The sequence below is a fragment of the Strongylocentrotus purpuratus genome, unplaced genomic scaffold, assembly GCF_000002235.5.
Source record: "Strongylocentrotus purpuratus isolate Spur 01 unplaced genomic scaffold, Spur_5.0 spur5_scaffold_20, whole genome shotgun sequence".
NCBI lineage: Eukaryota > Metazoa > Echinodermata > Echinoidea > Camarodonta > Strongylocentrotidae > Strongylocentrotus > Strongylocentrotus purpuratus.
Window position 1 is genome coordinate 27,238,630 of NW_022145606.1, and position 125,843 is coordinate 27,364,472.

Below are 125,843 nucleotides of genomic sequence, written 5' to 3' on the forward strand. Positions count from 1 at the left end.
TGAAAGTTGTATTTTGTCTGCTATTATCATGAAATAAGTTTTCAAAACCCCTAACTTGGTGTAAAATTATTCATTGATATGTTATCTGATGTTTCCTGCAAAAATATTTCAGTCAACTCATGTAGACATGGTTTTTTCCCATTATTTTGTATGTAAACATATCAGTTTTCCGTGTATTGTACATTTTCTTAGGGTTTGTAAATTATGTGCTTACACTTTACCCTGTTTCTCAGCAGATATAAGTCTAACCTCCATCAAATTAATAAACAATCTTTGTAAATCATACAACAACAGGTAGACAAAATTATTTCAATTCATTTTATTGTCTTCAATTATTAATGACGTCATAAATTTGCATATATAATATGCAAATTTCTGTCTCAAAACCTGTCAAAATCACCTAAAAGTTGTAATTTGTCTGCTATTATCATGAAATAAGTTTTCTAGCCCCCTAATTTGGTGTAATATTATTCATTGATATGTTATCTGATATTATCTGAAAAAATTCAGTATCAGTCGACTCGTATGCGCACCCCCCCCCCCCCCCTGCTTATTACAACTAGTACATTCTGTATATATATAATTCAGGTTGGAAAGCAACTCGATCCTCTGGTACAGTCCACGAATCACCAAGTCCTGCCAGAGGTTTGACAAATTTCTTGCGTTGCCGCAACAGTTTGATTGACTTGACTTTGCCGGTTCCTTTAAATGCGCTTGTGGAGTCAAGGCCTGAGAAAGCATGTAGTCCAAGGAATGCTGGGCAAAATTAGTGACATCTTTGAGCCGTTGCTTGTTGCCTCTCCCTGTATGGAAGAGTAATGTAATGTCTGGAGTGGGATGAGCGTAATGAAGCAATATAAAAAATATATCGCTGTTGATCACAACCTTGCTCCTTTACCGTATTGGCAGTAAAGGATCACGCGTGAATCTGTTTCTTCTTGGGTTGAGTTGAGAGATGGAATCTCAGGACACAGTGTCTCTCTCCGATTCTGAGAAGTGAGCAGTTGGGCTTCTCCTTCTTTGATGAATAATCTTTTCCCATACAGCCTCTTAATAGCCCGGCTCTTAGCCATGTCGCGATTACTCCAGACATCCAGAAGAACTTGAATAAGTTGTTTCTTATTCTCATCATTCGTTAGGAACTGCTTCCAGTCAGATGGTCTTTTAGTCTTTCCTCCTTTATTCATCATCTTCTCTGCACACCCACGCCGTGTCCGTTCGTTGACTTCACAGAGTCTGGCTTGTACATGTCTGTGCTGAAGATCACATCCCATTTGGACAACAGTCCATTGTGAATGTTGATGCAAATATCGTGGAAGTATGCAGGCATCTCTTTTAGGTAGTAGAAAACAGCTTTACCATCTTATCATAAATGTATCTGTCTTAGCAAAGAAGTTGTTCCAACGTTCCAGTTGAGTAGAGAACAGGGATCAAAGAATTCCCGTAGATCAAATTGGCTGCCTGAACTTTGTGCCTTTACCATCAACTGGATAGCAATGTCCCCTTGTTGCTTATACTATATTACTTTTCGTTGGGATGTTTTAAGCTTGAATTTCTTTTTTGTCTCTGCCATGGTTTGAGCTTCAGTTTCTTGATGGGGTCAGAGAACGATATCTTTTTCTCTAATCGTTCTTTGATGAAAATCTCTTTCTGGTCTTTCCCTGAGGTAAGTGCATGCATGACATCTTTCTCAACCTCAGCTGGAACGCGGGCACCGGAAGAGAAAACATACAATCAATTCTTGTCATCAACATAAACATGATTGAGGAAGCTTTTTACATCATCTATGGCCTCTTTTTTAATACACATCCCTCACTTTTCCTTATCTGAGTTGGTTGTTGATCTCTGTGTTTATTTCCATGGTGAGCATCAAACGTCATATCTGCATATATTTGAGCCCAGTAGCCCACCTCTGATATACACTGTAACTCTCAATTATGCCAGAGAGACCGACACCACTACCACCCCCACCGCGAGATTTGCCATGCTTCAGGATTATCTCCTCAATTGTCTTGTCGACAGCACATCGGTTCCCTGAAATGAGCGACTTGGCAACGCTTATCGCACCTCTTTCGAGCAATGTCATGGCACCAAGATGTAAATCTTCAATATTTACCAAGAATACATCAAGGTAGGTCAGATATCGGGAGTAATTGTGACCAGGTCAGGCATAAGGAACAGGCAGTGCAAGTACAATGGACAGTTATTTTCTTTCACAGACCTGATCAATGAAAGATCAATCCAAACGCAATCAACATACGACATTAAAAATTGTGCTGTCTTCCCAAGAGATCCTCTTCGAACATCAGCTTTGAAGCTCTCATATGACTCTATCAACGTCTTCAGATCTACATTAGCCACAACCTCAGCAAGCCTCTCCTTTGTTGGTGATCGAATTAGCTCTTGGAAGAAATTCTTTGATTCCTCAGCTATACCAACAAGTGCATCATCTTTTCCAATCATTGACAGGAACTCATAAAAAAGGAGCCTTTCTAAGCACTGCACCATTGTATTGTGACAATGCAGACTCCTGTCGCAGTTCTTTCCTGTTATGACGTCTTTCATAGACCCAGAAGACATGAGACCAGCTTCGGACCAGCAAGTCCGGATCCTTCCATTTTCTTTCCAAGCATCTTGGAGTATGCACAAATCAAATGGAAAGTGCCAATCAACACAATGTGTTTCTAGTAAGTTTATGGATGACTCCAAATGAGAGGATATGCCTTCATGCACACGCCCAAGTCAAATATTGTTATGACAATTGTCTTGGCCAACCTCGCGGCTTGCTTCTTCTGCAGCTCTCAGGCACTCTTGGATTGTATCGAATTCTGTTATGGGATATTTTAGTACAGGATAGTAATCTATGGTCGTCACATTTGAAGGTACCTCCCATGTTACTGAGACAAAGCATCCATGCAATATCATTTCTGGCACATTGTTTGAATGCTTTTTATCGGTTGACATAGCAAGGTGGAAGAGGACCTTCATTTTCATTAGCCAAGGAACGTTCTTTGGTTCATGTTCATGCTTCTGAGGGTGCTTTTTGAAGATTCAACCGTCTCATTGTTCGAAATCTCCTGCAGCATAGTCCCATAGGCTGTGTGAACAGAGCCAGAACCACTTAAGCTTGAAATGTATTGGTTGAAATCGTCAACGTCTGAATGGAAGACGGATGGCTTCACGGGATGGCGGACTACCTGTCTAGATAGAATACCGAGAGTCTATTGTAGCGCTTGTGCTATGACAGATCTCAGGACCAAAATCCAATTGAAACCAGTTGAAATCTCCAACTGGTTTCAATTTGTTTCAACTAGTTTCAATTGGAACCAGTTGTTCCAATTTCCTTATTGAAACCAGTTGGCAACTGGTTTCAATTGGTTTTGCTCCAATTGGTTTCAACTGGATTTTGGTCCTGGGATTCAAGCTCAAGTGAAAATGAATAGTTTTCTGAATGAACAAGGCGATTCATGAATGTGATCAATAATATTGAGCACTGCGTTAGAGATGTCTCAGAGTCATCCATACCAGAATATGCTTGGACATGTTCCACTTTCCATTTGTGGCTGCCCTACATACATCTTGCCCAAGAGATATGACAAGTCTAGTCACTCTTTATGATGGTCGAGATGGATTTCCACTCAACAAATGGTTCAGAAACTTCTCTAGCTCAGTGGGAATATGGTCATTTATACAGGCAATTGCTTCTGCGGTTGAGGGCCAGGTATTTCATCATCTACAATTTAATCTACATATGCTGGCAATGCTTTCTTGTGGGCTGCTTCCATTGTTCTCTTTTTAGCTACTTCATCGTACTTGCCACTTCCCCATTAATCTGGATTTTAGTTCGCCACATATTTCTTCCGACAGTTCTTGTGATATCTTGCTTCTGCAGCAAACAGATCAACTTCCAGGATTCTCACAAGTAGGTCTTCATCACCAACTCTCTTCGCAACATCTACAACATTTTGCCACCCACCAATCTCTAACATTGGTGTACTTTCTGTTGTCCAAGAGCTTTTCACTTTGATTGGGCCTTTCTTTTTACAAGAGATACAACCAGGTTTGAGGATGACTTCATCAATTGACGATCTGGGTGGACGGGATGTTGAAGGTTTTGTGGCATCAGATAAGATCTCTGACAGTCGATTGAGATTCTTGGTAAAATGTTGGTAGCACTCCCGATGATAACCGTGCACATCTGAATTGTCTGCAAGAATGAGGATGCATGTTTCTTCCATTGCTCATTGTGTCAAGTTAGTTGAAATTCGTGAAATTGTACCCCGTTCACGTTTGATCGTTCATTTGTATAAACAACAAAACTTTATTATAGCATATAACGGGATTAATGACCAACTGCTGAATAAGTTGGCTTTGTCTGATCTCCCCTCTTCAGGCTGATACTATAAAAGGAAACAATGATGTATGTAGTAATATACTGTATCTGATTTAGTTTGATGCTAACAGGCTAGCCCCAATAATAATTGAAATACTGCTTGTTGAGCGTTTTTTTTTTAAACAGGAACTTTAATTGAATTTACATTATATATACAGAATGTACTAGTTGTAATAAGCGGGGGGGGGGGGAGTTGCACATACGAGTCGACTGATACTGAATCTTTTGCGGGAAACATCAGATAACATATCAATGAATAATATTACACCAAATTAGGGGCTAGAAAACTTATTTCATTATAATAGCAGACAAAATACAACTTTTAGGTGATTTTGACAGGTTTTGAGACAGAAATTTGCATATTAAATATATGCAAATTTATGACGTCATAAATAATTGAAGACAATAAAATGAATTAAAATAATTTTGTCTACCTGTTGTTATATGATTTAAAAAGATTGTTTATTAATTTGATGGAGGTTAGACTTATATCTGCTGAGAAACAGGGTAAAGTGTAAGCACATAATTCACAAACCCTAAGAAAATGTACAATACACGGAAAACTGATGTGTTTACATACAAAATAATGGGAAAAAAAACAATGTCTACATGAGTTGACTGAAATATTTTTGCAGGAAACATCAGATAACATATCAATGAATAATTTTACACCAAGTTAAAGGTTTTGAAAACTTATTTCATGATAATAGCAGACAAAATACAACTTTCAGGTGATTTTGACTAGTTTTGAGACAGAAATTTGCATATCAAAATATATGCAAATTTATGACGTCATTAATAACTGAAGACAATAAAATAAAATAAAATAATTTTGTCTACCTATTGTTGTATAGTTTACAAAGATTGTTTATAAATTTGGTGGAGATTAGAGTTATATCTGCTGAGAAACAGGGTAAAATGTAAGCACATAATTCACAAACCCTAAGAAAGTGTGCAAAACACGAAAAACTTACATTTTTACATATCTTCAAATAAGGAGCAAAAAACAGTGTCCAAATGAGTTTTTTTCTTGGGAACATCTTTTTTCTGATATTATGGATCCCAATGAACAAAATGACACCCAAAAAGTAGGATCATAGGGGGGGGTGCACGGTAGCCCCCTCTGGCCCACGGACTAAGTGGATTAAACGAATTATCATGAGCCCCGGAAGAGTAAATCGCTACTCTGTGTCATGGTAATTTTAATTACAAGTTCGAGCACGCGAACCTAATCTACCAGGTGCAAGCTAAACATATATTTACAACAATAAATAATATTTCGGTATAGTTGTATATAGCGTCAAATGGCAATTCCTCGGCCAAGAACTTCATAAGTACTAGGCTCTCTCTCTCTCTCTCTCTCGCAATACGATTTTTGTTAGGGGGTGCATGTGCCCTCTTTCTCCCTCTCACCCCCCGGAACTGCGTCACTACTAAATTAAGAACGTTACCTATTTCATTTGAAACATTCTATTCTTTCTCTCTCTCTCTCTCTCTTCTAAATCCAAAACACAAGTTAATAGGGCGATTCTCCCCCTTCATGTTAAAAAGGCTGCAGATAATGGCGTTAATGATGGGTTTAAAATAATGTCAAATAAATAATTAAAAAATATCAAAAAAAAGGACACATGCATTCTCTCTCCCCCCCCCCCCCCCCCCCTCAAGAAAAAAATCGTATTGCGAGAAACAAAGAGAGATAAAGAGCATTTTCGGGGGTTAAAATTCATTTTTGTTTAATGATAAAACCTGGCATTTATGAATTTATCTGCAAAGTGATTGCCATGTACATATATAGTAAGAAAATGTTCTAGTATTGTGGAGATATCTCTGGCTTGCACCTAATAGATTGAGATCGCATGCTCAACTTTGTAATTAAAAACTAGTCAGAAATATCGTCTATTGTCTTCTTCTTCTTCTTCTTCTTCTTCTTCTTCTTCTTCTTCTTCGGGAGTACTCCTCAACGTTCCGTAGGGAACCAAGCGAGGAGGATGAGGGGGTGCGCACTGTGCTTGTTTAGTTCTTATTGCTTGAGTCTTGGTTGCGGAAAAAGTTGGTTGCTTGGAGTTTGAAGGTGTCAATGTTCGTGGTCCTTTGGATGTCGGAGGGTAGTGAGTTCCAGTCCTTGATGGTACGTGGAATGTAGGAGTGTTTAAAACAATTGGTGCGGGTGGAGTATTGGATAAAGGAGTTTCCTGAGGTACGTCTGGTTTCGCGTTGTCAGGACATTTGATAAATTAGAACATGCTAATCCCGGAGTGTGGTGAAAATAGGACAAGGCCACCAAGGAGAGAATAGTTTCACAATACATCTAGGTTTTTCACGAAAACAAGCGTTCTGTGACGCTTCATACAAAAGCGCCATTAATTCGTATTGTCATCAAAATATTCCGATAGCGTTGTAGAGATAATGAACAATTGAGAAGAATGATACATCGTCGTCAGTCTTTGTAATGTTTATTTTTATATTTCCCTGTTTATTCCTACGAACAGTTGGATCAACCAAGAGGAATAATTTGTAAAACGAATTATCATTAGCCCCGAAAGAGTAAATAGCTACTCTGTGTCATAGTAATTTTAATTACAAGTTCGAGCACGCGAACCTAATCTACCAGGTGCAAGCTAAAAATATATTTACAACAATAAATAACATTTCGGTATAGTTGTATATAGCGTCAAATGGCAATTCCTCGGCCAAGAACTTCATAAGTACTAGGCTTTATAATTTTGTAAGAAAACTGAATTAGAACCCAGGACGAATGCTCTCTCTCTCTCTCTCTCTCTCTCTCTCTCGCAATACGATTTTTTGTTAGGGGGTGCATGTGCCCTCTCTCTCCCTCTAACTCCCCGGAACTGCGTCACTACTAAATTAAGAACGTTATCTATTTCATTTGAGACATTCTATTCTTTCTCTCTCTCTCTCTCTCTCTCTTCTAAATCCAAAACACAAGTTAATAGGGCGATTCTCCCCCTTCATGTTAAAAGGGCTGCAGATAATGGCGTTAATGATGGGTTTAAAATAAAGTCAAATAAATAATTAAAAAATATCAAAAAAAGGACACATGCATTTCTCCCCCCCCCCCCCCCCCCCCCCTCAAGACAAAAATCGTATTGCGAGAAACAAAGCGAGATAAAGAGCATTTTCGGGGGTTAAAATTCATTTTTGTTTAATGATAAAACCTGGCATTTATGAATTTATCTGCAAAGTGATTGCCATGTATATATAGTAAGAAAATGTTCTAGTATTGTGGAGATATCTCTGGCTTGCACCTAATAGATTGAGATCGTATGCTCAACTTTGTAATTAAAAACTAGTCAGAAATATCGTCTATTGTCAGGACATTTGATAAATTAGAACATGCTAATCCCGGGGTGTGGTGAAAATATGACAAGGCCACCAAGGAGAGAATAGTTTCACAATACGTCTCGGGTTTTTTCACGAAAACACACGTTCTGTGACGCTTCATACAAAAGCGCCATTAATTCGTATTGTCATCAAAATATTCCGATAGCGTTGTAGAGATAATGAACAAATGAGAAGAATGATACATCGTCGTCAGTCTTTGTAATGTTCATTTTTATCTTTTCCTGTTTATTCCTGCAAACAGTTGGATCAAACAAGTGGAATAATTTATAAAAACGAATTATCATTAGCCCCGAAAGAGTAAATAGCTACTCTGTGTCATTATAATTTTAATTACAAGTTCGAGCACGCGAACCTAATCTACCTGGTGCAAGCTAAACATATATTTACAACAATAAATAACATTTCGGTATAGTTGTATATAGCGTCAAATGGCAATTCCTCGGCCAAGAACTTCATAAGTACTAGGCTTTATAATTTTGTAAGAAAACTGAATTAGAACCCAGGACGAATGCTCTCTCTCTCTCTCTCTCTCTCTCTCGCAATACGATTTTTTGTTAGGGGGTGCATGTGCCCTCTCTCTCCCTCTAACCCCCCGGAACTGCGTCACTACTAAATTAAGAACGTTATCTATTTCATTTGAGACATTCTATTCTTTCTCTCTCTCTCTCTCTCTTCTAAATCCAAAACACAAGTTAATAGGGCGATTCTCCCCCTTCATGTTAAAAGGGCTGCAGATAATGGCGTTAATGATGGGTTTAAAATAAAGTCAAATAGATAATTAAAAAATATCAAAAAAGGACACATGCATTTCTCTCCCCCCCCCCCCCCCCCCCCCCCCCCCCTCAAGACAAAAATCGTATTGCGAGAAACAAAGAGAGATAAAGAGCATTTTCGGGGGTTAAAATTCAATTTTGTTTAATGATAAAACCTGGCATTTATGAATTTATCTGCAAAGTGATTGCCATGTATATATAATAAGAAAATGTTCTAGTATTGTGGAGATATCTCTGGCTTGCACCTAATAGATTGAGATCGCATGCTCAACTTTGTAATTAAAAACTAGTCAGAAATATCGTCTATTGTCAGGACATTTGATAAATTAGAACATGCTAATCCCGGGGGTGTGGTGAAAATAGGACAAGGCCACCAAGGAGAGAATAGTTTCACAATACATCTAGGGTTTTTCACGAAAACAAGCGTTCTGTGACGCTTCATACAAAAGCGCCATTAATTCGTATTTTCATCAAAATATTCCGATAGCGTTGTAGAGATAATGAACAAATGAGAAGAATGATACATCGTCGTTAGTCTTTGTAATGTTTATATTTATCTTTCCCTGTTTATTCCTACGAACAGTTGGATCAACCAAGAGGAATAATTTGTAAAACGAATTATCATTAGCCCAGAAAGAGTAAATCGCTACTCTGTGTCATGGTAATTTTAATTACAAGTTCGAGCACGCGATCCTAATCTACCAGGTGCAAGCTAAAAATATGTTTACAACAATAAATAACATTTTGGTATAGTTGTATATAGCGTCAAATGGCAATTCCTCGGCTAAGAACTTCATAAGTACTAGGCTTTATAATTGTGTAAGAAAACTAAATTAGAACCCAGGACGAATGCTCTCTCTCTCTCTCTCTCTCTCTCTCTCAATACGATTTTTGTTAGGGGGGTGCATGTGCCCTCTTTCTCCCTCCCATCCCCCGGAACTAAGTCACTATTAAATTAATAACGTTATCTATTTCATTTGAGACATTCTATTCTTTCTCTCTCTCTCTCTCTCTTCTAAATCCAAAACACAAGTTAATAGGGCGATTCTCCCCCTTCATGTTAAAAGGGCTGCAGATAATGGCGTTAATGATGGGTTTAAAATAATGTCAAATAAATAATTAAAAAATATATAAAAAAGGACACATGCATTTCTTCCCCCCCCCCCCCCCCTCAAGAAAAAAAATCGTATTGCGAGAAACAAAGAGAGATAAAGATCATTTTCGGGGGGTAAAATTCATTTTTGTTTAATGATAAAACCTGGCATTTATGAATTTATCTGCAAAGTGATTGCCATGTATATATATATAGTAAGAAAATGTTCTAGTATTGTAGAGATATCTCTTACTTGCACCTACTAGATTGAGATCGCGTGCCTAACCTGATAACAAGTCAGAAATATCGTCTATTGTCAGTACATTTCATAAAATATAAAGAGCGCTAATCCCGGGGGTGTGGTGTCAATAGGACAAAGCCACCAAGGAGAGAATAATTTCACGGTACATTTAGTTTTTCAATTAAACACGCGTTCTGTGACGCTTAATACAAAAGCGTTGTAGAGACGACGAACAAATGAGAAGAATGATACATCATCAATAATCGTGAGATGATTCCATGCTTTCTCTCTCTCTCTCTCTCTCTCTCTTTCTCTCTCTCTCTCTCTCTCTCTATCTCTCCCTCTCTCTCTCTCAATCGCTCTCTCTCTCTCTCTTTTCTTTGTTAAATCCTAAAACAAGTTAGGACAATTTCCCCCTCTTCATTATGAAAATAATGTTGATAATGTTAGGTTTAAAATATTGTCAAATAAATATCAACTTCTGAATACCCAAAATAACCTTACAGCTAACAAACTACTGGTGTGAGGGATCCTGACTTTCATATTAAAGGTTCGGTTTTTACTTAGTGCTACAGCAATAATAATGTGTCATAACAACTACTCTATCGGACACGAATTTTAACTGAGAAACAATGTCCTGGATCTGGATTCGAATCAAATAAACAGTTTAAATTCTTAGACACGGACAATTCTATTACTTTTTAAATATTTCTCATAATTTCTTTTTTTTTAATATTAGACTTCATGATTCACGTTTGTTCTTCTTCAAATTCATTTTTTCTTTAAAATGATAAATCCTGATACCTATGAAGTTATCCGCAGAGATTACCATGTTACGCTACATACAATAATACCAATATGATGTTTATTGCTAAGACTGTTGGTGGGAGATAAAGCCAGAAAAAACTATAATCGATACATAATCTCTCCCTCTCTCTCTCTCTTTATCTGCTTAATCCTAAAACAAGTTAAGACACCCCCCTCCCCTCCTTCATTATGAAGGTTGAAGATAATGTTAATAATGTTAGGTTTAAAATAATGTCAAATAAATATCAGCTTCTGAATACCCAAATAACCTTGTACAATGGACAATTTGGTTTTCGCTCTGGACATTCCACATCTATGGCCTTACTTGAATTTATCGATCATCTTAATACAGCTTTTGAAGATTAAGAATATTGGACTAAAACGGTTTTGGATCTATCGAAGGCGTTCGACTTAATCACTCATGACATTTTGTTTACAAAGTTGAAATTTTAAGGTATTAGAGGAATTTCTTAAGAATTGATACATAGCTTTTTATTTAACCTAAACGATTTGTTTAAATAGATGTTATTAACTCCACATTATTGACACTCAACGGAGGTGTTCCGCATGGGTCAACTTTAGGCCCATTACCTTTTATATGATATGTTAATGACATTCAATACTTATGCCCAAACCTTTGCCCAATCATATTTGCAGATGACACAAACCTCTTTGTGTCAGGTAAAAACATTAATAAAATATCAACCATAATCACTTCAGAACTACCAAAAATTGAGTTGTGGTTTTTTGCTAGTAAATTACTTATACAATTAAAAAAAAACTATTTATATGATATTTAAGTAGAAAAATAACAAACTTTCACAGCAAATCTGTGACATTATAGTTAATAACGATAATATATTAAAAGTTTCTAATACTGTATTTCTTGGAGTGACACTTAATGGAAATCTTACTTGGGCTCCACATATCAGTAATACCCGGCGGAAGATTTCATGTGCAATAGGTGTAGTATATAGAAGACGACACTTTATTTCTCTGAATATATTGATTAATATCTACAATGCTATCATTCTTCCTCATCTGTCCTAGTGTACTTTGATATGGGGACATTGTGCAAAAACTTCACTGAATCAAGTTTATGTTTTACAGAAAAGAGCACTACTTGCAATTACAAATTCTAACCCCAAAAACTCTCTCTGAACCGCTTTTTAGGAAATTAAATGTACTTACAATATTTCAAATACATGAATTGCAAGTTGGATTAGTTATGTACATGTACAATAATAAAATGTTACCTTCTTTTTTCGATGTTCGAAATAACAAAGGATGTTCATCCACATTACACAAACACTACTGAATCGGCAGAGAGTAGATTGTAAACGAACGTGAAGCTCAGATCACTTAAACGTAGACACTTAAATTTGTTCCTAACATTTTTTGGTCAATTACAACTATGTGTTATTCATGAAAAAATAAAATCGGTAATGGCCATGGTTGACACATCCACCACCAACTTTATTAAAAATCTAGCAAATTGTGACAGCGGAGAATAGTACATAACAGACATATACGATACTGTTAGTTTTTCTGCTGGTTTTTATGTCTTTGTATTGATAAATTACGTTTTTGTGTAAGGGGTGGGCATTCAGAGATATAGTTTTTTTAAGCTTCGTTTCTATTGCACCGGATTTTTGAAAAAAATCAAAATGACTCGAATTTTTATCATAATCAAGTGGACAACCTACATTCTGAGATTTAACTGAAAAGTAAACTTAATTTTCAGAGTTGTCTATTAAACAGGGTGTGACCTTTTCGATGTGTGGCCCGTTGACCAATATTGCTCATACCTGTAAAATTGTCATGTACGGTATACGAACACTTTTAAACTACATGTACAGTCCGTTTTCAACTTTAAATGCGCATCATGTGAAACGCCACCAATTCATGTTGGTGACTGAATCATCACATTATCTGAAATGTTCGTTTCTCTTTGTTGCATGACAACATACATTTTATGTTTAATCAATAAAAAGTATTTCGATGGACAGATCTATAAGCAGCGTGAAAAAAGAACGAAATTTAGGTAGTGTTTATAAGCCCATATTTACAGGTAATCCAACTTTCACAGAAATCACACAGAATCGCTTAATAGAATTTCAGGTTTACTAGATATTGATGCGTAATTGTTACTTTAATGTGTCCAATTTTCCCAAACTGAGCCAGATAGATATAGGTTAACATATGTAAATTGAAAGAAAAAATCAAATCAATAAATGTCATGTTTATTCCATTTCTTGAGCAATTATCTCTCTCTCTCTCACTGTTAATTCTTATGCAGCTCAAATGCTCTCTCTTTCTCTCTTGCCTCTCAATATAATGTGGACGCTGTGACATAAAGAGTAACAATTAATGGTAAAGCCCCCACCCCCACAAACCCCCGTAAAAAGTCGTGTCTCCTTTTGATGCATAACATGTAATGAAAGCAATATCCCATGTACATATACATAGACATAGACATAATGGCAAATGGGAAACTTGTAAAAAGGTTATTACATTGTAGTTCTCTCAATATCAACTTCTTTACAAAATAGAAGAGAAATTAAAAACATTATTCTTTAAAATTAGCTGACTGCGTCGTCAATATAAAACGTAAATCTATATATAAAACATGTGCAATAAAGAATATTCGAATTCAAATTTCAAGTTTTAGTTTACGATTTACGGTAATTTTTTAAATATCTATTTAATAACAAACTTCAGAAATCCTTATCAAATCGTATCAAGGGCTTACCAACAATGGCCACAAACATCAGTTGGGTCTTTCCGTCCTTAAGTTTGAAACACCTCTGCGATTGATGATACTTTGGAATTAAATACATATCTAGCATACGCAAGGCATTATTTGTCAGCGTGGTGTTCATTGTGTGTGTGTGTGTGTATGTGTGTGTGGGTGTGGGTGTGTGTGTTTGTGTATCGCTAACGGGGCGTTGCTAAGTAAACTTGTTCAGGAGACCGCCCTCCAAACTTGAAACGTATCTGATGATGTGGCCATTATAGAAATTATGGACGCCCCACTACGCAATATAAAATGCAATAGAAATCAAATTTTAAAGGGTTTAGAATTCGGACATTTTCAAAAGCTTTGGGGGCACACGTTTTGGTGACCTTGCTAAATTCCTCGACTGTATTTATTCATAGTTTTCGTTATTTTTTCTCTTCATCTCACTGCTTAATAGGGAGGTGTGAGAATCTTAATAAGTATACCGCCCGATAGCTGCGCTCCCTTAAGAATGCCCTAGCCGCTTTGTTCCCTCGCTTGTATAGTTACGTAGACAAGTTCAGCGGGAAGTGGGGTATGCGGTTTCAATGATTGTTTCGGGTACCACAATCCATACATGAAATTCACAAAAAGATGCGGTTGGACAAGGCAGTATTTTTTGTAAACGTTTAGTAGGTAAACCTCATTTTGATGGTAAAATTGATATTTCGTTATGAGAAATACACAGAATATAATGTATTCCTCACCTATTACTACAAGTACCTAGTTGCCTTTATACGAGGTGATGGTGCCTGGATACCGATACGTGCAAAGTATTGAGGGGAGCTCCACCCCCCCCCCCCTCCCCCAACACACGCACATCCATCGCATCTCACCCCTCGGGGTGCGGGAAGGCGGATTGAACTTCTGATTTCAAGATGAGATTGGTTTGGTAAAGGAGTAGCAGACTCCTAAGTTTAGATAAATATTGACTGTTTGGACGAGGCCCAGACTACTACTACTTCTACTACTACTACTACTACTTTTACTACTACTACTACTACTACTACTACTACTACTACCACTACTACTACTACAAATATTGCTACTACTACTACTATTACTATTACCACTACTACTACTACTATTATTACTACTACTACTACTACTACTACTACTACTACTACTACTACTACCACTATGGTTACTTCAATTACTACCATTACTTTACTATAAATACTAATATTTCTACTACTCATACTACTACTGAAACTACCACTACTACTAGTTTTCCTACCTCTAGTAATCTTACTACTTCTACTACTAATACTACTAATACTACTACTACTTCTACAACTACTACTACTACTTCTACTACTACTACTACTACTACTATTACTACTATCACTATTAGCACTATTATACCACGTCTACTACTACAACATTTACTACTACAAACACTACCCTTCGATAACTACTAATATGAACGGTGGTGTAACCCAGGCGCGGATCCAGGATTTCTCAGGGGAGGGGCCCGCCACTGGTGTACCCCTCCTTCTTACCAGTGTAAGAAGGAGATGGGGGACGTTTACGTATACATTTATATCACGAAAATGTTTTGCCGCCCCCCCCCCCTCCCACGATGACTCCTTTTTTGTTCTTTATCTCTAACGATTAATGAAAAATCATTTGTTACTTTTTATACAAGTGGCTCAACTTTCGTTTTTAAAGCTTCGCATGATATTTTGTAAATACCCACCCAATTAATCTTACCATATTTTTCTTGTTAATCAGTTTAAATTTGTATTCACTGAGAATAACTTTTGAAACGTGGTATTAAGTCTAATCTGTTGGGTAACCTTGTAAAGCGCATGATCTGACGAATCGTTGCATCATCTTTTACGCGTGCCTCACAATATGCATTAATATTCAACCTCGACAAAGTACTACTGCGGCAGTATCGGGGAAACCGTCGAGCAGTCTGTACGCGACAGGGATTCACTCGCTGTTGTCTGAGTTTGGACGAGAGACGTTGAACTGTCAATTCAGTACATTGGAGAGGGGGAAAGGTAAGATAGTTCGACATTCAAACAGTTAAGTTATCAATCAAAAGTATTACTACTTAAAAATGGTGTTTAATGCGAAGGATTTAAGAACTGAAAGGAAATCGAAAACGATTAACATTAGAGGAACAATAGTAATTAAAAATTTTAGGGTTGTATATGAAGTGGTAATTTAATTGTGATTTTGGTTAAGTACAAGAAAAAAATAGAATATATGAGGAAGAAGAAAAATAAGATTGAAGAATAACAACAACAAGCAAAAAGGGAAGAAGAATAAGAAAAGGAGAAAAATAGTAGTTGATGCAATAGCATCAACTGAAGCAGCGGTAGCAGTGGTAGTAGCATCACTAGTCGTAGTAGTCACAGTAGTGGCAGTTGTAGCATTGCTAGTAGTAGGGAAAGTAGTTGTAGTAGAGTAGTAGTAGTAGTGGTAGTAGTAGTAGTAGTATTAGTAGTAGTACTAGAAGTAGTAGTAGTAGAAGTAGTAGTAGTAGTAGTAGCAGTAGTAGTAGCAGTAGTAGTAGTAGAACTACTATTAGTTGTAGAAGTAATTGTATTAGTTGTAGTAGTAGTAGTAGTAGTAGTAGAAGTAGTAGTAGTAGTAGTAGTAGTAGTAGTAGTAGTAGTAGTAGTAATTGTATTTTTTTTGTGCCTCTAATGAGGTGTTTGTTTACATTCTAACATCAAAATAAAGTTGTGAGAACAAATACAATTGACGCACAATGTTATCAATAAAATCACATATTTTTTTTCTCAACTATACAATATTTTCATCTAAAGTGCTTGTAACAGTTTCTTTGGCAATCTCTGGTCTGGCTTTTTAAGCTCCTGACTTACAACAATTCTTTTTTTGATTTCCCTTTTAAATACGTATCTTAGTTTGAAACGGTTTTCATTAAATCCATACTTATTCCGGTTGACTAACATTGTGTATATACACCAGAATGCGATCGTTGTTACAACGCCTATCTCGCTATCAATATTAATCTTAAGTAAACAGGAGATATTCATGACAAAATCAATATTAAAAGTGTACTTTACAACATGTTTGATATAATCAAAGAAATTTTTATTCTGTTCACATTCGATAAACACATGCACTATGTCCTCTATGACATGGCACTTGGGACAGTATCTGTCGTCTGCTAATCTCTATTTGTAAAGATTTTTTTTAACAGGTAGTATGTTGTACAGCAATTTAAGGTTGAACTCTCTTAAGCGATGTTCGCTTGTAGTATTTGTATTAGTTGTAGTAGTAGTAGTAGTAGTAGTTCTTGTAGTAGTAGTAGTAGTAGTAGTAATAGTAGTACTAGAAGTAGTAGTAGTAGTAGTATTAGTATCAGTAGTAGTAGTAGAAGTAGTAGTAGTAGTAGTAGTAGTAGTAGTAGTAGTAGAAGTAGTAGTAGTAGTAGTAGTAGTAGTAGTAGAAGTAGTAGTAGTAGTAGTAGTAGTAGTAGTAGTAGTAGTAGTAGTAGTGGAAGTAGTAGTAGTCGTCGTCCAAAACAAAGTAGAAGTAGCAGTGGTGATAGAACTAGTAGCAGTATAAGTTGCTTGGTTACATATTAAAGCGTATGCTCTTACGAATCGTTGCATTATCTTTTACGCGTGCCTCACATTATGCATTAATATTTAACCTCGACATATTACTACTGCCGCAGTATCGGGTAAACCGTCGAGCAGTACGCGTCAGGGATTCAATCGCTGTTGTCTGAGAAAAGTTGAATTGTCGATTTAGTAGATTGCAGAGGGGGAAAGGTAAGATAGTTTGACATATATCTATCTATCAGGCTAAAGTTCATCCAGATGTTGGACAAAGCCCTCCTCATAACATTTCCATTCTCTTCTGTCTCTAGCTATCCTAGTCCAAGCAGCCGTTCCCATTTATGATGCTAGGTCATCTCTCCATCTTCGACATGCAAACACTTGAATAATTCACAGAACATTAATACTAACTCTGTGCATTTTTGAGAAATAGTACTTAAACACTTGACTTCTTTAAAGAAGAAAAAGTCTGTGAACGCACATGTACCTATAAAATTCTTAATAAATCTTCATTCTAAGGGATAGCGCCTTGTATCATCTTAAAAAGTCGCTATAAAGGTCCGATTACTATCGTTATTTTCTTCTTTTTTCATTAGAAAAATAATGGCAGAGAAGAAAAAGCTTCGTGAGTCTGAGGACGCTGAGCCTGAACAAATAGTGGATCCATGGAAAGTAGTCACCACATCGGATAAAGGGGTGGACTATGAGAAGCTCATCAGTAAGTAATAGGGACGTTTAGCTTTACACGACGAGAACGTGGACCGCCACGTGTGACATCCTTTTAAGGTAGTGTGGCGTCCTTTTAAGGCACTGCCGGGCACGGCCCAGTGCCTTAACACAATGTCACACGCGGTAGTCTACGCTCTCGTCGTGTAAATCTAAAAATCCCTAATGGCGATCTGAGACGACTTATGAAAACAAAGTTTGTTTGTTTGTTTGTTTGTTTTACCTGACTTCTAATTAAGAAAGGAATTAGGGGACAGCTTTAAGTCCTCTGCGAGTGACTTGGAGATTAAACCTTTACCAAAAAGGCATTAGTGCATCTATTTAGTTTGGGTTTTGAACCCGGAACCTCCAGAGTACGAGACCACTGCTCTACCACTGAATAACCAGCCTCCTGCGAGTACAGAAGAAGCGAAAAACGTTCTGTGAATTTAGCTCCCTCAACGTTCCATAAGGGGGAGTATTAACATAAGACATGGGGATTTTTGTGTATGGGGGGGGGGGGGAGTCCACCTGGTGTCGATGTAGATATTTGGGTGTGCAATGATGTTGTCGTTCATTTGTCGTCAACGTCTATGTAGAATTAGTCATGTTAAGAGCTTTCCTAATATAACACATAATAAGTTAATTAGGCCTATATCCACAGCATTTTGTTCAAACAACAACATAATATATCAATTCTAAAGTTGACTGGCTGCCTAATGATTTTGCTTGATCGGTACACAACATCGACATTGAGTTTGCATTTCTCATTTTCCACGCCAGTTTGGTAGTGAACGCATTGATCGACGCGATGTTACCAATATGTCAGATTACACGTCAATATTTAGCATTCAGCCTACATCATTCTTTGTTTGACGTGTTCAAAACATTGTCTTTTTTTTTTTTTTGCATTTCTCTTTTTTTCAGGGCAGTTCGGTAGTGAGCGCATCGATGAGGCGATGTTACAGAGATTTGAGGCTGTGACGGGGCATAAGCCGCATCGCTTTCTCAGGCGAGGAATATTCTTCTCCCATAGGTCAGTTTAAATCACGTGCCTCAGGCTCTTCCAAGATGAGCGATTTGCAATATAATTATGTACAAATAAAAGATTCACGGTTGACTTATTTACTGATTTTTTGTTGTTTTTGTTGTTTACTTGGGGGGTGTTACTTTTCGTAACTCAAGAATGTAAAGTTGACGTGTCGAGTATTAGGGCCTTTGTTGGATAAGTTAAAATGTACGCACTTGCCTAAAACATGGCCATCACGGAACCCAGGTTGGACATTGGTTGTTCCACCTGGGTTCCGCGCGCGCGGTTTTATGTAATTCTCTCTTTTCTTTATACTCCTCGTCCGTTAGCCCATAAACAGCAAGGCGAAGTTTTTTTTAAAGATGATTGAATACATTTTAGCTGTAGAAAAAATAATATTTTCGTTATACTCATTTTTATTTAGCATTTAAATGGTTCGTAACATTCATAACGAGTTTTCAATTCTATGCTTTTGTTCAAGGGAGCTGAATCTCATTCTGGATTTGTACGAAGCGAAGAAACCTTTCTTCCTTTACACCGGTAGAGGGCCCTCTTCATCGTCGATGCATGTCGGCCATCTCATTCCTTTCATCTTCACCAAGTGAGTATGCGACCGTATGGGTTACACTGTGCCGCATAATCTTGATTCATGTACTTGATACAGTCATCCTCTGGAGGGAGAGAGAGATGGAGGGAGAGAATGAGAGAGAGAGAGAAGGAAGGAGAGGAGATAGAGAGAGAGAGATAGGGAGAGGGAGAGAGAGAGAGAGAGAGAGATGGAGGGAGAGAAAGAGAGAGAGAAGGAAGGAGATAGAGAGAGAGAGAGAGAGAGATAGGGAGAGGGAGAGAGAGAGAGAGAGGGGGGCATATCTAGTATTTCCTTTTATTTGATAGTCCGTTGCTAATATAACATTTTCTTGTCTTTGTCTTTTCATGTTATTATGTAATTTTGTTTTGATTTGTTTTATTTTGTGTTTTAGGGGTGGGGAGGAATTGGTTGTTTTGTCTTCTTTGTTATATTCTTTTCTGTTAAAACTCTTTGGTATTAAGACACTAAATGATATGTCGCCCTATGAATAATATAACCTCCAAAATTGCCATTACATAAATGCAGGTGGCTGCAAGATGTTTTCGACGTCCCCCTCGTTGTCCAGATGACTGACGATGAGAAGTTTCTGTGGAGAGAGTTAGAAACACCCGACGTCGCCCAGGAGCTCGCCTACCAGAACGCCAAGGATATCATTTCCTGTGGGTTTCATAAGGATAAGACCTTCATCTTCTCGAACATTGACTACATCACGTAAGTACAAGTGTCATGGAGAGGTTCAAGTTTCTTCCTCTTTCTCTTTCTGCTACTTCTTCCCCGTCCTCGTTTTGTTTTTAATAGTATATTATTATATATTTCTTGTAAAAATGTGTGGTATTTTATATCTTCGCATTCAACTTTGTTTTTAGCCCCTATCTTTTTTTTTCTTCTCTCTCTTTTTCTTATCTCCTTCAATTTTTGTTCTTCATCTTCTTTTCTCTTTCTTCTAATTTTGTTTCCTCTTCATAGTTTTATCCTAATCGTCATCATCATTATTTACATTAATATCATTAGTATCGTTATTATTGTTAATGTTGTTGTTTGTGATGTTATTACTTAAAAGGGAGTGTGTCATGACGAGACTATGTGTCTTTCCCGTGGGCCTACTCGGGGCCAATCGGGTATAATAGGGACTTTTAGATTTGCGTGGACTGATACGTGAGACGTCCATTCAAGGCAGTGCATTACAAGTACGTCGATCGTAGCAATCCACGTTGTCGTTCGACAATTCTAAAAGTCCCTAATACGACTATACGGACGACGCGACCGCAGCATTCACGTCCGTGCAATATACGCGAAACCGAAGCGCGAGGAGAACTTCGGTCTGTTTCGCGAACGCTAGCGCGCTGACCCAGTTAATCAGGTTTATTCGTTTACGTGCAGTTGTCCAAAAGAAAACGTAGATGGCGTTAACCAGTATTTCCCATGACACACTCCTTAAAATTGTTTAGTACTATTTATTGATTTGAAGGGTGCGCTTAAAACCGCTGCCCGGACAATAAACCTTTTCTTTGACCTTTGACGTTTGACATGTTGTCTTTGCCCTAGGTCCTCTCCTGCTTTCTATAAGAACATGTTAAAGGTCGAGAAGTTGGTGACCTTCAATCAGGTCCGAGGGATCTTCGGATTCAACGAAAGTGATGCCATTGGTAAATATTAACAGAGATTGTGTTTTCCTTCATCAAATTAATCTATCTAGGCCTCTTCAAAGCCCGTCTGTACTAGTTTGGCCATGGGGATTAGACTTCCCTGCAAGGTCACTGACAGGTGGTTATCTCATCAAATCAGCTCTCAATTAATATAAGAAAAAGAGGATCATGGGGGACCAACAGGCACCGATTAGGAATTGTTTGCTATATAGAGGGCGCAAGTAGCTATACGTAGTGCAGTGGGGCTTTAAAGGGCCTATTGTACTGCTTATAGCTACTTGCTCCCTCTATATAGAAAACGTCCCACATCTATGTCTGTTGGCCCCCATGATCCCCTATTTCTTATGTTATTTGAGAGCTGAGTTGATGAGATAGCCACCTGTCAGTGACCCCGCTGTGTGGTCTAAACCCTCCTGGACAAAGTAGAGCAGATAAGCTTTACGATATAATGGGCTCTCGTGCGGGATCAGACACCATTCGGGTATTCATGAATAACTAGTATTGCAAATCACCAGGATTGACTTTTCAGTCTTGTGCTGGATAATAATAATAATTCCAGGTCCTCAAAAAAAAAAACATTATTGGTACTTATGCGGCTTGCTTGGGTATCATTGTTGTTATTATTATCATTATAATCATTATTACGTTATTATTAGTATCATAGCATTAATCTAATAAATATTATCATCATCATCATAATTATTACTATTTTATTTAATGTATATACATATATTTGTTTATGCTGAGGAAAGCACAGAACTCTTCCTTTTTCTCAATTGTTTACGATATGTTTAGTAATATGCGTCACTTAAAGATAATCCTCGGGAAATCATATGCTTTTGTAAATATGTTAATTCAGATACCCTAATTTATATATAAAAACCTATGAACCGGGACCTAATACAAGCTTTGCTTTTTAGTAGATCCCCCACTTTATTGATTGATTTATATAATTGTATTCTCTGTTATAACTATTATCATGTACATTATGTTTTCTATATTGTATGTTTAGTTATAATAATTACCATTGTTCATTATGTTCAATTATGTTATCTTTGATAAAGTGAAATAAATAAATTTGAACTTGAACTTGAAATCATATCATTGCATTTCGTTTTTCTTAGGCAAGATCAGCTTCCCAGCGATTCAGGCGACACCATCCTTCAGCAACTCGTTCCCTGAGATATTCGGGGACGCTTCAGACGTCCCCTGTTTGATCCCATGTGCCATTGATCAGGTGAGATACTAAATTATACTTATACAGTAGGCTTGCGGGTGCACCATGTGAGAGAGAGAAGAAGGTTTGATCCCATGTGCCATTGATCAGGTGAGATATATATACAGTAGGCTTGCGGGTGCACCATGTGAGAGAGACAAGGAGGATTGAGGAGTCCTGAAAAGGACTCTCGGAAGTTGATTATCCGTCGTCAGGATATTCGGCGGATAGTCAACCTGTTCGAAACGTCGAGCCACTCCCGCCACTCATCATCTCCAAGCGCTTTAGTTCTCCTTAGAACTGTAAGCTGATAACCAACAGTCTTTTCAAGACTATACCAACAGTCATTTTCAGGACTACACACCCTCAAGAAAGATTTCTGAGAGTCCTTTTCAGTACTCCTCAAACCTCCTTCTCTCTCTCACATGGTGCACCTGCAAGCCTACTGTATATCTACATCACCATGCAAGCCGATACTTACAAGCAGTAAATTATACTTGATCACCAATTAAAATCCCAAATAACCTCCACGATAGTCCAAACCCCTCTCATTGCATGGTAAAGAAGGGATAATTCGACTGACACTCCTGCAGGTCAGAGGCATCTAAAGACAGAGTCTGGCCAACCCGGTTCGAGATGGACACAAAATGGCGACTGCTGCTTTGTTGGGCAAGTACAAAACAAAAGAATATACGTCATGTTGTAACCCAGTGAAACCAGGTTGGCCAAACTATGTTTATGGTTGGCTCTGATTCAGGTATACGCATACTGCCATCTGCTTCCCACACTGCCCCAATGGGCCGGCGGCCATGTCCCACATTGCATCACTAAAGGCATGGCGCGCGTGTAAGTGGGTATTTCACTGAGCAGCGAACCCTTGCGAACGTAGCGAATTTGGGGTTTCGCCAGGAATCCCAGGATTCGTAAAAAGGTCCCAAACATTCACAAATATTGGCAAAGGATTGGCAAATAGTTGCTAATCTTCGCAAAAACTGTCGCAAACATTTGCTTACAGTTACTAATAGTCGCCAACTGCCAAAATTCGCAACGTTCGTAAGCATTCTCCGCTCAGTGAGATACCCCTGTAAGGATGCTTGGGTACAGGAACCGGAAGTTGCTCTCACACGTTACGACGTCGATAAAATACCCTACATTTAAACTCAAAACTCAATCAAGTAAACATGCACACGAATATTTAAACTTCCTTCATTTTGATACACTTAGATATCATTAGCCCTTATATCGACAATAGAAGATCTTCATCACTTTTGAAGGACCGTTTGAGGCCTAGCACACTATAAATAAACCTCCCTTTTCGTCGTTTTGTTCTCTTGAGTAGTCCAGTTGCAGTGCAGCTTTAACAATTTAAAGTAGTGGGCTCTCACGAGGAATTCTACACCATTCGGGTGTTAACCCAATAACAGGTGTTGCCAATTATCACTAAGATTGTCCTCACCCAAAGACTCTCCAAAAGACCAGAGGGTATTTCTTGACGGGGCTACGGGTTTGCTGCATGTGTGCAGACTTCTACACCCAATAATAGTATTTTCACCATGTCTGATGACAGCGAGTTATGACCTTCCTCACATGGAGACCGACGGCTCTCTCGCTTTAAATACGGATGGAGGTTTTTTCTGTTTCTGCTTCTGGTTATTACTGCATTCAAATTCCAATGCTGGACATAGTGGTTGCATGTGCAAATTTGGCTAGCAGGAATTTAACGGTTTGCCTCCATACAACAGATATCAACATAATAGTTTTAGGGTTCATACAAATACTTTCAACGGTCCTTCTTTTACCAATATAATTTTTTCTCTTCCCTAATATGCCAATCTGTCATGGTGACCGGTTGGCACTTTACCAAACAAAATAACTTTTGTACAATCAATCAGGAGGAGGCGCGATAGCTCAGTCGGTAGAGCAGTGGTCTCGTAATCCGGTGACGCGGGTTCGAAACCAAGTTGATGCGCTAGTGCCCTTTGGTAAGGCATTAATCCTCATTACCAGGTCCCTCGGAGAGGACCCAAAGCCGTCGGCCGTCTGGTTGCTTACTTACAAGCAGTTATGCTTTCTTAACAGTCAGGTAAAATAACCACCATCATCATCATCATCATAATTAATGCTATCGCTTTTTGTTCAGGACCCATACTTTAGGATGACCCGTGACGTAGCACCGAAGCTGGGTTACTTGAAGCCCGCCCTCATTCACTCAACGTTCTTCCCAGCGCTTCAGGGAGCTCGGACCAAGATGAGCGCCAGTGATAAAACATCATCCATCTTTCTCACCGATTCACAAGAAGACATCAAGAACAAGGTAACAATACTAAAAGCAATTCAACTTATCATGCCAATCTCAACCCAGGGAGGGGGGTGTTTCATGAAGTTGTTTGTAAAGTTACGCATGACATTTTTTTTTTTTTTTTTTTTTTTTTTTTTTTTTTGGGGGGGGGGGGGGGGGGGGGGGGGGGATGTCCCGAAATTTGACAATTTGACCGATCGACATTTCTTTCGCTTGGGGGGGGGGGGTAAGGTCACCTTTTTAGGTCACCCATTAGCATACATTTTATTTATTTATATTTTGTTTTAATTTTTACAAAAATGAGGGGGGTTCCTCCAATACCCACACACAAACAAATTTGAGTGGGTTGACCCCACCCCCCCCCCCCTGCGTACGCGCCTGCATTACATTATCATATTTATATTATCATTGTCACTGTTAATATCATTATCTTCCATATCATTATTACTACTAGGCCTTTTTAATAGCATTATTACTATTGTGATTTTTATTATAGGTTGTTCTTGTTATCGTTAATTTTCGTTTGCTCGTTTATTTCCTGTTTACTATTATTTTCCAGATCAATAAATACGCGTTCTCGGGAGGTGGAGCCACGGAGAAGGAGCACCGGGAAAATGGAGGCGACTGTGAAACCGACATCTCATATCAATATCTCAGCTTCTTCCTCGAGGACGACGAGCGATTGGCCTACATCAAAAAAGTACGTTTACATTTGACGTCACCCCCCCCCCCCCCCCCCATGGTAATGATGATGATGCTGATGCTGATGGCAATGATGGTGATGGTGATCATTATTTGTTTGCTTGTTTTTTTCTCGAAAATCATCATATAAAACAATAACACAATATAACAAAATCAAAGACTTATATAACAATATTAGAATGATTGGATAGTCCATTTCAGAGCCATTAACCTAATGGCTCTGTTCTGTTCTTCCATGGAGTCCTCAAAATACTGATGCTGATGATGACGATAATTATGATGATGATGAAGGTGATGATGGTGATGATGATAATGACAATGATGGTGATGATGATGATGAAGATGAAGGTGATGATGATGATGTTTATGATGATGATGATGAAGATGAAGATGAAGGTGATGATGATGATGACTATGATGACTATGATGATGATGAAGGGGATGGTGGCGATAATAATGATGATGGTGATGATGGTGATACTGATGATGATGATGATGAAGATGATGGTGATGATGGTGATGATGATGAGGATTAGGATGCTGATGATGATGAAGATGATGAAGGTGATAATAATGATGGTAATGAGGATTAGGATGATGATGATGATGATGAAGATGATGAAGGTAATGATAATGATGGTAAAGGGGATTAGGATGCTGATGATGATGATGATGGTTATGATGGTTATGATGGTAATGGAGATGATGATTATGATGATGATAATTATGATGATGATGAAGATGATGATGGTGATGATAATGATGGTAATGAGGATTAGGATGTTGATAATGATGATGATGATGAAGATGATGGTGATGATGATGATGGTGATGATGATGATGATAATGATGATGATGATGGTGATGATGATGGTGATAATGAGGATTAGGATGCTGATGATGACGATGATGATGATGATGGTGATGATGATGATGATGGTGATGATGATGGTGATGATGATAATGATGAAGATGATGATGGTGATGATAATAATGGTAATGAGGATGGTGATGATGATGATGATGATGATGATAATGATGGTGATGATGATCATGATGATCATGATCATGATGAAGATGAAGGTGATGATGGTGCTGATAATGATGGTATAAATGAGGATTAGGATGCTGATGATGACGGTAATACTCATTCTTTCTCTTTCAGGAATACAGCAGTGGTAGGATGATGACCGGTGAACTCAAGAAAGAACTTATCGTCATCTTACAGTCGATCATCGGTGATATCCAGAAAAAGCGGAAGGCTGTAACCGATGACCTACGACGTCACTACATGACCGCAAGAAAACTGAACCATAAGGCTTAAAACAATGATTGAATACGTTTGATTTCGATTGACATGATAATATATTTATATTGCAGTTTGCACAGATAATACTGAAGGTTGAGTTCTGAAAAAGGGGGAAATGTTAGCACGGGGGAGTATCATATAAACAGAAAAGATCACTTGTAAATGACTGCTCTTTAAATGCCTTTCATATTAAAGGGATCCGGTAACTTTGTCTCAGATTCTGAACCAAAATTCTGGAATTAGCTCATGCTGCAATGATAATTATAAACATGTATGTCAGTCGGGAACCCCATGACTTTTACAAGCCGATCGCCTGTTTGATTATCAAGATATTTATAATTGGAATTACAAATTTTGAAAACTGTTTGCCAAACGGTTTTCATAACACTACAGTCTATTGGGCAAAATGAGTATTGTAAAACCGGTCACTCAAAGATTTTAACTTTTTTGAGGCACTTCTTGATCATTTTAAAGCGCATTTGTTTAGGGCTTCAATATTACACCATATCACAGACACTGATAGCACGTAGGGCCGAGCATCTCAGATTTAACATTGTTAAACGATGCCTGTAATACTTTGACCTCTAACAGCTAGAGGTTGTGAAAACACCCTCAAGTCACAGTGTAGTGCCATGTGTACATTTCTGTGTAAGGGGTATGCTGTTTTTAGCAAGACTGGGCAAATTTGTTATCATCTTATCATTTTGAGGACCCCAAAACCTCATGTCATACCCAATACATATGTGTTACATGATCAACCTTTTCCAATCGCTTCTAAACAGTTTCTTTCACAATTCAAACGCATGGCTAGAACTCAACTTTATCTTTAGATTTGAGTATTGATAAACTATAAGGATGTGTGGTTACGGACCCATTATGCATTTTGTAAATCACAATTGATAAGCAAGTAATTGAAAAATATATTTACAACGCAGTTTTTTTGTGAAGGTAGATATAAGATAGCCTTAAAGGGACATTTTCCCCGTATTACAGAGGGCGTTCAAAATACGTACGCGCTGGCGGACGGTGCTATAGCTGCCTATTGACACCAACAGAATACGGCTCTTACTACACTACACTGGCGGGAACGTGCCCCTTTAATTTGAAAACATCATTGCTAAGCTCTGAGGTAGTGTGATTATAAATCGTACCATTTGTATAATAATTAATAAACAGCCAATCAAGTAATATCAAATTATATTCAGGCCTACCTTGCATTTTGAAAAGGTATTATAAGACTGATATTTTAACATAAATATCATTGAATGGCTATGATGTTTTGCGCTTATGAACACATTAAAAGAATTCATGTTATATTGTTTAATGGTACTAAAATTGTCACAAAAAAGCACGACAAGCTAGTAGAACGCATTACATTTCATGCAATATAACACTGCCAAAGCAATTAGTATTACACATTTCTAAAGTACATTTTGCGAAGGTAACATTTTGTATTATACCATGGATGACGTCACGGTTACATCATAGCAATGTTATGTTTGGTCACATGATGCTTTGTTAACCAATCACTGCACAGGATTTCATTGATCAAAAATATAATAATAACTAATATCACTAATAAGCTACGAAAATCGTGATTATGGGCTCATTGTATGTAATCCAATAATAGCCTACATTGTATAGCAAGTAGTAGACAAGTTTATTTACAATGAAGTTTGTAAAAGGAATTATAAGACTTAGATTTTAACAAAGTCATCATGGATAAGATTTAGGTTTTGTAATGTTATGTACACATTACAATCCAAATAATATTACGTCGCCAAAGCAGATAGTTGAACAGTTTCATAGAGCGCAGTTTGCAAAGGTTATCTTTCTGTTATTGAAACATTTCAGTAAAAAGCATTATAAGCTACGAGATCGCATTAAAGTGTAAATAACATGACAATGCTAGAGCAAGTAGAATAACAGTTGCATACAGTGCATCCTGCTGAGGTGACATTTTATATCATGTAAACATGTCGCCTATAGGCCAAACGAATTTGTGATTATGAACGCACGATAATTAATGCAATACTAAAATAGTCTGTATTTAATTATATTTACGTTGCAGTTTGAAAAGGTAAATGAAAAGATTTAGATTGTTGACCTAATTATCATTGAGATGCAAGGTGTTGTGATTACAAGCACATTATCATTCATATCACATTGACTACTGGAACCGGGTGGCCCATGTGTTAAAGCCTATGGGAATGAGGGAATCCAGTAGTCATCGGGTTAAAATACAGTGTATGACGTTGGTCAAGCAAGTAGAACACGAAAACTATTACTTTCGAAGAGTCGCCTTAAGGCAATCTCAAAATGTATGGCACATCAATTTTTGTTTCCTTCATCGGTAGCCTTCATAACTCTCTTAGGACATTTTTATGTGATATATCGAATAGCCCTAAATTGTGTATTAACAATAAATATGCCATCGATGTTTCGTACAGAAACAGAACAACTTATCAAGGAGAAAAGAACTGTCATTGAATGCGTTTTTAGTTTTCTTTAAAAATGATCTACATTTGGGTGATTTTCCAATGATTCTGGGAGTCTGTTCCGCAACCGGGGAGTTTTTGACATAAGTGCTGTATCTTCCCATGATCATTTCGTTTTGGGGACGATTTGAGTAGATTAATTGAATGAGCGGAGACCAGGGCTTCGTTTCACGAAACCGTCATAAGAACAAGTTCACCGACATCCCATTGAAACACGAGTTATAAATGTTAATATATCCATTTCAACGAGTTGTCGGCGAACTTGAAATTATTACTGTCTCGTAAAATGCTGCCCTGGGCGACATGATTTTTTTTTTGATTTTTTTATATTTTTTATTCGACAAGCTTCCAACATACAACAATATACAATAATAACAGATCAAAAATTAGTCGGCTTGAACAGGATAACCCACGAAATCTCGAGAGCTTGTGAAGGTTGATAAGAAAAAAGATCTAGTGTACTGTACAATATATTATATTACTATACTGATATATAGGAAGTATTATATCCTGCATCAAAAATTGTTGGCTTTTGATTGGTTGAGAGCTCGTCACATGACCAGAAATATTTGAGCTATTTTTAGAAAGTACTATATGAGAGTATTATTTTGGTTTACTATTTGGGAGTTGAAAAAAAAATTGAATTGAATCAATTTTTTTTTCTTTCAAATCTCAATAATATGAAAACAAAATATTTTAAATCTTTTTAGATAAAGATTTACATTTTTTTGTTCTAAATGTTTTTTTCCCCCAAAAGTGTCTTTTTTTTTCTAGATAATTTTTTTCATGCAGGATATAAAACAAATATACCATGCCTTCTATTCGAGGTACTGGTTAAACTATGGGCCTCGGTGACTCCAAAAGTACCATTTGCTTCGGGGCTGCGCCCCTCAACAAATAGTACTATTGGAGTCACCGCATAGTTTTAACCAGAACCTCTCAAGGCAGTGTATATTTGTATACTATACACCTCTCCATATTAGGGATGCAATGTTAAGAATGACTTCATCGATTTTAGGATCACCTTTTGTAATGGCACTCGTTAAAAGCGTAACGAGAAGTAAAGACAGACACTAGTAGACACAACAGATGGTTAAGTTCACATGTTGAAATTCGGCAATAAAAGAAAGCATTTGTTTGCATCGAGTGCAGGGACTCATACATTATTATGAAAATGGTGGTGGGAGTGTGTGTGGGGGAGGGGGCTCCCCCTCCCCCTTCCTTATTAGGGTTAAACTACTGGGCTAGTCCAGATTCTGTCTGTTTTTATGTATTCTTCAATCATGTACGTCCTCCTCCCTTACACCCGACGATGAGAATTAAAGGCAAGTATTTTCCCCGATTTAGCATTGAGGGCGTGTTATTTTCTCAGCTGATCGGGCGCGCGACGCGGCAACAGTCAAGGCAGTGAACCAGTACTGGCCACAATCGATTATTGATCTCCATGTTCTTTAAGAACGTGCGTCATCACAGAGTGTGGTTAAAAATCGATTTTGAAACCGGGAGAATTTGACCTTTCATTGAGGGCATTCTTCCTCATTGTTTAGATTAAATAAGCAAAAGCGAGGAATAGTAAATATAATATAGTAAATACAGGTTTGAACAAAAATATAAGATGTGATATTACGAATTCACGAAATCATAACACGAATCAACCTAGTAATTTTCAGTACAGGGAAATGGGGATAAGTGTAACACGATGAAAGAGAAAAGAAGGAAGAAGAGAAAGAAGAAGAAGATAATGAAGAAGAAGAAGAAGAAAAAAAATAAAGAAGAAGAAGAAAGGAAACATAACAAGAGAAGAAGAAGAAGAAGAAGAAGAAGAAGAAGAAGAAGAAGAAAAATAAAGAAGAAGAAAGGAAACATAACAAGGAGAAGAAGAAGAAGAAGAAGAAGAAGAAGAAGAAAAATAAAGAAGAAGAAGAAAGGAAACATAACAAGGAGAAGAAGAAGAAGAAGAAGAAGAAGAAGAAGAAGAAGAAGAAGAAAAATAAAGAAGAAGAAAGGAAACATAACAAGGAGAAGAAGAGGAAGATGAAGGAAAAAAAAGAAAAGAGGAAGAAAAAAGGGGAAATGGGAAAAAAAGATGGAAGAGCAGAAGAAGTATAAAAGAAAAACAAAGTAGAAATAAAACATAGAAAAAGAGAAAGTAGAAGAAGAAGAAAAAGGTAGGAGTAAAGAAAAAGTAGAAGAAAAGTGGAAGAAGAGGAAGAATCCAGGAGAACGAAACACGAATCCATGTAATGCAAGGCTGTAGGGAGGAAATATTTCATCCCTTTTATTTTCTGAAAAGAATAAATACATGTACATTCGTTTTACATGTAACAAGACAGGAAACGGACTTTGATTTATCAAGGTTTCCGCGTCGCCTCAACGAAACCCACCAAATGCCAACCACTACCAAAACAAGCTTCTCTTCTCCTTTGTGAGGATCCCTAGGAATTGAAAATGAGGGTATTATACCACTGTCGGATTCGCCTAACATCTTCAAAGTGGGCAGTTTGCATTTGTCAACGCTCTCTATCCCAGATTGTTGATTTTGTTGATTTTGTTGATTTTTTTGTTGGATTTTTTTTTAAATAAATTTATTTATTTATGCATGTTTACAATTTCACAATTCATTGAAGTTAACATCACATGAAAAATGAATATAATATAACAAATCATTTTCAATTTTACAATCCATTTGAATTGGCTTCACTTGAAAAAGAATATAACAATGTTTTATCAAAGTCAAGTTGCAACTAATATACAGTTTGAAGAATGAACACACAAAGGTGATGAAACATAAGCAAATATAGCATGAATCGTTACAATAACTTTCAAATATATAGTATATGACAAATAAAATTCCTTAAGTGTTGTAGTAAACTATTTACACTATTTACAAAGTATTTACACAATATATATATATATATATATATATATATATATATATATATATATATTGTTAAGCCTAGTAACCAAATTGTTACAGCTTAACTGCGGAGAGATCTTCCAGGGACTTTTTCTTAATCTGTCCTTCTAGTACTTATTCCTTTTCTTCAAAGGGGTATGCAAGCTATCATTAAAATATAAAATAACGGTTGCAAGCGGTTTGAGGAAAACAAATGAGGCTTAGTTGGGTAAAGGTATTAGGATAGAGTATAGAGTTCCGAACTGCTAACGTCATATTCGCTCGTGGTCCCGGTTACTGGTTCTAAACAAAAGAGCCTGCGCATGAGGTTCACCACAAAACCATTCAAGCAACGGGCTGGAGCAGGGCGAATTCAATTATTTTTGGATGGTGCGATCACCACTCCATTGTTTAACACAAACAATTATTTGGAACCAGCAACCTTGGCGACTTGGCCCGTATGACGTCACACTTCAATAATCTATACTCTTAAGGTTTCATATGCCTTTACCCAGGTAAGCCTCATTTTGTCTTCCTCAAACCGCGTGCAATCGTTAATTATTTTTGTAATGATTTTTGTTGGTTTGTTTATTTGTTTGATTTCTTCTTCCTTGTTGGGTATATACAAAGTAATTCCGAAAAACCTCGTAGATCAATGAACAAGTAAATAGGCCTACTTTGATAGCAGTGGCCTTTCCAATGAGAGCTGACCGGCTGGTCTAGTGCAGTAGACCCAAACTCCTTTGAAACTTTCTTTACAGATATCGACTTTTATCGATTACCTACAACCGAAGAATCTCTATACATGTCTACGTGCTACATGCCTTCCGTATAGAGGTCCGTTAGATTCCCCACACTTATAATGTGCTCTCTGGCATGGGTACACACGCACGTATGTTTAGGCTCCATGTTCTGCGAAGCTCTTTCAGTATGTGGCGCAGAAGAAGACCAGAATTGATGATATTTTGTAGTCTGGAATAATCCCTACGGGAAAAACCTCTTGCGGTTGTCTCTATGAGTATTCACAGACGCCAAGGAATCTTCATGTTTGCTGCTTCAAGCGAAATTTACTTTTAAACTTCAACACCGTTTTCGAGACATCAAGTGCTCTTTGTAGAGATCGAGGCCCCCGATAAGACAGATTCACCTAACTTCAACACCGTTTTCGAGACATCAAGTGCTCTTTGTAGAGATCGAGGCCCCCTATAAGACAGATTCATCTAAATTCAACACCGTTTTCGAGACATCAAGTGCTCTTTGTAGAGATCGAGGCCCCCAATAAGACAGATTCACCTAATTTCTTCACAGTTTTCGAGACCGCGAGTGGGCTACGACGAGTACAATGAACAGGCGATCGGTCTTGTCGTTGATATGTCCGGGGAGGCTCCTGACAGTAAGGATGTTCGTCACGGTGCTCATCATCCAGATGGTCGTCACACTCCTGATCGTCCTGTCTACCCGGTACTCCGATGCGACCAGGAAAGGTGTCGAGCTCGGTAATACTCTTTTTTTTTCGTGACTGTAAAGGTATCGCTTAACAGTGTTAAATGGGATCTTGTGTGATATTGAAGCCCTAACAAAATTTTACTTCAAAATGATCATGAAGTGAGTCATAAGCACAGCTTTAGCTGACTTCCTCATCATTAGCGAATTGTCCATAAAATGAATATACATATGAAGAGCTTAATTCCAAAAGGATCTAAATCCATTTTTGATGAAGATTGAGTTACTGATATGGGAACATAATTGTTTAAATAAGTACCCGTCTTTCAACAAACTTATTTACCTAAATTTTGGGAGCAATAATAAAACATGCTCCTTATAATATCCTTTTTTCTTAGACCCCTGTACACAATCTGGTAAACAATTTCTTGTTTTCTGAAGTAACAAAAATGAATGTAGCTCCTTCTGGAATTATACTCTTCATATGTCAAAAATGCATAGTAGAAAGCGGAAGGCCAACACAACGAAAGAGAAGAGAGAGAGAGAGAGAGAGAGAGAGAGAGGGAGAGAAAGAGAGAGGGAGAAGGGAAAGGTGAGAGTTGCATTCAGATAAAAACAAATTAGATTCAACTGCCTTTTTTGGCACTGTCTTGCATAATTATATCAAAAAGCACTTAAAGATAAACTTGAGTTCTGGTTAAAAAAAAGAAAATGAATTCTCACAGAATCTAACGAAACTTACACTGAATGTTCAAGATTACAAATAAATGTCATGTGCCAAACAATTTTGGAAGAAAATGTATACTGGCTGAGTAATGAGCATAGAAAGATAAGGAAATCAGGTTAGTACTAGCCCCGACACCATGTGTGTTGTCCCATATACATCTTTCTGTGTAAGTGATTGTTACTTTACCAAGGCTCTGCCAAATTTATGATGATTTTGATGACTCCAGAACTTTGCATTACACACCATTACTTACATGCTATATGATCAACTTTTCTGATCCATTCCACACCTTTTCTTTCACAATGCAATCGCATTACCAGAACTCAAGTTTATCTTTAAGCCCAAAAATACAAACTTCAAAGGCATAAAATGGATAGATACATAGATAGTTTGATTACGCGAAAGGAAATGGGGAATATAATAGTTCTGTAATATTAACAACAAAGAAATTCCCATTATGTATGCCATAGCTGTTGTAAACCTAAACGTATTAGTACATGTGTCGCTCATTGATACGTGAATGACAGACATTCAACAAAGACAGTATACCTGACATAATCGGATTATCGTAATGCTTGAGCTTACTGTTAAGCATAGAAACCGTGTCGAATAACTTATGGTCCTTAGTTTAAAGCGATTTATCTGGATAAGCTAGGTAGAAATGGTGTTTTTACTACGCCTAAACCCGTTATAAACTGTGCGCCACTTGCAAAATAGTGATATGGTAAGAATATTTTAATTTAAATAGGTAAAGTAGAATTTGAAAACATGTATGGAAGTGCTGATTGCTTTGATATGGGCCAACTTCCGGGTGTCTCGATGTGATTTCAAGGGCTTTCGATAAACCGGATTTAGCATTGCTGACATTATGGCGCTTTAGCTTTTTAACCCATTTATCTGACCTGGGTTGATTATGTCCAATGTAGATTTGTTTTTCTTTTCCGATGGACATTAGTGCCGAGGTGAGACTCGACTTATCCACTATAGACCACGACACCTCTACACGAACATATTGGTATCATCATCAGCAGCAGCATACTCACCACCATCATTATAATAATCATGATCATCATAATCATCATCATACTCACCATCGAAGTTATTGTTGTTATTGTTGTCTTAGGGAAGACTGGAATTTCAAGCTGATAATTATTACTGTTAAACCTTCAATAAATTAGCCTTATATGGTGAGTCCCTTTTAAGTAGCCCGATTTAAGTAAATCAAAAACAAATTGAGGAGAAAAAGTGATGATCCCTAGACCCCCCCCCCCCCCAATAAGCTTTAGAGTCAGCATGAAACGATAATGAATACATGACTGGACAGTGGGTACCAGTCTTATAAAATCCTCTTAGATTAAAGGAAGATATATAGAGAGAATAGCTAACTATTAGCTGCAATGAAAGGTAGATAATGTCTGATCCGATTTGCAAAGTGGTGGCATTGATATGAAAACCGAATACATGCGAATGATTGATTTACTGGCAATGTTACTCTTGCATTTGAATATGGTTCAGTCTCCCCCACATCCTCCACCTTCTCTCTCTCTCTCTCTCTCTCTCTCTCTCTCTCCATTTCTCTTTTCGTTCTTAATACGAATAATATTGATGTTAAGAATAATGATGATTATGGTAATAATAATAACAATGCTAATGGTATGTCTCGTTCACCCATGGCAGCCTCATCAGTATTAATGTTGTTCTTCCTGAGGGCCTAAAGGCTACCATAATACGAAATAGTGATTAACTTAATATAGTCAGGGTAAAAAACATCTCCCTGATATAGTGGAACGTTGTTAGAATTGTACATTAGATGTCTTATATAATATCACCTCGTCGTCAAGATTACTGGTTCTAAGCAAAAAGAACCTGTACATGAGGTTCACTGCGATACCATTCAAGCCACGGCTGGAGCAGGGCAAATCCAGTTTTTTTTTTTTTTTTTTTTTGGGGGGGGGGGGGGGGGGGGCTGGTGTGATCACAATACCATTTAAGCACAAAGTTGTTTGGAACCAGCATCCTTGCACTCTATTGCTTGATTTTTTTAAACAATTTTCCCTCGGCTGGAAGGGAGAAAAATTCCCTATTTCACATGATGACAGTGAACGGATAACAAACAAAATATAATGAAAATTCTCATCAATTTTGATTTTGTTTTCCCCACTTGCTTTTAGGCATCGTTATACGTGGCAATGGTCGACATAAACACCGCCCTCACCACCACCCGGAAGTAGAAGTACCCGAGAGACCGAAGTTCAAGCGGCCATCAATCGACCTAAATGCAATAAACAAGTTCAGAAAACTCGGCTTTAACGTCTCGTCTGTACACAGAGAGCCCATGATACCTGTACCAAGCAAAATGGCCGAACTCAAGGAGGCCCTCTCGGAGAATGTACTTCCGGGTCTTTTCCAGGTAAGGTCAATACGAAGCGTGAACAGTCGGACACAACTTCGGAAAACCGAGGACAGGGGGGCGTTTCACAGAACGTTTGTGTTATAAGCTACTGAAATCCTTGCTTCTGATTGGTTATCAGCAGATTTGTCACTGATTTTTGTCATTTGTCATTGAAAAAAGGCTTTGTGAAACGGGTCCCTGGCAAATACTTGAAAAACAGCCAATAGCCCCATTGCGTGGATGTGCGTGCAAATGTAGAGGGTGAATCAATCTGCTTACCAAAATAATTCTGTGGATATATCTTTTTGTTCAAATGTTTGCAATTTTGAGGTATACTTAACTATCCTTCGTTGATTTTGAAGATATTTAACACACAGCATATCATATATATATATATATACATTTTGTATAAATTTATCGACAAGAGATTGCATTTGCATGATTTTGCCCATGCCTTTTGTACACTCTATCTCGGCTTGATATTTAAGGGGTCTATATTCTCAATGTTGTGCATTGTCCGCTGTTTACCAAGTATTTGTTTCACCCATAACATAATTATATCATAGTTATATTGTTGTTTATTAATAATGTTATTACAGTTTACTTTAATTTAGTGACAGATTAAATTATTCAAACAAATATTCATATGGACAATAAGCATTCCATACTTAGTCGATGGATTAAACCATGGATTAAAGTTAGTCCGCTTTCGAGAATACCACCCTTTATCATCTTCATTCTCTTTCATGGCAACAGATTTTCCGGACAGACAGCCAACAGTTCACCTACGACACGCCCCCACCGTTCGTCATCCTCACAGCTACAGATAAAAACTTCATAGACCTGGCGGAGAATTGGCGCGAGAGCATACGACGACTCGGGCTATCCTATGACGTACTACTAATGGCAGAGGATGAGGAATCGCACAAGTGAGTAGAATCAATGAATTCCAGAGAATACTATTAACCGGTCATTAGTAAAAATCATGTTATAAACCATCATTTTATACAAACGAATAATAATATGATATATATACTTATGAAATAAGGTAGGCCTACATCCCAACATTTACGTGTTCTCTTACCTCTTTATCAAATTCATAAGGTATATAATGCATTATAATTAGCTTTGTTATGCAATGACCAGAACTATTACATGGTATGCCATTTCGTGGCGAACCTAGGGATATATAGAATTCAATATTTCATAAAAATGATGAGAGAGATAGCTGCTTTGGAACCGGTAGCGATCATACGTAAAATACAGTATACACTGCCTTAAAAATCACCAAGAGAACAAAGATTTGTCTTTATTTTCATAGATATTTCTTCGAGCGAACCACTGAGAGGTTTCGAACCGTTCTATCCACCCAGTTCGCATTGCCCGGAAAACTCGCCAAAAACATCTCCACGTACCAGCAACTGATTCGCCGACGAACCGTCTACATCCTTTCAATCCTTCAGTCCGGATATGACGTACTACTCGTTGACATCGACGCGGTTTGGTTTAAAGACCCCGTCAAGCTAGTACTCGACGAATATGATAAGTACGACATATGGCTCGCACAGGGAAAGCAGGCGCGTTTCCCTTGCCCGTGTTTCTTCTACATGAAATCTACCTCAGTTGTGATTAAGATGGTTTACGACTGGATCGAAAGACTAGCCTATTATGGGGGCAAAGTGGAAACGGACCAAGTAGCGTTGTCTTTTATTCTGGCGGCGAATAAACGAAATTTGGGTATCAAATATTTCGATTATTACGAATTTCCGATTGGGAAACAGTTTTTCAATTGGACATGGCATGATCAGTTTGCTGATCGTGTGTATATAGCGCATGGGAACCATTTAGGGAGATCGGTCGGAAAGGTTTCGAAATTCAAGGAATTCAAGGTATGGCTTATTGATGACTAGGCTTTACCTTCAACTAAGACGAATGAACTGAGTTTGCAGATGCGGTCAGAACTCTAACTCTAAAAGGAAGCACGTCAGTTGTCACGCATAAAGGCTTGGTAATTACATGGCGTTGTAGGCCATCGCAAACAAAGTTGGTGGCCAGATGCCATTATTGATTACTAACTATATAGATTATCAGTTGATTACTGGTCTCTACTGGATAATCAACTAGTATATCAACTTGTAAATCTAGTGGTTTTTAAATGGTAAATCAACTAGAAATATAAACTGGTCTCAGATGTCAACGGGTTTTTCAACTGGGTTTTCAACTGGTCCCATTTAGCGGCGTTTCAATGTCTATATTAAAAAACAGTTTAAAATATTGGTTTCAACTAGTGTCAGTTGCAAACTGGTTTTAACTGGTTTCGACTTGGCACTTGCCAAGTTGATGTGCGTATGCGCGTAATACACTTTACGTCATCATACATTAATGCAAACGCCGCTGTTTCGTCGTGTCGCCTGTAAATGCAGCTAAGCGAAATGTAATGGCACAAAGAGACGCTCCCGGAAAGCAAATTGCATAATTGTTGTTTTAACATCATAATAACTCTATTAGGAGATTGAGTTGGTAAGTGCATATACCAGGTTTGACGAAGCTTTCCGTTAGCTGAACTATCATACAGATAATATCAAACAAGAATTGTTAATTAAGAAACTAAAACGTAACACAAGTTCCAAATTGCGAGACTGTAGGCCTGCAACATGTTAAGGACGTATTAGAAGTCATAACCTTTACTTGCATACATTCGTAGTACAGTAGTATATGCCACGGGCTAGTTTATAGATCTTATTTCCATGTGTTGATCGAACAGTGTCGCAGAAGAGAGGATGAAATGTTCATGTCTTTCAATCATCTCGTTCTTTAATTAAAGAATGATATTGTAATAAATGCTTTTAACAATTGACCTAGTCTTTTTCAAGTTGATTCTTTATTTCAAGTATGCAGATATGCGGTTTGTGTCAAAAGATTAATGCGCTTATGTGCAACAATAGTTTTAATATTATTGATTTACCAAATGCTTGAGTCGATAGTGGCCGGGGAGCGTTATTTTTTTCTGCGGCACAGATTGGGGTTAGGTGCGTGTTGAGTCTATGGGAAAGTTTAGGGTTAGGGTTAGGGTTAAATCAAGACCTCTTCTTTAAAAAAAGCCCCAATCTGTGCCGCAGAAAAAATGACGCAGCCGGGGATGGGAGAGGTCGGCACATGCAGATGTTATACGAGTAGGGAAATCAAATAGAGTGTTTCGTATAAAGAATTTGTTTCCGAAAGTATCTAAATAAAAAGTTGGAAGAAGGAAAATAAAACAAAACAAATATTGCAAGTGTGTCCAGGTGGGGTAATTGTTCTTTTTTGTTTCGTTCATGAACTGGTCATCTTAAATTAATTCATATTATAAACCACAATTGCATAAAATTGTTGAAACCCATATCATGTCAATGAATATTTGGATATTAGATATCTTTTCATCAAGGTTTTTAATGAATAACTTATCATGGGCGTTCCCAACTCAAGCTATGCTTTTCGGGTTTTCGCCTCCTTCTGTTTCCTGAATTATTTACTGTATACTCTATGTTGAAATCCTTGTTACATATATAATTTATATATACATCGTGTTTCATATTGTACTGTTGAGAAGGAAATAAATGTTAACAAATAAAGAAATTGAGTGACTGAGATAAGTTTTGTCAGGTAAAGCATCCTTAATTATCAGAACCTTAGTGGCTTATCGATAGGACATCATCAGTAACAATAGTATATGAGAAGAGAGAAAATCATCGCAAATACTGCCAAGAAACCAGCTGTAATTTCACTCCAACAATTTCCTTCATTATTCATTATTATATTCGTGTATTTCAGTAGGTGACGCACAGGGGTATTGGAATTGCCTTCGTTTTTTGTATTTTTCCTTCAAATGTTCTTTTATTGATTTCATTCAATGCATAAATCATGCCGCTCAAATAAATTATCGTAAATACAATGTCCGAGAAACAGTTAGAAAAGAAATAAAATATTTGCATGTTTATCTCAGAATTATTATTTTAAGTTTATTTGTATGGAAGCAGAAAAATAAGAGAAACAGAGTGGCGAAAATTTGAAATAAAACGGATCAATGATACGAAGAATATTACTCTTTCAAATATAGTATACTATAGTCTATGCGAATCTCAAATATCTCAGAATATAATTAACTTCTGTTTTTCTCTGATTTAACTGAACTGAACACCATTGATCTCCCCGCGTCATCCGCCTCTGTCTCTCTGTTTCTCTTTCTTTCTCTCTCTCTCTCTCTCTCCCGTATCCTCTATACAGGCTTGCTCCAATCTCTCTCTCTCTCTCTCTCTTTGATATACCTGCTTCCTGTCTATCTCTTCACCCTGGTTCTCCCCCTCTCTCTTTCTCTCTGTTTCTCTTTCTTTCTCTCTCTCTCTCTCTCTCTCTCTCTCTCCCGTATCCTCTATACAGGCTTGCTCCAATCTCTCTCTCTCTTTGATATACCTGCTTCCTGTCTATCTCTTCACCCTGGTTCTCCCTCTCTCTTTCTCTCTGTTTCTCTTTCTCTCTCTCTCTCTCTCTCTCTCTCTCCCGTATCCTCTATACAGGCTTGCTCCAATCTCTCTCTCTCTCTTTGATATACCTGCTTCCTGTCTATCTCTTCACCCTGGTTCTCCCTCTCTCTCTTTCTCTCTCTCTCACTTTTTTTTCGTAATTACCCCTCTCACAACATAAACAGAAAATAACACGAGGAGGCATTATTACGTCATTCCATTTAATGAGACCGTTTTGTAAACTATGTGTCAGAGAATAAAGCATAAAATAAAACTTAGTCAGCATCATAGCTATATATTATTATACAGGCGCGGAGCTAGGATCTTATTTTAGGGAGGGGCGGTAGTGAGCAAGAGAATCACTTAAAAGCGCGCTCATTAGGGGGGTGTGGGTGATGGGCCTCCCGCGCGAAGCGCGGTAGCTTAGACGTTTAATTAAATTATTATTAAAAAAAGACGATTTGCTGTACCGTTTTCGACTCTTAATAAGCCCTATTCATCTTAATTCAGTTTCTCCCCCTCCCGCGCGAAGCGCTTAAGCTTTGACGTTTCATTAAATTATGAGGAAAAGCAGACGATTCGGTGTACTGTTCTCGACTCTTAATCCTTATCTGAATGAAGCTTCCCCCTCCTGCGCGAAGCGCGGAAATTTTGACGTTACATGAAATTATTAGAGAAAGAAGATTATTCGTCGTACCGTTTTCGACTCTTAATAAGCCCTATTCATCTGAATTCAGTTTCCCCCTCTCGCGCGTAGCACGAAAACTTTGACGCTTCCTCATATTATTAGAGAAAGAACACGATCCGTTGTACCGTTTTCGACTCTAAATAAGCCCTATTAATTTTGTCTGAATTCAGATTTCCCCTCTCTCGCGAAGCGCGGAAGCTTTGACGTTTCCTTAAATTATTAGATAAAGAAGACGATTCGTTGTACCGTTCTCGACACGTCTAAATGAAGTTTTGCCCTTACGCGCGAAGCGCGGAATTTTTGGCTTTTCATCACAATATAGAGAAAGGAAGACGATTCATCGTACCCTTTTCGACTCTAATTAAGCCCTATTCATCTGAATTCAGTTTTCCCCTCTCGCGCGAAAGCTTTGACGTTTCCTCAAATTAATAGAGAAAGAACACGATTCGTTGTACCGTTTTTCGACTCTAAATTAGCCTTATTAATTTTGTCTGTATTCAGTTCCCCCCTCTCTCGCGAAGCGCAGAATCTTTGACGTTTCCTTAAGTTATTAGAGAAAGAAGACGATTCGTTGTACTGTTTTCGAATCTTATTAAGCCCTTTTCATCTGAATTCGGTTTCTCCTCCCGCGCGAAGCGCGAAAGCTTTGACGTTTCCTTAAATTATTAGAGAAAGAACACGATTCGTTGTACCGTTTATCGACTCTAAATAAGCCTTATTAATTTTGTCTGTATTCAGTTTCCCCCTCTCTCGCGAAGCGCGGAAGCTTTGACGTTTCCTTAAGTTATTAGAGAAAGAAGACGATTCGTTGTACTGTTTTCGAATCTTATTAAGCCCTATTCATCTTAATTCGGTTTCTCCTCCCGCGCGAAAGCTTTGACGTTTCCTCAAATTATTAGAGAAAGAACACGATTCGTTGTACCGTTTTTGACTTTTAATAAGCCCTATTTGTCTGAATTCGATTTCCAATTCTCGCGCGATGCGCGGAAGCTTTGAAGTTTCATTAAATTATGAGAAAAAGCAGACGATTCAATGTACTGTTCTCGACTCTTAATCCTTATCTGAATGAAGCTTCCCCCTCCGCGCGAAGCGCGGAAGTTTTGACGTTTCATTAAATTATTAGAGAAAGAAGTCGATTCGTCGTACCGTTTTCGACTCTTAATGAGCCCTATTCATCTGAATTTAGTTTTCCCCCCTTCGCGCTTAGCGCGAGAGCTTTGACGTTTCCTCATATTATTAGAGAAAGAAAGCTATTCGTTGTACTGTTTTTCGACTCTAAATAAGCCCTATTAATTTTGTCTGTATTCATTTTTCCCTCTCGCGCGAAGCGCGGAAGCTTTGACGTTTCCTTTAATTATTAGAGAAGGAAGTCGATTCGTTGTACGGTTCTCGACTCGTCTAAATGAAGTTTCCCCTTCCGCGCGAAGCGCGGAATTTTTGGCGTTTCATCACAATATAGAGAAAGGAAGAGGATTCGTCGTACCGTTGACTCTTAAACCTTGTTTGAATTTAGTTTCCCCGAAAATGTTTAACCTCTGATTTCTTTAGCTGAAATTATAGGAAAGTGAAACAACGAGAAATACAAGTATTGTAGTTGTAGTCACTCTCGAAGTCGTCACAGCGGATAAGAAGTCACAGTTCGTAGGGAAAAAAACTTGTGGGCCGACCGACAATATACATCTCACCGACTTCAAACTTCTGCATTGATATAGTACACGAGGATCGAGCAAGAATACCGACAAAGCTGACCCGACACAGCAACATATTTACCCGTGTCTTTCTTGCTCCCTCGACGAGACGACTCCACCCAACTACCCCCTTCTCTCTTTTACTCCCACTTCTCCTCTCTCTCAGACTCTTACCTCCCCACTCTCTCCTCCCTTTCATCCCCCGTTTCTTTTGTTTCCCTTTCACTCTTTTTCTTTTTTTTTCTTCTTTTCTTTCTTTTCTTTCTTTTCCTTTCTTTCCTCTCGTCCCTCTTTTTCTTTTTTCTCTTTCTTTATTCTCTTTTCTTTCCTTTCTTTTCCTTTCTTTCCTTTTTTTCCCCTTTCTTTCTTTTCTTTTCCTTTTCTTTTTTTCTTTTCTTTCCCTTTCCCTCTCTTTTTTCCCTCTCCTTCCCCCCCTCTTTTTTCCCTCTCTTTTTTCCGCTCCCCCTTTTCTCTTTTTCCCGACGGCAGCGCAATTTTACCGACAATATCCTGACAGGTGGGGGGGGGGTGTCGCACCCCCCCCCCCTTTGGCGACGCCCCTGCACCAAGGCTGTCATCCGTCTCCGATCTAATCATTCTGCTGTATCTCAATATTGCGCAACCAATTAAGGCCAGCGAAAATGAAAATCTCTGTCCTTGGAACTTCGTGGTATTGATATTATTTTCTTTCGCACTGATATATTGAATTCGGTATTTGAGTAGAATTCTGTCAGATGTTGGTGTTGGCTCAGTCAGTAGAGCGTCCGCCTCACAACCGGGAGGTCGTGCGTTCGAAACCCGGCCGCGTCACCAAAAGACATAAGACGGGAGATGCTACCTTGTTTGGCGCTCAACAGTAAGGTATAGAGCAACGTCGATCTGGCGCTGCTCAGTGTCTGCCGTGCTCACGAACAATTGGGCAAAAGGAATTTCATTTTCGGTTTAACTTAATAATATTTGGAGAGGACTTTAAAAGATTAAATCAAAAGATTATCAAGCCACCTCTGTTTAAATCTCCCACATCTGAATTAGACAACTTGTTTTGCCAATATGATTCTGTTCTAAATGACCTTAAAAAAATCATGCACCTTAAATACCTAGCACAACATGTAGCTGTTGGCCTGACTCACCGGGGATTAATGATTATATAACAATCATTTTCTCTCGGCTTCATACGCCTTGTACAAGATAGGTCGTATTAGAAATGTTCTTAAAGTTGATATTCATAGGAGATCTCTAAAAAAAATCCACCGAAACGCTTATACACGCATTTATCACGATAACAATCAATCTATTCGGTAGCCTTCGTAAAGCGTTGGTCACATCCCACCGTGCGTGTTTTTAGTCCGTACGGTTTTTGGGGAGGCCACGGCCGCCACGTTTTTCTGAAAACGTAGGGAGGGAGTGGCAAAGGCAGGAAGGGAGTACCGGCAACGCGCGTCACACGCACTGTGTAAGTACGTGGCCCGCACGCCACGCCTGGCCGTGAACGGTTGCGTGCATCGTAAGTTGCGCACGTGGTAAGTGCGTTGTACGTGCTTACAACGTGCTTACAACGTACAGTCTCCGTGCGGTTGCCACGTTATCGTACGGAGGCCGTACTTACAAGTGCTGCTCACGTACGGTGTCCTTACTCACTCGCATGTTGTAAGTGCGTGCACGTGCGATGAACTCGTGTTTATATATAGGACGACATTCCGATGTTCTCCAGAAGTCCCAGCTGTTGCTGCCTCAAGATGCCGCCCATTCCACCGAAGAGACTATCTACTGCATCAGTGCGAACAATGTACGTTGTAAGTGCTTACTCGGTACGGTCCACGTGAGTTCTGCGTGCTCATTGGATAGCTAAACTGGGGAAGTGGCGAGTAAGCACGGACCACGCACTTATAACGTGCGCCTTTAAAAGACGCACGGAGTCAGTGCGTTGTGCGCTCGTTGGCAGTACCGGGCACGCACGTCACACGCACTGGGGTGAATCGGTAGCCCGAACGCAGCCCGAACGCAGCGAAAGTTCCTCATGCACTAAAAGTGCTACGGTGTGTCTGCGTGCTCCCAAATCCGTACCGAGGCGGTACTCAACACGTACGGATACCCAAATTTTGCCCACGTTTTTGCACGTAGACAGCACGCACTTGCAAGTACGGCGGGATGTGACCACCGCATTATGGCCTTCCGGACTCACGCAGAGAATCCAAAACTCTGCCAGGCTTGTAACACGCACACGTTCTTATGAACACATCACTCCACTACTTCGCAATTTGCATTTATGGTTACCGGTGATGTACCGCATCATGAGCACAACCTTGGTTTTAAAGGGATAGTTGAGTTCTGTTTTTAGACCGCAAATGCCTTCAAAGTGCATGATTATTCTTATCTATGACATTTATAGTGCCTTTTTAAAACCTAAAATTGCTATGAAGGTAATTTTAGACCCCAAAATGTGTGAAATTTAGCCAATACGATCATTCCAATTCAGCTCCACTTTAAAAAAAAAACAAAACGGTGACCGTTAATTGATTATTTAAATAAAAATAACAATTCATGAGCCGGCTAATTGTGGGTAATATAAGCAACACGAAAATGCCAACAAAAAAGCCTACATCGGCATTGGCTGAAATACGACGTAAAAGGCGTTATTTCGGTTTTTTCAAACTTTTCAAATTATCTAATATTTGTGGTCGTACACAAGTATTAGAAATTGTTATATTTCAGCCGTCTCTGAACCGATTTTGATCAAACAAAGATGATGTTGTCATTCAAATTTGACACTCAGTTTTTCATTATCTCACACAGGAAATATTTTGTGTAGCGCCCTCTGCAACAGAACTCAACTATACCTTTAATTTTATGTATTCATGAAGTGGCATCAATTTGTCTGCGAGAACTAATCCACGAATACAAACTCTCACGCACTTTACCATCATCTTCACAATTCATAATTGATAAGAGCAATAATGCTGAAGAAGGCAAAAAATGAAAATACTAAAAGCAGTACAGACCATAATACACACACTTACAAAACTGTAAACATCAAACAGATACACTTTAAAATGAAGAACATGTACATGTAAGCAATTTCGTTTGGATGTTGTTTATTTTGTCTACTGTATCATGCTTGTTACCTGAAAGAATTGTCGTTTTTATGGACAAGAAAGAATTGTCGTTTTTATGGACAAGAAAACATGGAAATTAACAGCTAAAAAAGGAAGTCTTAAATTCTGGCCACAAAATGAATAAGTTAAAACAGATTATTACACCGAACACTGAACAGTACGGTCATATTATTATTTTTTTTCTTAAGAAGGGGGGAATAAAGTGTAAACAATTCTCAAACTTGCACCATCTTGCCAAGTTATAACTGATCGATCTTTGCAAATAGAAATTTACATTTATTTGCCTTCTTACTTTTTGACAGTTAGTGTCATGAGGCCCGTCTTCACTATCTCGAGATTGCCAAATATCCAGCTATTTGAACAATCCTGATCGCGAACTATCTAGCTAGTTTGCGTCTTCATCAGACCGAAGTAGCAATTAGAAGGATATTTGGTCAGGATTGTCATCCCAAGATATCTTGGGATAGTTTGCAAAATATCCCACTATTTGGCAAAATATCCAGCTATTTGTCCCGTGCGTCTTCACTAGACCGAAGATTCGCAATACGCGCTAAGGCTGAGAAAAATATCTCAAGCTAATTTCTCAAGGTCGAGTTTTAAGTTTGAGGTCGAATCTCGAGATAGTGAAGAGCCGATTTGTTACTTCAGGATTATTTCCCAAATCAGAAATAGCGGGCTATTTGGCAATCTCGAGATGATGAAGACGCGCTTATTGTAAACCTTAACATAAAGAAATTGTTTCATTACTGAGAGAGAAAAAAAATGTTGCAATGAAAGAACAATACAAGTGGTGCCAATTTGGAGAAAAAAGAGCTGCATAATAATCATAATTATCATCATAATGATAAAACGCTTCCCATATTGGTTAAAAGAGACATAACAAGAGAGCACTATTTCTCGGTAATACACCACAAATGACCCCCTAACAATCGGTGCTAATTTCCATAAGTATGTTACAGTATATCATGATATAGTAAAGACGTTGCAAATAGTATAGCTTGCTTCTAAAAACACAAAAAATAACAAGTTAAGAATGTTTTCCACGGTTGTTTTGTACAGAATATTGGCAATACACAGAGACAGTATGAACATGACGGAGAAAGAAAGCGGACAAAATATACAGTTTCTCATTGTACCCTCAACAATTGCTGTGGTAGACAAAGGAACATCCCTCCGCTGCTATTAGTAAAATGTGTAGAGCAGGTGAATATGCATGTGACTCCTGTTCTACAGATTTTTACATAACAGCAGTGAAGGGATGGATGTTCCTTTGTATACCACAGCAATTGTTGACAGTTTGTTGAGGGTACAATGAGGAACTGTGTATTTTGTCCTCTTTCTTTGTCCGTCATATTCATAGTGAGATCTTTCCCCTAGCTTTCCTAAATATGTATACTCACTGTATGAAAGTCAAAAGAACAATATAAACTTGAGATTTGCACAGACATTGAAACTAAAACAACATGACAATATATAGACAGTATATCAATCAAACTATAATAAACAGTCATATACTTAGTACAGTTTATACATATGTCCATGAGTTAATACAATGATCCCCTTTGCTTAAAAAGGGCGTATTTGATGTTTAAAAACTTTTTTTCTTCACTTCAAGCTTATCTTGAGCTCTGGTATTGGCATTGTATGTCGAGAGAACATGGCTTTAATTCATTCTGGATTGTTTATCCTGCAGTAAATTGATTGTTTGAAACAGTAAAATAACAAAAACCTAGCTGGAAATCATCTTCAACTCTCATTTGCACACAGTGACCTGTGTTAAGCACATGATGGCAGGCCTACATATACTTACCTTGATTTCCTTATATCTTTCTATGCTCGTTACTCAACCCCTTTGAATTTTCTACCAAAATCGTTTGGCACATGTCATTTATTTGTAATCTTGTACATTCAGTGCAAGTTTTGTTGGATTCTGTGAGAATTTATCTTCTATCATTACCACAACTCAAGCTTATCATTCAGCATCGATCAGATATGAGAAGGTAACAGAATTTTTGAGATCTAAGTTGTTCTAGAATTCAGCTGTCTGCTTTTATCTACAATCTGGGGCCTGTTTCATAATTTTTTTTATCTATAACAATTTCTTAATTTCTATGATAAATTTGCTCTCAGCCAATCTGATGTCTTGATTTCAGTAGCTTATGACAGTAGCTTGTAACTTGTTATTGATAACAATTTTTATGAAACGGGGTCCTGACTAAAAAGGACCTCCGTTCAAAACTGCATTTTGTATGGTGACATTAAAGAGAACGTTTTCTGGAAAAGGTGAAAAATAATTTTGGAGGTTTTTGTCTTTAGACATTTTACTCATTCTTATTATGTTATTGTTGAAGAATCTTGTAAGGGAAAAACAAGGTCCCCAGAATAGGATGGCTCTTCAAATAATGTCCAATTCGAAATATGACATGGAATAGCTAAAGTGTTGTGGACAACAATTCCATTACACATAGTCACTCAATCCCATATACACATTTATGCGTACAGTACATGTGGCTTTCGGCAAGACTGTGCCAATTTCTTATCGTTTTGAAAATTCCATGACTTATAGAATTCACCAATACTTAGTTATGTGCTACATGGTCAACCTTTACCAAACACTTCTAGATAGTTTGTTGCATAATGAAATTGCATGACCAGGGGGGTGTTTCACAAAGATCCTAAGTTGAACTTATCTCCATGGTGGACTTAAAAAGTATGGACAGCCATTGGAGCCTTAAAATGAAATATATTCAAAAGCAGAAAGTATTTTAGACTTTTTATAAATTCCACATCCAGAACATGAAATCTCCTTGATGAAAGAAAATATGAATGATTTGAATCAACATTTTATGCCTTTCAAAATAACTTTTACAAAATATTTTCAAAGATGATAATGGCTTTCCATAACTTTAAGTCCAAATTAGAGATAAGTTCAACTTTGGATCTTTGTGAAACACCCCCCCCCCCCCCCCCCCCCCCCAAGGCCCTGTTCCATCGAATGTCTTACCAGTAACAAGCTACAATAACTGTTATAAGCTACTGAAATCGTAGCATTTGATTGGCTGGGAGCAAACTTGTCATAGAATTTTATAATTTGTTATAGAAAAAAAGTTTTATGAAACAGGCCCCTGAAATCAACTTTGTCTTTGAAGGTCGCACCCCAAATGAGAATAATTTTATCTCATGGACTGATTAAACCTGTCATAGAATTTTATAATTTGTTATAGAAAAAAATAATTATGAAACAGTCCTCTAAACTCAACTTTGTCTTTGAAGGTCGTTCCCCAAATGAGAATAATTGTATCTCATGGACTGATACCCGACTGTGAAAACCCAATTACAGACCATCCGACCCTACAGCAAATACATGTATGACATTTGACAGTAGATGGCGACCTTCGGGGACGATAAGACAAGGTTTCTTCCGGCTCCATATTGAATGTACAGCAGTGACAACTAATTCCTTATTTTACTAAACTATTGTTCAGGTTTCAGGTTTGTACATGTAGTCTCTGGTGTAAATGGAGCCATTGCAAGCCCTATGATGCATCCACACTTGTAAAAGTACACAAATCCACGCAGGACTAGATCGTCTTGCAGTGACGATATCCTTAGTTACACTCGGTCCGTCTTTTGCTGGGAATCCTGGGGTGTGTTTACATTTGACAGGACGATTAGATGAGATCTTTGTATGCACCATCATGAATTTAGACACTTAGACAATGCTGATTTAAATCTGTTTCCATGATTTAGAACCAAAAACTAGATCCAAGGCTCCCTCTATGTTTGAAAATAGTAATTAACTGTTATCTACTGCGTGGACAATTACAGACACAGTTCCATTTTTTGAGACTGTTGAAAAGCTATGAAGCTTGTATTAAAAACAAAGAAATGCATGAAATATATATTTATAATGTTCTTTAAGCATTTAAACAACACCGATGACAACAACAAATATTAATGTAGAGATTACATTTTTTGGCCAAAAAAACAAAATAAAAGATACGCGACCACGGAAGAGCCTGACGCAGAGATTTCCCTTTCTTAGTGTCACTTGCACGATCCAATCCAAAGATGACGGGACACAGGGTATGTTTGCATTCAAAATGCAATAGCTTCCGATGTTATTGCAAAATCACAAGTCCTGTCAGGTTTCTTGTACATGTAGTCTCTGGTGTAAATGAAGCCATTGCAAGCCCTATGATGCATCCACACTTGTAAAAGTACACAAATCTGCGCAGGATTGAATCGTCTCGCAGTGACGATATCCCCAGTTACACTCGATCCGTCTTTTGCTGGGAATCCTGGGGTGTGTTCACGTTTGACAGGATATATTCACTACTGTGATAAACAGAGCATGGCCGCGTTCACCTCCAATTCAGTCTGAACACAGCTCTGCGCCGTAGGTAGGAGTTGTATAAACACGAGGGGATTTGCAGTGGAATGCATTCACACGACACCTTGAGAAGAAGTCTCACCGATTGACAAGAACTGACAACCCTCTTTAATACAGTCTAAAGTTGTTCACATTGATTAAAAACACTTGACGTTTGCAGTTTGATTATAGTTACTAGCGTGAACACAGCCGGCGTTCTTGATGGAATATACACATAAATTACCATTATAGTTTTGAAGTGTTTACACGGTACTGTTTGCATAATTTCCGGGTCGTCCTCGAACGCAATCACAGAGACACCATGTGACGGTAGGGACCTTGGTATCGCAGGTACTACAACAAAAACATAAACAAATAAAAAAAATTATAACAGACCAAGATTATCAAATTATTTTTTTAAACAATGTATTTTCTCAGAGAGTTACAGATCATATGCTTTGAAGACAAATGTATGAACAAAAGAATAGGAAATATGTTTAACTATACATAACTATTTCTTGGCGGTCAAAAAGAGAAATGAAAGAAATAAAGACAACATTCAGTTGCAAAGTTATGCACAATGGTGGATTCCTGATTGAACAGATAATTCAGAAACAGCTGTGCAAATCAAGAGAGTTGCATAGCCAGGATTGATGCTCCAACTTCTAATGGGTTATAAGAAACGGGTTACTGCATCAAGGGAATAGCAGGGGAGGGGGCAGGATGGTGGTAGGAAGGGGTGAAGAAGGAAGTAGCATAGGGGTTAATGCTTACATGAAAGTAACAAGGGAGGGTCGCCTGCTACCACCGCTTGCGGTATCTGAGAGAGGGAGTGATTCTCTTCTGGAGAGAGGAGCAGAGGGTGGGAGGGAGAGGGAGGGGGGGGGGAGGGGTAGGAGGGGAGAGTGAGGTAAGACGTTGATATGAAGGGGCAGGGCAGGTTTAATGCTTACCTGTATAACAGGGGAAGACCGACTTGCTACTATCTCTTGCGGTAGCTGAGAGAGGGGGCAATTCTCTATACTTATAATCACGCTAATGAGGAGGGGGAGGAGGGGGAACAGGGTGGGGATAAAAGAATGCTTACCTGTATAACGAGGGAGGGCCCGCCCGCTACCACCTCTTGCGGTATCTGAGAGAGGGGGCAATTCTCTATACTCATGATCTGGAGAGAGGAGCATAGGGCCAGCTCAAACGGGAGATGATTCAGGTTGAGATTGTCATTGATGTACAGCTGTTGTAGCTGTTCCAGTGAGCCTGTATGAGAATACAATCTTTTACAATCAGACTATCACTAACAGCATTATTTCTGGCAAATTTGTTGTGATATATTTTTAGACGTGTCATAGACGAGCGGTTTAAGCACTCTACTTGAAATGGAAATGTTGTCGGTATAATCCCGACATGGCATTAATGTCCCTTGGCACAGCATTAATCTACATTTGCTACTCGATACTAAGGAGAAAAATGGGGACCTGATAGGATGATGAATAGAAAGCTTTGAGTGACCAGTTAATATCATACTCAATTTCCCCAATAGACTAGTGTTATAAATTGAAATTTCGATTTCCAATCATAAATATCTTGATAATCAGATAGGTGATCGGCTTGTAAAAGTCATGGGATTCCAGACTGACCCAAAGGCTTATACTTATGATTGCAGCATGAGCTAAATCCAGGATTTGTCTTCAGAATCTGAGGCAATGTTACCGAGTCACTTTAATATTCAACAAATATTTACACTGTGGAGGTAGTAAAAACACTGTTTGGGTGATGAGAGCACTCACCTATTTCTTCTGGTAATGAGGCCAAGTTGTTCTCCCCTGCTTTCAGGTACACCAGATTAGACAGTCGACTATGGGGGCAGAAAAGAACAGAAGAGCATTAGATAAACATGAACAAGTACAGTTGCAGGGGACCAATCATCAAATGTTATCGCACGCTCTCTGTAAGGTGAAGTCACGCTCACTTGCTCCTGCCAGGCTCTTTTAGCGCTAATTTCCTGCACTGACCATATTCCTAATCCCATGGCCCTTAACCTACTCTAAAGCAAAATTGCAACCCTAACCCTATCCTTTTATCTTCCACGAAATAAAGCCAATAGCAATTATTGCAAGAGCAAGTATGCAATTACCACTGCATACATGCCAACATTTGAAAATCAGAAATCTGTACAAATTATGCTGTTTAAAAAAAAAAGAGGAACAATCCTAACTCTCCTATTCAATACTACAGACAAATTTGTACAGGAAGAGGAACACCTGCATTAAAATGATAATTATCTTCTCCCAAAAAGAGGAATGTTCCTCTTTAATCTGAACAGTTGGCATGTATGCCACTGCTACAATATAATCAAAATATGATCTTCTTCTACTTCACCTATAAACAAATTAACAGATAAAGATATTGTCAAAGAATGGAACCAGGCTCGACTAGCACTTGTGCTAACTTCTAGTTCCCATTAAGAACTTCACCTATAAACATCTATACTGTATATAGAGAAATCATAAGTTTGAATACACTCTCAATAAGCGTAACAGCACCATGCATATACTTACCCAATAGACCTGGGGAGTTGTGTGAGTTGATTTGTCTGTACAGATAACTTCTGAAGCTCTTTCAGGTAAGCTAAAAAATTAACAAAATTAATAAATAGTATACACAATAATCAAGTGTCAATCTTTCTCTTCCCAAGTGGGATTAATGAGTTGAAAATTAGATATCATGATAGTCATATGCTAATCAGAGCCAAATGAAATGCAGAGTCATAACATAAAACATACCATGGAAATGTTTTTGGGATGCTTACAAGTTGGCAGTACTGTGTGGATTTTTTAGGGTTGGGACCAGGATGGGACGGTCGATGATGAAATTTCAATAGCAAAGTTAGGACACAGCATGCTTTGTTTTTTAAAAACTTGAGGCTGAAACATGGGCCAAGATGACCAAAGGTGTTTCCATTTTCTGGAAGAAAATAGAAACCTTCATAGCCAAGGATTGCCTGACATAGGAACAAGTATATATGCAGACAGGATTCCAACTAATTTAGTTTATTCATTAATAACAGGTTAAGGGAATAACTCATCACTAGGTCCCTAGGAAAGAAACATCCATACATTTGAATAATGATGTAAATCGGTCAATGCTGACTATTCCTAGCGACTTATTCCATTAACCCGTCGTTAATACAAAAATTTTGTCACTAGGTGGTTCCCAGGAAAGAAACATCCATATATTTGAATATTGAAGTAAGCTGGTCAATTCTGACTCACCTAATTCTGATGGCAATGCCTCCAGCCTGTTCTCCTCTAGATCAAGCTCTCTCAGCCTACTCAGGTTCCCAATCCTGGTCGGAAGTCTCTGAAAAAGACAAAATCCCCACAAGAACTCATCAATTAAGACCTCACTATCCAGTCTTAAATCATAAATATGTTTCCCTGAAAAAATGAATACCAGAGATTCATTATCATTCAAAGGACACTTAATTTGATTTGACATACATTTGAAAGGTGTTGTAACCATTCAATCTCTATGCTTATCTTTCATCACCTTTTTTTTGTTCATTCTTTAAACTGTATAATATTTTGTAACTTGTCTTTGATAAAACATTGCTTTATTCTTTTTCATGTTAAGCTTGGATATGATAACCCTGGCTTTAGCTCTGGCAGCTGTAATCATTAAGGTATTTACAAGACATGTCGTAGTCGAGTGGTTTAAGCACTTGACTTGAAATTCAAATGTCGTTGTTCGATCCCCGACACGGCACTAATGTCCTTAGGCAAGGCATTAATCTCCATTTGCCACACTCGACCCAGGTGAGGTGAATGGGTACCTGGCAGGAATCAATTCCTTGAAATGCTGGAGCGCTGTAATGGCAGCTAGGCTAAAGCCGAGGTAATAATTGAATAGTGCACCTCGGAATAGAATTATCGTGATAGAGGGCGCTATACAAATGCCTACTATCATTATTACATAACTAGCTTACCCTGAGGAGATTGTTACTGAGGATGAGAACCTCCAGTGATGTCAGGTGCTCGATGTCCTCAGGCAGCTTACTGATCTGATTGGTGCCCAGGTTCAGCTCAACCATGCTCGTCCAGCTGTTCACATCTAAGATTCAACAAACAACAAACAAATAAATAAATGAATAAATGAAAAATAAAATAAATGTTTCATTGGCCTTACTTTCCAGAAATAAACAACAGGAGCAACACGTTTCCAATGACATAAAGCCATAGGCCATAGGAGGTTTAACTTAACCCATGGTTTAAAACCTCATTAAAATAACCAATGGATTAAAAGTCAGTGCCGAATCAGCGTACCTTGCCTTGCGCGCATCTAATATTGGACCTCTGACTGTGTCGCGCTTATTTTGCGCTAATTTAGTCCTTTGTCTGCGAAATAGAAATAAGGCATTGGGTAACACTTGGTTGGCAAGCTGACTATGAGATGGTGCAGTGCGATAAAAAGTATGCTAGGACAGATGGCTTATTAGTTAAGTATCGCTTTAAAGCCCGTCTGCACTAATTTGGACAGGGGGATTAGACCTCCCTGCAAGGTCACGACAGGTGGTTATCTCATCAACTCAGCTCTCAATTAACATTAGAAAAGGGGGATCATTGGGGACCAATGGGTACCGATTAGGCATTGTTGGCTGTATAGAGGGCGCAAGTAGCTATAAGTAGTGCAGTGGGGCTTAAAAGTGTGATGTACGGACTCACCTAGTGGCAGTGCTGTTAACTGATTATCCTTCATGTTGAGTTTGGTCAAGTACTTTGATCGGCTGAAGATCCCAAAGGGGATCTTATTAATCTGATTGTGATCCATGTTAATTGTCTGTCAATGAAAGAATGAAATCAAAGAAGAAAATAATAATAATATTCCACTTATATAGCGTTTTAATATATTGATGATGTCTCTAAGCGCCAAACAGATATATCATAAAATCCATGTGAGAAGCATGTAAAATTCAGTACTGTAGAAGTCTTTTATGGTCTTTTTTATGGAACAATCTCCAGGAACATCTAAAAAACATTGACTCCATTGTTAAGTTTAAGATTGCTTTAAAGAAGCAGTTATTTAACATTTCATCCATTTTTTTTTATTTTTTATTTTTTCCCCCTGATACCCAGTACATCTTGTCTTTGTATTCTGTTGTGTTTTTCTCTAGAGCGCTATAGTCCGGCAGCCAAACCTGGATTTGGGGCTTAACCTTGTTTTGGTGAAATAAGTTTTTTTTTTAATGGATTCTGATTGTCTAGGTATCCACTATGAACAAGCAAAAAACTGGAGCTCCGTCAGCCTTGAGCAATTTGAGATATAAGCAAAAACAAAATGGCCGCCAAAATGGCGTTTTCTGCTCTAAAAATATGTGAAAATGTATACTTTGTCATGTTTTATTTCTGCATTTAGAACCCTTTTCTGAATTTTTTACCAGATATGATATATATGATACATATTTTGATAATTCTAAATATTATTTTAGATGGCAGAGCCCAATTTATACATTATTTATACAGGGTGATTCATAAAAAAAAGTGTACAAGAGATTGGCTGTTTGCGATTTCTACTTCGATAACAAGCAATCAATGTATACACACTCTGGCAACATATTTTGTGATATATATAAGCTGCATTTTAATTGAAGCTAATTGATGTCGCCTTTAGCAATTTGTGATTATAAGCAAAAACAAAATGGCCGCCAAAATGATGTTTTCTGCTTTAAGAATATGTGAAAATGTATACTTTGTCATGTTTTATTGCTGCATTAAGAACGCTTTTCTGATTTTATTTAACCAGATATGATATATATATATGATATATATTTTGATAATTCTAAACGTGGTTTTAGATGGCAGAGCAATTTATGTATTTATACAGGGCGATTCATAAAAAAGTGTACAAGAGATTGACTGTTTGCGATTTCTACTTCGATAACAAGCAATCAATGTATACACATATACGCTGCATTTTAATTAAAGCTAATTGATTTAGCCTATCATCTCAAAGCAAATGTATTTGTAGAGATACCCTGTTGAACATACACACATCTATGATGAACTGCTACGATTCAAGAAGTGTGCAGCTGTAGAGGCAGGGAAAAACACTGAACTGACAGCATTATCAAGTGCTGAAGATGGTCTTGTTCAGATCATAGTTGACAACTTCCCTTGCAGTTCTCATGACCCAGCCAGATACAAGCATGCACCATGATGATCAGCAAGAGATTTCACAACTGAAGAAGGCTGAGATGTCTAGAGATATTGACTACAAGCTTGACATCATGAGATACAATAGTCCAAGAAAACCAGATATGCCACCTGTCAAGAACCAAGTTCCACCACTTAGTGTTCTCGCTCATATAGTTTCTCGACAGAGACGTAATGAATGTGACCTCAGGTTCTTGGCAGATGTTGTGCAGCGTGATAACTGTCCTGAATTCAATGGATAATATACGCATTTGTGTCGCAATCAAGGAGAAGCCACACAACCAAAAACTAAAGCAGTGTATCTATCGTTGATTGATATGCCACCAGCACATCCAGACACAATAATGACAGCCATGAGCAAATCACAGCAGTTAAACAGAGAAAACTGGTCAATGTTCCACTGTCTTCACTGCAGATCATTAACTGTTCAGGGTTGCAGTAGAGGTACAACCTGATCAAACCAGTACTGATAATGATGCTCTATGTACGGGCTGAACGAGAATTAAAGTGATTGGCTTCTACACCTGGATGCAGTGAGGCTTATGATGCCCTGCTTCTTTGTGTCGGGACATGTAAACTACGCGCGATATCGGTTATTCTACCTTCGACGCATGGAAGCCCTACCAGGAGATGCACTCCAGTATTCCATGAAAGGGTCTCATGTGATGAGACACACTCAAGGCTTATGGAATGGCATATGGAGCGACATGGGCATGGTAAAGCTGGTGTGATTGGCATCACTCTAAAGCCAGAAACTCTCAAGACCTGCATGGGCCCTTAGCTTGCACATATGTATCAGATTTGTGGAAGACGTTCCAACTATGAGAGACAAGTCGGCTAGTTCTAAAACAGTGCACAAAGAAGAGGCTCCAGCAAGGATATCTGCAGACCAAGGTGAATCAGTAAATGTTGACAGAGTAGTTGAAACTGGTGCTCAGCAAATGGGTGAATTTGAACGGAAATTGCCTGGAGGTTTCTACGACACAATTTCGAAGAAAGTTCAAACCATGGCTGTCATGAAGAAATCGATTTTCAGAATTGACGTAGGCGATTCCAAGGTATACGATACCAGGTTGATATACTCTCGCATGATAGGTCTACAAGCAAGTTCCAGAGATGTCGAATTTCATGATGTAATCTCATGCGAGCTGTCGCCAATTCCTACAGCTCTGTTTGATGTCCAAGGCCGCTTTGAAGAACCAGAGACAAAGGTTGAAGTATCAGCTAGACACACGACACTTGAAGAAACGTGTAGAGTGATCGATGGATGTGCTCTCCTTTGGATTCCTAATTGACCTTCATCATCACCAACACGACAACCAACAGTGATGGACTTTGTATCGAAATTCAAAGGCAAGATTGAAGAGAGACTTGGTCTTTGAAAGGTCAATGATTACAGTACCAAGTGTACAACCATGATATCGAGAGGCAATGATGGTTGCAGAGTTTTCCAACTGAGTCCAACTTCACCCCTTCCGTCTCAGAAACTGACTCTGACAGTCACAGAGAACAAGAAACAGTTGATTAACATCATTTGTCAACATCTGCAAGGTGATGCAGGTTTCATCATAAAACACAAGCTTGTGATCACCAGCCAAGATGGCACTCCTGTTCAACTAGGTCCAGGTGGTGTTCCAATCCAACGGCACGATATGGCCACATCTCATGAGGAGGCTGATGTGATTATTGTGCAGCAGGCTATTATCCTTGCAGATGAAGGACGATCCATCAGGGTGCTTGCAGACGACACAGATGTCTATGTTCTTCTGCTTCATATTTCTACCAAAAGCAAGGCCTTCAGTCACCCTTGATAATGGAGTCGCCCATCAGAGACAGATCTGTAATCGATATACATGCCACAGTGGACAGACACAGAGACATCATCCCTTTTATGTTAGCAGGTCACCCATTGACAGCTTGTGATACTGTTGGTGCACATTTTGGAGTTGGCAAAGGAACTTTGCTAAAGGTGCTGCGGCAGAAAAATGGGTTCCCATCCCCATCGATTGGAGACATACATGCAGATATGGCCGACGTGATGAAAGATGCAACAGCGCTCATAACATCATGATATGGACAACCCAATGCTACGACACTGTCAGATGCCCGACTGAATGTGTGGACTACACGGGTCGGGAAAGCAGGAGCTACCACACTCCAAATCTTGCTGCAATGCCACCAACAGCTGTAGCTTTCAAAGATAATGTTGAGCGTGCCCATCTTCAAACATGGATTTGGAAGAGTGCTTCGGAATTGAATCCATGGACATTGGATCCCACTGCATTTGGTTACATGAAAGACGAAGCAACAAAGTCACTCATCCCGGTAACCATTCCACCAAAATGTAAAACTTGCACCTGCAAACATACTGAGACTTTTACGTTGCAATTGTGCAAGTGACAACAAATGCAAATCTTCAGGATGTGGATGCAACAAAGCCAAATTAGCTTGCACAATGTTCTGTGCGTGCCATGCATCCGTGCGATGTCTAAATGATCAGACTCTGGCAGCAAAAAAATGTAAATAAAAATGACAGTGATGCATGAGCTCAGTTCAGCAAAGGAAGAAAAGGCGTATCCTTAAAAGAATTGCGTACAAGATAAATTGTGAAGGTAAAATTCCTCATGTCGCTATAAAATGGTAACACATTCATGAAAGAAGAGTGATCAAATTAGCATTTTTCACGAAATGGTATTTTCGGAATTCAAACCTATTGTGAAAACAAATGTTTATTACTATAGACTATTGATAGAAATTGTGTGATAAACTAACATTACCGCCATTTTAAATATGTAAATGAGCAAACATACAACAGCCTAAAGTCAAATATCCAAATCAATTCATCTCTGATTCATGAAGTACCAGTATACTACTCTGCCAATTTCCGTAATGTATAATACTTATGGCAAATGTTGCTTAAAATTTATCATTTTGGTGGCCATTTTGTTTTTTCCCATTATCTAAATTAGTAATTATTGACAAATGAGTATGACATAAGTATTTGGTACACTTGGGTATTCTAAGAATTAAAAACATAAGATAGAAAGAAATGAGTATAATACTATTTTATTGTGATTCTAAACTTAACAGCTGGCATTTATCCGCCATTTTGAATATGCAAATTAGCAACAATTACAATGGAAAATATGCTAATTAGGTCATATATGGTCATCTATGTTCATGTATGGTCACCAGGAATGTGTTGACAATGGTATTCATGAATTATAAGCACACCATTCTGCCAATATTTTGTAATGTATTATGAAATAATTCAAAATTTACTGAAAATAGGCTATTTTGGTGGCCATTTTGTTTTTGGCCATATCTTAAATTGCTCAACACTGACAAAGCTCCAGTTTTCTGTTTGGTCATCTGCAATGTCTAAGGAAACAGAATCCATCAAGAAAAAAACTTATTTCAACAAAACGAGGTGTAGCTCAGTGGCTGCCGGACTACTAATGCTATGGTCACATTACCCAAAAGTAGCCTGCTCGGCGGCCGAGCGGCGAGTTTTTAACCAATTCTGCCCGGCGGCCGCCCAGGCACCGCTCGTTTTTAGGGCATCGCTCGGTCGCCGCTGAAGTTTTAGCGCGGAGTTAAAATTTGGGCGGCGCCTGCTCACTTTTCACTCGCCGCCCAAAATACGTTCGGTGCCTGGGCGGTCGCCGCCCGGGCACCGACCTAATCGCTGGGCGATGCCTAATTCCAGCAGAGACCGAGCAGGCTACTGATCGGTCGGTCGCTGCTCTGATTTGTGACCATAGCTTTAGGGACATGTTTTATTACTATGTGTTATGTGCTCTACAAGAACGGTTAATTATTATTCATATTTTAGGTTGTATACCTCTGCCATCTGACTTGTTGAGAATTGGACTTCAATATCTATTATTAAATGACACCTCCCTAATCACCCTCCTAAAGGTGTTGTGGCCTAGTGGATAAGTCACTGGACTCAGCTTAAAATATCACGATTTTGGTTATATGTTTATATTGTATTTAACACCAATGGAAACCAAATGTCTGTAATTTCCATCTATGGACAATAACACTTGAATCTTCAATCAAAGAACTGATGTGAGGAATACTTACATCAACGGTTGCAAACTGCTGTGGCCCACCTACTGGATATGCTGTGAAGTTATTTCTTGACAAACAGATGCTTGTTAGCTTGTTTAATGAGCACAGAAGCCCCTCCTGTGATATAAATGAACCAGAACAAATTTTGTTAAGAAGGGTCAAACAGGACAGCAAAAGCAATATTGAACAGAGGGTGATACAAGACCATACTGCACAGCTGACCTGACCTATCAGATGGGCGGAAAAACTCTGTGCAGATTTGACAGGTGAAAAATTGAGGGACTATATTTAACTGAATACTATTATACAAGTACTTGCTGTCTGTAACATTCATTATATGCATTAATAAGTAGCACTTAGTGTAATCTTTGTGTTAGATAAAATGTTAAAGCTATCGCTGCCACCATCAGAAATTAGTGACTAATATGCTTCGCTCAACCTACACATGTAAGATGAGAATGAAAGATACAAACATTTAGAAATCGCTCCACATTTCCAGGGACACCTGGGGGATGTTTCACAAAGATCCCAAGTTAAACTTAACTCTAAGTTGGACTTTAATATTATGGAAAGCCATTTGTAGCCTTGAAATTAAATACATTCAAAAGCCAAAATTCAAGTATTTTAGATTGTCATAAATTCCACATCAAGAACATGAAATCTCCTTGATAATAGACAATATGAAGGATTTGAATCAACATGTTACGCCTTTTAAAATGACTTTCACAAAATATTTTCAATGATGCTAACGGCTTTCCATAATTGTTAAGTCCAACTTAGAGATAAGTTAAACTTAAGATCTTTGTGAAATACCCCCTGTTCATGATACATACCGGTAAGATACCGATGTTGTTCCCCTCAACGTTAAACTCCTCCAAATTGACGCAGTTGCTGAGGCTCTTTGGGATGCCTGTAAGTCGGTTATACCTCAGGCCAAGACGGCTCAAGCATTTCAGGTTCCCGGTGGTCTCTGGTAGGTCCAGGAGCTCGTTGTGCTGCAGGTCCAAGGAGGACAACTGGGTACAGTTCCCGATTTCTGTTATGATATTATAATAATAATAATATATTAATTTGTAAAGTGCAATAACAATGTGGATATTTTCTACTGCGCTGCAAGAGCTCGGAAATGCTGTGCTATACATATCACATGAACAAGTGAGTTTTCAGTCTTAATTTAAAATGTTCTAGTGATGGAGCTTTCCTCATTTCTAGTGGTAATCTATTCCATAATCTAGGGGCAGCACAAAAAAATGACCGGTCTCCGAGGGCTACGTTGGTTTTATATGGGGGTATTTGCAACATAAATGTGTCTTGTGTACTACGAAGGTTACGACCATGAGTTTTAGACTTGATTTCCAACCATTCAGTAACATAACTACGAGTTTGACCATTTAAAGCTTTATTAACTATCATTAATATTTTGAATGTGATTCTCTGACGAACTGGCAACCAGTGTAGTTCCTTTAGAAGTGGAGTTATTTGAAAGAACTTTGGGAGGCTGCAAATTAGTCGTGGACATGTACTTTGGACCCGCTGTGACTTGGAAATTTGTGGGTCTGTTCAAGGGAGTAGGACAAAAATATCATGTTAAACCATTATCATTAGAGACGTTGTGGTTGAGTGGATTTGCACTGGACTGTGGATCACAAGGTCTGCAATTTAAGTCCCGCCGTGGCACTAATGTCTTTTGGCAAGACATTGATCTACATTTGCCACACTCAACCCAGGTGATATCAATGGGTACAGGAATTAATTCCTTGAAATGCTAGAGCCGTAATGGCAGCCATGCTAAAGCCAGGGTACTGATTGTGGAGTGTCAAGTCTTGATAGATATGAACGCTATACAAGAACTCATTATTATTATTATTAAAGGATAAGATAATAAGGATTGTCTTTCTCGCTCTTATTAACTTCCTTTCTTTCTTTTTTGTGATAACCATTATACCAGATTGGTTGATATATATGTTTTATGAATTTTGCAAAGCGAAATTAATTACAAGCATATTTTAATGCTTATGAAGTAAGACCTGAGAATACATTACAAATAATATTGAAGTGAAGTGAATGAGTAAAGCAGAGGTGAAGAGCTTGCCTTCTGGCAGGTGTTCCAGATGATTGTGCGAGACGTCAAACGTGGTGAGAAGCGTGAGCTTGCCGACCCCTCTCGGCAACGCCTTGATCTTATTCTCTCGCAGACTCAACATTGTCAGTTTCTAAACGGAGGGAGATGAAAAAAAGGACATGAACATATACCAATTGCTGAGAACGTATGGAGATAATCAGGAGAAAATTAGTGACAGGTGATAAAAACCTTAAGGGTGGCATCCTCGAAAGCGGACTAACTTTAGTCCATGGTTTAATCCACCGACTAAGTATGGAATGCCAAGTGTCCATATGAATATATTTTTGAATAATTTGATATGTCCCTAAATCACCATGACATAATTATATTGTTGTGTATTAATCATGTTATTACATTTTATTATAATTTAGTGATATAATTTAATTTAATTATACATGGACTAAAGTTAGTCCGCTTTCGAGAATACCACCCTATATGTTCAAATGCACTTTACAATATTATCAATAGATTATGTGACTTTGCAGAGGCTCTTCAAAGACAATATGAGCTTATAGAAAATGTTCATCTGATAGTTAATAGATCTTAGATGAGATTTGGTCTCTATAAAAACAAAAATATTCATGGAAGGTTGTTGAAATTGTCCCGCCATGAAGTATTTGATGTTCAAGTACAAAATGTATACTTACTGTTAAGTTGTGAATGTCTTCGCCGACTTGCGTGATACGATTGAAGCGTAGGAATAACGTTGTTAAGGAAAGGAGCTTGTACACCACTTCCGGAATCTATTTCAGAGGAAAGACAAGGACAAAGGTAACAAGTACATTTTTAAACTATGATCAACAAATGTGTCAATTTTGTGACATACCAGAAGAGAGAAACTATATCTCATATCAACCATAACAATGTACGGTAAGCTGATATTGAGTTCAGCATACAAAATCACAGCCAGCTACATGTACATGTAGGTTTAGAAGTACACTGTACTTTAGCATCATAATGAATCAAAATGATAGACGCAAAGTTTACAACGGTAATGTTATATAAATGTGATGGTCAAAAATGCTGGCAAAACAATGCATATTTTTAAGAGAAGCGCCAGCAACAGGAATAAATATACTTTCCCAAAGTAGGAGTCATCCTTGGGGTATTTATCTATGGGAATAATTGCCTTCTGGATAACCATTCAGGGATGATCACAGGATTTATTTTTCAAACTTTAGAACATTAACAAATAATAATTAGATAAATAAATGTACAACTGGATTACCTCTTTAAGTTTATTGTGCCTCAAATCAAGGACCTTTAGTAGACCCAATTTCTCGAGCTCTTCAGGTAACGTTGTCAATGAGTTCTCGTTCAATGCTAACCTCTCGAGGTTGCACAGGCAACCAATCTCCGATGGCAAAGAGACCAGTCTGTTACCATAGAGATAGAGCTCAACGAGCTGTGTGAGCTGCAAATAAAAATTAGAAAATGGCGAGTTACTGAAATGAGTTAGAATATGAATTACCAGGGCCCTGTCGCACAAAACTTACTATTAATGGTAAATTTGCCATCAATGGTAACTAACATGGAAACCGTGATTTTGATTGGCTGTTGAACCCTGTTACCATGGTAGTTGCCATTGATGGTAAAGTTACCATCAATGGTGAGTTTCATGCAATGGGGCACAGAAGACATCGGCATTGATGAAATGTACTCAATGGCAAGTTTTCAAGTTTGTGTCTAACATTGTATAAATATGCGTTACCATCTTTCGGTTAGCAATAAGTGAGAAGCCTCATTAGCAAACTTCTTAGTAAACATGGCCTACTCATCTTAGCAGACACACGCTGATAAACACAGTATCTATCTATAAGAATTGTGTACATGCATAACTTGGTTATCTATTTTCCTGTGAAATTTGAGAATTTTGTTTCCTAAAATGGAGGATTCATTTTCTTGACTTTTTGTCTGCATGCAGTTGCACGCCCCTTTAAGGGATCTATAGTTCTAGAGTTCATTGGGGTTTTGGAACATGTTCCAGAGTTTTTCTGTCTCACCTTTAGAAGGCACATACAGTATGCTAACCTTTACATTCAGCTTTCAGGGAGGATTCATTTAGAAATAAGAGAGATTTCTAGCATACCGGTAATAGAAATAATTGTTCCAAAAATCAGGAAGGCATTACAATTTGTGCGGAGTGACGTATTAACAAAACAAATTTTAAGGGAGCCTCCCTGAAAATCAGGGAGCAATCAGAATGGATTGGCATCTCTTGTAAAGCTACAACTGAATTCCTCCACTGATACTCATGCCTTTGTAGCAGTTACTTCATTTATTTTTTTTTACTCTGGTTTCACTTGAAGGAAAACAAAATATTTAAATACACTGTACATACTTACATCTTTCAATGAACTAGGGAGAATTGTGATCTGAAAAATAAGAAAACAAAACAAAAATAGAAAATTGATAGATTTAAAACAAAAGACACTGCATTTGTAGTAACAGAATGAGGCAGGAACCAAAGAAAGATCTCTTTTTTATGTTTGCATCATAAAATGAGTCTTGTGCAACTTAGCAATCCGATCCAAAAATGTCAGCTACAATCTTCAACAACAAGCTGTTAAAACAATAAAACAAAAAAGATTTCTGCCATAACACAAAGTTCCTTATGGCTTAAACATTCAACAATTGAATGTTTCATGTATTTTCCTAGTATATTTCCTAATTAATTAGCAAAATAGCCACAATAAAGTGACATCACCCCCCCCCCCCCCTTCTTACTACACATATTCATTGAGTAAGTCTTGTGTAATGTAACTTTGAAAATACATGTAATTGTTAACTGCAAGAGATGTTTCAGTACATGTACAAACTATATTTGTTGTGTTTAATAATTGTGATTCAAATATTCTACAGCACAAAACTTTCTTGAACCTATTCATCTGCAAACTAGACAAAGTTTGTACCTGTAGTATATGTAAGCTTGTCAAATGATCTGTGCTCAATCTGCCTGCATATCAGAGGTGTTGTGGTCTAGCGGATATGTCATTCGACTGCAGATTAAAAGGTACAGTGTTCAAGTCCCGCCGCAGCACCAATGTCCTTTCGCAAGACATTAATCTACATTTGCCACTCTCCACCCAGGTGTAAATGGGTACCTGATATGCTTGAGTGCTAGTTACTTTGGCAGCTCGGTTACAACCAGGGCAACATGTGTACAGCGCCATGAGCGTCAGAGCATGGCGGATACCGGCGTTGTCCAGCGCTATATAAATATCTACATGTATATTATCTATATTATGGGTAATATATTCTTAGCATTCTAGATCAAAAGATAATGTTCATGTAATAATGGCGATGCTGCAGATATTGATAGGAGTGAATCACTTACGGACATTTTGCTGAGATCTAGTCTTCTGTCGCCTTGCTCCTTGCATTTAGAAAACTCTTTGCTCAGATCCTGAAAGGAGAGAATGTTAGCAAAATGAATAATAATCTCACCACATGCCTTGTACGATGAAACCTGTCTATAAAGACCCCCAAAGGGAGACAAGCAAAGTGGTCTTTACAGGCAAGTGGTCTTTATGTACAGGTTCCTTTAGTACATGTTTCAATGAGAAACCACTTTGAAGGGAAAGAAAAAAACTTGGTCTTTGTAGACAAGCGGTTTTTCTATACAGGTGGTCATTCAAGCAGGGACAGTTTCTACAGTATGCATTGTAATTGCCTCAAGGACTGAGGTTGGGATTAGGGTTTACAGTTTGTACATGTATACCGTATGTACAGTATGTAGTGTTTGGGCAAGGTTAGAAGTGGGAAATTACACACCATAAATTTACACAAATGGACTGTCACCAAACATTGATATACATGTACAAGATTCATCTTTTTTTTACTCTAATTTTTCATTCAATATCAAGTTGGAAAGTTTTATATTTTTATTAAGTAATACAAACTATGGCTTCTTGAGGTACATGTATTGTACTTTTTTTTTGGGGGGGGGGGGGGGGCAGGGTGCTACAAGAATTTTTTTCACCACTTGCCCTGTCGGGCAAGTGGGTTTTCAATTTACTTGCCCAAACAATATTTCCACTTGCCCAAAACTTTTTGTTTACTAGCACAATCGAGAAAAAACAGCTGATCAACGCACGTGTGTGTCTGTGCAAGCCGCTGTCATTTGGAAACGTAGGCTAATTTTCAGCTGTTAATAATTTGGGTCAACTCTTCCATCAAGAAACGTCATGTAAATAATGGGTAATCAACTATTTTAAATAAAGTACGGACATTTTTATTTCATCATTCACTGCTATAAATATCATGCCAAAATTTGTAAATTCTTACTAAATAATAATATTGAAGATATTTTACGATAAATCTCGGATAAGTATGCGAAAACTAGACTAAACAACGTCGCTAAAACCATGAAAACAAAACAACAACGGCTTATATTCTGGGGGTCTCGATACTATTATCAAAATGACTCGCTCGGTCGGATCTTGAGACCGCAGTAATAAATTGAAAACGAGACAAAAACATTCATCTGATTTATATGAGCAGCGAGTTATGTTCACAATCATTAACAGTCATTATGAATAAATATCAAACATTTGACTTTTTGTACTTACTAGAAAATCCCTGTTGTTTATTCCATTCCGATTCGCACGTGTTCATTTCCCTAGAATAATGACGTCATATTTGGCGTGATTCAACCAATCGGCAATCAGAGAATAGCAAAGGCCTGTCGGTGCGGCCTGCAGAGCTAGAGAGAGAGAGCGCGAATAAGCTCGCAGCTGGTACGATCGCGCTAGCTGTCTCTAGCTAGCTCACGGCCGGCCGTGCGTGGAGGCGGAGCGGCATTCATGGCTTGAAGTGTCACTGTTGCATGCGCGCTGAGCTAGCTGAGCTGGCTAGCTGTCTGTGAAGTTTTTTCGAAATCGGAACGATCGCTTTTTTGCTTCTGGATTTTGACGACGGGTAAGAAGTTGACGGGTGAATGGTAGAGTTCTTGGACACTAGGAAATTACTGTAAAAGTATCACTTGCCCGAATCGGGCAAGTGATAATTTGATTTACTTGCCCGACGGCTCAATTTGGTTGCCCCGGGACGTCGGGCAAGCGGGTTTGTCGCGCCCTGGGGGGGGGGGGGGGTCCCATGGACCTTGTCACAAGAAGATTTCACTGTGTTACTATTTCTTTTTCATTTTGTTTTAATAAACTGTCCTGAATGTTGTGCCTTGAAGTACATTTCAAAATAATAGAAAACTGCGAAAGAAATGGAAACACAGTGGAATCTTCTTGTGACTTAAAGCCATACTGTCCTACTTGTAGCTACTTGCTCCCTCTAAATAGAAAACAATGCCTAATCTGTGACCATTGGTCCCCCATGATCCTCTTTTTCTTATGTTATTTGAGAGCTGAATTGATGAGCTAACCACCTGTCCAGTGACCTTGCATGGTGCTCTAATCCCTCATATAAACTAGTACAGATAAGCTTTAAAGAGAAAGAGAAAGATTAGGCCTGTCTTCACTATCTCGAGATTGCCAAATATCCAGCTATTTGAACTATCCTGATCGGAAACTATCCAGCTAATTTGCGTCTTCATCAGACCGAAGTAGCAATTAGAAGGATATTTGGTCGGGATTATCATCCCAAGATATCTTGGGATACTTTGCAAAATATCCCACTATTTGGCAAAATATCAAGCTATTTGTCCTGTGCGTCTTCACTAGACGGAAGATTCTCAATACGCGCTAACGCTGAGCAAAAAATCTTGAGCTAATTTCTCAAGGTCGAGTTTCAAGTTTCGAGGTCGAATCTCGAGATAGTGAAGACGCGATTTGTTACTTCAGGATTATTTCCCAAATAGCGGGCTATAAATTTGGCAATCTCGAGATGATGAAGAAGCGCGTAGAGAGATCCTTCCTACTTACCACCTCGGAGTGAGTGGCCTTGGGCTTCTTCTTGCCCGGTCTCTTGACCTGGTCCCCGTCCAACATCACCATCACCTGCTTCTTCTTGACATTCTCTGGGGTCGCTGAAGACTTGTCCTGCCCCTTGCCTTTCCCCTTGGTGTCCATGCTGTCCCTGTGGGTTCCTCAAGGTCGTCCTGAAGGTCGATCCCACCGCTGCCACCAATCTCAAACTGAATTCCTTTAAGTATCCTTTATGAAGTCCTACCAAAATTATAAGGACGGCATGGCTGGGATCAATATGTTCTTTAAATGTATTTTCCAATGATGGAACAAACCTTCCTTTCGTCAAGGTCCTTCCGGATGCTGTAGAATCTTAAACTGGTTCCATCAAAAGCGTATTGATTTAGAGTAACACTGACCGCATCATTATGATAAAGTTGATACCTTTGACTGTTCTGTAAGTGTCTTTTCTACTGTGTTGGCACAAGACTCTATCGTCGGTCCTCAGGGCTTCTCCTATGTGCCTCAAAGCTTTAGCTTAGGGTCTGCATGTCCTTTGCTTACATATCATTCTCTTCTCTACTTGGATCCCGAAATGCAGGACTACTTGATAACTAGGTATATTTCATATCCTGGGTTGTGTACATGTGTAGACGTCCTTCTGCTAGTGAACTGAAATTTGTTTCTCTCACAGCGACCTCTCTGCGGATACTGATCTTTACACATCCATATTTCAGGATAGTAGTATTTCAAATTTTAAAGTGACCGACCCTGAAGCGGTGAGAGCCATAGCCGTCATCTTACGAAACCATGTTGTGCCCAAAAAATGTATGTTTATTTCCTTTAATGCGACACTTGCTAAATCAAATCCATTCAGGAAAACTTGGCTACATGTCTTGTATTGTATCCTACTGTATACTTGGAGTGGCTTGGTGGGAGTTGTCACCCACAGTCTGTCAATTATGTTCTGCTCTCTCCATAGAAATCGTTTGACTCTTCAAGAACGAGGTTTAGGATTGCAAACTGCTTGATCAATCGTATTACAATCCCTGCAATAGGAAAAAGAAGTTAAAAGAACATAAAAATATTGTCTATTTATAAGGGGAATGCTACATGCTTAGTTACACGTATTTGTTGCAATAAATTTTTGAAAATCAAACATTGAACCTACATGTAAGATTAAAGTCTAATTTTACACATTCTGTCTAGCATTTCATGACAATAATTAAGTTATCTATAATCTACTATGAACTTCTTTGTTTACATGTAGGGCTCACTAAATAGACTTCCAGTGGTTAAGTTTGGCAGACAAGCTTTAAGGGAACCAAAACCTTAATACTAAGTTACTTTTATTGTAAAGTTTAAGATATTTGAATAAAATGAGTAGAAATTTGAACAAAATCGGGCAAGGAATAAGGAAGTCAAACTTTTTTAAATGACTAGTCACTAGAGGGCGATATTCAATTTGATGACATAATTTTGTGGACAACTCTCCATGCCTTTTGTACATCAAATTTCATAATTCTTTTGTTTTCTTTGAGTTTGTATTTATTTGTGTTCTTGATCCGACTTTATAACATGTGAAGTAGAATATCATGCTTTCAGGGGAGTACAGTAGATTATCTCAATCACAAGAAAGAAGGAAAAATATAAAAATTTTATGTCATCAAATTGAATATCGCCCTCTTGTGACTAGTCATTTCAAAAAGCTTTAACTTCCTTATTCCTTGCCCCATTTTGTGCAAATTTTCACTGATTTTATTCAAATATCTTAACTGTATAATAAAATTAACTTACAATGTACATGTACATGTAGTATGAAGGTTTTGGTTCCGTTTAAAGGTTCTACATGTATGTCCCATATACAGGCCCCAAAAATGGTTAAATTCCAAGGGCATTTGAAAAATGATACCAATTTACAACTTCCCTAAAAAGGGTGGGGCTTGAAAATGTCTTCAAGTGGGAAAATAACGACTATTAGTTGCCTAATCGGAGCTATAGAGCCAATAAGTAATAGTCTTGATTTTCAGACCATTGTACCGAATGGTCATATGTTTTATGCTGCGCAAAGATTCAATCAGTTTAATTTTGGCCATCACAAGAAGTGGGTTATTGATGTAGACAAATGCTCATGTACCCTTTTACAGCTCATTTTATGTATGTTATTACCAAAGAAGAAAAAAGCCAGTCAGTCACTCAATAGTATCTGAAAGTGAAGTCTAGCAAGTAAACAGTTTTCCTTGCATAATTTGAATATTAGGACACCGCTAACGCTTAAACTGTATAATGTATATCGTGAAATAGAAAATCACTCATTCAGTTTCAGTGCACATGATGTACAGGTAGTCATGTACACTTTCATATCAGTATGTAGAGTCTACAATGTACAATTTTACATTGCGGGAAATATGCAATAACTTGTATGACCTCAAAAGTGATATCAGAGAACAAATCTGCATAAAATGCAATATGAATCAAAGCATTGACCAACTTCATAATCATAATGCCATGAAAATAAGACAAGTAATGCCCAACTGATGTTTGATAACCTACATGTATTGTACTAATCAAACTAAAAGGTCATTCTCATTGCCTTCCATTTCCATCTGTATCATCTACATTGGCAGATGTGCCCTTTAGGGGGATGTTATGTAATAAGAGCTAGCGATCTGGGCAGGAGACTTTTGTGTGACACGCATGCAGAATTCAGAAATGACATCCTTCAATTATCCCTGAGCTGCGCTCGTCCGAGCTTTATGTTCTCGCTGCGATACAAGGATGCAACGCATGTTAGTTAACGTAGAACCAGATTTTCTCAAAAATTGAGATCTCATGGCACATGGTTGCCCTTGCATAGTGCATTACATGCGTGTGGTGCCTGAGCACGATAATTGATACGATCGCTGCTCACACGCTCATACAGTACAATGTATATCCCTTAAAGTGCACATCTACAAAAAGCAACTCTCCCAGAAACACTGAATTTATTTTGGAAATGATTTTGGGGATGAGTGACTACATGTACATGTATATTCACATTTGTGTTTTTGTTTACAATGGCTCTCCACTATTATGGTGAATGTTAAGAAGAAAAAGGCTTGGTGACATTTTCTATTGGAATATTTCAATGGCATTATTCTATCATCAGTAGGGGCGCTGGTCCGACAATAAGGATTGTCTGCGTAAACCAAACAGACGCTGGCCCAAAAAAAAGGTTGTCAGCATTTTCACAGACGTTGGCGATGCAAAAAAACGGATTCCGCAATGATTATCTTGATGCATTTCACATTGACTTTGTACAGAGACTTTCACGTAATGAGCAATGAATACTCGGGAAGACAGATTACTACACATAAAAATAGACGGTAAACTTTGGGTATTTTATTGCGCGGGCCCGTTTTTCGTATCGCTAGCGCACGGATCAGGAACCCGAAACCCGCAGAACGCAGATGAAAAAAAATGTCTGCGAAATTGCGGACGATCCTTATTTTGGATGCAATTTGTCCACATTTATAATAGGCTTGAGTCGGTACGGTCGATCACACCGGGACCCGACCGTTGCCGCCGGGTCCCGGTTTCGTTTTTTGAGAACCGGCGCTCCGAAAAAAATAATGAAATATGTAAGATATTGCAGTTTTGCACACCACTAAAATCAATCCACCCTAAAACTTAAGTATTGAATTGTTACCAATCGTATTCTAGCTCATCCAGAATCAATCCGAACTGCTGATATAAATATGGGTTGCAAAGCAGTTCGCCCCATGGGGTTGTTGTTGCCAGCTGCTAGCTAGCTACTGTACTGGCCGGGTCTCTCGGCAGAATTAATAAATCAGGTTGAAAGAAACATTAATGTTTGAATAATAAAACGACTTTCTAAAAAGTACTTCTTTACAACATACCGATCGAATAATTTTTAAAAGACAAAATATATATTTTTTCTTTGATTTTGAACACCGCATGCTTCTTTTAAAAGCTGAAAAAGACTTGGTAATCACAAGAAGTTTCGATACGGATAGCTGTTGCAATGCAAGTTCAGACTAGTCTCTGAAAAATGCGCAGTGCTCCTTGTTAGCTATAATGCGTGCCAATACGAACCCAAACAAAGACGTGATCGTAACGAGAAAAAAATCATTAAAAACTACGAGAGCACAATTGGAAAGACAACTACTCAAAATTATCGTAAGCAGATACATAACTTGGGGGAAGAATACAATAGTTGTCCAAGAAAAGCCACATAAATAGTGATATTTAATGAGTTACTATAGGTACAATCATTATCGGAAGGGCCTGCTGCAATATATCTAAACGTGTTTAAATTGAACACGAGGCAAATACCGCCCTCTACGGTAAAAAGGAGTATAACAAAGGATTCGAGTATTTGCAGCGGGCCCCTTGCGATAAAAATGTACCCAGTTTACTCCTCGATTATCACAATTCCTGTGGCATTTCTTGGGCGATTATTGAATTCTTTGTCCAAGTTATGTATCCGATTATGGTAATTTTGAGCAGTATATCTTTCCAATTGTGCTCTCGTAGTTTTTAATGATTTTTTTCTCGTTACGATCACGTCTTTGTTTGGGTTCGTTCTGGCACGCATTACAGATAACGAGGAGCACTGCGCATTTTTCCGAGACTAGTCTGAACTTGCCTTGCAACAGCTATTCGTATCGAAACTTCTTGTGATTACCAAGTAATTTTCAGCTTTTAAAAAAACGCATGCGATGTTTAAAATAAGAGATAAATATTTATTTTTGTCTTTAAAATATTATATGATCGGTATATTGTACAGAAGAATTTTTTAGAAAGCCGTTTTATTATTCTAACATTCATATTTTTGACCAGATTTATTCAACCTGCATAAATCAAAATGGCGGCTCGATTGTAGTCTTTATATTTTTGCTCGAGTTTTTTTTACTTTTAGAGGCACGATAATGGCACTAAACATCGCCAATCATGGATGAATATAATGTCAAATGGAAGAATATACCAATCTGTGCCGAGGTATGCATGTGTTGATTTATTTGACTGATAAAAATGTCACTTCTAAGGGACATACTGATGATATGCGCTTTTTATAGAGGCAAGTGACAAATCCTGCGAGCTGATTTCGGGACACCGGGTCCGGACCGGTGCAAGGCCGTCGGGACCCGGTTTATGAAAATCCCGACATGACTCAGGCCTAATTTATAAGGATATCCTTGTTTATGCAGACGATCCTCATTTTCTTTCCAGCGCCCCTACTGATTATTTCATCAAATTCAGATACATAAATCCCCAAACGTAAAAGTCACCATGACCAATGTCATGTCAACCATTGAATTCCTATTCAGAATAAGAACTTGAGTCGAGAATTGAACTTCTTCTTCTTCCTTTTGAGTAAAGACCTCTTTACAGAGTATTATCGTACTATACTGGGGGTGTGTGCAGGTGGACCACTACACCGGGGTTTCACCCTACTCTTATATGAATAGTGCAGTGGGTTCTTAACGTGCAAAGGTAGTGACTCTTCTCTACACAGGGCCTCCATTTAACGTCCTATCCGAGGGACGGAGTGTTTTCCACTTCACATACCCTGCGTCTATGAAAAAGGGAAGGGGCATGTTAACACACGACGCATGCTTCAGTCATCCGCCTGGGTGGGACACTGAATCGAACCCGGGATCTTTGGTTCGACAGGCAGATGCTTTACCGACTGAGCGAACTCGCCGCCCATTCCATTAGACTATTCATAAACATCGATGGTAGAATTTCACGTCATTTATCTTTTATTTAGACCAAACCAAACCCTCGCAAATACAATCTCATTCAATATAGCAAATCAAAACCTCAACTCACTTCAAAGAGTGCAGTGGGCCAGCCGCGCACACACAAAACACATCGGCCCACTCCAGCTCCAGCAATCGTATTCACTCCACACGAATTACAAACTCATAGGTCATGCCATTCACGCAGATAAACAATAACGTACAGGATAGAGCCAGTCGGCCGTCGGGTTTATCAAACACACGGAATAGGACAAAATAGTCAGCATTTTAACACATTATCAAGACATTTTTGCTTTAAAAACTACCTCAGATTGATGCATACAGATTTAAAGAATACAATTTTAGCAATAATATTGATGCTAATGGCATATGTAAAGCGAACGAGGCATTTAAAGAGAAAAATACTTACATGGACGTAGCAATTGATCTCCAATACAGAGCTTAATGTATATTGCCAATTTAATATCCTCTGAAAAATTATGGGATCGGATAAAAGGGTACAGTATGAGGATGACTTTTTGATCTAATTTAATTGTTTGTTGTCTAAATACAATTAAAAATATAATTAATATAATTAGAGTATTATATTGTCAGTTAAAAAAATATTTTTTGTTATTAAATCTGAAATAAAATACGTTCATTTTTCGATCGGTAGTTCTCATATTGCAACTGCAAATTGGCTATGAAGACCTCAGCTGCCCTTGAAATGACGTCAGCAAGATAAATACTGGGCGTATGAAAAGTCTGAGTGTAGTCTCGGGTCGTACTGTCAGACGTAAACAAAATAATATCGAGCTCATATTTTGTTTACACATAGCTTATCCGCAGGGGCGGCGGAGCGACTTCCAAACTCGGAGGGGGGGGGGGACCAACAAAAAAGGGCACTTACTGGAGAGAAAAAAAGAGCACCTGTAAAAGGAAATGTCGAAGCGAAAACTATATGCAATTGTTTAGATATAACACTTAACAGGCCCTGGGATGAATTCAATATTTGTTTCTCTTTTAAAGATCATACAAGATTTTGCTCAAGCATCATACTTTGGGTGTGATGGTCTGAAGATTGATTTGCGAGCGAGCGAAGTGATCGAGGAAAAAAAATCAAGATTTTTGAGATCGCAGTGCCAAAAAAAAAAATGCATCTTATAAAGAGGAAAAACCCAATCCTGATAGGGCTATAAGCCATAACGGATGAGTATAACCACCTTTGATATTAAAGTAACATAATTATAATTGTCATCTTTTAGGGCGAGCGAGTGTACTGAGAGAGCTATAGGGGAAGTTGCTCTTAGTCACTTTAAATTAGGGGCACGTTTAATGTCGAGAGGAAAAAGGGACACTTATCGAAAGGGATATCAGACACTTACTATCATAAAAAGAAAAAGAGCACATGTTAAAGTACAAATGGTAATTATCATTGGGGAACATAGGGCACTTCTTACACCTACAAAGAGACACTCGATCACCAGGGATGAAAAAGGGCATTTATGAAAAGGTGATAGGTACCTTTTTAGAAAGGAAAATGGGAAAGTACCGCACCTGAAAAGGGGCACTAACCAGATATGAAAAGTGGCGCTGATGATAAAAGTATATACAGTGCCTCCAAGAAAAAACGAAACCGAGAATTATCGAAGTTTTATCATAAATTATTCACATTTATAATTAATAAATTCCGTTTGTTGCTACGGCAGACAGCCAGTGAAAACCAATTCGTTTAATAAAAAAAAGGAAATGCAAGCACTACTTTAAACAAACAGAACTTTGTTATTCCTATCTCATTTTCCCTAAATAAGGTGTCATATGAAAGACCCCCCCCCCCCTCCCCCCCCCCCCCCCCCCCAATTCAGTGTTATTTAGGGTACGCATATGCTCGTTCCCTCCTTTTTAAAGCACCCCCTGAGGACTGCCAACAATTCCGAACCCCCCTTTTGCGGGCGTTTTCGCGGGCGTTTCCTGCCTCGGAGACCCCCCTAAATTCGGAAAAATGCTAAATTTACCCCACGAAATTCGGAATCATTTCTCAGGAGTCCAAAGAGATGAGAGAAAAAAAAGAAAAAAGAAAAAACACCCCCTTTTTAAAGATATCTCCGGGTGAAAGTCAACTACACCCCCTTTTGTTACAATTCTCGGGCCGGACTTTGTCGCACGAAAAATACCCCTTTACCGGACATTTTGGTAACACGCATGCGGTCATTCCGACCCCGGAGTGGGGGGGGGGGGGGGATGAAAGAGCAGAAACTCAACTTTCTAGAAATGTGATTTTCTCTTTGAAATTCAGATACCGTCCACCAAATGATTTTTTGGTTCCCTCTCTTCAAATTCATTTTAATCACTCATGTGTGGAATATGCATCATAATCAATGGCATCAAATAAAAGAGGAGGGTCTAAACTTTCCAAACATGTGTCATTTATTAATTATAAATGTGATTAAGTTATGATAAAACATCGATACTTCTCGGTTTCGTTTTTTCTGGGACGCACTGTATAAAGGTGTATTTGAAGAGCTTGATTCCAAAAGGAGCTAAATCCATATTTTATCAAAATTTAGTTTTTTGTCTTAAAATAATGATTTCCTACATGGAGACAAATGCACTATATCACATTCAATCACATTTTTAGATACAATATCATGTTTCATTCCAAAAGGAGCTAAATCCACTTTGGGTACTTCTGAGTAAATTACCTTTTTTATTTCTCCACTTTCCCTTTAGCCATGTACCTTGATGTTGTTATATATGTTAAAGGTGTCGCCCTGGACCGCCAAAATAATGATAAGACAAAAAATCCACAAGTTATTTCTAATGTTTACAACATTTTTAGATTTTGTGGATTTATAGCTCCTTTTGGAATGAAACATGGATTTAGCTCCTTTTGGAATGAAACTGTGATATGCTGTTTACTTTCTTTTCAAAAGGTTTTTTGAGTTGTGATTTCACTATTATTATTTAACAATAAAGGTTTGCTACTAAATTTGAATAATTTCAGTGACTTTATCGAGAAAACATGACATTTTTCAGGTACAATATCATGTTTCATTCCAAAAGGAGCTAAATCCACGAAGAAGAAAACAATAATAATAATTCAGTAAAAATAAAAAAAAAACTGGTAGATTTTTTCTTATCATATATTATTGGTCCAGGGTGACACATTTAACATAATTATAACAACATGAAGGTACATGGCTAAAGGGAAAGTGGAGAAATTAAAAAAAAGCCGATTTACTCAGAAGTACCCAAAGTGGAGTTAGCTCCTTTTGGAATGAAACTCTTCAAAATTTGTTGAAAGAAAAGGGGCACAGATTTTAATACGGGCATTTATAGGAGGTAAAAAGGATATTTTTTTTAGAAGGGGCAGTGGCTCTTATTAAAAAGTAAACAAGGCACATGTTAAAAAACGGGGCAGATGAAAAAGGGGTAGTTATTAGAAGTGAAAAGGGGCACTCATCACCGGTGAAAAGAGCACTTATCAGGAGGCAGGCGCGTACGCAGGGGGGGGGGGGTTACCCCCCCTTAAACTTTTTTATGTGTGTGTTTTGGAGGAACCCCCCCCCCTTTATTTTGTTGTTAAATAAAAAAACATTTAAAAATTGAATAAATTTTGTTGTGATAATGGGTGGACCAATAAAGCTGACCTTACCCCCCCCCCCCCCCCTCAACGAAACGATATATAGATCGGCCAAATTGTCTAATGTTTTTTTTTGGGGGGGGGGGGGAAACAAAATATATAAAACTGTGTCCTCTTACGAAATACCGCCATCTGTTGTTCATAGGTTGTACATAAATCTGTGTTTACGTGGATGAGCAAAATTTTGAGCTGACAGATCAAAAATGATCTTCGTATCTTCTTATTCTTAGTATTTAACAGCGGTTGATTGACAATGTAAGTACCCCTGATTTTTATTATATGTTTCGAGGTATAAATTCATATTTTGAGCCATGTATTTAGATGGACTGCCTGATCAAATACGAAAATTCGACTACAGTCCCACCCTTCCTCTTTGATGTAGGCTCAATCATAACTCCAGGAAGCTCCGACGCCGACGCCAAAGGCGTCGGAGCTTTAGTGTGACATCTCAAACAAAAATCAAACAGCACTTGTGGCGACATTTTTCCCGAAGTGTGTCGGTAGTAATTACAAATTCTGACTTACTCTACAGTGTTTTCGACTCCTCTGGGAATGTCACACCACACGTAGACCTACACTTGAAATTATAATTTGAAGAAGTGTTAAATGGGAAAAGGGTAGATCTAGGCCTAGGCCTAAGACCGAAAATTTCTTCCTCTTTCGTTCGTTAGCCTCTGATTTGGGTAGGGTCGGCTCCTCTCTAACTAGGAAATGGGGTGATCCCTCGTCCTAAACCAAGCCATCCATGTTGTATCGTGAACATGGTGAATAGAAAGTATGCATGCGCGGTAACGGCGCAGCAAATATGAATAGGGTCTAGTCTAGATCTATTCAATGCTACAGAGCGGAAATGCTGAATATGCACGAGGTTGTGAAGGGACCTTTGAGTCATGCATATTCAGCATTTTCGAGCGAACAGCGCTATATAGCATGAATTTCGGTTCAGATGTCGCACGGAAGTTTCGACGCCTTTGTCGTCGGCGTTGGAGCTTCCTGGAGTTAGCTCAATCATTGTGTACTAGAAATAGATTTTTGTATTGTACTTTTTGTAGCGATTAAAAGGGAAAGTCTCTCTTACATGAAATTATTTCAATAGAAGCAGGACAATAGATAAAGAAACCAATTTAATTTTGAATGAAATATGATTACAAGTAAGAAAATCATGATTTTTAAAGTTTACTTTTAATAATTGTTCTATTACAATTTGACGCCCTTTGGCCGAGTCTGTCTAAAACTGTAAGAGTGATGCCCTCTTTCGACATGGTTGATGGCTTCCCCAATCAATGCATGAAGGAGAAAAAGAATAATGAGAAAAAAGAAGATGAAGATAAGGGAAAAGGTTGAAGAAACAAATTATACAACTTGTTAAAGTCATTTCTTGAAGGAGAAGAAAGAAGGCAAAAGAATAATAGAAGTAAGAGCAGATCAAGAATTAAAATACAAGAAAAGGAAAAAGGAGCCTGAGGAGAAGGAGGAGGAGAAAGAAGATGAAGAGAAGGGCTGCTCAACCATATACAGTGTACATGAAAAGTTGAATGTAAAACCATTACTCCTATAGAGGCCTATTAGATGAAACACAGATTTAACTGATTAGAGAGATATTTTAACTACATGTATTTAACAAATATATATATTTTCTCTTTCTGAAACAGTCTCAACAGGAAGAAGTGCACTGTAAGGGGTCTTTCAATCATACCGTACCTGTGTTCTGAGCCTTGACATTCCCACAAGGCAGATTCTTCTTTGTGACAATGGTAAGTTTATACTTGATTAATCTGGGCCACGTCTTATAAAGAATTAATATCATCCCCAACTTATTTGCGATTGATATCAATCGCAACTATGTATATAAAAGATTAGGAGACTGCAAACTTGCGATTGATTGGAGGACTTACAGTATATTACGATTAATTTGGATTAATCGTAATCTTTACAAGACGAGGGCTCTAAAGTTACAATTGCTTAGATTTCAAGTCATTCAATCCTGCCTAATCGTTTTAATTTAATTTTTCAAGTTCATCAATTCAGTATAACTTCAATAAAAATCTGCTATTCAATAACTATAAGATTCAAATCCATTCCACAGAGTATTTGGCATAGTACTTTTTCCTAGCAGTTTCTTCGCAATTTGCTTCACAATGCAGTAGATCTACATGGATCGCTTTAACATTGAGACAAACACTTGAAGAAAAAAAAAGTGTTACCAACATTTCGATCCATGTCCTGTAATAAATATGTGGACCTTTTGCTTCTGTGTAGAAAGCATGGTGGTGCATTTATGACCAATTAAAATGCAAAATCTATGGGTAGGATTGTATGTGTCTAAGAATTAGTAAGTAAGAGTTGTGTCGTTTGTAACCCAATTTCAATTTTGTAATTCGTTTAATTTGTGTACCTACCGATATTTGGTTTGGTATTGTTTAAAGCCCCACTGCACTACTTATAGCTACTTGCACCCTCTATATAGCCAAATACGCCTCATTGGTGCCTGTTGGTCCCCCATGATCCCCCTTTTCTCACATTGTATGTTAATTGAGAGCTGATTTGATGAGATAACCACCTGTCAATCACCTTGCAGGGAGGTCTAATCCCCCTGGCCAAGCTATTATAGACAGGCTTTAAGGGGATAACCTAGATGTATTTATAACTTTGTTATCCCTCCAGCTCATTTCATTGTACATTTTGTACACTTTTATTTCATGTTTCATACTAAATGGGTTACCAATGTATTTATCCTTTTTGACCACTTTTCTGCAGTCTGCCCTCTTCAACTTTCAAAGTTTATTGACCGTGGTACTTCTCCTCATCTGTACCTGTGCATACATCAGAGCTCTGGCTCCCAGACTGCTGGATAAGAACAAAGAAGGGTAGGTCTGACACAGTAGTGAAACAAATATTGTTGTTGGTGTACAGTACAGTATTTCCACATTATTATTTATAAAAGGCTTCAAAGTGGTACAATAAATCAGTGTATTTAATATCTTTAGCCTAGTACCCGGATGACTGATCAATATTGTTTTTGTATTGCTCACTCATCCAGGAACTTTAACTACCGTATTGATATCAATATCTCACAAAAGCAAAGCTATATTTCTGAGGTAATTCAAATTGTGTTACTTTGCTAGTCAGCCTGATATACATGTAGATAATAATAATGATATTGTATGGCTTTGTTTTCTTGTGATACAAGAATTTATTGCTCTCGCTATGACAGAACACAAATGATGCACAGGTTTGAGTGTGTTGGTAGGAATTGTGTGGACAAGGTACCTTTGAAGGGTTTGAACCCGCGAGGCACAACCGAGTGGATTTTAGACCAAATTTGAAGGTAACGCGCACACACAATTCCACCGAACCACAAATTAAATCTGTGCATCATCTGTTTTATAAAATGGGGCAACAAATATTGTCAAAAATAAAAAAATCTGTTTTTTTACAGATTTACTGGGTGCATGGCAAAATCATGCTTTCCGGTAACTACCGGACGCATGATTTTGCAATAACCATGCATCCAGTAATTACCGGGAAGCATGATTTCATGAAACTTATCATGAAATAAAAAAATTTAAAAAAGTTGTTAGGGCAATGAATGAAAACTATATACTCTAAAAAAAAATTGGGAAGGGAAATTTCCGGAGAGAATGGACTTCTAACTGGGAGGTTCCGGGTTCGATTAGGCTTGAATTTTGAACTAAAGGAAACAATGTTTCATTGCCTTGTATTCTTTTGTTTAATAAATCTGGATTTATATTGTTATATTTATATATGTAGTAAACGAACATTTTCAACTGGATTGATTAGAACGGTAAATTTACGTTACTCCTTTTGATTTTGTTTGTATTAATTTTGTTGTGTTACACACATTTGTTATCTTGCTGACATCTTCATTAAATTTTGAAGGGGTGTGGTGGCTGAAGTTGTACATGTATCTTGTAGATCACAAGCTTGATACGTATTGGATTTACTGATGTTGATAAGTAAAAGTTACATGTACATTGTACATGTACATGTAGTTAGTCAACGACTCCTCTTTGACACATTTTATTTCATTTTCTGTCTGACCTCCTAGGTTACTGGGTATCTTCTGGAAATTTGCAAGGATCGGCGAGAGGAAAAGTCCGTACGTTGCAGCCTGCTGTGTTGCCATGGCAATAAGCAGCTTATTTTGGACATGAGGAAACAAAGGAGCAATTGTTCTTTCAAAAGACTACTAATATTTGTTCACAATTTGACGCAAGACATTGATGGACCAACCGGAAAAAACAACAAATAGTTTAAGGTCATCGTTCGCCGACATAGCGAGTGCTCGCATTCCAGGCCAAAAAAGATGAGGTATGCCCCGTACAGCACTACATGTATGTATCAAAGGGAGTGATGTGGTGGGACATATTATGTTCCGGCTATTTTAGCGTTGCATTCAACTTGGTATATGTCTTGAAAATGTAACTAACACCCTTCAGAAGTCTCAACGTCAAAACCTCAAACTTAGTCTAAAACCCCAAATATTAAATGTCCTGCCAGAACGTGTTTAGTAATAAATAGTCACCAGAAACTTTTTCTTCAGACGACATGCTTTTTAATCTTTATCTCAAGTGTTTTATGACATTCAAGACATGAAGCTCCAATCATTTTGAAGTGTAAATCATCAGCCAGGATTAGAACTTTTTAAAATTCAATTATCAATTTCTTTGATGAAATTGGGGTTGTTTGATGATGATCCCATGATCATTTTTAGGCAAGCTGCATACAAATACTGAAGATGCTCCAAACCGTTTCCAAGAACTCTAATGGCACACAGTTTTTTATGGAGGGAACTTGGCGAATAAAGGTATGTTGTGTTTAAAGAGAAGTATTTGCATAGGAGTTTTGGGATAGGTTTTCATGGTTTGGTTTAGGTTCATGTTTGTCTTTGGGTTTATGGAGAGGGTTAGGGTTAGTTATGTTTAGGGTATGAGTGTAAATACTGAACATGTTTCCAAACATTTCCAAGAAAGTCCAATGGCAATAATCAGTTGATCTTTAACAGTAGTTATTGTGTTCATGCCAAATAATTTTGTTTCAGATTAAGTAAAAATACATAATAAATAACTCAATGTACTAAATTAATGTATAGAAACGCTTAATAGTTTCGGAGGAATAGAGGGCTCACGTGATGCAACAAAAACTAACATACCGGTACATTGTAGGAGAACATAGAATACATGGATATATAAGAGCAATTCAACCAGATAATAATAACATAATAAAATTTATAATTACATTTCTGTGAAAAAAGCCAATTTTGTGAGGAAGGTATTGACCATGCGGAACAAGCTTCTAACAAACCTAGGGAAAACCACAAGCAGAACAGCCTCATGAAGTCCTTTGAAACAAATACAATTTCAAGGCCCTCGCAAAACCCTCCGTTCTCATGACCTCCCTAAGTCAGTAAGGAAACCCATTCTACAAGAAATAAAATGTACTGCACCCATTAAAGGGTACCAAAACCTTCAAACTAAGTTACTTCCATTGTAAAGTTTAAGGTATTTGAATAATATCAGTGAAAATTTGAACAAAATCGGGCAAGGAATAAGCAAGTTAGAGCTTTTTGAAATGACTAGTCACTAGAGGGCGGTATTTAATTTGATGACATCATCTGTGGGCAACTCTCCATGCCTTTTGTACATAAAATTTCACAATTTTTTCGTTTTCTTTGTATTTATTTGTGTTCTTGATCCGACTTCATAACATGTGAAGTAGAATATCATTTTTGCATTCTATATCTTGCTTTCAGGGGAGTAGATTATCTCAATCACAAGAAAGAAGGAAAACGTGAAATTTGATGTACAAAATGCATGGAGAATTGTCTACAGATGATGTCATCAAATTGAATTCCGCCCTCTACTGACTAGTCATTCAAAAAAGCTCTAACTTCCTTATTCCTTGCCCGATATTGTTCAAATTTTCACTGATATTTTTCAAATATCTTAAACTTTACAATAAAAGTAACTTAGTATGAAGGTTTTGGTTCCCTTTAAGTACCGCATTCTGCCATCTGTCTCACTATGATTATACATGCATGTATTTATTTCTCTTCCTTTTGTCATTGACTGTCAAAGATATACCAGTAATCATAAAAAAGGACATAGCCTTGCCAGAAATATATATTATTCATCTCTACAGTCATGGGCTCATATCCAAATCAATTTGATGCAAGTTTATTTAACTTACTGTAAGACTATAGAATTGCTGTACATCGTAAAGTAACTACACACTTTTGTGCAAAATGCGTTTAAAATTTGGCTAATTTTCTATGTGTATAACAAAGTTAAAACACTGCTTGTATTATAGGCTACTAGTAATTTAATACTGACTTTCGTTGTTTCATGAAGATCTTTACGTGTTGGCATATAATATGGTAACCATGGATCAAAATGTATAATACACTTGTGAACTCTAGTACTCTCAAAATATGAATATAATCAATTGGATTCCATTTTGTTTCATATCAATTACATTTAATTTACCTGTACTTTTTAAACATTACAAATAATTGTAGAGTTATGTGCAGTGTGAAAATATGTAATCATTATGTACATGTAAGAAGGGCATGGGATGCATCTGTGTATTTTTTTTTACAGTCAAACCTGTCTTGGTGGCCACCTCTCTAGAAATGCCACCTGTTTACAGTGGCCAGTTTTTTGTGTTCCCCCCTGGGTGGCCTTTATAGACAGGTTTGACTTAACACCCTGCCAAATGCAAAAGAATTGTACAATAAAAGTAAAAGTTAAATATGAATTTCTTCTTGTAGTTTGTAATTTTTTGAAAGAGCATTCAGACAGGCATTATGATCAATAAATGTGTATGGGAGTAGTAAGCAGAGAACCAAGAGATCTAAGGGTGACAATTGAAAATAAACTTGAGTTTTGGTAATGATAGAAAAATATATTCTCACAGAATCCAACAAAACTTCCACTGAATGTTCCAAACACAAACAAGTATTATTTTTGTATCAGATTTTATATTTCAAATAAATCCAATTTTAAAGCACACAACGAAACACATAATGGCAAACAAATTTGATTATCATGGTCACATCAAAATTAACAATTTACCCATATGCACACAGTTTTGAAAACTCGCTTATTTATAATGGTTATTTATACTATACATGTTCTAACTACATACATTTACGTGATATGATTTGTGAACAATCTAAAGAAAGAGGCAGACATGCAGAGAGAAACAGAGAGAGAGAAGAGATAGAGATGGAGAGACAGACATACATGCAAAGAGAGAGGGAGAGAGAGAGTGAGACACACACATACAGAGAGAGGGGGATAGAGAGACAGACAGGCAGAGAGAGAGAGAGATAGAGAGATAAACACACACGCACACACACTCTTAACAATTTAATACAATTTCAAATTAATACCATGTTATATTAGGCCATTTAAACAAATATAAATGTTTAGCGTCCCCACCCGCTTCCTTTTTGGGGGCCGCCTCCTATTATTTTTTGTGTTGAATTTTTTTGGATTTTTTTTTTTTAAAGAACAAAGACAGGAAAAAAACTGCCAAAATGGATCTATTTCTGATTCCAAGAAAAAGAAAGAAAAAAAGTCGGCAGCCATCTTGAAAAATAGCCCGACTGTCAGGGAAAATGTACCGAACGGCCGTTTTGAGCGTCCAATTTGAAAGAAAAAGAAAAAGAAAAAAAGGGCCTCCTCCTTCCTATTTTTCAAAAAAGCAGGACGCTAAACATGTTTTTTATTTTTATTTGGCCTTATACAAGAGGACACATTTTTTTTTTTTTTTTGTTGTCTCGAAATTTGAAAATTTGACATTTTGCTCCGTTGGGGGGGGGGGGGGGGTAAGGTCAGCTTTTTTAGGTCAACCATGGGAATATATATATATATTTTTTTTTTTTTTTTTTTTTAATAAACAAAACAAAACAAACAAAAAAAATCCAAAAAGGGGGGGGGGGGGGGGGGGGTTTACACACAAAAAAATACCAAAAGGGGGGGGGGGTTTAACCCCCCCCCCCCCCCCCCCCCCTGTGTACGCGCCTGCATGTATATAATCATATAAAGATTCAAACGCTATGCCAATCAAAACGAACGTTCCCGGTAACGGCAAAACATTCTTTAAAAAATGTGCAGAATAAACAAGAAAATGTATTATACTCCAAAATGGCAATACACGAGCCAAAGGTGATACAATGATATATATGTTACAACAGTTAAATCACGCGCATGCTCAATTCGCTGTCTATAAGGGATCCGGTAACTTTGTCTCAGATTATGAAACAAAATCCTGGATTTAGCTCATGCTGCAATCATAATTATAAACCTTAAGGTCAGTCAGGAACCCCCTGACTTTTACAAGCCGATCGCCTGTCTGATTATCAAGATAATTATGATTGGAATTACAAATTTTGAAAACCGTTTGCCAAACGGTTTTCATAACACTACAGTCTATTGGGGAACACAAGTATGGTAAAGCCGGTCACTCAAAGATATTTACTTTTGTGAGGCACTTCTTGATCATTTTGAAGCGCAATTTTGTTAGGGCTTCAATATTACACCATATCACAGACACTAATAACACGTAGGGCCGTGCGTCTCAGATTTAACATTGTTAAACGATCCCTTTAACGGCCTAACCCATGGTACCTTTAATTACCGTAATAATTAATAATTAATGACACATATTTGTAAAGCTTAGATCTTCCTCTTTCATTTAATGCAACTCATATGAGCATATTTCAAGCATAGGTGATTAAAAACAATTTAAAGAAAGGGTATCATGAAGTCATTTGGCGGACGGTATCTGAATTTCAAAGAGAAAATATTTTTTGAAAATTCATTTTCTGCCCTTTCATATGTTATTTTCATCGTTATTATTACTATTGTTGTCATTAAGATGATGATTATTATTAGTATATGCATTATCATTATATTATTGTTATTATCAGCATCATCACCATAACCTTCAGCCAATCACAATTCATCATGCATGTCTTCATTGACATGGTCATCAATGCTTCGTTTACGTCGCCGTTTTTTGTTTCTAGGGTAGGAGTGTTTGAACCGTCGTCCATCCACTACGCTGGGAGCAAAGGTCACACTTCCGATGACCTGACCATTCAAACCATAAGGACCCTGATCCTTTAGCGTTAATGCTCCTGTTTGGATCGACAATGAAATAGAGTATGGAGGAACGAAATATAAAATGTTAAATAAGAAAATTGAGTGATTAGTTTAGAAATATGTGAGGATTCAAACATGACGCCCAATTACCGTTTGAATAGGTAGCACCATCAATTTCCTCCCCACCCCCCCTTACAAATTTGTTATAATGCAATATTATGTACGAAAATATAAGACTGTATTCGAAAAAATTGAGATGTATTTTATGTATACATATCAGCCATCATACATTATATATTTGTTGGTACACAATTTTATTGTGTACACAAAACAATTGTATTTTATACATATATAATAACAAACCCGATCAATATTAATCTAGATTCGCACAAAACCACTAGGCCCTATATGCCGGGCCTAGTGTTTTGGGCATATAAAGCATTCTATACCAGGAGGCAAGGCGGACATTTTCTATTTTTCGACCTCTGCAAAACTTTTCAAAACAGAGGACAACGAAGGAAAACTTTCATTTAAAGCGATGCAACCATTTCCATGCAATTCCTTTCGCACTGTATCTATTTCAACGATATAGTTGTCAACAAAGTTGTATATCACTAATGTATATGCTATTTTCTTAATATCTTCAATGATAGTACTAGTCTATATAATGATAATGATAATAGTACATGTGCAATAACGATAATGAAAAGAATGCCGCGTCGGTTGAAGAAAAAAACATTGAGGACCTAAAGTGAAAATGATAACAAAAGCAATGAGAGAAAGTCCTAATTTTCGGCTACGGCCTTTGCCACGCTACATTTCATGTCAAATAAAATTACAATAAGGGAGTTTACAGATAGCACATGGTACAAATGACCCTAAATATCCGCAGATCTTTTACACATGGAGAAGTTCCACTTTGAGCAAATTAGAATGATAACTGCCAAAGTCCTAGATGTGCTTCATTAATACCTTTTGTTTGACCTCTTGAAAAGAATACTTCCACCTGCGTATCATAGAATGTACCGTTAGTGCATGCATAAATGGATAATGTTACATAACTTTCATGAGCGCATATCCAGTATTCATCTCTGTGGGTTTTACCATTTTGGTACAAATGACCTTTATCTGCCCATGCGCAGATTGTATCTGTAAACTCCCTTATAGAAGAAGACTTGACACGAACATTTACCGTTTAGCTCCTCGTCCATTGAGTAGTAGAGAACAATGTATCCACTTTTGCTGTAAAAGTTGTACTCCGTAAAAAGTGTTTCCAAGTTGGTAGCATCAGCAAATGGGTAGCGATATATCTTAAGCTGCGGAAAAAAAGTTTTGACGAAAAGAAAAAAAGAGTGGCACAGAACCAAAAGCATGTTAGTTTTTTTTTTCTCAATATCTCTTGTTTGTTAAGTGATTAAAGATAAACTTGAGTTCTGGTAAAAAAAAATATTAAAAAATCTCACAGAATCAAACGAAACTTACACTGAATGTTCAAGATGACAAATAAATGTCATGTGCCAAACAATTTTGGAAGAAAATGTATACTGGCTGAGTAATGAGCATAACAAGATAAGAAAATCAGGTAGTGTACTAGCCCCGACACCATTTGTGTATAGTCCCATGTACATCTTTCTGTGTACAGTGCTTGTTACTTTACCAAGACTGTGCCAGAACCTTGCAGTGCACACCAAATTACATGCTACATGATCAACCTTTTCTGATCCATTCCACACCTTTTCTTTCACAATGCAATCGCGCATTGCCAGAAATCACCTTTATCTTTCAAAGAACATTCCAGGAACTATTGGGGAAAGGTTCAGTATTGTTTCAATGTTAATTGAACTATATTGTGAGGCTTGAGTATGATCATAAAATGAGATGAAACTGACTCAATCTGGCACAAAATCACACACTTTGCACACAGAAATAGATATATGGGACTATAACACACCTTGCACACAGAAATGGATATATGGGACTACACATATTTTTTTACATAACGAATGGTCGAAGCGTTTAAGCTCTGTCAGTCTTTACTTGGTATATTCAAAAGGGAGGACCGCGAATTATGACCATGGTATTTAGTTATCAAACCAAGCATACAGTAGACGAGAAAGCCAACTAACACACTATTATTTGTTTATTCTTTACAAAACTGACATCATGCTTTAACCACATGTTGAATAGATGGGACTACATTTTTTAAATTCACCTAATCACACATGCAATTTTGACATGTTACTTCTTGAATAGTTTCTTTTGCACATAATGATACTTGTCTATTCATCAATTTTTTTTTTTTTTTTTTTTTTTTTTTTTTTTTTTTTTTAAGGGGCACGTTCCCGCCAGTGTAGTTATCGGAACATATGCCATCTGCGTAATAGAGCCGTATTCTGTTGGTGTCAATAGGCAGCTATAGCACCGTTGGCCGTATTTTGAACGCCCTCTGGAATACGGGGAACATGCCCCTTTAATGGCTCACATCCAAATAGGCGCACTAATTTCACTGGACTTGCAAAAGTCACATGCATGTATTAACGTTTACAATGCCTAACCAAATAGGTTAATCACTTAATGTATAAATATACAAATACTGTACAAAGGCTGTTTTCTTTTTCCATTACATATAATTCCCTTTAAAACAGTATCAATCTAGACAGAATACAGGTGAATGAAAGGTGACCATTTCGTGTACAACTAGTATATTACCATAAGATCTACACTCCAGCCCGTTTACCACCCATATGGTCTAATGACAATTTCGTCTACTTATCATTTGGTATTTTCATTTTTTATATTTTTTATTTATTTATTTATTTATTTATTTCTGATATTTATACAGGGTGGCACATATCACCAGTTTAGTGGTTTTCCATGAGGCCCTGTTTGGTAATAAAAAACACATAACAGCATCAAAACAAAATAGATAAATACACAAGCATAAACAGGTAAAATAAAAATTAATTGGTATCCCCATGAAATAACTGATTATTCAAGAACCATCCTTGGTCTATTTCTAGTTTTATAATGCTCATTCGGTGTAATAATCATTTGATGATTATTAGTATTTATGATTATGAGACCATATGGGTAGTAGACAAATCTGGGAGCACTATTAGACAAACTGGGAGTGAGGTCAATGAGCATTATACCGAATGGGTAGTAGACTTATTGGAGATTAGACCAAATGTAAATTAGACCAAATGGATATTAGCCTAAATGGTAAAAAGGCCAAATGCATGATAAGTACATGAAATGATTGTTAGACAGTGTAGATGATGCATGGGCTAGGTGTAGACCATATGAGAATATACCAATTGGGCTGTAGACGAACTGGGTGAAGCAAGCGCGTAGCCAGGATTTTATTTTAGGGGGGGGGGGGGCAGTAGTGAGCACGCGAAGCGTGCGTAGCGCGCTCCCTAGGGGGGGGGGGGGGGGTGGGTGCAGGGAGGAGGGAGTTCCCCCCCCCCCCGGCGCGAAGTGCGAAAGCTTACTAGAGAAAGAAGGCGATTCGTTGTACCGTTCTCGATTCTAAATCCTTGTTTGAATCAAGTTCCCCTTCCTCCGCGCGTAGCGCGGAAGCTCTGACGTTTCATTAAATTATTAAAGAAAGAAGACGATTCGTTGTGCCATTTTCGACTCTTAATCATTGTTTGAATTAAGTTTGCCCCTCTCACGTGCGAAGCGCGGAAGCTTTGACGTTTCATTAAATTATTCGACAAAGAAGACGATTCGTTGTACCGTTTTTCGACTCTTAATCCTTATCTGAATGCAGTTTCCCCCACCCCGCCCGCACGAAGCGCGGAAGCCTTGACGTTTCATTGAATTATTAGAGAAAGAAGACGATTCGTTGTACCGTTCTCGACTTTTAATCCCCTTTCTTCCTACGTCCTCTTCCTTTCTTCTTTCTTTCTCTCTCTCTTTTGTTTTTGTTGGGAGGGGGGGGGGCGACCGCCCCAACGCCCCCCTGGCTACGCGCCTTGGGTGAAGACCAATGGGCTATAAACCGTCAAAACTGCTCCGTTTCGTTATTGTATAGGGCTATAGGCATGGCTATTGAGCCCATTTCTAACAGCTGAAGACAGAAAGTTATGAACAAAAACTGTGCCTCAAAGTCATTACATTGTCGGTTTTAAAGGGATTGGGTAACTTTGTCTCAGACTCTGAAACAAAATCCTGGATTTAGCTCATGCTGTAATTATAAACCTTTAGGTCATTCAGGAACCCCAAAACTTTTACAAGCCGATCGTCTGTCTGATTATCAAGATATTTATGATTGGAAATCGAATTTTTAAACTTCGTTTTCCTAACGGTTTTCATAACAATACAGTCTATTAATGAGTATGGTAAAACAGGTCACTAACAGACTTTTACTTTTTTGAGGCACTTCATGATCATTTTGAAGCGCAATTTTGTTAGGGCTTCTATATTACACCATATCACAAAAACTGATAACACGTAGTGCCATGCATCTCAGATTTAATAAACGATGCCTTTATTTAACGGCTCTATTATGTTACGTGATATATTGGATGATTGACTGACTGATTGATAGACCCGGGCTCGGGTCCGGTCTTACAAAGAGTTGAAATCAATCGCAACGTATTTGCCATTGATATTAATCGCATCTTTGTACATAAGAGATAGGAGACTGCAAACTTACGATTTATTGAGGACTTACGATAATTGATTTGGACCAATCATAACTCTTTGTAAGACGGGGCCCCAGTTGATAGATGGGGTCGCGGTTAGGGTCGCAATTGGGTTTTAGGTTTGCGCTTGCTAGGGTTAGGGGTAGGTATATGTTGGTTCCAGTTAAGAATTTGGCTCTGTGGAGCAAGTGTTGGAGGAGCAAGTGCCATAAAAAGAAGGAAGAAAAAAGAAAATACCTCATCAATCATTCCTCTGAAGAGTTCTCCTCCAGCTCCCTTCCCTAGGTAAAGATGCGTGTTCAATGTCTGAGAGGGGATTGAAACAAATTATTAGGCGTGATATGTTATCCACCATTTAAAGGCCCACTGCACTACTTGTAGCTACTTGCGCCCTCTATACAACAAACAATGCCTAATCGGTGACCATTGGTCCCCCATGATCCTCTTTTTCTTATGTTAACTGAGAGCTGAGTTGATGAGATAACCACCTGTCCAGTGACCTTGTAGGGCGGTCTAATCCCTCCTGTAAACTATGGCAGATAAGCTTTAAAGATACTATGTCCCTTTTGCAGCCAACATCATATTCTATAGAACTTTGCAGGAATTATGAATATGTCATGTATGTCCTATCTGTGAAATTTAAACTTTAGCAGTGTCCTAATATTCAAATTATACAAGGAAACCCATTTACTTGCTAGACTCCACTGTCATACACTATTGAGTGACTGACTGGCTTTTTTCTTCTTTGGTTATAACATACATAAAATGAGCTGTAAAGGGTACATGAGCATTTGTCTAGACATGAGCATTTGTTCTTGTAATGGCCAAAATTAAACTGATTGAATCTTTGCGCAGCATAAAACGTACGACCATTCAGTACAATGGTCTGAAAATCAGACTAATAGTTACTGGCTTTATAGCTCTTAAGTCGATTCGACAACTAATAGTCGTTATTTTTCCACTTAAGGATATTTTCAAGCTACCGTTCTTTTAGGGAAGTTCTAAATTAGTATTATCTTTCAAATGCCATTGGAATTTAACCTTTTCATGTTTTTGGCCTGCAAATGGGACATAGTACCTTTAACTGTCATAATGTCATATTGTAATCTTGATGATATCTATTTGGTAACTGTTATATTGTTGTACTAAATATTAATTTGTTTATTATGCCAGTGGAGGCCAACTTTCTGTGTTCTGTTCATACTGATCAATAATTACGAATCTAAAACTCCATTTCAATCCCTCCGTCGAAGACCAGCCGTGTCATACCTTATTTTGTGTTTGTATTTATAACATTTTATATTAATTTGTATTTAATGAAACCGAAGAATAAATGAAGAGTTCAATTGCAAAAGGAGCTAATTAAAATCCATTTTTTATGAAAATTAAGTTATTGATATCGGAACATTGTTCACATGAATACCCGTCTTTCAACAAAAATATATACCTACATTTTGGAAGCAATTATGAAAATATGCAAATATCACTTTTCCATGAACGCCTGTACAAAATCTGGTAAACGAATCCTTTTTTCTTTAAAGTTACAAAAGAGGATTTAGCTCCTTTTGGAATCGAAGTCTTGAAATACTACTACTACTTCTACTACTACGTCTTCTACTACTACTACTACTACTACTTCTACTACTACGACCAGGCGCGGATCCAGGAATTTCTTGCCGGAGAGGGGGGAGGGGGGGGGGGGGGGGGGGTTAAGGTCACCTTTTTAGGTCAGCCATTGGCATTTTTTTAATTTTTTTTTATAAATTTGTAAATATTTTTTTGGGGGGCCAGGGGGGGGGGGGGGCACGTCGCTGTTTTTCAGTACATTTTGGGCGAATTTAGGGCTAATTTTAACATATTTTGGGGGTCGGGGGGGGGGGGCACGTGCTCCATGTGCCCCCCCCCCCCTGGATCCGCCACTGACTACGCTTTATAAAGGGACATATCTTTATATGCAAGCGTCAAAGATATCATCAGTATAACAATATGGAAGTATGACAGTTAACCCTAATAAGGCGGGGGGGGGGGGGGGGAGGGGGCATTATGCCCCTCTCCCCTCCACGATTTTGTGATTTGTGTCAAAACATATGGAAATGTCATTTTTCCTAAAAAATTGTTATTGTGTCTTGTTTAAAGTTTAGTTGGTTGTTTTGGGAGTCAAAATAGTTGAATTGTAGTAAGAAATGAATAAAACAACAAAAACAATAAAATACATAAGTTAAAAAAACGAGGAAATACATAAGAAATTATCAGAACAAGAGATAACATAAGGAATAAGCTAGTTCTTCCAAATTTTGTTGTCGTATTTTTATTCAAAGTGGTCTAATGAATATATGTGGTGAAAATGAATGCTGAAATATGAATAATATATGATTTATAGGTAAAAATGTGATTTTATGACCTTATTTGCATAAATTACCATAAATATGAAAATAAGTGAATTTTTCAAAAAAAAATAGAAATTGTCATATTATTCTATACACTTCACTTGACATGCGTGCGAATTTTTACGGCCGAGATCTTATGGGGGGGGGGGGGCCTGGCCGTATTAAGACCTCAAATAGCCCGGCCTTTTTAGGGTTAAACAATGATTACCATCAACATCACATATCACAATGCTTACCTATATCATTATGAACGAAACTGCGGATAGCGAGAAAAAAAAGAGAATGGGAGTTTAGCTAGCTAGCTAGATAGCTAGAGAAACAGAGAGAGAGAGAGAGAGAGAGAGAGAGATGTGGGGAGAGAGAGAGAAAGAGGTGGGGAGAGAAAGAGGGGGAGAGAGAGAGAGAGAGATTTTAATTGCTTACCCATTCGTTATGAATTATTAAAGGCGCTTTCGCTGATTCTTTGCCATTGATTAAAATTGTCAGATCATCTGTAAAATTCAATAACGAGAAAATTACCTCTGATATCAGATCAGTAACAATTTATCTTGTTATTATTATTATCATTATTATTCCTTTTTTTTGGAGGGGATTACATTGATAATAGGGACTTTTAGATTTGCGTGGACTGAAACGTGTGACGTCGATTCAAGGTAGTGCATTAAAAGGACGTCGATCGTAGCAATCCACCTTTGTCTTCGTGCAAATCTAAAAGTCCCTTAAAACAATTCCAAGGGATAAACTGGAAAACCATTGCAAAATACGGCAATTCAGAATGCGAATAAATAAAAGAAACAAAACAATACAACATGGGAAAGAGTAGGACTTTATAGGCTCATACTCTGGGCTCTGGAACTATTGCATTTCAAACACTCATTGGCCGAATTCACAAAGGAGGTTTATGTACGTCATATGACGCGTTTTTACGCGTTTTTACAAACTAGGCCTCATTGGCCGAGTCATGAGAGCAACTTTGGGGAGGTGCTTGATAACGGTAGGTGGGGACGAGAAAAAAGCACATTCTGAAGTTCGCCTTAAAGGGAGTGCATCATGGCAAATACTGGTTAACGCCGTCTACGTCTTCTTTTGGACAACTGCACGTAAACGAATGGACTTGATTAACTGGGTCAGCGCGCGCTAAACTGGGTCAGTGCGCGCTAGCGTTGGCAAAACAGATCGAAGTTTTCCTCACGCTTCGGTTTCGCATGTGTTGCACGCACGCGAATGCTGCGGTCGCGTCGTCCGTAGTCGTATTATACCCGATTGGCCCCGGGTAGGGCCACGGGAAAGACACATAGACCCCGTTTACAATGAGAAAATTGCGGGGCCGGGCCCCGCAATTTTGTGCGTTTACAGTGCTAGGCCAGGCCGCGGCCTGGCCCGGAACCTTTCAATATCTTGTCAGAGTGGCGCTCTGCATGTAAACAAACATATATTTAGGGGGCGCGCCGGGGGGTCACAGTGCAGATCCAGTCGCGCGCGATTTGCAGTCAATCTTTTCCCCAATTTCCTATACACGGCCAATTTTCACTTCCGGGGTAACAGGGCCTGGCCGCGGCCTGGCCCTTTGTGGTTATAGTGAGAAAATGCCGGGCCAGGCCGCGGCCGAGACTACCTCCAGAGCAGGGCCAAATGCGCGGCCATTTTGGCCTCGCATTTGGCCTTTTGCGCGTTTACAGTGCGAGGCCAGGCCTTTTGCTCACTGTAACAGGGGTCTAAGTCTCGTCATGACACACTCCCTTTAACATTACATGTTTCGATTTTGACTTGAACGGTTCCATTTGGCTATATACTTAACTAAAATTTGAGCTACGAGTATTACTTCTTTGAAAGTATATTGCAATTTAGATCCTTAGTAAATTAAAAGAATTAGAACTTAAGACCACATCTTTCATAACAAAATTAAACAACCTCCTTTTTTCTCTCTTATTCCAAAACATATGTTATTATTATTTATGCGCCTGGTGCATTAAATTGTCAAGCATTATTGGCATTTACGGATGCATCAATTTACATTTGTTCTATATATATATATATATATATATATATATATACTTTGAATTTATAGGTAATTTTGATATATTTTTTTCTCTCGTAATATTCCATATTTTTATCTTTGTATATATATTGTCAATTTGTCATGATGATGGAAATAAATGTAAATTCATTCAAACTTTAAAAGTAGTTCACGTACACGTATGTACTTGCATGTTATAGGGCACGCACGGTTGCCAAGTCCGACTTATGTTCCATGTCAAACAGATAGACCTACACGGGAGTTTAATGTTATCACTTATTTTCTTCGTATAGTCTTTAATTACAGTTGGCCTTTAAAATGTCAATGTCCTACTTGTAGCTACTTGCTCCCTCTTTATAGAAAACTTCCCCAATCGGTGCCTGTTGGTCCCCAATGATCCTCTATTTCTTATATTATTTGAGAGCTGAGTTGATGAGATAACCACCTGTCAGTGACCTCGCTGTGTGGTCTAATCCGTCCTAGCCACACCAGTGTTGATAAACTTTAAAATACCAGTAATGTAAGCTGTCGATCTAGATGAAGGATTCATCATTGTGTGTTGTAATCTTGTTCTTTAAATTTGAATATATCCAGTTAAATGGTCATCATGCTTAGATTGCTCCTTCAATTGAGGGAGTTTAAAAAAACAAAATAAGATTTTGACTGACGTTATCATTTACTCAAAATGTGTGACCCACGCTTTTTAGTGTTAATTTTTCTTCTCGCTAGTAAGAGAATGATAAAGTAAAGAATTGTTTGAGTATGCTTCTGAATCCCCCTCCACCCCCTTTTTTAAAATTAATTCCTTGATCCGCCCCCACTAAACCCTTCACATACTCACATCCAATATAAGCCCTGATGGCTACGTGCGTCCAACTACCATTCCACACCCCTCTCAGGCTAATGGATGCGTCCAGGTAATCAGCAAAGAGTGTCCTGCGTGAATACATGAACAAAAGGTGATGGAAATAAATGTTAAAGCGATACATATGAACTGTCGACCCTAAATAACGTATTGTATATTGCACAACGCCAACTCATGGCCATTTTGCCAATAAGGGAGTTTACAGATGGTACAAATGACCCCCACATATCCACAAATCTTTTACACATGGAGAAGTTCCACTTTGGGCATCTTAGAATAATAACTGCCAAAGTCGTAGATGTGCTTCATGAATACTTTTGTTTGACCTCTTGAAAAGAATACTTCCACCTGCGTATCATAGAATGTACCGTTGGTGCATAAAAGAATAATGTTACATAACTTTCATGAGCGCATATCCAGTATTCATCTCTGTGGGTTTTACCATTTTGGTGCAAAGGACCCTTATCTGCCCATGCGCAGATTGTATCTATGAACTTGCTTATTACAGTACGTGACCCAATGCCTAATTTCCACTTCGCACGCAGAGCATCGATGCGAGAACTAACATCAGCACACGTATAGGGACGCAGTTAATTACGGGGGCTATGTACTGCTGCAGCTGACCTGAGATGGCGCTAGCAGGGATTAAGTGGGAATGTTTATAATCAGTATACACACCGTCTTCGTAATAGCAGTTATTGTCCATGCTCATTGGATTGTGCTGTGTGTTTTGCACTCGCTATTCATAGATCCATCGCGTTAATTAGATTATCTCCAAAACAACCTGGCACGGGAGGATTTGGGGCTTGACACAATGAGGATTAGCCATGTGGCATGATAAGAGTTAACATACAACATAAATTTACCAACGAATGTTTGGCCTGAATAAATTTAGATTAAGAACAAACGTAGAAAAGTGGCAATTGCCATTTGCCAATAATTCCAAAGAAATTACTACGAAACTATTATCAGTTCACTCGTTAATCTTAAAATTGACCTACTTCATGAAAAAATGCCTAAACATGTACATTATATGCATGAATATGAATATATTATGATTTCTCCGTATGTTTTTATCTTCTGATAAATAGGGACTTTTAGATTGAGTGGACGAGAACACGACGAACGCCGACTGATCATGCGTGTCAACGTACTCAACTGCCCATGTTGACTACAATTAGAAATCTTAGATTGCACCCGACGATAAACATGCAGAATATCCCTTCACTGCTATTATGTAAACATGTGTAGAACAGGTGAATATGCATGTGACACCTGTTCTACACATTTGTACATAATAGCAGGGAAGGGATCGATGTTCCTTTGTCTACCTGAGGAACTGTATATTTTATGCGCACGCGGCATACTAGTACAGTACTAGATTTAGAAAAATCAAAGTTGACGCATTCTCGATCGCCGACTAAGACGACGTGACGCATGCGCAGTGCCTTAAAATGATGTCACACATTGCAGTCAAAGCTGTCGACGTGCAAATCTAAAAGTCCCTATTGTCCCACTAGACACATGTAGCTCATTGTCAAAGTGTACAGTTAACTTCCTATGAAATATTGACTTTTTTTCTCAAGTTATTATTATTATTCACTGATTGCAACCAATACTTGAGGTTTGATTTTAAAAGCAAATAAAATACAACATATAGGTAAGAATGGAACAAAGTAATAATGTATACAAAGTCAAAAACAAGTCACAATATTTTGCACCAAACTCTTAAACGTTGGTCCAAAATAGTACAGACTCATCCTGTACATGTTTAATCATTACTTATGAGTTGTTAACTCTTATCATTCCACAGGGCTAATTCCCATTGTGCCAAGTTCCAAATCCCCCCGTGCCAGGTTGTTTTTCATGTTCATTAGAAGCAAGACGTGAGCAGTTATGTATAGACTTTGCAAATGCACTTGTCAAACACCCACAATTTAAAGAATGTTTACCTCTTAGACAACAAAGCACTTATTCTCTAAGATCTCAATCAAAGTTTAAACAATACCAATGTAAAACAAAACGCTTTCAGTGCAGCTCTCTTCCTTACTTTATAAATCTTTTGAATAAAATGTAATACCAATATAAATTGTATTTTTAGAATTTCACAGTCCATGATTGAACTATGTGAATGAATTTTGATAGTTTTTATCTCAATTTTCTGCATTACTGAATATTTCTTGCCATCTCCACTCATCTGTAATGATAAGGTACCCTTTGTCTGTCTCTTCCTCTCTTCAACTCTCTCTCTCTCTCCTTCTCTATCTCTTTCTGTCTTTCTATCTCGTCCCCCTTCTCTCTCTTTCTCTCCTTCTCTCTCTTTGTCATCACTCCAACTCTCCCTCTCCTACACCTCTCCCTATCTTTTTCTCTTTTTTTAACAAAAATTTGAATCTGATTAATGAATTTTTATGAAATGTCTATATGTTTGATTATTGATATATGTCATATGTTGTGTTATTTCAATTTGAATTGCAATTGTATTGTATATAACCTTGTGAAATGGATCGCAATTCAGCCATTGGCTGCGATGATCTTTTTAATAAAAACCATTTCTATCTATCTTTCTATCTATCTATCTAATCTGATTAACGCGATGGTTCTATGAATGGCGAGTGCAGCATTGCACGCACATGGCACTCAAGCGATAGCTCTCTCGCATGCACAAAGCACTTTAGCGATAGCGTGCATGCAGCGTTATGGCAGGCTATGAGTTAATGTAGAATGCGAAGGAAACATCGGATATGCTTAATATCGTAACAAATCTTCGCACGCGGATTATACTAGACATTTATTTAGAGCGAATTGTCAAAGATATTTTGATTTCTTCTCATGTTACAATAATTTGTATCAGAATCTTAAACGACTAGATATACAGGCCTAATCTTGACTGCACTTACCAGTTTTTAATGTACAATGCCATGGACCCATCGGATGCACTCAATATCGGAAAAATTTCATCTCTAGATACTGGAACTACGCGACACCACATTTCAATGTAGAAGTGTCCGGTGATCTCCAGTGATTCAACATCTCCAACGTGAATATATGAGTTCTGTCCGTCGAGCTCGAGGGCTTGGTTGAGCCTGTTCAAGGTGAAGAAACGCAAATATACCAGTTTCATTGACATTCATTGTGGCGGGAGAAGAAACAAAAAGTTGCTTTGATTCTTTTTTTTAAAATTGGTTCTAACACAATTCCCCCCTGGACAATTAGCCCCGGCAAATCACTAACGGGGCAATTTCCCCAAGGACAATAACCCCCCGGAAAATGACCTCCCGGAACATTGACCCCGGAAAACTACCCCCATTTGACAATCACCCCCCCCCCCCACACCCCCTTGAGGACAATTACCCCCCTAAACAAAACCAACTTTCTATCGGGTATACTTCCTCTTTGAACAGTGGGTAATACGCAGTTTGTTGTCCTTGAATTTCTTGGCACGGGGGGTGGGGGGGGGGGTGGAGGTATTATTGTCCAAGGGTTCTTTTCCGGTGGGCAGATTGTCCAGGGGGAGGTTGTCCTTATACACATTTCTAGAATCTTAATTTTGTTAAGTTCCCAAATATATATATATTTTTTTTTTAGCTTTTAACGCCAAAACGTCTACACTTCTAACCTTCCTGTTATATATCTATTCACGGTCATGTATTTTTCCCCGACGTCCGCACCCCGTTGACTTAAGCTCACGCACGCCAGCTATTCTCCACTCTTGACGACGGATAGTCAACCTGTTCGAAACGTCGAGCCACTCCCGCCCTTCATCCTCTCCAAGTGCTATAGTTCTCCTTAGAACTAATAAGCTAAGAAAGATAACGAACAGTCTTCTTCAAGACTATACCAACAGTCCTTTTCAGGACTACAAACCCTCAAGAAACATTACCGAGAGTCCTTTTCAGGACTCCTCAATCCACCCTCTCTCTCACATGATGCGACCGCAAGCCTATTATATATATATATATATCTATTGTTTATAACTTATAAACTTCTAATCTAAATGTCAAGCTTGTAATATTTAGCCCGTTATCTCTTTAAATTTTAAATCATCAAACATTCAAGTATTTCATAGTTAAACCGTTAAAACGTTATAATTGTTAAAAAATACAACTTTAAAACCGCAAACGAATTCTCGATTCATATTCTTCTGGAGTTTCTATCATCTAAATTTTTAAACATTTAATCTTCCTGATGGTAAATTGTTTTAAATTTGTATTTCATTTTACCTTTCAAACCATTTTAAATTGTCAACTGTTTAATCGTCCAAAGCTCTTAACCCCCAAACGTCTACAGTTCTAAGCTTCCTATTGCATACAGTTCAAAAACTTCTTATCAAAATTTGTTACTTTCTAATCCTAAGTTTGAAATTTTGAAACTTATTAATTGGTTAAATTTAAAACCGTCACTCATTCTAGATTCATAATCTCTTCTAAACTTTTATTCCATAAGCTTCTAAACTTGTATCTCATAAGCTTCTAAACTTCTAATCTTCCAATCGTTTTATCTTCCAAACTTCTAATTTGCTAAACCTCCAAACTTATAGGTTCTAAACTTCTTATCTTCTAAATGTCTAAACTTCTTAGCTGATAAACGTCTAATCTTAACTTCTTATCTTAACTTCTAAACTAAATTTGTTATTATATGTTCTGAATTCTGAACTATTATATTCATGATCTTCTTATTATATAATGATAACGTAATATATGTATACAGTATACAACATTTATTATAATTTAATTCATTTGGGTGCATTACATTTGTATAATCTTCTTATCTGTTAAACTATTAAACCATTACCTTTTTTTAAACCGTCAACGTTTCTACATTTATAAGCCTCTTAGGCTCTCTACTTCAGGAATGTTTAATTGTCCATTTTTCTTAAATTATAATCTTCTAAACTTATTAATTCATATTCTAATAAGGTGATGTTAAATTGGTGTTAGCAAAAATACATGTAATCGATCGAGGTCAAAAAAGGGTCTAAAAAAGTTCCACCGATTTTAGATTTATTTATTTATTTATTTATTTATTTATTTATTTATTATTATTATTATTATTATTATTTTTTTTTTTTTGGGGGGGGGGGGCACTTTAAGAAGGCAGTTAGAACTATGTTGTTGTCTAAGTATTGATCATGTCGTGTGTTATTCTACTCTTCAAGTTCGTGTGTACATTGACTGTATATTCAACAATGATGTGTAATCGTCCATGACCTAGCATCGTTTTTTCATTCATGAATGAACCTGCATTCAATCAGCAGATGTATGAGATTTATTGTATTATTACCAACGCTCCTCCTCCTCCTTCTCTCCCCTTTCCTTTTCTTCGCTGCAAGTCACTCTTTTTTATTTGTATTTGTATTGTTGTATCTAAGTTGAGGGCTGCCGGCACGTCAAGCTATTTTGCTTATTTCTGTAGCCCTCCTGCATCTAATGTATGTTAATTATGCATTCAATATATTTGTTTAAATTCAATATATTTGTTTAATATCGTTTATTATCTGTATAAAAATATAAACACTTTAAATATTGTATCAAGCCATATTATGTTCATGAAAATATATGATGAAAAAAAGAAAAAAGATGTAGAAACCAATAAATCAAATCAAATCAAATCAAATCAAATCTGAGGCAAATCCGAGTCACTTTCAAATTAAATCTTCCAGATTCTGGACTAGACTCCTACATACCTGCCGAGACAGTCATATTGCATGTTGGACCACAAGCATCCACTCTGGCCGTACGAGAATACGCCTACACGACCCCCGGAATATTGAATGTGGTATATATCACCGGAATCAACAAACAGACCGTCAACCGTGAACACCTGGAGTCTTAAAAGGGAAGGAAAAACAAAATGAACAGATGACAAACATTAATTAAAGTACTTACACATACACGCCCACAAAAATCCATATAATGAAACAAAAAAGAAAAGAAAACAGAAAAACAAATATTACATATTGATTTTAAAAGAAGTCTTTATATAATAAAACACGATTTAAAAAAGATTGATTAAATAAAGTTGGAATAATCTGTCTAACCTCTTTTTATGAAATCCTCGTGACAACAAAGTTAATTTGTTCTTGAAGGATATATTTTTGTCTTATCAGAACTTTATTGCTCAATCTCTGGGACTATTCAGATTTATCAATTCAGTTTTTAAAGTATATATAAATTTCATTTATTAATACTTAACCATACTCTCACAATCACTGCATGCTTGAAAACAGGCAAGAAAAACTGTTCCAATACGTAGTTATTTCATCCATTAAAGATTAAGTTGAGCTCTGATCATTGCATTGTGAAAAAAAGTTGTGGGAATCGATCAGAAAATGTGGATCATAAAGCATATAACTATGTATGTGTACTGCAAGGTTCTGTAATCATCAACATGATAACAAATTTGTCTCAGTCTTGCAGTTACAAGCACTGTACACAGAAATATGTATATTGGACCACACGATTGGCTAGCTTGTTAGTGCATAAACTTTAGAGAGTTCTGGGAAGAGGTAAACAACTTTTTTAGCGTTATCATTGTTATTAAGCAAGGGTAGAAGAACATCAGATTAAAAATGTTCCCTGAAAAGCATTGCTCTTCAAATGCCTTCATCATATTCTTAATATGACATGAAACATCAATAAAATCCAGGGACGGATTTTTTTTTCGCTACGTGTTCGTGTAGTCTCATATACATCATTTTGTGTACAGTGCTTGTAACTTTGCCAAGATTTGGCCAAATTTCTCATCATTTTGATAATTCCAGAACCTTGTAATACACACGAATACTAATATACTTGATGATCAACGTTTTTCTGATAGATTCCACACCGTTTTTTTCACAATGCAATCACATGACCAGAACTCAACTTTATCTTTAAATTGCCAACATAATCACAGAATCTCGCTCATTAGTAGGCCTATATCAACTGTGGAGAACTTATGTTCATGTTTACGTGTACATTGATTCATATTAGTATTAAAGACCGTCAATACTACTGGGCCAGAATGAATTAGACCACACAGCGAGGTCACTGACAGGTGGCTATCTCATTAACTCAGCTCTCAACTAACATAATAAAAAGAGGATCATGGGGGACCAACAGGCACCGATTGGGGAAGTTTTCTATACAGAGGGAGCAAGTAGTTACAAGTAGGACAGTGGGGCTTTAAAATGCAAAAACAATGACCGAATCTCGTTACCTGAATTTGCCAATGGACGGACGGTGTACGAGCTTCCATCTATATGGCGTCTTGTATTCCCAAGGCTTCAGATCCAGATCTTGCCATACTCTTGTTGTATAGTCGTTGTAACCTCCGAGGTACCAGAGGGCGCTGTTGAATTTGTCATCGTTTGTGCTAGCCAAAACTGTCTGCTCATACAAATTTCGGAGGATGATGTGGCAAGAAAATAAGAAAATAAATCAATTATGAATTGATTGCTTCGCAAATACGAGGAGACGCGATAGCTCAGCCGGTAGAGCAGTGGTATCGTAATCCGGTGACCCGGGTTCGAAACCAAGACGATGCGCTAGTGCCCTTTGGTAAAAGAATGAATCCTCATTACGAGGTCTCTCGGAGAGGACCTTAATCCGTCGGTCCTCTGGTTGCTTACTAACAAGCATTTGTGCTTTCTTAGCAGTCAGGTAAAATAACCACCACTACATTACTACATTACTACGAGCTGTATCTAATGCAGATATGGAGTTGGCGACAATTAGGTCTGGGTTAGAGTTCATGGCGTTATCATTCTTTCACATTTTTTAAAAAATCCAATCAGGATTGTAATTAATAAGGAAATAACTACCGTTGGCGAAGGTGATGGGACAAACTATCACTTCCGAGGCGTATACATTCAGATCGCCGAGGAAGTGATAGTTTGCCATCGCCTGAAACCAAAAGGTGTTTATTTGCTTTATATTCCACATCGGAAACATTTCACTTCTTCCGTCATTTTAGAGCAACAAGTCATCAAATAACAGCTAGCAAACAGTGTACGATACGTACAGTGCATGCAGTATGGTGGTGTGGCCATATAGTTCGCGCGTGACCAAAGTTCGCGTACTAACACTAAAAGCGCTTAAAGGGGCATGTTCCCCGTATTCCAGAGGGCGTTCAAAATACGTACCCGCTGGCGGACGGTGCTAGCTGCCTATTGACACCAACAGAATACGGCTCTTACGCAGACGGCATGTTCCGAATGCCCGCGCAATGCCGATTATCGCATACATGTGCCGAAGTAATACCAATCGCAGTTCGGCTCTAAGATTCGGCTGCTGTTTCCGCCCACTTTCGTGACGTCACAATCGGCAGCGATCTGCTGGCTTGGCGAAGGCAGGCCAGGACGCGCGTACTTTGATTGACAGCTGTATGCAAATAAGAAGTCGTTCTTCGGAACCAAGATGGCGATGACTAGAGCAGCGATAACTACACTGGCGGGAACGTGCCCCTTTAAAGAAGAGAGCAATATACGCAACGTATACAATTAAAGTGCGTTGCGCTGTGTAGATAGTACTTCTATTTTCAGTGAAAGTGCGTTGCACTGTGCAGATAGCACTACTCTCTCTCTAAAAAAAAGGGTGAATTTTCACTCTATTTTCACTTTCTTGGGAGTGACGTCCGTGATCACTTGTTTAGGAGTGAATATCGATTGATTTTCGAGTGGTCTCTAAGAAGAAAAAAGTGAATGTTCACTCTATTTTCACTACATTTTCACTCTCCAGAGGAGTGACGTCCGTGATCACTCGATTATTTTTAGAGAGTACTATCTACACAGTGCAACGAACTTTTCCTCTCCCATCAATGACGGGCGAACAATCTTTCACCACGTGATTTACTTTTGACCAATCGTAGAGCAAGATTCTTAGTATGTGGAAAATAACATATGATATCATTAAATAAACAATATAATTCAAAGTCAAAGCTAAGTCAAAGCTCACATTTTCTGTATGGGTAATTTCCTTGAAGTTCCGAATCTTACCTTTGTTCAAATTGACATGGACATGTGCAATGTCCATTAACCCTCTTTTGACTTTTTACGCGCAAACCCTTTTCCTTTTCATTTTGGTGTTAATTTCTTTAAATTGTGTTCCTAACTTTGAGTAACCTATCTTATTTTGCTTAGTCTTTTTTTAACACTCTGTTTTTATGATTTATTTCTTGTTCTTTATTTTGTTTTGCTATAATGTTTGTATATCATACATATTTTTTTAAACATTGAATTTGAAATAAAGTTTTGAATTAAAATAAAATAAAAATAAATTGTTGCCCTTTTTTTCCTTCTTAATCTCCAAAGCATTTTTGAAGATTTATATCCCAAGGCATACTAGCCTTCTCGTCACTCACCACATGTTCATCTATATAAACAAAGGGTTAGGACCCCCTGCTGGTTACGCACCTTGATGACCAACCCACCAAGGTTGCTTATCCATTCCTCATCATCTTCCTTCTGACGAAAAGTCTTCCACCATTGCACTACATAAAACTTCTTGGTGTTCTGGTACCCGAACACGAGACCAATACACATATCCTCTCCTGTAGCCTCGTCGCTGTCCACGTACATCGTGCCCGAGAAGACCACATCACCAATCTTTTCTTTGCTGACTAGCAACGCGGGGTCCTGCATCCCCGAAGGACCACGGACCTCTCTCCCCTGCAACGAATTGACAACGTTAAAGATAAAGGTGAGTTCTGGTAATGCAATTGCATTGTGAAAGAAAAGGTGTGGAATGGATCAGAATAGTTAATCATATAGCATGTAAGTATTGGTGTGTAATGCAAGGTTCTGGAGTCATGAAAATCGTCATAAATTTGGCCCAGTCTTGGTAAAGTAACAATAACTGTACACAGAAAGATGTATATGGGACAACACATATGGTGTCGGGGCTAGTACTACCTTGATTTCCTTATCTTTCTATGCTCATTACTCAGCCAGTATACATTTTCTTCCAAAATTGTTTGGCGCATGACATTTATTTGTAATCTTGAACATTCAGTGTAAGTTTCGTTAGATTCTGTGAGAATTCATTTTTTTTTTTTTTACCAGCACTCAAGTTTATCTTTAACTCGTTATATGCCATACAAATAACCTCACTATGCAATAGTGTATCTATCATGGGATAGTCATTCCAAAGGCTTCAGGATTATTCACCTGTTTAAAGTCCAATGTTAAAGGAATCGTTTAACAATCTGAGAAACACGGCCCTACGTGTTATCAGTGTCTGTGATATGTTGTAATGTTGAAGCCCCTCAAACAAAGTTGCGCTTCAAAATGATCAAGAAGTGCCTCAAAAAAGTAAAAATCTTTGAGTGACCGGTTTTACCATACTCGTTTTCCCCAATACTGTAGTGTTATGAAAACCGTTTGGCAAACGCAAAATTTGGTTTCGACCTCCAATCATAAATATCTTGATAATCAGACAGGCGAGCGGCTTGTAAAGGTTAATAATTATCATTGCAGCATGAGCTAAATCCAGAATATTGTTTCAGAATCTGAGTGAAAGTTATCGGATCCCTTTATCCCAAGCAGGTGCTAACAGGGTTCATATTAATAATAAGAGGAGTGTCAAAGTTGACACTCCGGGCGCTCCTAAATTATTGTTGTGTGGGTAATTTCGCTAAGCCATTACGTTCTAACATGGACCTATTACGAATGGACATTCATCGTTTTCTTAACGAATTCATTGTGATTGTCTTCGTCAATGTCGTCGCAATAACATTCCGTACATGATTCTTCACTTTGATCTCATGATGGTCACCGCCAATAAGCCGGTACGGAATCAAGATAGTAATCTTAAACATATTAATCTACATGCGCAGAAGATAATAAATCGCTTTAATCATGGGAAATAGACGTGCAGTTCTGGTTAATAATTGGAAATTGTTGTTCCGTGTACTTTGTTCTATTTTTGAAAAACATGTTGATATTACCAGATAGGTTTTGTTTGGATTGTAAAATCCCGTTTTCCCCATTTTCCTTATAATATTCCAGAATTACAACGCACAGGGCTTATAAAGATTATGGCCTTCTAATTGTTTTATAAGGTCATTGGTGCGTGCAAAAGTGTGCAAATCAGTAATAATAAATTTCATATCACCAAAATCGTCTGCCTTTCAACTTTGCTGCTCCCCATTGGGGATTTTTTTATTTAAGACATACTCTTACATAGCACACCATCCAAACGAAACCCAAGAGAGGGGAAACTGCTCCTTTGTCAATGACCGAAAATTCTTACGCAGTCATTATTGTTAAAAACAGCTGAATGTTCTCATTAAAATGCACATAATCAGAAGGCAGGGACTATCATTGGATCAAAGAAAGAATCACGTTGAATGTCCATCCGTAATAGGTCCATGGTTCTACCAACTGATCTTTCTATCGGAGCCTTTTGATTTGTGCCAAATTGCGCTGGTGGCTAATGAGCCACAGTTCAGAGACTTGCTGAAAGCTACCAAAGTGTTAAAGCCACAGTGAACTACTTATAGCTACTTGCACCCTCTATATAGCAAACAATGCCTAATCGGTGACCCTTGGTCCCCCATGGTCCCCCATGGTCCCCTTTATCTTATGTTAATTGAAAGCTGATTTGATGAGATAACCACCTGTCAGTAACCATGCAGGGAGGCGTAATCCCTCCTGGCCAAACTAGTGCAGTTAGGCCTTAAATGGCTACTATATGGCTATACTATATCCAGCTTGAAATGACACCACAGGGTGCTTAATAGTCTACATAAATACAGACCTTATGAGTGAAGCTCCACACAACGTCTTCTTGTGGGTCTCTGAGATTGGCTGATATTCCATCTATCCACGTAGCATTATGTAGACGTGGGTTTCTCGGACAGTTATCCACCTGATCATCATACCCGTCTCCGTCTGCGTCCCCTTCACACGCATCTCCGATAAGGTTTTCTTTAGAAAAACACCACATTGTTACACATTATTATGTTTGTATACACCACAGTGTTACACATTATTATGTTTGTCTATGATCTCCGATAAGGTTTTATTCAGACGTATGGAAAAGTGCACACGTGTGCTAATAAACTAGCAGACGTGTGCTATCGCACCTTGCACATGTCTGCTAAATAACAGGCGGTGATTGGTCAATTAGCAGACGTCTGCCTCTTATTTAGCAGACGTGTGCCGCGTTCCATACGTCTGGGAGATGTGACTAAAGTCATCAACGGCCTTCCATAGAGTTGCAGGAAGCACGCGTGATTACTGCCACTCTAATTGATCCAAGGCGCCAATTAGAAGAATGGTAACATGGTTTAATACACACCGTCTTCATCTGATTGATCCGTGTTTGGGACCAATGGACAATTGTCGACCTCATCCCAATGGCCATCACCATCGGCGTCAGAGACACATGCATCTCCTTAAACAGAAAACAAAGAAGAAGAGTTTAGTTTAGAATAGAAGGAGACAGTAACAAGTGAACAAAATATAACAAAGTGCATTTTTAGGGATAAGGGTGAGGACAACTATAGTCAAGACCTTCATTCGAATTTTGGGTCGATTTAAAATAAAAAAAGACAAACACGCGAACAAAATATAGATTTGGCCATTTGTTTACACTTTTTTAATGCTGTGAGTAATAATAAAATGATAAATGCTAAGACTCCTACCCGGCCTCCTACTCCGTGAACGGAGGGATACCATTCGTGTTGCCAAAATGTCCGGTAAAGGGGTACTTTTCACGCACAAAAGTCCGGCTCGTACATACGCAAACAAGACTTTACACACCGGACTTAGGGGGTGTTTTCAAAAGGAGGGAACATGCATATGCGTACCCTAAATAACACTGAGTGGAGGGGCCGGGAACTCCTAACTACCAAGAATATGTAGCAGTAGAAACAATTGACCTGAAGCTTAGACGAACGACCAGGAAGTCCCATTGCATTGATACCCCACCAAACTGTCACTGTTCGCCACGGTAATTACCGAAATTGGCAGGAAACATATCAACAATCCAAGAAGTCAGACACGTCATGCTCATCGGATGTCGGTCTCATGGGGAATCATTTTCGTGAACCCTCAGATAACTCTCAGAAGGCTGATTATTCGACCCAACAGACCTAATCATCACACTGTAAGGTTAACAGGAGACCGATCTACTTTTGAACTGTTGTTGTTGTTTCGTATTATCGGCGTTTCATTCTTTTTTAGAATAATAACGCCTTTCACTTTTTTTACTATTTGTAAATTCGTACTCTTCTAAAATAATTGTTACCTTTGCCATCGCCATCAATGTCACTCTGTTCGGCATTTGGAACATCGGGGCAATTGTCGTGGAAATCATATACACTGTCACCATCACTGAAGGAGGAAATTATAAGGAGATATAAGAGGAAATTAATCTACGGATTAATCAAATGTTTTTCATATTAAAGATGTAAACAAATTACAATTAAGCATCCTAATCAAGCCCAAAGTTTTTAAGGAAAAGTCCACCTTCATGTTAAGTTTGCTTCAATAAAAGCAGACAAATTAGAGATACAAATTAGTGAAAGATGAAGCAATATCCGATTAAAATTTATGGTTTTTTGTACAAGTTATCATTAGTGTAATGTATTCTACGAGTTCTTCTCCAATTTGCTCTGTAAATAGAGTGTTCTAAACTTTTATTTTTTTAGTTATTGATTACGGAATATAATTAGTTTCATACAGGGGTTGTTTTCCAACATATTTGAACTAAATTTATTTAGAGTGAATTTATAATTGAACGTTCTGTAAAGGGGAAATGTAAATTGCTGATTCTTTTTTTTTAGTACAGGGCAAATGGGAGAGGACCTCGCAAGGTACGTCACAGAGTTGTTAATTTGTGTTCAATTGGTAGCACCTTTAACAATTCATAACTTTCTTATTTGTAATCGTTGTTTGCTCAAACTTTCACGGATCTGTTTCTCTCATGTTTCTGATTGTATAAAAACCATCTCAAAATCAGGTTGGACTTTGCTTATAAGTCCAAGTCCCGGCTTTTACACACCTTGTCGCATTTTCTAATACCGACATGAAAGAAGAGGCATTTATATCTACGTTGCTTCTCTTCACCCTGGTGTTGATAAGATATTCGGTAGGATGCGAAATTCATTGCACAGTTTGCTCAGCATGATGAGCGTCCGGAAAAGGCACCTGGCCATACTCCTCAGGGCATGGATAGTGTGCATACATTTCGTGTGGTGAAATCCCGAATCCAATGACTGGGTAATACTATTTCTCCCCCGATGTAAAGCGCTTATAGGCATCGTTTATGCATCGATTACTATATAAAATCAGTATAGCATTTAAAAAGGAAGTGGATACTAAATTACAGGAACAATGATAGAATAGAAAAGAATAGATGATAACGGAATAATAAGAATTTTAAGAAATAGAAGACGAAGACGAAGACGAAGAAGATGATGAAGAAGAAAAACAGCAGAAAGAGAAGAAATGGGATGAAAAGAAGAGCATTATAAAGAACACTCACGTATCAACCTCTTGCCAAGCTTCGCATTCGTCTCCGTATCCATTAAGATCAGAATCATCTTGATCATGGTTGTAGAGGAGGGGGCAATTATCGCAGGCATCACCAATGCCATCTCCATCAGTATCGAGTTGGTCAGGATTGGCGACGAACTTGCAGTTATCCAACAGGTCTTTGGTACCTACACGGGTAGAAATATTACCCCTTTAATCAGTGGCGTATCGATGTAGTGGGATGGGGTGGTAGCCTAAGGGGTCGTAAGCCCCCTTCTCCCAACATAAATGTATTCAATTCTCTTAATTATGGATGAATTAATGCGAGGTATGTGTAGACAATTAATGCGATAAATGTACAGGACATTCATGAGAATATTCATTACTCCTTTTTTCGGCTGCCAGTTAGCTTTTGCGACTTAGTTACATTCGTTACATTCCATAAAAAACAATTATTACTTCTCATAAATTGTTGTTCGTGGGACTTAATCGTCATTAGAGCAGATAACATACTTTATTTATTTTTTTTTTCTTTTCTTTTTCCCTTCCACAGGGATCCTTTATTAAATAATATCGTTCACATTATTATGTATACAAGAATTGGTTTTTACATGCAGAAATTCAAAATAATATTCCTGGCCATTCAAAATATGATAAGAAAATACATTTATAGATACCGGTATCAGTTACAAATTGAAGTTCACTATTTAACATAAATATCCCAGATTTAGTTGGCAAAATGATTTTAGAAGAAATAAACAATCAGAAACACTTTGCAAAAAGTAACCACTTTTTCACAAATTTCTGTTCTTTCAGATTTGTTTTACATATATACTTTTCCATGTTATAATAACACTTTATCGCTGATATTATGTTTTCAAAAACTGGCAAACACTGTTTACATTTGGCTGCAAAAATTTCTTTCCTGACTATAATCATAATACAGTTGAGGGCACTGTTATTATTACCGTGAAACCCAAACAACTTATTTTGATTTCTAAACTTAATAAGTACATTATTACGAGACAACCAATACTCGAGTTTAGACCATATTTCGGTTGTATGAATACAATAACAAAATATATGTATAATCGTTTCTACACTGTTATTACAGAATGTACATAAGTTATCTGTAACTAATTTAAATCTTAACAAAGCATCTTTCATATAAAGAATTCTATTCAGTAACTTGAACTGAAACCACCTCATGTTAACATCGACAGTTGAATTAAAGGGAAGAAAATAATACGAACTCCATACAATATTGTCAAGGTCAAACTCCTGTTTCCACTTAGTAAGACTTTTACATTCCTTTATATTATGTTTCAATAAAGAACGGTATATATGTGCACAACCTTTTTCCACTTTTATTATTAATAACAATGCTTCCGGGATGATACATGTAGGTTCAATGACCTTTGGTATGACATTTTTATTAAAACCAAATCGAATAGCATTACAAAAGCCATAATATTGAAGAAAGTTTACATGTACATTGTATTTATGTTGAAAATCAAAGTATGAGAGAAATGATCCATCTGTTTTTAAAACATCGTTAACAAAACGTACCCCCTTAGCGCACCAAGACTTATAATAAATTACGTTATCATTAACTTTTATTTTAGGGTTATTCCAAAGGGGTTGACATGCAATATCATTTACAGTGAATTGAGTAAGGTCTGAAAAGGCTGATAATACTTCTTCCCAAAATGGGTTTCGTATTGTAGTGGCTAATTCTTTGTAATATTCAGCCCCCATGAATAACTGAAGAGATGTATACGGTGGAGGTAAGAATGATTGGAACATATGAAGAGAGAAACTTTCAGAACAAATAAATCTTCTTATCCATGATATCTTAAGTGATTTACAATGCATACAAAGGTCAGTCACTTTAACTCCGCCTTCATTGTACAATTGACCCATTTGTTTCCTACTTATTTTATCACGTTTGCCATGCCATATAAATTCAAAAAAACGTCGATCGATATCCTTCATAATTTCTAATTTTGGTTCAGGAAGAGATAAAAATAGGTAGTTCAATTTGGGTATAAATAAAGATTTTACTATGGTAACTCTTCCTAAGGGAGTCAATGTTCTTTTCAACCATATCGTCATCTGACGGTTTATCTCTTGAACCTTTTCTTGATAGTTGTGATTAACCATTTCTGATAATTTAACTGAAAAGTCTATGCCCAAGTACCTAAAATATCCCTCAGATATCCAATTAAGTTTGTACTCGTGTAAAATCTCTTTTTTGAAAGTTCTGTTCTTCCCAATCCATATCACTTGAGTTTTAGTCGTGTTGACTTTGAGGTTGGACATATTTGCAAAGTCATTAAGTATTGTAAGGGCACATTGTAAATCCTGCATTGAACCGTTGAGTGTCAAAAGGGTATCGTCTGCATATTGCAACAATTTAAGCGTTTTTCCATTCATATGCAATCCGCCCAAAGAATGTGAGTGTCGTATTAGGATCCCAAGTATCTCACTGACTAACAAAAAGAGGTAGGAAGACAAAGGATCTCCCTGGCGACACCCTCGTCCTATTTCAAATCTATCTGTACAGTGTCCGTTAACTAATACACAAGATGATGCATTTGCATAAAACAAGTTGATCCATTTCTTTACAGATGGACCGAAGCGAAAAAAATCCAGGACATTGAACAGAAAATCATGCGATACGGAATCAAAAGCTTTTTCAAAATCAACAACAAGGAGCATGCCAGCTATATCGTGTAATTCAGTATAAAGTAGCGTATCATATAATAAACGTATGTTTTCGCCAATAAAACGACCACTCAAAAATCCTGTTTGATTTTCATGTATCAAAAATGACAAAACGCCCTTGAGTCTGTTTGCGATGCAACTGGATGCTAATTTATAAACTACATTCAATAAGGAGATCGGTCGCCAATTTTTTAACAAATGTCTAGGTTTGTTTCCTTTTGGAATCAAAGTTATTATTCCCATTTTTTGTGAGTTTGACAATTTCCCTGTGAAATACGCATAATTCAATGATCTTACCAGCAAGTATTTAATATCTTCCCAAAAGTAACGATAAAATTCTACAGTAAAACCATCCTGTCCGGGGGATTTATTGTTTTTCATGATTTTTAAAGTGGAATAGATTTCGTCAACACAAAGTGGGCCTTCCAGTAATGAGGACATTTGCGAGGACAACTTAGGAATGTCAGGGTAGTTTAACAATAATTCCAGATTAATTCCATCAGTTTCTTTTTCTGCATAAAGGTTAGAATAAAAGTTAAACACTTCCTTAAGTATGTCACTTTGTCTGTCTAAAATATCACCATTTTCAGCGGATAACTGACGTATTTCTTTATTGGTATTATTTTGTTTTTCTAAATTTAAAAAGAATTTAGACGGTTTTTCTCCAAACTCCATCCATTTAATTCGGGATCTAATCGCAATTCCTTCATTAGTTTTAAGACGGGATGCTTCCAGTTCTAATTTTGATTTATCAATTTCCTCTAATACAAAAGTCTTATCATCAGATATTATCAATTTTCTTTCTAACTCTTCAATTTTCCTTTCTAGATCTTTTTCCCTGTTCACATTTTGTTTTTTGGCAAAGGAGGCATATGATATTGCTTCCCCTCGTATAATCATCATTAAAGTTTCAAAAAATAACTGATCATTTATGCTAAATTCACACTCGCCCACTATGCAACCATTCTGGTCAAACTTTGCTTCGTCTTTAGCATAAAATAGAATAGTATCTCTTATCTTTTTCTTTATTTGCGAAACAAAATCTTCGTCTTTTAACAAGGAATTATTAAATTTCCAAAAACCAGGACCTCGTTTTATCCGATTCAAACTGAGACTTATACGAGTTAAAGAGTGATCTGTTCGGTAACCTGAAAGAATATCGACATTGTGCACTAATGAAAGAAGTTCTGAAGAAATCAAAAAGAAATCTAATCTACTCTGTTTAAAAGGGATTGGTTGCCGCCACGTATAACGTCTTTTATCTGGAAATCTAATTCTCCAAGGATCACATAGATCTAACTCAGTCTTCATTTTATTTACTTGTTGTTTAGCTCGCGGGTTATTAACATGCAAATAGTTATATGTGTCAAGGGTTGAATCTTGTACTAAATTCCAGTCTCCACAGACAATAGCATGTGGATTTTCAAAATGATGGTAAAGAAGAAAGATGGGACGATCAGGTTTTGTTGTGATTATCGTAAGTTAAATCAAGTTACCGTAACTGATGCAGAACCGATACCTGATCAGGAAGAAATATTTGCAAAACTTTCTAGGGCCAAGTATTTCACAAAGATTGATCTAACCAAAGGGTATTGGCAAGTACCCTTAACAGAGGAAGCCAAGGAACTGACAGCATTTGTGACACCAGATGGTTTGTATCAATTTCGAAGCATGCCATTTGGGCTAGTTAATGCTCCGGCAAGCTTTAGTCGTATCATGAGGGCTTTGCTCCGTGGCTTGCATGGTGTAGACAATTTCATTGATGATATTTTGATCCATACAGTAAGTTTTGAGGAGCATTTAGATACCCTCCGTGAGGTGTTCGAGAGACTGAGGAGAGCAAACTTGACAGCGAGGCCTACCAAGTGCACTGTAGGATGTGTAAGTATCGAATTTCTTGGTCATCGAATAGGTCAAGGAGAGCTTCGACCAGTGCAAGACAAAGTCGATGCAGTTCAAGGAGCTGCGAGACCTAAGACCAAAAAGCAACTTCGATCCTTTCTAGGTCTTGTGGGTTATTACAGACGGTTTGTTCCCAACTTCGCAGCATTAGCAGTACCACTGACTGACCGAACAAAGAAAGGAGAGCCACTTCTAGTGAAATGGGGAGATGCGGAAGAGGCAGCTTTCACTACCTTGAAAAAGAAACTTGCTAGTGAACCCATCCTCCATCTTCCGGACTTAGATCTTCCTTTCATCCTGAGGACTGATGCCTCAGATCATGGTCTCGGTGCAATTCTGCTACAAGAGACAGAAGGGAAGAAGTTCCCTATCGCCTACGCTAGTAGGAAACTTCTCCCAAGAGAGCAGCGCTACTGTGTTATGGAACGTGAATGCTTAGCAGTAGTCTGGGGTGTTCAGAAGTTCGAACCATACCTCTACGGCAAGCATTTTGAACTAGAAACTGATCACCAGCCACTGCAGTGTATCGCGAAATCAAAAGTCGCGAACTCAAGGATTCTGAGATGGGCTCTGGCGCTTCAACCGTACCAGTTTAGCATCACAGCTATCAAGGGCAGTGAAAACGTCGGTGCAGACTACTTAAGTAGGATACCAGATACCAGTAGTTGATTTCAAGTAAAGCAGGAACAGAAGGTTTTTTTTTAATAATTATTATTGATCTTTATATTTTCCTGTAAACAAATTTTCCTCGTATAGAATGAGAAAACCACTCTGAATTTTTTTTCTGAAATTATATAAATTTCTTGAAGGAAGGGGAGATATGTCACAATGTGACTGGGATTTCTTTTTTAGACAGAGAATGTAATGGACAGGTGTTAGATGAATAGATGTTGTTGGTAGCAATTTACTAGGTCAACTAACTTGGATTTACTAGGTCAACTAACTTGGGTCTCTAGTAGAGCAGGTGTCTGTCTTTGTCTGTGTGTGGGGAAAGGATGAGGAGAATGTTAATAGGAAAGTTTTGTATAGAGGATTCAGTAAAAGGAATTTGGATGGACAGTTTTGGCATGAGAGGAATACAAAGAATGTTAAAGAGATTACTATTGAGAGAGCCAACGTGGATTAGAGATTTAGGGTAGTTTAATCAGATTGCACATGAGATCTCGAGAGGAGCAGACCTTTCAGAATTTGGTCTGACTTTGGGGAGTGAATGAGGGGTGTTGGCCACGAAGGTAAAAGTTACAGCCACAGGCTATAAGCATGCTGTTGCTGGCATAGACTTTCCCTATACTATGGGACCAGGCAAGAACCAGGCAGCACAGGCCGACGTGGTAGAAGCCTCATCAGCCCTCGCCTTAACTTGGATCATCATTTGAACATCTGAACTGGACAAGCTGGGCTCGTAGCCATAACCCTAGGCACCATCAGTGAATGGACATGTGTTCGTAGTCGACACGCTCAGGCAACCTACTCGCGTCAAGTCGTTGAGTCAACGCACGTTGCAGTCGTACACCGGTCAGGCTTAGCAGGTCATGCATCATATCGCACCGGGTTACTACATACACCAGAGTATTTCGTTCCGCCTATTCAGAAACAGGAAGAGGTGGTATTTATGAACTCTAAATCGGGACTCTCTAACCCACAACAGTATACTTTTTATATAAAGACCGGGCTAGAGTCGGTGGGAGATTAACTGTATTATACCTCGAAGGATGACCTGGTCATCAGGTAATCTTTTTTCCTTTGGAAATATGGAGAATTATATTGTGATATAATTGAGTAACGATAAGTCGACATAAACAGTGATAGGATATACTCCTATCTAAGTTCATAGTGATGCTGAATCATTTTATTCTTGTCAATTATTTGCATGTTTAATTATATAGAGCCGATGGCTCTTAAATAAACTGTTTGTACCCTATATTTTTACTCTTGAAATTGCTTGATTTTCTTGTGATACATACTCATTTCATCAGAATAACATACTTTATTATACACATTTAGCAAATATGATGAGTTCGTGTTTTGTCAACAAGAATAATATAACGATAATTTGTTATTCTATTGCAATTAGCGTGTCGCGAAAAACGTATGTGTCAAATGTCATTTTCTTTTTAAACAAAAATGATAACATCAAGCAATACAAATACTTTAAATTATATCAGGATTGAAGAGCACTTTAAAAATGGCATACACAAATAATTCAATCAAATGAGCGAATCAGATATGAGGACAATTTTTTTTTCTTCTTCATAGAAATAAAAGGCAAATTGATTTGGTAAACAACTCCATATAGCTGGAGCAATTGCTTCTGAATGTGCAATGCGACTAAAGAACACAATCAAAAGAATATAAGAAAGGAGATTACGAAATATACCACCAAAACTGATTTCTTATTTAATGTGCTTAATTTCTTTGGGATAATGAACTGACATGAAAGTTATAATAAAAGTTGTTTTACTGAAAGCTTATGAACACAATCATTTCCCAATAGCTTTAACCTATTTATGTAAGGTTTATCTTTAACAATTTAAATAACAGAATAGAACGTTTTTAAAATATAAATGAAATTATCACCGCAACATTATTTTAATAAGTAGACACAACCGCCCCACCCACACACACATTCGTACACACGCACATGAAGAAAATAATCTGCAAAATAATATTATCAGTAATTCGATGTAATTTCGCACATCAAATCATTTCATGCTCATTTAGAAAGAAAAAAAATACGCAAAAACTTTAAAAAAGATGCGCGAAAAATTAAGTGCCCTCATAACTTTTTTTTCAGAAAAAGCTTCTTCGTCTTTGCCTGTTTCAACAACATTAGGGAGAGAATAAAATGGAAGACATGTATATCAGACTTGGCCACATGACTTCGAGCTGAACGGACGGTTTGAGCGGAGCTCCTGCCACCCATTAAGATTACACGTTACACAACGCAAATTATGGCATCCCATGACCCGAGGCCCACTACCCGACAAACTGCAAGTAAGCAGCCGGCCCCATCGGCTCCCCCGAATGACAAAGTTCGTTCGCCTACCTCGACTGACAAAGTTCGTTCGCCTACCACCCCGGATCCCTCTAATGCGGTTTTACAACGAGACATTGCAGACTTTTCAGATAAAATATTATCTAAACTTGATAATATCAATACCGAGCTACAATCATTTCATCGTCGCCTATAACAGATGTGGAATCTTCAGTGGAGTTTAACTCTGCCAAAATATCTGAAGTAGAAAATTCCATACCAGCTAGCATCGCGCCCCTTCAAGAGGAGATATCTAATCTAAAAGAAAAACTGCTTCTGATGGAAATCTACAACAGAAAGCCAAATCTACTATTCTACGGGGTTGAAAGCGAACCAAACGAGGATATCTATCGCACGCTTTGTAAAGTTTTCATCCATCTTGGAATAGATGAGGAAACCGCCAAACAGATCCAAATGATCAACGCCCACAGATTACCCTATCGCAACCAACCTAGGACCCCAGACGCCGGTGCCCCAGCCCGTTCCCGACCCGCTCCGATAATCGCTAAATTCGTCAAGATGCCAGACAGAGATCTCATTCTTTCTTCTTTTGAGAACCAAAGACGCCCGAAGGAAACATCGCAGCAACTAGGAAACGCAGCGGAAATGCGACATGCACCACCGCCTCCCCCTCGCATAACGGTCAGGACGGACCTCCCTTCCACCCTGAAGGCTCATCGCGGCCATCTTGCTGAAATTGGTTACAAGTTGCGAAAGGAGAAAAACCAATCTACGAGAATAAAGTTGCAAGGTGCTAAAATCTTCCTCCAGTGGAATGAAAAGGGAACAATTACATGGAATCCCTACAGAGAATGAGCAAATCCATCATCATTTCAGGGGACATGCAGTAGAACTTTGTATCCTCCAGGAATGTATTCTTTACCCTCAAATGGGCTTGAGACAAGTATTCGTTATCCTTTGATCTTGACGACTGGGATTATCAAGACCGAAGTCCTCACTCTTTATCAATCATTATTATCTGTATAGCATTCAATTGTTTTGAGTCTATCTGTTATATTGTAACTGACGAAACTTTTTCTTTTTTATGATGAGCGGAAATGTCAAAACCCTCTTTGCCATTTAATATTATTGTACTCCGAATTGTCATAAAAGTTATCAAGTATGCCCAATAAACAGAACACTAAAAAGTAACCTCTTTTGGGAGTGAATTTTAAGTGATTTTAAAATATAGTGCCTTTTGAACTAGATTTAAACGTTATCGACACGTGCCTTCATTTAAACAAAAAAGTTACTCCTGTTCACGTTTTCATCTAACCTCAAAACCACCAATTTATCACGCGACTGGAGTAACGTGATTCCACTTACCTCTGTAAATCAAGTGTTTATGACCAAATAACCACTTGACCAAGCAACGAGTTTTATGTCCGTTAACCGATGGTGGTTATAAACAGGTAATTATTTGGTCTTGTAAGCACCTTTATCGATTGGTTTCACAGGTCATCAAAGGTTGATGGTAATAATCACGTTACTTACACCGGCTAATCGTCTTATTGTTCTGTCCGTGAATCTCTGGTTATATTAAATTAGTAATTCTGAGGTGTTTTACACACCTCTTTAAATGGTCTCAAAGTTACCGTAAATTTCTTGGTTATGATCACGTGGCTCAAGCTGATTACTAATCTAAGCTGTGAATACGTGATATTTAGGTGTGAAAATTAGTAATTATTAGGTGTCTTAAAACACCTTTTTAAAGGATAGTCAAAGTTGCCATAAGTTCCGCGGTGATGATCTCGTGACTCAAACGGATTATTAATCTAAGTTGGGCATACGTGACTTTTAGGTGTGAAAATTTAGTAATTATTAGGTGTCTTAAAACATCTATTTAAATGGTATTCAAAGTTGCCAGCAGTTCCGCGGTGATGATCTCGTGACTTAAACGGATTATTAATATAAGCTGGGTATTCCGTGTTTTCCAGGTGTGAAAATGAGTTATTGTTGGGTGTCTTGATGGTTTCACAGTTACCATTTAAGTTCCGTGGTGATAATCCCGTGACTGTTGGCATATTTCTATGTTCGCCAGTTGATAACTGACTGTTGGCATATTTTCATTGCACCAGTTGATAACTGGAGTGTGCATATTTCCAGTTGCACCAGTTGATGACTGACTGTTGGCATATTTTCAGTTGAACCAGCTGACACCTATTAATTTGCATATTGAATATGGGGTGCGTGCAGATCTATTTAAACAATTTATCTTAATTTACAGCATATTTCTTAATTACTGATGATTTAGTTATATGCAATTCATTTCGAAAATACTACAAATATAAATTACAAGTTATTAGGACATTTCGCTACTTCGTTTAAATTACATTTAGTTAAACATGAAATAAGGGAAACATTAACTGTGAACTAAATACTGTGAATAAAATACAAGTATATGAAATTTTTTCGATTAATTAAATTATGTACATGTAAGTCTACTTACTACCAATGCATTTACATTGGAAATACAGACGTACCAGTATTGAAGTGCTGTTCAACTGGTTGGAAGTTTTACCAAATGGTTCTAATGGCTCAGCTAGACCAGTTGAATTCTAACTGGCCTGGATCAACTGGATCATTTAGCCCATTTCAATTTCCAGGGTTACCAGTTGGCATTAACTGGTTCATCAACTGGACCAGTTGCAACTAGCTTTCTCTTCGAGGATGTTTGCACCCCCACCCCCTCTAAATCCCAAACTGCGCCTGGACGTAATTATGGAAGATCCAAAACACGATGTTCAGAAACGGGATGAGAACGTCATTATTTTGGTTCATTTATTGTGTAACATTTGCGTAATTATTGGGTTGAACGCGGGTTACAGTAAAATATTTCCTCTTCGACGTAAATTTCACGTGAATGAAATACATGATTCATCTCAAGTCAGCCTCGTAATATTCACGTGAATTTCACGCAAATATTTTGACTAAAACTATCACTAACGCTTCACGTGTTTCTGTGACGCGATAATTTCGTTTATGAAGATGTAATTTCATAACCAAACAAACACGGGAGTATTAGGTTTACAAACCATGGTCTCCAAGGTAGGGATAATCACGTTATTATAATGGTGATATTGCAGCGACAATTGCGTGATTTAGTGTACGTGTGTTTTAAGTTACCTAGTGCAATAAACGTATTAACACATTTACGTAAATGTCAGGTGTTTGAAGAACTTAACTCTCCTCAAGTCGATACCTTGATATTGACGTGATTTTCACGTGATTTTGTTTATTGGGTGTACATACGACCCTGCCATAGCATGGATGTATCCTTCTAATCCACCTGTGTCAAACAAAAATACATTCGAAATTTCGTGTGCTTATAACCTACCTTAACAAATACATGGACTTATCGCTTACGCGTGTCTGACGTATAGGAACAGGGCGTGGCTTCTCCGCGCCACGGTTGACTGATCTTCACATCGGCCCGCTGTGGCGCTCTATCACAAACATACTCGACGCATAGAGCGATGGGTCCATTGTTTGAGCAGCCTTACTTTCATTTCGAATCTGCATTTATGTTTTGGTGTGTTTTATTGTTTTGTGACCAATAATAATGGAAAATTCGATCGCCCAAATACGTAAAACATTTGAATCTTGAAGGAATTGTACTTTTTCACTAATGCTAAATTGTCACGATTGTATACATTCGGGTGTCATGCAGCTCCATTTTGTATCATGCAGGAATGTATATAGCTTACCCTCCACTGGGCTGGAAGCTGGAGACAAGTTTTTATTAACCTTTGATCTTGATTACTGGGATTATTAAAACCGAACTCCTCACTCTTTATCAATAATTATTATCTGTATAGCATTCCAAAAATTTGAGTCTGTCTGTTATATTGTAATTGACTGAACTTTTTTTTTTTTTTTGAGCGGGAATGTCAAAACCCTCTTTGCCATTTAATATTATTGTACTCCGAAATGACCTTATTGCTATTAAGCATCATCTCAGAGTCTGCTTTAACATGCATACATTTTTCTCCTCCGCACAGCAAATCTCTTTGTTTTGCAAAACTCCTGTGTCAATCACAGAATCCATTGTTATAGACTGAACTAGTTTTGATGAGCGGGAATGTCAAATCCCTCTTTGCCATTTAATAATCGTACTCCGATTTGTCATTATTGTTATCAAGCATTTTGATTCTTCCCAGCCCCTCTATTTTGCGTGTCAAAAATACACCCTTTACTCGGGCGGTCGGGCTCCGCTCTGTTGCTCCTAAGCATTTATTGTAACTGTGACCAAGATGGGTCTTATTGTATTTTCATTTGTATTATATTTTGAAGTTACCCGCACACTTGCACTTCGTACACACACAAACGCACCAGCATCACACATGCAGTTGTTCATCCTCCAAATTTTCGGTACTTTACATAAGACGTATCGTTAAATGAATTCGCACGCGCACACTCCCGATATTCTTGTCGACGATATAAACGAGAGCAAATACTACAAACCCCAAGAATTGAAAAATTCATTTTCTTACAAACCAGACAATATTTCACTTTTACATACAAACTCCAGAAGTCTGAACAAAAATTTTGAATACGTTGAAAACCTTTTACACTCTTTAAATAATTTTGCATTTTCCGTCATTTGAATAAGTGAGACATGGTTACATCAGAATTCTCCAGATATGTTCAATTTGCCTAATTATAAGTTGATTAGGGCGGACCGCAAAGGAAGAAGGGGTGGCGGTGTTGCGTTTTATATTACACAAAAACATAAACTTCAAAATCCGTTCAGATATTAAACTAACACAAGCAGAATCTTTATTTATCGAAATTAATAACTCAAATGCCAAAAATGTCATCATAGGTTTGATTTATAGACCCCCTGATTCTAATTGTGATTTATTCTGTGACGAACTGGATTTTTATTTTCATAAAATAGGGGATGAAAATAAACACAATTTTATCCTTGGTGACTTTAACATCAACTTCTCACCTTCATCTGATAACAGTAACTCAACCAATTGTATGCAGTTGATGCATTCATACGGTTTTTTTTCGATTATTAATAAACCCACCAGAATAAATCCACATTCATCAACTCAGATTGACAACATTTTTCCAAACGTACATAACAACAAAACCATCGGTGGAATATTGTGTTCTGAAGTGTCGGATCACCTACCCATATTTTTAACTTGTGAATGCAAACTATCCGACCGTAAATCATTTGATGAGCTTATATATCGCAAAGAATCCAAACGTAATTTAGAATTGCTGAAACAGGATTTGTTTTTGAAGGGATGGGCTGAGGTATATAGTGTAAATGATGTCAATACTGCATATAAACATTTTAGTAACAAATTGCAATATTATTATGAAAAGAATATTCCTTTAGGCAAAATGAGTAATAAGCGAAATAAACCCAGGAATCCTTGGATACCGGAAGGTTTATTGAAATCAATACAAACACGCAATCGCCTCTACAAATTACATTTACACAATCCAACTGACACTAACCTAAACACATATAAAATTTATCGAAACAAATTAACAAAACTTATCCGTACATCCCGTAGATTGCATTTTTCTAATAAAAAAAAAGAAAAAAAGGCCAATTCAAACACAACTGCAACTTGGAAAATTATCAAAGAGGTAATGGGAAAAAAAACGAATCCCCCACCCACGGATAATATCACATTAAATGGCACTAAAATACATGATCCTAGTCTTCATGCAAATTCATTTAACTCATTTTTTACGAATATCGGCCCTGAACTCGCCAGCAAAATTAATAGAACTCACGCTCACTTTAAAGACTATCTTTCCAATCAAAACCAAGAGTCTCTCTTTTTAAATCCGACAAATCCTAGCGAAATTATTAACATTACCCAATCTCTTAACAACTCAAAATCGCACGGTTTTGATAAAATAAGTATGTCTCTCCTAAAAGAAATAATGTATCCACTTGCAAAGCCTTTAACTCACATATTTAATCACTCGTTATCGCAAGGTGTTTTTCCTGATCTATTAAAACTAGCTAAAGTCAACCCAATTCTTAAAAAAGATGATCCTCACGATATTAGTAACTATCGTCCAATTTCCCTACTTCCAAGTATATCCAAAGTCTTAGAAAAGATCGTTCATAATAGGCTACACAAATTTATCACTAAACACAAAATACTCAATTCAAATCAATATGGCTTCAGAAAAAATTACTCAACTGACTTAGCATTAATTCAAATTTATG

At 37.8% G+C, this 125,843-nt stretch overlaps 4 protein-coding genes and 1 long non-coding RNA gene across 6 annotated transcripts; 3 read left to right on the forward strand and 2 right to left on the reverse strand.

The window, feature by feature from the left end:
• The first annotated feature begins 15,330 nt into the window (after positions 1-15,330).
• Positions 15,331-26,680, forward strand: LOC756584 (tryptophan--tRNA ligase, cytoplasmic). Of its 2 annotated transcripts, none has more exons than XM_030993115.1 (10): positions 15,331-15,458; positions 17,591-17,712; positions 18,627-18,735; positions 19,211-19,330; positions 19,844-20,029; positions 20,864-20,964; positions 22,089-22,201; positions 24,321-24,494; positions 25,039-25,179; positions 26,347-26,679. In XM_030993115.1, the coding sequence occupies exons 2-10, from the start codon at positions 17,598-17,600 to the stop codon at positions 26,503-26,505; spliced, it is 1,218 nt and encodes a 405-aa protein (XP_030848975.1). In that variant the 5' UTR covers positions 15,331-15,458; positions 17,591-17,597; the 3' UTR covers positions 26,506-26,679. The 2 variants fall into 2 exon arrangements, with proteins under 2 accessions (XP_030848975.1, XP_030848976.1); XM_030993116.1 differs by lacking the exon at positions 15,331-15,458 and adding an exon at positions 16,976-17,207 and having other exon boundaries at positions 26,347-26,680.
• Positions 26,681-32,732: 6,052 nt separating this feature from the next.
• LOC100893515 (UDP-D-xylose:L-fucose alpha-1,3-D-xylosyltransferase MGP4) lies at positions 32,733-39,303 on the forward strand. The gene is made up of 4 exons (XM_003726742.3): positions 32,733-33,380; positions 36,226-36,464; positions 37,203-37,375; positions 37,768-39,303. Exons 1-4 carry the CDS (start codon positions 33,227-33,229, stop codon positions 38,354-38,356), a joined length of 1,155 nt encoding a protein of 384 aa, XP_003726790.2. The 5' UTR covers positions 32,733-33,226; the 3' UTR covers positions 38,357-39,303.
• A 10,302-nt stretch (positions 39,304-49,605) lies between these two features.
• LOC593857 (leucine-rich repeat protein SHOC-2) lies at positions 49,606-75,296 on the reverse strand. Its single transcript, XM_030993117.1, has 16 exons — positions 75,247-75,296; positions 69,091-70,121; positions 66,552-66,620; positions 65,560-65,589; positions 64,443-64,628; positions 63,862-63,957; positions 63,185-63,305; positions 61,926-62,128; positions 61,105-61,209; positions 55,528-55,642; positions 54,792-54,916; positions 54,079-54,166; positions 53,365-53,434; positions 52,594-52,661; positions 51,894-52,063; positions 49,606-51,160 (listed from the first exon to the last, which is right to left on the reverse strand). Exons 2-16 carry the CDS (start codon positions 69,235-69,237, stop codon positions 51,116-51,118), a joined length of 1,638 nt encoding a protein of 545 aa, XP_030848977.1. The 5' UTR covers positions 69,238-70,121; positions 75,247-75,296; the 3' UTR covers positions 49,606-51,115.
• Positions 75,297-78,595: 3,299 nt separating this feature from the next.
• Positions 78,596-83,794, forward strand: LOC593851. The gene is made up of 4 exons (XR_973148.2): positions 78,596-78,714; positions 80,112-80,213; positions 81,217-81,326; positions 82,529-83,794. It is a non-coding gene; the product is annotated as an uncharacterized LOC593851 (long non-coding RNA).
• Positions 83,795-87,440: 3,646 nt separating this feature from the next.
• LOC105444601 lies at positions 87,441-107,133 on the reverse strand. Its single transcript, XM_030993812.1, has 9 exons — positions 106,906-107,133; positions 104,712-104,881; positions 103,198-103,341; positions 100,412-100,597; positions 97,488-97,582; positions 95,053-95,120; positions 92,480-92,548; positions 88,748-88,906; positions 87,441-87,578 (listed from the first exon to the last, which is right to left on the reverse strand). The coding sequence occupies exons 1-9, from the start codon at positions 107,131-107,133 to the stop codon at positions 87,441-87,443; spliced, it is 1,257 nt and encodes a 418-aa protein (XP_030849672.1).
• Positions 107,134-125,843: the final 18,710 nt, after the last annotated feature.

Excerpts from the sequence above, each read along its gene's own strand:
- LOC105444601 (XM_030993812.1), bottom strand. The coding sequence starts at position 107,133 with ATGCAGGACCCCGCGTTGCTAGTCAGCAAAGAAAAGATTGGTGATGTG. Across the intron at positions 104,882-106,905 it reads TTGGTGGGTTGGTCATCAAG|ACAGTTTTGGCTAGCACAAA; the intron begins GTGCGTAACCAG and ends TTGTATGAGCAG. Across the intron at positions 95,121-97,487 it reads CATCAGGGCTTATATTGGAT|ATGATCTGACAATTTTAATC; the intron begins GTGAGTATGTGA and ends TGAATTTTACAG.
- LOC756584 (XM_030993115.1), top strand. The coding sequence starts at position 17,598 with ATGGCAGAGAAGAAAAAGCTTCGTGAGTCTGAGGACGCTGAGCCTGAA. Across the intron at positions 22,202-24,320 it reads TCCCATGTGCCATTGATCAG|GACCCATACTTTAGGATGAC; the intron begins GTGAGATACTAA and ends CTTTTTGTTCAG. Across the intron at positions 24,495-25,038 it reads AAGAAGACATCAAGAACAAG|ATCAATAAATACGCGTTCTC; the intron begins GTAACAATACTA and ends ATTATTTTCCAG.
- LOC593857 (XM_030993117.1), bottom strand. The coding sequence starts at position 69,237 with ATGGACACCAAGGGGAAAGGCAAGGGGCAGGACAAGTCTTCAGCGACC. Across the intron at positions 62,129-63,184 it reads TCTGGAACACCTGCCAGAAG|AAATCGGGAACTGTACCCAG; the intron begins GCAAGCTCTTCA and ends ATATCATAACAG. Across the intron at positions 61,210-61,925 it reads ACAACATCGGTATCTTACCG|GAGGGGCTTCTGTGCTCATT; the intron begins GTATGTATCATG and ends TTTATATCACAG.
- LOC100893515 (XM_003726742.3), top strand. The coding sequence starts at position 33,227 with ATGAACAGGCGATCGGTCTTGTCGTTGATATGTCCGGGGAGGCTCCTG. Across the intron at positions 33,381-36,225 it reads CAGGAAAGGTGTCGAGCTCG|GCATCGTTATACGTGGCAAT; the intron begins GTAATACTCTTT and ends ACTTGCTTTTAG. Across the intron at positions 37,376-37,767 it reads GAGGATGAGGAATCGCACAA|ATATTTCTTCGAGCGAACCA; the intron begins GTGAGTAGAATC and ends TTATTTTCATAG.